Source organism: Rhipicephalus microplus, unplaced genomic scaffold (genome assembly GCF_043290135.1).
Source record: "Rhipicephalus microplus isolate Deutch F79 unplaced genomic scaffold, USDA_Rmic scaffold_43, whole genome shotgun sequence".
Classification (NCBI taxonomy): Eukaryota; Metazoa; Arthropoda; class Arachnida; order Ixodida; family Ixodidae; genus Rhipicephalus; species Rhipicephalus microplus.
Window position 1 is genome coordinate 2,187,117 of NW_027464616.1, and position 137,450 is coordinate 2,324,566.

At 45.9% G+C, this 137,450-nt stretch overlaps 1 protein-coding gene across 2 annotated transcripts; it reads right to left on the reverse strand.

The window, feature by feature from the left end:
* Nucleotides 1–14,242: 14,242 nt before the first annotated feature.
* Nucleotides 14,243–117,436, reverse strand: LOC142787060 (solute carrier family 35 member F1-like). 2 transcript variants are annotated; one of them, XM_075884693.1, is made up of 7 exons: nt 117,150–117,436; nt 43,519–43,628; nt 41,219–41,412; nt 38,270–38,598; nt 23,936–23,991; nt 19,796–19,950; nt 14,243–18,166 (listed from the first exon to the last, which is right to left on the reverse strand). In XM_075884693.1, exons 1-7 carry the CDS (start codon nt 117,395–117,397, stop codon nt 17,873–17,875), a joined length of 1,386 nt encoding a protein of 461 aa, XP_075740808.1. In that variant the 5' UTR covers nt 117,398–117,436; the 3' UTR covers nt 14,243–17,872. The 2 variants fall into 2 exon arrangements, with proteins under 2 accessions (XP_075740808.1, XP_075740809.1); XM_075884694.1 differs by lacking the exon at nt 117,150–117,436 and adding an exon at nt 62,915–63,152.
* Between the last annotated feature and the right edge of the window lie 20,014 nt (nt 117,437–137,450).

Consider the following 137,450-nt stretch of genomic DNA (forward strand, 5'->3'; position numbering starts at 1 on the left):
CCAAACCGAATAGACATACAAACGCAACGTAAACCACTTCGAAAAAGCGCAACACCGAACCGTAATACAAGTCTTGGTTCTTAGCGAACAAACTGAAGGAAACAAATTGAAATATCGGTGTCCATGCAGGCATGTCGTTCGCAAAACGCTGAAAAGAAAAAGGCATGGCGAAAAGTCTTACATGCAGCGACCACCACTATATGGACATTCTAAACGGGGCCTTTGTTGTCCCCGTTGCCGTCGCTGTTGCGTCATGTTGCGTTTATTGTTCAAACCATTTAATGTTGACTGCACATTGTATGTTCTACCCGCAAGTAAAACCGCGCGAGCGCAGTTGACGAACAAGGCTGAAGCATTTACTGAACGAGCCGCCTACCTACGTCACATGGAGGGCGCACGCGATAAAATGGCAGGTGCGAAACCTACCACCAATTTCTCCTCAGGCAGGAAGGAAGCGGCCCCCTCCCCCGTTTCGACTGTGCCTGAAGGGACACCTGAATAGGGAGTGTACATGCGTGTGTGCGGGGAACAAAGGGGTGGTGGTTATAGCAACAACATTTAACTTTGGTCATAAGGACACGATTGCCATGGCTGGTGCGCGCGCTGTCTCGGCAGACAACAGCAAGCAGCTCGTATATCTTTTCAGGTGCAGTGATCTCACCGATTCACGTTGAGGTGACTGACCACACGCAAGCCGCTTTTCGGTCTGGATCGGCAGTGTTTTCTTAAAATCTGCGTTTCGTAGAGCTACGCGTGATCGAATTAAGATAAGTTAGCCGCTAGCCTTATTTCGTATAACATTCCATTTTCTTGCTATTGCAAGCACTGTTTTGCTCTTTGAGCCAAACTGTGATTTTCCACTTACTCTTAGATATGAGTGTGTAACAAAACTACCTTCTTAGAGAAAGGGTGTTGCTGACCATCCATTATCTTTAGGTATATATTGTTACGGCTCTTCATCGCTCGACCTGGTTTTTCGTCGCACCTTTTGACCACAACAGCTTTTACATTTCATACATGCACTCAGCTTTCAGCAATGAAATTGTAGCAGTTGTGAAGTTGTTCCTTCCTATCACTTGCCACTGTAGCGGCTGTAACATATTGTACCTCATTATATTAAGCGCAGAGCAGACTTCTTACGGCATGCAAATTTGGTAAGCTAGTCATTAATCAATGTCAACTAGGTAAAGACAAATGGTCAGAGTAGTCTCGCGCGAAAAAAAAAATATACTCTGTGCTTATTCTGCTCTTGCCTAGCTTCATTCACGCTCTACCCTGCGCTGTGTCACTTTCTATGAGTTTTGCCATTAACTTATTTCCCAGCACTCTTCTCCTGTCTTCATACCTTATTACTTTCTGCTTCGTAGGGAAGTGCAAAGGTATACATGGCTTTTTTTCACTAAATATCTGTGTGAAGCGTTATAACTCTCTCTCTTTCTCTCTGCCAATGCCTCACAAGCGAAGAGTCAATTACGTTAATTCGTGATTGAGGAAAACACGCACGTATACTATTCTTAGGGCGCTTGCAGTGTCTATTTTATGTGCTGCTGTGGTCCGGAATAAATATGTGCAATCATTTTTCTCATATGCTATTACTGCCTCTCTCACTATAAGTATTCTCGGGTTAGCATGCACATAAATACTCCACAAAATGAAAGACACGGCGACCGCCACCAAAGCTAAATTCATAGAGCATACATGACTATTTTGATACACTTAAAAAGTCTCCCATGGCCCTAATATGGCGTGAAAAATGTGCAAAACTTGAACATGGCGAAAGCCGTAAGACCGTGTGACGTCATTTTTCGTATGTCTTTTTATTACTTTGTTATGCGTACGAAACACAAGAACTGAATGGGCACTCTGGTTCGGTATGTCACCACGAAGTGAACTGTTTCGAAATTTGTTGCAAACCAAAAAAAGTAGGGTGTGCTAGAAATTTTTGCCAGTTTTGAGGAGAGACACCGCACAAAGAAAGCTCTTATGTAAATTAATATGTACACATGCACTTTAGATATGAATAAAATATGTGTGACCTTTCTTGCTACAAGCGTACACGTCACCTTCTTTTGGTGTTCCGCAACATAACTTTTCCCACTCATTTTTCCCATGCAAGTGGCATCCGTGTGGCCGTTGGGTGCACTTCAAAAGGCGCCAGAACTCGAGCCAAAAGTCGCGATAATAGCCTTGCCATTTCATATAATCACCAAATTTGGAGCCAAATAGAACCATAGTCACATCATAAACAGAGTCTTACTATTGATCAATGAATGAAACAATCTCCAATAAGTAAAACCAGAAGTTTAAAAGTAGTAAGAAAATAGCCATGGCGCCAACTAGAATTTTTCATTGCCAAACGAGTTGAAAGGTAGCCGATTTGGCGCAAAGTAGCTCCCAACGGAAACTCTTGCGGTTAACGAAAGAAGCACAGCTGACCTCGATACTACAATAAAATGCGTCTTCTATTTCAGGCATTCTTTTGCACGCAATTTGCTAGCGTAGTGCTGTCAGATTGTGAGGTCGTAGAGAGGGAGCAAAGCGTTTTGCACAGGTTGTCATGGTTACCGCCTCATCGACACAACCTTCCAGTGATCTACCCCTCTCGCGCAGGCTGATCAGCGAGTGAGCAAACAGGACTCGTCTTCCGTGAATTTGCTCTTCGCAGATGAGAATACCGTGCGTTATTTACGCAGACTCGTTTCCACAGTGGCGATCGATCACATCGTAAAGGAGAGTGTATTGAGCAAGTCCCGTGCAGCGTAAAATACGATTAAGACAGAGACTGAAATAGGTAGAAATAGAAAACGAAATGCTTTGAATTCTCTCTCTCTCTCTCTCTTTGTTTGTTTTGTATTTTGTTTTTGTATTCTCATTGTTTTGTATTCTGTCTCATTCTTTTGCACTGAACGTCACTTGTTCTTTATGTTGCAGCTTGCGTGCAAGAAAGATTTACCGAGGCGGCATCATTCACTTGCATTTTTCACTAACCTCCGTAATAAATGCGAAGCATTTTTTCTAAACATGCTTGTTTCACCACTTTTATACATATCTGTCTATGTAGCTGTATGTCTAGCCGTCTATTCCTAAGTGCTCTTGTAGCCACTTCCAAAATTTGGCCCATACTTAAATTTGCGCGGCTGAGGGCGAGTCTGTGGTGAACATGACTGACGGGTCTAAACATGAATAACGCGTAAAGCCTTTCAGGTTCGTTATGAAACCCTTTTTACTAGTCTCACAGTCATGTGGCACATACTCGCAAACCATGGGTCTTTGTATGCGGGTGTGCCCATCGAATGCTTAACGGTCTCTGTCGAGCTATACTTTGGGAATCATAATTCGACAGGTTAAAGGAGCCCGCGTCTCAGAAAGTGTGGCGCCCGTGTCGGTGGAGTTGTCCATGGACTTTGCTTATCGCAATGAAGAAAAAAAATTATCCTGACTTGAGCTGGAATCAAACCCATGCTTTGTGCATTCCTCTGAAGTATTCTACAATGGAGTCTTCCAAAATTTTGAATCAGGTTTTTAAAAGGAGCTGCCTGTCGAGTAAACGTCGATTGTGGCTGTAGTGTTGCCTATACACTTGAACATACAATAGACAGTAATGTACACTGCTATGACTCGACAAGTTGTGTTGAAGTGTTGTTCGACCCTAGATGGACAAGCACATGAACATTATTCACGTCATGCACACTATAGCACCATAGCGCACACTTCATTGCTATAAAAGTTACGTCTGCGCTTCAACACGCGGGTTGACGTCACGTCGTGCACCAACCTACTTTTTATACGTCAGAGTAGTCGACATGCCTGTCATGCTCATGATGGGAAAACAGCTCCTTACTTCACACGAGTACGACATGTCGCACAACCTCGTAATTAACACTTAGCCCAAAGCCAATGATGTAGAGTAGCCTCGCTGAATGCTTCGCGTGAAACCGGTTGCCACAATGTGTGTTATCTGCCCGCATTATTCTATTATTCGTTTTTATTGCCCTCTCCTAATCCTGTATTCTAAGACGAAGATTCTCGAGGCAACCTGATCCCCGGCTTCGGTCTCTGGTCATGGCTTTCGCACGTCAGCATTCGTGTGCTTCGGCGTATTCTTCTGGTTAACTTTGAGTTCTATCGCGCTACCGGAGTGGATCTCAGAGGCCACATAGAAAGAATCCCATGGTTTAGATTGCTTACGGCAGATGCCGCAACGCTCTCAGCTGCTCGCAATATTTCAAGCAACTCCTTCAATCCCCCAATAATCCTGCCAGCGAAAGCTAGGTGCCGCTAAGCATATCACAACATTTACGCATCTATTATCGATTATGTATCAGATATAACTTAACTTTTTGCCTATAACTATAAAATTGTTACGGGGAGTATCTATTAAGGGGCCGTCTGTCAGTATCAGAGCAAGATGACACAGCACAAAGCACACAAAATGCTTGCTTGCTTGCTTTATCCTTTCTTATGTGGCTCTCACCCACTAAGGGGGATTGACCAAGAAGCCGGTGGTTAATGCAAGTCAATACCAAGTCAGCAGGCACACTCAGACTAAGCCCCTCTACAACAACGTTGTCGTCTTCCATTCAGCGCCATTTCAACGGCTCAGCCAAAGCGGTGTTTCTATAGACCCGTCACAATATAACTCTTCAGTTTAGATGCATTTTTATGAATAATCATAAGCCCGGAAGTAAGCACTCGACCGGAAATACTTGGAAGAGACACAAGAGTGCCACCCGATTGTCCCGCTACTGGCAAAACCACTGAGCATTGTTCTCGCTTTATGAAGGCGTCTTCTTTTGTATGAGTATACTGAAATAAAATTACACGAAATTCACGACAGTACGAACAAGGAGAACAAACATACAGAGAACAGACCGGAATGCTGCGTCTTTTCTTTGGCATAATGAACCAACTCACCGAGCAACACACTTTATTATTATGCAAAATAGCTTTTCCAATTTTACAAAGGAAGAAATGAGCTCCTGTATAACTGGTCCTGCTTGAAAAGGCAGGAAAAAAGTCGAAATTGGGATAAGCACGCTGGGAATTACGACAGCCAGCATTGTTTCGCACTTCCGCTGCATCATATTCGTGAATAAAATTTGTGCCTATATGAAGCATTCAATAGCCACACATTCCCCATGTCGCTCACTTATTTGCATACATAGGCAAAAAGGGGGCACGAACGACGATCCTAAATTACAAAGCTGTAACTTAGTTTAACAAAATTGTCGCTTGATTTCTTGCACCTCTTATGCTATTAATTTCTACCACAGAGACAGGATGTTTCTTGAGCTATTCATCTGCATAATTAAACACTGATGAAGAGTTCTTATAATTGTTGTCCTGGTAATAATGACGCTTCCGTCAAGTTATCCCGCATTCTAAAGGGTAAATGGCAAGCGTGAGGACGCGAAGTAACTTTAGTATAGCGCTGTGCTTCCGCTGAGTAGTGATGCAGCTCCAATAACAGAAGTACCATGGTCATTTTTCCACTCTGTACCCCGCATCATGAAGCTATGCTTGCTGACGTCCATAGCACGCCCGCTACGTCGCCACGATAAGCCAATGAGCACCAGCATGATGGTATGAACCACGAAAATTTGTTTTTATAATTCACCACGCGTCGTGTCGGTGTGCGTTACATGGGCGAACCGACAGAAATGTATATTCGCGCTGTAAACAAAAATGACAACGTACTCTAACAGATCTCCAAGCAGAAATAACTTCAGAATCTAATTGACCATTTATAAAGTATCATTAACGTCATACTAGGGTGCAGTTTCAGCGCCAGTGTAATTACTTCATTACACTGGTGTAATGCGAGAAGGAACTGTATATACAAAGTTTTTGCATGAAATCATAGAAAGCTCAGGGGAAAATGAAAAATTAGGTTAACAAGACTTTTTCGTGAGCTGCTCCTCTAAGCTAAAGGCAGCGCCGAATAAAACCACCCAAATTTAGCACAGTTCATGCACACCAAAATGTCCAGCGCCACATTTTCGCACTATTCCGCAAGGCTACAGCGGTTAACTTGTAGTTCATCTATGCTAAAAGACAAGCAGTTGGTTTCTATGAACGGTGGCCGCATTTGATGAAGGTTTCTCGGTTGGTAAAATTTTACTGCTGGTCCTCAGAGACGCGACTAGCGTGCGCTCGTCCCCTCCCATGCTGACAAGGTTATTGGTGTGACCGTAACATTGTACTACATCTCTAAACATTGTAGATAAAAACATCATCCGTGCACTTCAGTTGGGCGCACGTTAATATATCCATGGGGTCATGGATCCTGTAACGTGTGCCTAGCTTGACAGGCTACCGGTAGCGGCAGCACCGTGAAAACATCGCTCATACCTTGACGCATCTGTTACAGTTGACGTTGTCGACGCTGTGGATACTTCATTCCTGTGCTCTATCCTCCAGCCCGACCAACATGCACGTCTTGAGACGCTGCGACTATGATCCACCAAAATCATGACACACTGCAAGTGACGCCCCTCGTCGCGTGAACATGTCGGCTGCGCTGGTTCCAACCCATCCGAGCGGAAGTTGCACAGGCGTGGTTCCTTGGCACGAACTTGATACAAGTGGCACATCTTCACGGTGGGCCAAAGCGCTAGCGGTAGCACCGTGTCAACATCGCTCACACCTTGTCACACTGTTACGGGTAAATTATTCAACTACGCTTCTGCTGACGTATGTACAGGCGCTACAAACGTTAACCGAAGCATGCGAGCTGTGGCCCTTCGGGCAGAAAATGCGTGCCAGCGCGCTCTATCGCAATGTGCGCTGCATATAACGAGAGTGTGACAGCATATCAGGCTCACACATTTCGATATCCTGTTGCTCACTTTATCGCCGGCTCCAGCAAAACCGCGCTGCTACCATCACCGCTCGCCAGGGAATGCCTTTTTTTGTCCACATTATGAGGAAACATTTGAAAGCATGCTTTTTTTTTGCGCATTAGTTGAATGCCACCACCTTAGCCCCTGACGAGGAGTGATCCATGATAGTAGCGCGGCATCGCTCCTGTCGGCGATAAGGCGCGCACCGCGATATCGAGATGTATAAGCTAGATATGCAGACGAACTCTCGCTTTTTGCAACGAACCTTCTGATAGAGTGCACTGGCATTAAGTTTAGCACCGTAGTTTCCTGGACTACCACGTTTAATCGCGTACTACAAGCACGGATTGCCACAGGCTAAGGTTCGCTAGTGTTTGTTACAATATCGCTAATGTATGCTATATGATGGGCGACGTTGAGTCATGCCCACTGAGTGATACCCTGAGTTGATTGATGTTGCTTATTAGTAGCCAACGTCTACTAGTTTCGCGACACTCTGGGTAAATTCCCGTAAAAAATTTGCCTATGCTAGCTAACCGTTGCTTGGGGGCGCCTGACTGGACTGGTTGTTAGATGATTACAACGTAAACGGCACCAGTGTCGGGACACCTCTTCCTCATTTTGTTCATCGATTCCGCAAAAAAAAAAAAAACAAGCTTCGAAGTGGACGCAAAAAAAATGAAAATGAAGCGACGACGTGTTTTATAATAAACAACGGCCTGCCTCAGGTTCCCCGATTGAGGAGGGTTCAGATCGGTTGCGTACAGTCCATAGCAGAGCTACAAGGCTTCACCACAAATGCAACATCCGCGTTCTTTCCTCGGTTGCCTTTTTCCTCCAAAACCTGCGTGGGCATAAATTAAGTATTGCCATAAGCCTGTATATCCAGCAATGATGGGGGCGTCCTACAAATCGAAGGTACGGGAAAGGCACGGCGTTCATCCCTCAGGGGGCGGCGGCCACACCTCTGTCCATGTGATGCGCGCGCTCATGACGCCAGGATAAACAAAGCGCCGAGTGATAAGCGACAGCGCCTTCTCTATTTTTCAGGCACCATATTGTTTCAACAGCTGAATGTAAACATTCGTCATAAGTCTGTCTGGTTGGGTATGAAACTGGGAGATGATTTAGACTCCAACCAAACACTTTGAAGAAACCCGACGTTTCGAAATCGACTTGGTTCCTTCGTCACGGGTGACTGCAGGACTACGTAGCAGCGACGTCTTCAAAGCACTCGCGGGGTGGATAATGACCCTCTCTCTCTCTCTCTTGTTTTGCCGTGGAGCGCAGTCCATGTGTACACACTGAGGGAAGTGTTCCGAGGGGAGGAGGAAGCAACAAAAAGGGAGAAGGCAGGGAGGTTAACCAGAAAGACATCCGGTTGGCTACCCTACACTGGGGGATTAAGGAAGGGGACAAGAAAGACGAGAAAGAGGGAGGAGAGGGAAAAAAGTGGGTGGGGGAGAGACTGACAGTAATTTCACTGCAGCGTGTTGAACTCTACCGCATGTCAGAGGCGTTCACACAAGCCTGTCTTTCTCAGGAAACGCAGCAGGGCTTTCACTGCCTTGTGGGCTGTCGAGGCATGTGTACGTTGCTGTAATATTACCTGCACAGAAAGAGGCCGATCATCTAGTCGCCGCATTGCGTTGGCAAGTACTTGTCTCTCTGAGGCAAATCGAGGACAATGACACAGCAGGTGTTCGATATTTTCGTCGGTGCCGCAAACATCGCACGCCGCGCTGTCAGTAATTCTGATTAACGTGGTATAAGCTTTCGTGAAAGCAACTCCCAGCCAAAGGCGATAGAGAAGCGAAGCTTCACGTCGATGTAGGCCGGGTGGAGGCCGGAGTTGTAGTGAAGGGTCGAGCTCGTGCAGTCGTGTACGTCGTATGCTTGGTGTGTTCCACTCAGTCAGTGTGAGACTGCGGGCCAGTTGACGAATCTGCCTCGCCGCATCCGCTCTTGAAAGCGGTATCGGAACGCTGTTCGCTTCTTTATGTGACGTGCGAGCAGCATTATCTGCAGAATCATTGCCGCCTATACCACTATGCCCAGGTAACCACTGAAAGACGATGTCATGGCCTTTTTGTATTAACAAGTGGTGAAGTTTCACCGTTTGGTAGGTCAACTGGTCGTAGCATCCGCGTCGGAGAACTGATATCAGGCACTGTAACGCTGGTTTTGAGTCAGAAAACACAGCCCATTTACCTGGTCTTTCTTCTGAATTGATGTGTTCCAGTGCATTGCGCAGAGCCTCGAGTTCTGCCGTCGTAGAACTTGTCACATGTGAAGTCTTAAAACACCGAGTTACCCCTTGTGATGGTATAACCACTGCTCCACGTGCACCTGAACTAGACGGCGTAGTAGAGCCATCCGTGTAAATGTGCACGTGGTTGCTGTAGTTTTCTTCCAGTAGGAATAGACTCAGTTGTTTCAGGGCATGTGTCGGTAAGTCCGATTTTCTCCTCATTCCTGGAATCATTAAGTGAACTCGCGGCCGGCTCAAGCTCCAAGGAGGAAGCAGTGGCTTTGATGCAGGTGCGTATGTCTCAGCAAACGATGAACGATGCTTGGAGACAATAGTGCCGTATGTCGTGCGGGGCCTTTCAGGAGCTAGGCTCGCCAGGTGGTGAGAAGGGGTTCTGGCATAATGCCTGAGGTGCATGCGCATTGTCTCGGTAATAATATGCGTATTTATCGAGTGATCTTGAGTGATGGCAATGGTTTCAGCCGTTGAAGCACTGCGGGGTACTGCAAGGCATATCTTAAGTGCTTGGGCTTGAATGCTCTGAATTGCGCGCAAGTTGGTCTTGCCGGTGTTAGACATTGCAGGTGAGCGGTACCGTAAGAATCCGATAAACAGCACTCTGTACAGTTGTAGCATGGATGGTATGGGCACTCCCCAATTCTTTCCTGCAAGAAATTTGAACATGTGGCATGTTGCGATCAGCCGCTTCTTCACATAGTTCACGTGTGGAGTTCACGACAGGTTTCTATCTATTATGACTCCCGAGAACCTGTGGCTTCTGCTGAACGATATGTATTCTTCATTAATCGATATACTGTAAGCAGACATTGGTTTCCGCGTGAACGCTACCACTGCACATTTTCCGCAGGACACCTCGAGGCCTTGTTTACGAAGATAGCATGACGTCGTTGTAGCAGCCTTCTGAAGGCGGGCGCGAAGCTGAGGCCTTGTCACACCTGATGTCCAAATGCAGATGTCATCAGCATAGACAGAAAGTTCTACAGTGCTAGGTAGCAGCTCGACTAGACAAATGAGAGTTAGGTTGAAAAGGGTAGGGCTTAGCACTCCTCCCTGAGGAACTCCTCGGCTGCTGTAATAATCAGGTGTTGGGCCATTCGCTGTCATCACGTAAAAGGATCTCAGCTGTAAGTAGCTGTACACCCACATATATATCTTGCCACCAAGACCTACTGTTTCCAAAGCAATATGGATGGCTTCATGGGTGACATTGTCGTAAGCCCCCTTAACGTCTAGAAACAGGGCGGCGCACAGTCTCTTACAGGCTTTCTGGTGTTGAACATATGTCACCAGATCAACAACGTTGTCGATTGACGAATGGCCGCGCCTGAATCCGGTCATGGATACTGGATAAATTTCGTAGTGCTCTAAATACCACTCCATTCATGTTAAAATCATTCGTTCCATCGTTTTTCCCACACAACTGGCAAGTGCGATAGGACGGTATGAGGCAATATCCAAAGGAGATTTACCAGCCTTTAGAAGTGGAATGAGGCGAATTGACTTCCATGCCTGGGGAACAGTACCAGTCTGCCAGGAGTCGTTGTATAGGCGTAAGAGTGCCTTCCGAGCTTCGTCTCCAAGATTACAAAGGGCACGATAGGTAATGCCGTCAGGACCGGGTGCTGAAGAACGTCTGCACAGAGCCAGTGCCGCCTCTAGCTCATCCATAGAAAACTGGCATTCCATACGGGGATCACGTGAGGGCGGTGGGTTGTCAAATGTTCCCGTTCTTGATACTGTGAAATTGGGATCACCGGCAATTCTTCTACAGAAAGATTCTGCGACGTCAATCGCTCTGCATCGAAGGTGAAGTGCCAGAGATGTAAACGGGTGTCGCTGACCCAAGGTTGTGCTAAGACCCCGGATAGTTCGCCATATCAGTGATAGGGGCTTTCGTGGATCCAACGACTCGCAAAAGCATGTCCAACGTCGCCTAGCCAGTTTATCCATGTGCCGCTGCATTTTCTTTTGAATGCGTCTAGCCAGCCTCAAATCATCCATGCACTTTGTCCGTCGGTACCTTCGTTCTGCACGACGGCGTATTGCGCGAAGTTTCTCAAGCTCGATGTCGAAATCGGTGCGCTTGTGACTAGTCAAATGTGTATGCGTGGTATTCTGCAGGACATCCTTTATCGAGTCCTCTAGGTTATATGATGAGCCGTCGGTACAGCAGTCTTCCATTAACATTTTGAATTTTGGCCAATCGGTGTACTTGAGGCCTCTTGAGGACTTGGAGCTGGTGAAACCTTCTATACACAGGTAAGTTGGTATATGGTCGCTGCCCCGCGTTTCCAGATCCGAAAACCAGTGCACTTTCCTGGTAAATGAGCGAGAAACCAATGTAAGGTGCAGGCAGCTGCTATAGGCTGATCCGCGTAAATATGTAGGGCTTCCATCGTTACAAACGCAGAGTTCGTACTCCGAGGCTAAGGACACCAATTTTCTTCCTCTAGAGTTGTCCCTGGAGCTTCCCCATAGGAAATGGTGGGCATTGAAGTCGCCAGTGATCACCCATGGCCTTGGAGTCGATGTCAGAATACCGCGTAAGCGCTCGCAGTCAAGGCGGCTTGATGGAGATAAGTAAGCTCCGATAATCGTGAAAGCAACCTTATCCTTCTTCACTGTAAGGCACACATACTGATTCCCTTCATCAGGCGAGACTCTGTGGTGAACGTAAGTGAGGTCATGGCGCATGAATACAATAACTTTGCTGCAGGCTCTGTGAGTGGAGGACATAAAGCACTCATATCCTGACAGCTTGATTGAAGCACACAGGTTGGGTTCACAAATCACGATAATGGGAAAGCGGTTCACAAATACAAATTGTCTAAAGTCAGACATGCGCGACTTCAGTCCTCTGGCGTTCCACTGAAAGACAGATGCATTCTTGACTTCCGCTCGAAATGACGGTGCCTCGCTGGCCATGGTTTTACCTTAGAGCTGCAAGCACCGGACTCAGGGTGTCCAGCACATGCAGTGTGGTCTGCGCAGCAGAAGTCTTCATATTACTTAGTAGGACACGCATGGTACTCATCAGCGATTGCAGCAAGCTTATCACTTGATCTTCATTCATCGCATCACTGGTTTAAGGGGTCGTCGAGGGCGGTGGGATTTGATGCAGCTCCGAAGTAGGTTGACGTCGTGGAAGAGAGGGCCACTGTTCGGAAGGCGCGACTGCTGTCCCTTTCTTCTGTTTGGTAGTATCCGTCTTCAGTGAGCTCGGTGTTTGTGGGTCAGCCTCTTTGATAGAGGATGACATCTCTCTATCGGTAGAGACGTTTTTCCGTGATGGTCTTCGCCCACGACGCCGTCGTCGGCGTAGAGTAGCGGCAGCTTCCCTGTGCGTTGAATTGTCCCGCACCATACGCCTGAGTACCGCGTGCTCGTTTCGCACCCGCGGGCACTCTTTGGATGAGGCCTCATGAGCGCCGTGGCAGTTTGGGCATCGTAGTATGGTGGCACTGCAGGCGTCTTTTGAGTGAGACTCAGCGCAACGCGGACACACAACTTTGTTCTCACAGACACCTTTTACGTGTCCCATCTTGAAGCCCTTGTAGCATTGCAGTGGCTTCGGTATGTAAGGACGCACTGAGTGGCGAACATGGCCAACTTTGACATACGAGGAAAGGCTGTCTCCCTCGAACACAAGCCTCAAGCAGCGTGAGTTGCCGAGTCTGGTAATGTGCGTAATGAGGGTGCCTTCAGTCGCTGGCTTTATTAGTATTGGCAGGTCATTAGCTGAGATGGAAAGATCCACATCATAAATGACGCCTACAGTGCCATTACAACCTGTAGCGACCATTGGCCGAACTTTCACGTTGCCGATTTCTGTTATGTGCCGAAGGCTTTGCAGTGCGCTACGGTGCATAACGTCTACAGCAAGGACATTCTTTCGTGCATTGATCCTCACGTCTGAGATCAACATTCGGCGCGGTTTCCCCGAGAAGCACAGAAAGAACTTGCCTGTTGAGGAGTCGCAAGTTAGATGCAGGGTCTTCGGGCATAAACAGCATGGTGTGCGGCCACCGCTGTGGTGCAGTCACAGCGGTGGCCGCACATAACATAAACCGCTCTCTCGGAAGTGTTCCGAGAGAGCGGTTTATGTTATGGGCTGTCCTCTGTATGTGCCATCGGGTTTCTTCAAAACCTTTGGTTGTAGTCTAAATCATCTCCTAGCATAGCCTTGAATAGTACAGCACAGCAAGTGCGTAGGACAGGGAATTAAGGGTGGGGAGTGAAAGAACGCGGGGGGGGGGACAGCGTAGTACACATCGTAACCTTCTATAGTATTTCAAGGTAGTTTGAAATTACGAAAAGTAAGGATGAGGAGTAGGGTGAACGTGAGTATGTGAATGATACAGTGCACCAAGAAGGTGAGAAAGAGGAACGAGAGGGAGGAGGAGTGATGTAAGGTTAGGGAGGAGGGAAACGACCGGGGCGCAGAATGAAGCCTAGCATTCTGTTCTGACTTCTGTTTGCGATACTGGTTCATTCTCTGCGCTATATTTTGCTGGTTTCATTTTCTGCCACTTTGGTCGAAGCTTCTCTCCAACAGCTGTTCTTTCAGAATTAAGACTGAAACTTCTTTCAAGACGACGACACATGGAAACTCTGACGCTTTTGTGCACCCACGAAAACCCGCTTTCTTGCCTTTCTGATCTTTTTCTTTCGAAGCCTGCTTGCTTGACATGAACTAGAGCAACTTATCGTACCTCAAACATAAGATCATTCTATCCAAGCACTAACACATTCAAATTGTTGTTTTTTCCGCACGTCTGAACGTTCGAGTTTGTTAGCTGCTGAAGTTCATTTTTTGCCAATTTCTCAATTTTTAAATGTCATTGCTAGTGTAGTTTCTTTATATGACCATATTTCATTTCTTCTTATTTGGTTCTAAATGTTTTAATGTATGCTGTCTGCATACATTCACATGTACACCCACTCCTGCGACAACCCTATACGACTGTTATGCGTATAAGCAAAAAAAAAGATAAATAGCCTTGCATTGTGTAGTATAGCAAAGGGGTGTCCAACTGCTGTCATACAAACCGACACACGTACTTTGATTACGGTACATGTCTTGAGCCAATACTACATTGTCATGAATAAACACAATAACTGCCGTACGTTTTGGTTTTTGACAAAAACCGTCATTTATTCTACAAATATTTGAAGAAACAAGAAATATCGTTCTCAACCAACCTATGCCCTAAATTTTCTATGGCAATATGTACAAGTAACAGTACCACACCGCCGGTGGTAGCATTCACACTTATCGTGGAAACAATCGTTTACAAATCCGGCAGCGTTCCTGATCGCGGTTCTCCCACTTGTTCTGAGCTTTATTGCACAAGTCTTGATTTTCAATTTTTATCGTCAACGAAGCTATGTCACAGCAGCGAGAAAAAGCAACAAGAAAAAAAAACAGCCGCATGGCAACAAAATCCTAACTCCCTACACCTTATCATTACTCAGCCATTGAAAGCAGATTTTTCGACGCAAAAACTAACAGAGTATTATACGCATTATCTAAAGTGTGGCATGCACCAATTCTACAAAATTATGCGTGAAGGCATCGCAACACTGTAATTGCTGATAGTTTCCGTAACCACCGTGCTCAAAAGCATACACACAAGCCAGTACACCACAAACGCCCTGCTGACGTTATCGGTATCTGTGACCCACATGCGGGTGATTCAAAGGAAACAAGATGTGGCCCGCGACGTGCCGTCAACTCGCATCCGAACGAATTTCCTCAGAAATTTAATGATATTCGCTTTGCGAAGACACAGTCTCTTCGAATAAAAATGCAGTGCCGCATGTCCACGAATGCTTGATGAATGACACGACACAATGGAGTGCGATGTCACAATTTGAGAAGATGCTTTCGTGGAAGTAAAACACAGAGAACTCAGAGAGGTGGCTCGTTGATGGTCCTGTGCTATCGGACGGCAGGGCAGTGTGACTCGGAGTCACAATGAGGAAACACCAGCATTTCGAAATATCGCAGACCGGACCCCAAAATGTCGAGCGAGACATCATAAGTGAAGCCCTTGCTGCTATCGTGTCTCAAGAGATTCCATCCGATGGCTAGAGGTGGCGGGCGACTCCTGGCGTATTTCACAGATTTTTTTACATAAAGTTTTCCTTGTCTCGCTTATTGTTATAATGAGAGAACGCAGTAAAATGAAGTGCATTCTACTTCGCTCTGTCGCAGTGATGTTTTTTTAATCAATATGCATGCACGCTCAGCCGTTAAACGTTCAAGTGTGTCTACCCACACTTTAGGTCATTAGGTGGAGTGCCCTATCTCGTACTTTGTCGAACATAAAAAATGAGCTTATTTCCCAGGTCGCGCGTAAGTTCATTTGACCGATGTACGTAGGGCAAATGCACCGAATATCTTGACACCTTAGTTAAAGTTACACACAAGTGACTCTCGTCTCGTGAAACCAAAAAAAAAAATACGGTATTACAACAGCTAACTCATGCATATGAAACAAAAGGCTCGATTTGCAGAAGTGCATAAATACACTGTAGAAAAAGAAGGGGGAATAAAGGCGTGCAAACGAGCACTGCAACACAAGAGGAGAAAGTTTAAACCATGAACGATTTTCAGTCTTGTTTCTTCGCCAATCAATGGTTTTCCTTTACATCCACAGTTGCGAGTAAGTACAAGTTAGCCACGCGACTTCTTCGCAAATAGTAATGAAGTATCACAAAACTCTCTTCGGCGAACAAGAATCAGTATATATGAAGCAATTCTTTTCTTTTTGCATCAAACACGTGCAACATCTTTACAATATGTTCATTAAGACCACAGTTTTAGTCTACCATGTTGCTTGTGAAGCCGAGCCAAATAGTTTCGTTAGCATAGACCGCTCTCGCTTTATCAGGTTAGCGGAGTTTCCTGGCAGATTAAGGTAACTAAACTGATATTGTAACCAATGAATCAGCTATAAATGCTCCCAGAGATAAGCTTCCTGCCATTCAGTTCTTGGCCCAATCCCCTTTGTGGGTGAGCGCCATTCATATGAGGCCATCATCAACATCATTATAGAAAAGAAGCTGTTTAGCAAGACTGCTAGAGTAGGCTGAGTTTTAAAGACAAAAAAAAGAAAAGAACACTGCTTTCTTGTTTGAAATAGTGCACACTACAAAACATGTACTTCTGGTGAGAACACGAGTTGCACAAGTTTATGGCTACTAGCAATAAAAGCCTGAATATTCTGGAATCTCTAAAACTTTCGTTAGTAGCACCTTCAGAAAAAAAAACTTGACTGCATCTATATACTTTCTTGCAAGTTAACGAAACAAAAAACTGGCATAAACATTTAAAATTCTGCTGGTATTCTTTTTCCAACTACTACGTTTTACTTATGAATAAGACCAATACATTTTGTACTTTATAAGACTTTACTTCGCTCAACACACTATCTGCTTACCATTTATCCACTTCTGCAGAGAAATCATAGATTAAGTTACGCATTTGTTTGACTGAAAGGCTGGAAATAACACTGACTTTCGGGCTGTTCCAACGTCTCCACAAACATTTAAAATTATCCAGCACCTGTTTAATTTATATAAGTGGTGCAACGAATATTGGTCGACGGCTCTGAGCATAAAAAGCCCTATTGTCAAGATGACACTGGTCAAGCATAAAAACACCCTGCGAGCCCTAGTTTAGATTGCAATGCACTAGTTTAGATCAAAATAAATTTCTGTGTGATTCAGCAACAGGTGCTCTTTGAAACGTAACATTGGCGTTGAGCAAGACTACGCTGAGATTATGAGATAAGCTTGAAAAATAAAAACGACAAACAGTGTTCAAACGGCATCGGAATTGAAACATATCGTCAAGGTCATAGACAAGCTCTAAAATGTGTCATACATATGCCTCTATAATGAAGAGACGCGTCCACGCAGCGTTCTCTTTTTTTTAAAGAGATCACATCGAGTGATCGAAGAATTTACACAATAATCTTTCATCATCCCTCGTAGCAACAAACAAGAAATCATCATTTGTGTTTCTGTAGCACATAAAACTCTGATTTTTTTAGAAGTCATATCATGACTATTTTAACAATAACATATTCCCACAAGAGAAGCACTATTAGAACTTGCTGCGAAACTTATAAAACATTCATCGACTCGACAAAAAAAAAACAACAAAGGCACTCTGCTGATCGCCTAGGACCAAGCACACCAATGCTGAACTTGCACTTAAAAGTCAACTTAAGGAAGATGCACAGGTGAAAATTGCTTCTCGCAAATAATGAACGAAAAATAAAATATATGCCCCTTACTGTACCTAGTCCATTAGAACCAGTTTCCCTCATTTTTATATCAATCAGGTTCTTCCGGAGACAGTCAACGCAAACATAAATGTCACTGTGGTGTCTGTTATAAACAGCACATTGAAGAAAACCAAGTACCGTGAGAAGCCATTACTGGCCAGGTCAGTCTATTTCTTATCGTTCACGCAGTAACCAGCATCTGGCCTATGCTTACAAAAGCACGTCTATGCAGGTTTGAAGACGTTGTCAGCGGGGCCACTTGGTTCCACAAGATCCGCACTGACACAGCAGATGTTCCAGTTTTCGAACTTTTAAAAAAGGGGGTCACGTTCTCCTGGCGCAGGAAACGACACCAGTGCGTCGTAATGGAAAAAAAAATGGAAGGCGCACGGCATCGGTGTGGTTCATTGAGCAACGTTGGTCGTCGGCGTAGCAGGCGGAGGCGCTGGGCAGCCGCATGATCAGGAGACGGCACCGTTGGTCTTGGGGCTGGGCTCGTGCGCCGTGCCGAACGCGTGGTGTACGCTCACGGCGTGAGACACCGAGATGAGAGGCCCCGCGCCGTGCTCGGTGCCCGAAGAGCCGTACTGGGTGACGGGACACGCGCCTCCGGCCACTCCTGCCGACGGCGCGTAGGCCAGCGCTTCTTCGGAGTCCCCTTCTCGGTGGCCCAGACCGAGCGGAGTGGGCTTGCATGAGTACAGCGCTACGCCCGCGATGACGAGGCAAAAGGACACCATGTACAGCCAGTGGAACTGCGACGTTAGATAAGAAGGCGTTGAAGAAGCAAAGGAAAACTCATGGCCCACACACTACGTACAGAAGATTAACCGGGCAGCGAAGCAAAAGCACCCGACACTGGCATTAGGTATTGGGTCAATTCGGAGGGTTCGTTAAAGTTCTATTAAACTTTTCATTATACACCAGTCCAGAAACATCAGTTGGTCTTCACCGCCGCTGTGTTACCTTCCTCATCTTTAGTGGCCTCACGGTGCGTGATGGTATTCGCCCTATTAAAGAGGCACACGTGTTATTTCGTGTTATTTACCGCTCACGACTTCACTTTTAGTCGACCAGTAGCGAGTGACGGGGATTGTTCGACGTTTATGGCACGTATGCGCTGGGAGTTCTCGCGTCTATATGACGGTAGAATCTTGGTTTCGCCTAGACACTTAGAGCGCCGCTGTAGAAGAGGAAATATTTAAATGCCCTATTGTTCAAGTCACACGGCATCTTGACAGCTGTTTCAGACAAGAAAATTACTCTAAAACGAGATGCACCAAAGGTTACAACACTAAGAGCGATTGAATGCAACGTATGACGCTATAGCCAACCTTTCCTTTTAAACTCGACCTGTGCCCTAAGACAAAACTCAACCTCGCAACTCCAAAAGTTGTTCAACTGCTTCTCCTTCACAGCTGGGAAGCAGCCTTCCAGAAAACGTTTTCCCATGCAAGTGTAGATTAGAACACGTTATGTTGTAGCAAACAACGCACACTGAGAGGTGAAAATAACTTGTTACATCGCCTTTTCTTATTCATGCAGAACGTTTATCATTTTCTTCACTTCGCGTGCGTGGGAGGATTTAATCAAAGCTAACAGCGTTCGGCACCCCTTCTTTATATTGAACCTTCTCTGTTTGAAACGAATGTTGCTCGAATAAATCTGAATTTGGAAGGTGCGTTAATAATCTACTATGGCAATGACAGTCTATCAATATTCCCTCAAGCGGCAACGTATGTCAAACTTAGAGGCAGGTCCCACACCGTGTGTTTATTCAAATTGCTTGAAACGCGGACTGCACATTCGTGCAAACTTCTTGAGTGGACAAATGCCAATTATTCAGCTTCTACATGCTGCGTAATGCTGCAGAAGATCCCTTTGCTGGCAATACTACAATGTTTGACGACCTGTTGACGTGCAGCGTTCCAGGGACCACGCCAAGGGTGATTTGTTTCTTTGCTTAAAATGAATTCAACAAAAAAAAACTGTGCTTGCACTTGGGACTATTATTTTATTCTTTTTTATGCAAGAATGTACACTTACTACCTAAATAATAATTAGATACCTAATTACGTGCTAATAACATTATTTACTGAAACTCGCGCAAAACAATACATTTCTTCATTTTCTTTCTCGGAACGTAATATTGAGTGGCTTCGAATTGCGCCATGCAACTTTGACACATTTGAAGACAGTGCATCATAATTAGCGCCCGAAGATGATATATTGCCCACTAAGGGTGCGCGCCCAAACGCTCTTCGCCGACTTGGTTCTCAATAGTAACTAGAAGTTTGCATAATTATGCAAATGCAAGAAAATAAATCAACTGCGTTACAGATAGAGAATTAGAAAGCACATCGTATACGTAAACTTTACCATACCTTGTAGTGGAAGACGAAGACACCAATGGCGAGCGCATAAAAATCTGCTGAGAGGATGGAGAGGTTCGCCGCTGTGGCGCTCGACAGCCTGATGACCACCGGCATCAGAATGTACAGCAGGAACAGGCAGCCGGAGAAGCCTAGCAACATGGAAACTGCGAGGAAAAGGTGCATGGAAATCACACGCGCTGTGTTGCAGTGACGCCACTATAAGCAAGATTTGCAGTGATTCTTATGAAAACATACCAATATAGGAGCACACTATAGACCTAACGGACGAAGCCAATGGCCGATAGATAACAATAGATAATTTGCCACAGGCTACATATAATCACAATATTATTAAAAAGAGGAAATCTCAGCGCTAACTTGCGGGCTACTTTTATGTTGAATAGAAGTGCGCTGGCTGCACCGACTACCGATGATGCTGCACACGATGTCGCATGATCTATTGCTTTATAGTTGTCTGTTACTGACACGACATGTTTTGACACTTTTTGAAAGCTCGCATTGGATAACACCTCTCATGCGCTCGCTATGCCACCCAGCGATGCCCATTCCGAATGATTTTTGAACCATTTGGCCTTGAAGTCATATGCTGTAAACGAGATTCCGGGACCATGCATACGATCCCCGACAGCGTAGTAGGCAACAAAAGGTCTATTGAAGTACTTACTCAACAGACCCGTGCAGCCGCCTGGATGTGCTCCCTTGAGTGTGCTTGTGACTCCTTTCATCTTTCGTGTTTTTCCTGTCTCTCATTCCGCCCCTTCATCCCTTCCCCCAATGCAGGGTACTGAACCGGATGTCAAGTTGAACTCCTTGCCTTTCCTTGCTTCTCTCTCTCTCTCTCTTTACATTGCGTGATACGCTTTGCTTCGCGGTTCACGCGACTATCCTGTAAACTTGTAATACCTCTGCCTCTACCGCCCTTTCTCTGATTCCGTCTGTGGGTGTGAGCGCACTTATATGTGAAAACGCTTGCTTGCAGACGTTATCGCAGAGACCTGCTGTAAACACAACTACGTTATATGTGCATAGAGCGAGGAAAGGGCCATAAGTCGCATATGACAGTGACAAGCAGGCGTTTCCCGCCATGGGCACCAGCTGGCAGGCTATGGGCGAGCCAGTATCACCGGAAACATATACGCATGTCTAAGAGATACCACCATTTCTTAGTCATATAAAGGGCTGTCCCAGAGCTCCTTCGATAGAGGGAACTTATTTGGCAAGCGTAACCACATCATGTCTAGTTTCTAAGCCACCAGCGCCGAGGTACGACCCCACGGCAGAGAAAAGCATCATCTCTGGCATGGCTGTACACTGTTGCAGACGCTTTTCTTGCGGTCGTAGCTAAGTATCAGGCTTGGTTACTTGTTTTCTCTATAATTGGTATGGTAAGAAATGAGAGATTGACGGTCGTACGTGGCCCCGCCACACAAACCCGCCAACTCATTCCGGCTATTTGTCGCTTAGCATAAAAAGTCACACTTTCGCCGCAAGAGCGAAGCAATGAATGCGATAGCAAAAACTTAGGATGTAACGCGGCTAGCAGATCGAAAAATGCAGTGCGCTGCTTACGCACAAACGACGCACAAAAACAACACACACAAGACGAGAGATAACTAACAACGTTTACAACTCGACGCATGACGCGCTGTTTAATCAAAAACGACGCACGAAACTTAATCACAGCTGCAGATATGAGTGCGAACTAACGAGTGTCCCAATTGTTCTTCGCTGTGTTTGAAAAGCGCGCTCTTTCGCAAACGGGGCCTGCCCAGCGAGCGAAGTGATCTTTGTGGCCCAGGCAACTAATACAATCATTCCTGTGAAAGGCCAAGGCACATGATTCTCCACACCAAAAGATAAGCGCACGCACACAAGCACCTAACATTCCCCCCCTCCCCCCCCCCCCCCCCCGGGACTAAGTACGCGCGAATGAAAGCGCTCGTGGGCGCATCGCGACGAGCCGAGTGCCGAGTGCCGAGTGCGGGCGGCTTTTTTTTTTAGGCCTGCGACGCCTGAAACGCCTCCAAGTGGTACATTTCAAATTTATATGCAGGCCGGTCGACCCGTGTGGGGCTGCACATGTAGCGATGTTTGGGCCTGACTGACGTACTCATAGAGATTACACGGACATTTGATGAAAAATAAACAGGCATTTAATTAAATCAAGGACAATGCAAGAGCCTACAAAAGTTAACTAAAGGGAAAAAATAACTACAAAAAACTAAGCTCTAAAAGTACACTACAAGTGGTACAAGTAAACAGAGCTCGTTAATTTCGCGCTTCTGAGTTACTACATGCGATGCAACGCACACAATACAATTATTGAAAGCGCGGTATAATAAAATACCGGTTAAAAAAAAAAGTACACTACATAGTTCCGTGAGGACCAGTCGAGCTCGTGGTTCACGTAAGGGAGTTTACGGGGCGCCGCTGATGGTCTCGCCAGTTTATGCAGACGACGAGGGTGGCCGGTGTTGCAGCCATCTCAACACGTTGCTCGGCACACTTCGTGCTTGCCGCCTACGCGTGACTCGCGACACCGACGACCGCGCTTTTCGCTGGTTCAACGTCAACTGCTCAAGCTGTCAAAATCTCTTCGGGGCGTACGCATCCCCCATCGAGCTCATTTGCCCCGAACAGCTCCGCGCCTCTCCCCTTCGGTACAGTCAGCGAAGACACGCCGGCGCCTTGACGAGTAGTTTGTCGCCCGAAGCTTCTCCCCAAACACCAAGGCGCAAAGGGCGCAAGGGCGAGAATGCCAGACGTTTGTGACGTCTTCAATACTCTTGTATGACGTACATCCGGCCGAAATTATTGCGATGGGGTTGAGCCTATGCTGATATAGGACAATTTTTTATAACGGTCGTGCAACACCGTAACACTTTTAATGGTGACGTACGCCGCACAAGGAAGGCGCTCTGCGCTGTGACGTCATACGTGGGAGCGTGTGTGCTCCGCCTCGCTTTTTTTCTTTCTTTACTAATCTTTCATCACCCTCCCCCCCCCCATCCCTTTTCCATGTGGAGGCCACACACCGTTTAAGCAAAATTGATACGCGTCCTTGCCTTTCCTGTCTTTCTGGTGTCCCTTCTTCCTAACGGTCCTTTTCTACGCCAACGAAACAGCCGATTCCCGATCAGTCTGCCCGATTTGAGGCTTATGGCACACCACGAAATGAAGTCCGGCTCAATTTCCTTCTACGGAAGAAAAATGTTGCAGCACATCATAACGCCCTGCGAGATGCTACGCAATTTCTCTCGCGAGTGTAAGTTTTTCGTTGCGTGGTGCACAGGAATGAACCACAAGGAACCGCAGTTATTAAAAGCGCGGTAAAACAAAAAAAGGCAGCATATCCACGGGGTGAATGATGGAGAATGGGGCGAAGCATCCATCTGTCCATTCGTTCTTGCTTCCGTCCGTCCATGCGTCCGTCTGTGTAACCGTCCATGCGTCCATCCACCCATCCGTGCCTGCGTCCATCACTGCGTTCGTCCATGCATCCGCCCCTGCGTCAGTCCTTGCGTCCATCCGTCCGTGCAGCCATCCGTGCGTCCATCTATGCATATGTGTGTGTCCGTTCGCCCATCTAGTCAACTCTCCAAGTACCACCATCTCGCATCTTTTCATCATATATTCCGCATATAGAAGCACCACCATCCAGCGGACATTCCCAGGACTAAACGAGAGGTGGCACACGTACACTTCCGTACGGCTTGCGCTTCGGGTCTACTTCCCACCTTCAACCACCTTGAGTTCACTGTATTCATGGCACGGCGGCCCAACGCTCGCTAAACCTTTTAAAATCAAGGAGGTTACGCCCAGCGAGTATAACGTAGCAACTTTTTCTTGTCGGATAGTGCTCAATGTACATGTCAATGGCTGCTAATGAGGAATGAGTTAACGCGCACGCTGCAAATTTCAGTTAACGCGCACGCTGCAAATTTTTTATTGTTCAACAACGCACAGTAGAACTCTCCCACCGGCACCACCTTGCAGGTCAAAGCGTGAAACATGTTACACACAACTGCGAGGGACGAACCGGTGCCACTTTAAGGAGCTTCGCCCCTAAAACATGTGCAACCAGACCAGGCCTTAAGCGTGATGTATTGTTATCTACAAGGTACTTACCTTCTTGCCAATCATCCCAGTGAATTTCGCCCACTTTTTCCTTCTCCAGCAAGGCCCTACAAAAACAATGAAATAAGCGAATAAGCATGACGTTTACTAAACTATTACTTAAGTCATAAAAAAAGTTCACGTTTTCTTCTATTATATAAATTTTTAATTCGCTTTTTTTCATTTTTGCTGATATTTTTACTACCGTTTCAACCAACGTACCACCACATGCATGGTCTAGATATCCTTCCAGGTGGGTCGGGTCAGAAGAGTGACCAACAACTAACCAAGAAATCACAACTGCAAAACTGTGTCCGTATACGTTTAAATCGGGACTTGACGGAATGTCATAAGGTGCGCCTTAATAGCAGTCTTTGATCCTATAGACACAGACGCTAACTTTTAGAGAAGACCACGCACATCATGACAATGAAAACCGCGAAGGACGTGATCAGACACCTAAACGAACAGTATGAGTCAATAACCATGCACACACAGTGCAGTCTTAATCTTCTAGGAGGCCTAAGAGCGTTTGAGACAACATAAATATTGACAACCACACTTGTCGAGCGCCACCAAATAATACGGTCTCCCGCTTGCATTGCTGTAGACGTATGTCATTTATGTTTTCACGTGGTGTTTTCAAACCAAAGGTACCTTTTTTTTATTTGGTTTTCGTTCCACTGAGTGCAAACGTGCGCCCATGCAATGAATGTGTCAGAAGCTTTTCCTGATGTTTTTGAAAGACACTAGCTGCTTAAGTTCATTTTGAAGCTTTTAATGCATGCACTAAGTCTGCTTTAGAATAATCAGCACGGTAGCCCCTGAGATTCGTTCCTGCCGAGCGCCTCCCGTCAGCGTGACCACAGCTAAACCTGAGGCCCCGCACTAATTATCAACCTGTACATCCTAGCACGCTTCTCGGCAGGTGCGCACCTTATTTGTCCTCTTCATCATCTACTAGCACCCGAGCACGTGGGCGGGCTAACTAGCTATATGGCCGGTCACTTTACTTGGCTAGTTAGGCCAGGACATGCTATGACCAAGGTAACAGACCAAGCCGTAGTAAGAACGAGGTAATAACGCCACATCCTATTTAGATCATGGTAGCTAAACGATGTATATCTAGAACTGTTATATCAAAACATGCAACTTGGGCGCTAACTAAACTATGCTAATTAACGCGACGTTATTCATGAGCACGCAAAGTAAGACTGCTAATTAGACCTTACCAATTTTATGGTAATTAGTATGGTAGCAATAAGAATTACGTTTTAGAGCTCTATACTAATGATGGCTTTGCCAAATATACTTGAGGTAATTATTGCCGTTTTTATTGACACCTTATCAATTAACACAAGACTGTTCAGCTTTTTGCTCATTGAGGCCTAGGTAATTGGTATAAACAAAATTAAGACAGAGGGGATGCGGCCTTTATTTCAAACCAGACCACGGAGGTGAGTAGACAACCGAAATGAAGAGCTTTAAGCAGCTGTGTTATCAAAAGCTGCTCTATGGCAGCGCGAAATGACCAAACTATGCTATATGCAAAGAAGCTGCTGCTTAGCGTCCACCGCATCTAACACTTGACAGTTTCACAGGCACCATGACAGACGAGTTGAACGGGGCTATCAACGAGTTTGTATCCGAGCTCATCCGTCAATCTATTTGATTGGCAGACGCCCGCTACGAAGGTCGGGTCCGCCCATGAGTTTTATACTTTTGCCAAGGAGCAGTGCTCACGCAGCAACGTCAGTGAGCGGCAAGATTCATCTATCAGCTATATCGCGTGGACCATGCACACATGCACGCAGACATAAAATTTATACCACCCCATGGCTACTACGTATCGCATTCGATTTCACCGCACTCACGACGTATCAACTTACATCTGCATTGCTGCCATGATGCGAGCGCCCATGGTGGCAACTTGTCTTTATGTTTAACTGCAATATTTGATACAAGGAAAAAGAGCAGCACGAGAGTGCTGCGTGTGCACCCTTGCTGCCTTCGAGAGTGGAAATGTGCATGCTGAAGGTAAAGCGAAAGAAGCTGCCCGAAAGAGCGCAAACGCCCACGAACACGACTGTGGGAGGCGCGTGCTGATTCGGCGATGAAGATAGCGCGGCAATCAAGCTGGCGGTCCTGCACTGCTGAAATGTTGACTGAGTTGTGGCGCTGACGTGTACGCACGTACGCTGTGTTGCTTTGATAACTACCGATAATGTCCCGCATGCGTTTCTGTCGCCACGCGTGTTCCTGTAGTCATTTTTACCAGCGCTGCTATATATCACGCTCTCCGCACTGTCTTAGTGCCATGGCCACTGTGGAGCGAGCTCGGAGCAGCGTCACTCGAGCAATCTTTAATAGCACCCCTGCGCAATGAAAAGAATAAAACTTTGTGGCATGAAGGTTCCGTTCAGCACATGACGTAAACATTCCACCAAATATTCAAAAATGACTGTAGTGATGTCGCACAACTGAATGTGCCACAACTCTGAATGGACTGTAACTCAGCGTACAAAGCTAGCCAGCTATCGGTGACGATTCCATAATTCACGTTTACCTATAAGCACGAAGTCTCGGCTCGAACCCGTATGCAGTGGCAGCGTTAAGATTGCAGAAGAACGCGAAAAAGTCACAGCTTTGCCGCAAAGTTGGCTAAGTGGTTGGAGCAAAAGGTGGCTCCTCGGTGGCTCACTGTCTAGTGGCTAAGGTACTCGGCTGCTGACCCGCAGGTCGCGGGTTCAAATCCCCGCTGCGGCGGCTGCATTTCCGATGGAGGCGGAAATGTCGTAGGCCCGTGTGCTCAGATTTGGGTGCACGTTAAAGAACCCCAGGTAGTCAAAATTTCCGGAGCCCTCCACTACGGCGTCTGTCATAATCATATGGTGGTTTTGGGACGTTAAACCCCACAAATCAATCAATCAATCAAAATCAATCGGTGGCTCAGTGGCTATAGCCTCGCACTCATGATTCGGAGGACCCAAGTTCAATTCCGCACGCCGGAATCTTTTTCTAGTTTATTTTTCTTTGTTGCGCTTTCATATATATAGATACGTATACATATACGGTGAGTGACGACGACGCCGGCGGCAAAATCCAGCCGAAAGTGTCCATGTAATTGCTATCGCAAGAAAACTACCGAGATTTCTGTGCCTCCTGAATGACTTCTGCTGTTCGAAAATTGTCGATAGCACTCCAGCTAGCTCACCAATCGTGGCAGCAGCAACAGATTCAGACGTCTGACGATATTGATCAGTAAATAAACAGTGAAGAACCTTCAATGCATCTCCGCAAAACCACGTCAGGGTGTTTTGTTCGTGCATGCGAACGCAATGAGTTTGTCTGCTTCCTCGTCCTTTTACAACAAAGCGCTCACCCGCCCGTCTCTGTATAGCGTGCCGCCATTCAGTCACTGTCACGCTTCTTGACTCGCCTCCACCGGTAACCAGCCGCGCCCTTCATGACGGACCCAATCGGCGTCGCACCGCTCGCTAACGACCGCGTGGATTCGCATTGACGGTTCGGAAGCGGCGGGCTCACGTTCGGCAGGCCGGGCACGCCTCGGCTGGCCGACGCGCTAACGACAGTCCCACCACCATGGTAGCAGCGAGAGGTGCGACACACAACCGTTGTAATGACCACAGGGCTTCCCTAATTAGCATCCACCGGTGCAGCGCAGAGGTTCAGATCTCTACCTCCCCACCTTCCTACGATTCCTCCAAAGAGGAAGCGAAAATCGCAAATGACTTCTCCGGTGGCGAACAACTCGCTTGTTCGAAACGCGGTGCACGCCACCGGACGTTGTACCTTTCTTTGCTGCCTTTCAGTCCATAATGACAGCCCCGTTCCCATAACAACCACGTTTCTCATTATCTTTCGCGCAAACAGTGCGCCGGATAGTAAACTTTGTCCCCCGACATTTGCCACACGTTACGTTTTCTTTTTTCTTTTTTTAAATGGTCTAGGATACATTGCTCAAATGAGATATACGACGGACTGAAAGTAATGATAGAACAATCACTAACATCATCCTCATAAGCATGAACACAAAAGAAGTGCGAACAATCCAAAAAAACCCACGAAATACAAAAGGGCTAAGCATGATTCGACTGCTGTGCCATTGTTCCCATTGGTGATCTCGTTCATAGGCGTAGGCAGCAAATCTCGCAAGCTCAAGCATTGAGAACATGTCTTGGACTGCCACGCTGTACTTCAACGATGGGAGTCATTGCGGGAGCATGCATAACACCAATAGAGCGATATCTTTCATGCGAATCTTCAAGAGTATATCTCCGACTGTTGACCCGTCACAATCGTTATCCTTTATCGACAGTGCATACTGTTATGAATTTGCTCTGTCGCGATGGTAGCGGTGGCGCAGAGCGGCGAGCCGTCGAGCGGACTTCGATGAAGCCTTAGCCCGAAGGTGAAACAGGGAGGCAATCCGTTTGGAAAACAGCAACAAAAGTAGCGTTTACTGTAGCAGGTTGTCGTTTTTACAGAGCCGGCCAGCACGACAACGTCGGCTGGGGCAAAATCTTCTAACATGGGGCCGGCTCGGCCTTCAATAGCGTCTTTGGTCCATTTTTTCAGACCAGTTCTCGGGCTCGGAGGGGGAGACGTAGCCATACCCGGAACTGCAAAGTGGTTTGGCGGAGGAAACGACGTTATCCCCGGACTGCACGGTTCTCCTGCACAGAAGGCGGCGCTGGGAGGGGGGGGGGGAGACAGTTCGTCGAAACAGGGCTCGATCTTGTGAGACGTGCTCCCGAACGAGGAACATGTCTGTGGCACAACAGCACCCCCGCCGCCAGACAATGCAGCCGGAGTTTTGAGCCGTCAGCGCGGCTCGGAAGGAGGGATGCTGGTTGACCATCGGTAGCCGTTCCACTCTCTCCGCCCGTTGAGACTTCCATAGGCCTGCAGAGGTTCACTGGAACGACGGAGTCGAACACAAAGGCGAACCACTCCGGCCAAAGCAAGCACCCTCCAAATGCTGATCAAATCGCCAGACCAGCAGGAACCAAATGTTTCCTCGAGATTACGCTGGGCTAACAAATAGCATCACGAGCAACGAATCTCGGGAGGAATACACAATGCCGACACTCCTTTACAGTGCAGGACACTGCTAAACCAAACAGAATTTTTTTGTTTTCAAGCGATTCTCAATTGTGATTTAGGCAGATACTGGACGATCGAAGCTTCTAAGGATTGCTCAATTTAGCACCGAAACTACAATTTAGTATACCAAGCAATTCTGAATCACGCACATTGGCGTCGCTTGCAAGTGTCCGACTGTTAAACATAACAAAGTTCGTCATCCTACAAGCAATCATTATATGCGCGCCGCCAACGATCATCACGACAAGAGTAAGCACGCTTGAAAAACTAATAAAATAAGACTGAAAATCAAACTTGCGTGCGTTGTACAAAACAAAGTGAAAAGTTGATCTACATTTACGTGCATACTTAAACGTAATGCAAAACCCAGAAGGTACTTTAAACAGAAGTTTTTACTCAGCCTTCTCTGTTAAAACAAAACACACTGACTGTTACCTTTTGAAATATTATGAAAACAAAATAATGAAACAAACATAGCAATGTCAGTTTTTTCTTTTACGAGAAGGAAAGTAAAACTTATAAAAATTCAAACGCATTGCTTCCTCATCGGCGAGCAACACAACTAGAAAAAGTTATTCTTAGAAAAAGTTATTAGGGTAAGGCAGCACTATCTCAGACGAACTCTGGGGAGTCGCGCACTCCACAGCTTTCGAGGGTTGCGGTCTGGACAATGGGACGACGAACCAACTTGTTCGCCGAACTTAGTAGCACCGACCCACTTAGGTCGAAGAAAAGCAGCACCTGCACTGCGTCGTTTACCCCTCCGGTTCGACCAGCGACCTTTTCGCCATGGTGGAGAACAACCGCTCGTGTTACCGCTCAAGCGCTCACAACGTTTCCCCACTTGCCTGCATCTACGCGGCAGTGAAAAGGATAAGACCAGGCGGGGATCTCGGCGTTCGAATTTCCCTGAAATTCGGTGTTTCTTCATGTGCTTCCCGCCTAATCTCGGTCTCAGTGATGGTATGAGCCTCAAACATTTCCTATAGAACCCTTTCGCGATCCTACGCGTAGCCCTGAACGTGGCGTCTCGAATGAAGACGTCACGGCACTTAACAACTGCTTTAGCATGTTTGACGCTTCTCGTCTTTTCCGTGCTACGCTTTCGCCGATGCCTCCTTTTGACGGAAAGGCTAGGAATGCGGGCTGCTTCGACACACCTAATTTCAAGTGCGCTGCCTTCTTTGTGTTGAGTCGAAGCTCCCGATTTGCTAGCTAGCGTTCCCTCGGGCCCGTTGCTAGCTGTCTCTGCCTGTGACGGAACGGGAGTCCCGATGACTTTGAAGCTAACCAACACGCTTACAGAGCTATCTATCGGTGTGGGTCTATCGCTGTCGTGGATAGCCCTTTTTCTCTCGCCTTCGAAGTCGGCCTTTTCCGCTCTTTCACGAGCTTTATTCTGTAGCGCTTTATGCCGCGCATCCTGAGGTTTCCGATTGGCCTCCGCCCCTAACTCCTCGTGAGGGTCCTCAGTGTCCGGCTCTCTCTGACGCCCTTCAGCGGCTTGCACTTCGCGACGGGCCTCAGTTTCTATAGCTTTTCGGCATGCCTTTTCTTTACGCGCTTTTTGACGCGCTTCTACTTCTAGCGCTCTTCGGCGAGCCTCATTTTCACGCGATTCCGCCTCGATCACCTTACGCCGAGCCTCATCTCGCTCTCTCTGACGCACATCGGCGTCCTGCGCTTTGCGATGGGCCTCAATTTCTAGCGCTTTGCTGCGCGCTTCAGTGCTGTACTTGTATGCTCGACTTTCGCAGTCGGCATCACTCAGAGCAGCAAAGTGGCAGAACAAAGCGTATTTAACTCTATCAAAGTCAGGCGCTTCCTCGGCGGATAAGCGCTCCAAAACGCTTGCGACTTTGCACGGAAGCAACGTAGCAAGCTTCTCCGACCATAAGTCTCGGCCAACACCAACATCGTCACAGACCTCTTCAAAACTAAGGAGAAAAGACACGATGTTCTCGTCCATTCTGAAGAGTCCGAGTCGGTATTGTGCTCGCTGCCACTTAATCGCTTCAATTTTATGATCAAGCTCTTTCATTCTGAGAGCATGCTCTCTCCTTTTTCTGCTCTCCTCGGCCTTCCATTGTTCATGCCTTTGAGCTTCTTCGGCCTTCTGCTGTTCCTCACAGATGAGCTCCCAAAACTCGTCAGCTTCCTCGGCCGTCACATTCTCTGCCCGCATCACCTCGAGAATCGCTTCCCTTGTTTTAGCGGACCCGGTGGAAATCCCCATGGCTCGACAAATTTCGAGGAGGTCCCCCACAAGGTACTGCTCCATCGCGACCTCGTTTCTCGTGATGCTCTGCTGCTGATATTCACCTTACTCTAAAACTAATCTCGTGGTTTAAAGTAGGTGAATATCAAATTGTAACCACCAAAACAAAACAAAACAAAACACTCTCTTAACATCTGCCTGTGCTAGAGAGGTCTGGCGAAATGAACAGTAAACGTTGGGCACTCACCCAACCAAAGTAGCCGACGATGGTCCAACTCGTGGCTGCCGTCGAACAGTGTCAGGCCTTCAGGGATCCGGTCCAACTTGCCAATGTTGAGATCCGGGGTTGCTTGTCCCAGCTTGACGAACGATGAGAACAGGGTAGCGTGTCGCAACGTAGCCAAACGCTATCACGGCGGTCGTCCTCGTGCTCAGAGATCCGATCCAACTTTTCAGCCGTTGAGATCGGGGTAGCGGGTCCCAGAGCAGCAAAACGTTGAGGACAGGGGTCTGATCCGGCGTGCCAAACGTAGGATATCGTATCCCACCGCTGCCACCACTGTTATGAATTTGCTCTGTCGCGATGGTAGCGGTGGCGCAGAGCGGCGAGCCGTCGAGCGGACTTCGATGAAGCCTTAGCCCGAAGGTGAAACAGGGAGGCAATCCGTTTGGAAAACAGCAACAAAAGTAGCGTTTACTGTAGCAGGTTGTCGTTTTTACAGAGCCGGCCAGCACGACAACGTCGGCTGGGGCAAAATCTTCTAACATGGGGCCGGCTCGGCCTTAAATAGCGTCTTTGGTCCATTTTCTCAGACCAGTTCTCGGGCTCGGAGGGGGAGACGTAGCCATACCCGGAACTGCAAAGTGGTTTGGCGGAGGAAACGACGTTATCCCCGGACTGCACGGTTCTCCTGCACAGAAGGCGGCACAGGGAGGGGGGGGGGGGGAGACAGTTCGTCGAAACAGGGCTCGATCTTGTGAGACGTGCTCCCGAACGAGGAACATGTCTGTGGCACAACAATACCCATCGACCAGACAGCACTTTCGCAAAAGCAATCTCACGCCATGAGAGCGTCATTCCCTCAGGCTTTGCTCCGGTGAAATCTGCAGAGGTACCAGCACGGACTTTATTAAGACCTGAAAAGGCGGGCGAGCGAATACAACGCCGCCTAGAGACGAACACCTATCTCAGTCCGGCGGTCGCCAGGCATTTTTTACCGGACATCAGTGGCACCCGCTCTACTTGCCAGGTCCTGACCGACACCTACCACGTCGTCGCTGCGTGCCCCACCAATCCCCTTCTTTTGTAACGTTAGCTACACTGGCCTCGCTGAGCCAATTTCGCATGGCACTGGTCTGCGCATGCGCAATGATACTCCGCCGCCGCCGCGCGCGGCTCGTCGCCGGTGTGCGCGCAATTCGATGCGCTGCGCAGACGATCAGTGGTGTCACGCACCGGAGCCGGCACCTCTCTCGCACTCGGCCGCGGCCGCGCGCGACTCACCGCCGCCGGTGTGCAATTTCCAGAGGAGTGCCGTCATAGCCTTGGTAGACATATGGACGCCGACGCACACGCCTTCCCTGTGCAGTCGCCATCTGACACTGCGCTGGAGCCGCTTGATAGCGCCTCTGACTGGCGTTTGCCACTGTGGTATAGCCATGGAGAAGGGGAGTGCAAATGCTGCTCAACGGTCCAGTATAGCAGAGAAGCTTAACTCATCGGATCCCGAAGTAGTTGCCCGGCAAAATAAATATACATGTGCCACATAATACGTATACCGTGTGTGTGTCATCGGAACAGCTGTAAGCATGATTTCTTGAAAGCTAAGCATAATCAGCTGAACCTTTGCTAACGCTACGTATATCCTGGCATAGCTGAGCTAAGCCACTGCCATTTTTTTCACCTCCTTTCCCCATCCCAACTAGAGAGGCTAGGGAGGAGTACCTGCTCGGCTGCTCGACCTTGGATGCTCAACCTTCCTTGGTTAGGCGCGCTCGAGCAGCGGCCAACTCCATTGGCATCACGGAATAGGGTCTTGCCACACAAGCGTGCAATATTTCGCAACTCTTTGGCGCATTTTCTTTAATTAAATGTTTTCTATTACCACCACCTATCCATTCCCAGAGAGGGGAAAAAATCACGTATACCCTTACGTGGCCTAAACATACTCACGTTATCGTTTATATCTACAGAATATTCCTCTCCCACACATGTCTTCACTGACGGGTCTGCGTCTCCCACTGCTTCAACAGCGGCGTCCGTCATTCCAAAATTAAAGACCAGCGAACGCTTTCGTCTAGAGCATCAAAAAACATCAACAGTGGCAGAGATCGTGGCCATCCACGAGGTAATTCGTTATTTATCGACGAAGCCTCCTTGCAGCTGGACTATATATTGCGAATCTAAACCAGCACTTGCTGTCATAGATTCGGCGCTTAAACGGGGGCCATATTATCGTCTTGCTCAAAAAGTGGCTGAATCACACAATGTAGCCCCGAAAAGGGACCATAGTATAACATGTCAGTGGATTCCTGGGCACTGCGGCTTACACGGAAACGAGCAAGCCGACGCGGAGGCAAAGATGGCTCACAATAACGCCACAATATTGGCTCTTACGTTTTCACGACTGGGTACTAACACTGTTGTGCACACACTCCGCCGTAAAACTACGGCAGCCTATTTGTCCCTACCAAGTCACCATCACCGCCGTCTTCACGAACTCGACCTAGATATACACATTAGGTTACGGCCAACCATGAAAAGGTGCAATACAAGCGTATTGCGCCGGTTACGAATAAATGTGGCATTCACTCGTCGTTACGTACACGTTATCGGCCATGCCCCCAATGGTGAGGCCTGAGACAACTGTACATATCTTGTGCCCACGATATATCGCGCCAGGTAAATTCAATGACCACCATCTTGACGAAATGTACCTAGCAGGAAGTTTCTAAAAAAGTTCTGCTAGGAACACCACCTCGTCATCAGCGCGATATTCTGAAAGTGCTAACCAAGTTTTTACGACAGGCAGAACTCGACAAGAGAACTATAAATTGATCTAAGGTCTTGCTTCATCGCAATCTTCCTCCTCATCATCAGTAACACTTTCTCTTTTCCCTTTCTTTCGCACCCCCTCCCCTCGTCTAACGCAGCGCAGTAGGCCAGAAAATGGATTCAGGCCGACCTCCTAGCTTTTCTGCCACAAGAAAAATTCCTCTCCCTCTCTAGGCAGAAATGTTTTACAGCGAAAGCTGTTATGAGATCCTCACAACGTGGGTCACGTGCGGTACCGTAGTTTTCCGCCGCCGCCATCGGTGTCCGTAACCACTATCGCACGCAATAAGAACAAAAAAAAACTTAAAGAAAAAAAGTTCGGCAGATCCCACGTACCTGGGAATCGACATTCCTCTAAGCATGCGGAGGGAAAGTGACAATGTTGCAATTTTTTTTATTGAGCGACACGTCATGAAATGACGCCGAATATATGCACAAACCTTTCATGCACAGACATACGTTGAAAAGTTGCAGATGTTTATATAACCAGTTGTTTGAACATGCGAAACGATGTCAACTGGAACATGCGTATTAGCGGCCCCGAAGCTGATATGAAGCGCTGATGCTTGCGAAGATGCTGGCCCTGGACACTGCCACATAAATCAACTTCAGCGCATGGCACTGAACCACAATTGACGTTAACCTGACGTGACCGCTGTATCAAAAGAGTACATATGTAATGCTTTTTTTTTAAATGCGAAGCATTTCTTAGCGAACTTCGGCGGCTTTTAGCGTATCTATCTATCTAGCCGCTTACGTTGGGGTGCTCTCGTTATCACCCCCTTGGCGTGAACCAAAATTAGCATGGGAGGGTTAGATGGTTTAAAGAATATGACGCGCTGGTCAAGACATCAATATTGTCACAGTCCCGTCACGTACATCGTCAAACGCTTCCCGCCAGAAAGTGTACCTACGGGCCGCTATGTGCCGCTGGTATTGTGGGTATGTGCCACAGGTGATTGACACTTAGTATCTACACAGGAACGACGAGAACACACATGAGCAATTTTAACGCGCCAACGTTCATAAATACCCGACATCGGTAGCGTCGACCCTACGATGGCAAAGAATAAATATCAGGGTTTAGGCTGGAATCAAACCCAAGCATTCTGCGTGGCAATGAAGCATTTTACCACAGAGCTGCGCCAGGTCTCGGAACTACTTTTATAATAGACGCTAATCTTTGTGAAACGCCTATTGTGGTTGCAGTGCTGCCTACCAATTTTATAAACATTACATACGTACTCCTTTGATACAGCCGTCACGTCGGGATAACGTCAATTGCGGTTAGTTGCCATGCGCTGAAGTTGATTTATGTAGCAATGTTCAGGGCCAGCATCCTCGCGAGCATCAGCGCTTCATATCAGCTTCTGGTGTTACACGCATGTTCCAGTTGGCATCGTTGCGCAAGTGCAAACAACTAGTTATGTAAACATCTGCAAAACTCTTCAACATATGCCTGTGCGTGCAAAATTTGTACATATATTTAGCGTAATTTCATTTCATGTCGCTCAATAAAAAAATTTCAACACAGTCACCTTCCCTCCGCATGCTTCGCATAACGTCGATTCCCAGGTACGTGGGATCTGCCGAATTATTTTCTTTCGGGGTGGGGGGAGGGCACTTTTTATTTCGGGGGTGGGCGCCTCTTTTAAATAGTCGTTTTTCGCTCTGCATGCCATGGGAAAAAAGCTTTGGTGGAGAGAGGGGACACGCGCCCGGTGAGAACGAGTTCTTGCAGCTGTAACACGAGAAACACTAGAACTATGTGCTAAAGACAGACGATCTGAGCATGCATGTAGTAATGAGTAAGGTGGACACAGTGCGGGCTGCTACTGAGACACACGCACAACATCGTGGGGCAAGGTTCCTTTTGGCGTTGCATAAATCAGTTGCCAGACTTTGGAGGGGTTGTTGCCAGACTGCCGCTAAATTTGGCTGAAAAACTTTTCTGTAGCTGTGGCTTCTCCGTAAGAGTTTGATGCCATCCGCGGTGCATTTCGCGAGTGCATGAGCGATGCTGGCCGTTTTAATTAACGGAATGAACCGAGCCAAGCAGAAGTCGAGCGTGGTGCTGCCGTGCAATTAAGAGGACAATTTATTTAACGAAATGAAGTAAGGGGGAGGGTGCAGCGCATCACCTCCTGTGACTCTATTCAGTTTTCCCCGTCACCCCTAATACCGAGACGTGATATCTTAATCGCACAGCTGCGCACACAGCAAGAGAACGCACCTCGACTTCTGCTAGGCGCGGTTCATTCCGTTAAATAAATTGGCCTCCTTATTGCGCAGGTGCGCCGTGCTTGACTTCTGCTAGGCGTGGTTCATTCCGTTAATTAAATTGGCCTCTTAATTGCACAGCAGCGCCGCGCTCGACTTGTGCTAGGCGCGGTTCATTCCGTAAATAAAACGAATTCTGTAATGCGGGGTTCATTCAGGTAATTTAAACAGTCTCTTAATTGCACAGCAGCGCCACGCTCGACTACTGCTAGGCGCGGTTCATTCCGTTAATTAAAACAGCCAGCGTCGCTCGTTCGCGAAATGTACCGTGAATGGCACCAAATTCTCACGGAGAAGCCACAACTACAGAAAAAAATTTGCAGTCAAATTTAGCGGCAGTCTGGCAACACTGACCCTCCCAGTCTGGCAATCATTTATGCAACGCCAGAAGGAACCTTGCCCATCGTGGCAACTTGTAAACTCATTACTCCAGTCACTAAGTATCAGACACGAACAGAATATATTCACAAAAGTAACGAACAACCCGTACCATAGAAGTAACAAGCGTAATCTCACGGAACGTTCGAGAACGGCGTGTCTCGTTGCAAAGGTTACTTGAGATTTTAGTCACCACCTGTGAACCAATCATGAATTATTATTTGTCTCCGGTCAATAATTATGAATCATCGCGCTCATTAATTATGAATCATCGCTTACATAAGTGAGGAGCAACACCAAACCAATTAAGAAACTCTGTATGTTGCCATGCCGCTTTAGCTTCCCATGCGGGGTGCCCCTCAAGCGACTAAAGAGAGATAAATAACGTTTATTAGTATTGTCTGTTAGTAACTAAAGTAGGTGGCGCCGTTAATCTAGAGCTGCGCTGGTTATAGCGGCTCACCGGGCCTGGTCCAGGGTTACCAGGTGGCTTCCCAATGCCTGATTTGAAAGTCGCGCCTCCCACGACCAATGTGGAAGCTGTATGAGCGTCAAGCTTGCCGGAACAGGACGCGAGGGAATTTGTATGTAATGTGTGTAAGTGTTAGTATCCCTCCGCACCAGGGGTGCACATCGTGATATTCGGAAGGGTGTATTGTAGAACGTGGGAGTATATTGGGGTACGTGTTCGTTTTAACCAAGAGACTAAATCTTCCTATTGTGGTAGCACCACTTCGAAGTTCGCATGTATACCTGTTGTACTGGTAGGCAGCCAGTGACATAGGCGCGTGGATATAGCCGAGTTTCAGGTCGGTGGCTCCTCCACCCCTTGATAAACCGTTGGATGTCCGACTGGCACAGGGTATTGAACCTGGTACCTCCCATATAGCAATTACCGATCATTCAGTAATACAATTTTAGGAAACTAAAACTAAAACAATTTTTTATCATCTTTATTAACCACTGAAATGCTTTGCAATCTGCATGACCAGTATTCGCAGTGGTTGCTGCCATCAACACCGACACCTTGAAGCTATATAGCTCTCATTCAACAAATGAAGTACTTTCGTTCTCGTCGTTTCATCAAAATGACAGAAAACCTCCAGACCTGAGTGCAACGCACAGCATAGTCAAAGCAAAAGGCACGCCAGCACAATAACAGCTCGTAATATATAAATGAAGTCGACACACGCGACAGCAGCGCAACCATGCAAAAACACGCTTGGCCTTTTTTTTTTTCGAGCAACCAAAAGCTTTGCAGCCGATGGCAGAACGGCAGCACACTCACAGCTGGATGCCGTTGATGACGCTCCCGAAGAGTCCCACCGCACCGAGAAACTCGACGGTGCCGCAGAGCTTGACGGAGGCCTCTTGCGCCACGTTGGATATGCCGTAGAGTGCGGCGCCTCCGAGGCAGAGCATGTCGCCCAGCAGACGGTTGGCCGAGGGCGACGCCTGTCCCGCCGAGTGAGACGCCTCGTGCGCGTCGGCCCACACCAGGCAGCCGACGCCCAGCAGCGCCACGCTGACGCCCATCACGTGCACCGGGTGGTAGCGCACCTTGAGCGCCAGCCACGACAACGCCAGCACCACCGGAATCGTGAAGCAGTCCAGCAGCTGCGGTGTTAAGGCGAAACATCTATGGGCTGAACTCCATACCGACTGTCCACTGACGATGACCGCCAGCGGCATGAATAGGAATGTTAGCTAAAGGCATGTGAATGATGAAAGGGTGCCAGTGATTCTGTGCTGTCATGCCCTGATGATATAATCAATGACGTTTTTCTAAGACATCATCTGGCGACGTTATTCGATGGCATCAGCCTGAACCGATATAGGAAATGGTGCAACACCGGGTCAAGTGCACAAGGTTGTGCAACCACTCAGAAGGCCTCATTTAAAAATTAAGGGATCCTGAAGGTTTGCCTTTAAGAGTTGAACGCGATAGCGATATCGTGTCCCTAGTGCGTGCTTCAACCACTTTGTGTACGAAATCTTTTCAAACTTACTATGCACCTGCTACGTGGCCTTTGGGGAATATGCGCAGTAATGTGTGTGCCTTATGTAGTGGGGACCGGCTTAAAACTATGAAGTCATTATGATAACCAAATTTTCTGACGCCAGATGGCAATGTACGCTTTTATCACGCATATTACTGCGGTATTCATGTTGTATTGTGAAATCATGTATACAAGAAGCGTGTGTCTGTAAAGTATGAAACTTACTTTCAGTGCATTTGCAAGCAGAGGAAGTCATTTTCGCTGTCTCTACGATCAGACGCGTGGCTCTGTGGCCAGCATGCCACCCCAGCGACAGGGTTCGATCCACACCCCGACTCAGAACCTTTATCATTCATTTCATTTGCATCTTTCTCAATTTTTCGGTCACGCACAAGATGATTTTTCGCTCACAACAAACGACGCCGACGCTGAAATTTCTGCGAAACGAGCTCTCTAACGCTATCGTGTATTGAACTGTTTCCCGGGAGCATGCTTAGGTATCTAATTGAATTAAGAAAATGTCTAATCATTTTGCAATTAGTCAGTCTTCACTTCTACGTAAAAAAGAATCAAATACAAGGCTCGAAATGCAACCTAGTTTGTTCCTTGTTTGTATTCTTTTCGAGCAAAGAAACGTAAAGCTCTCGACATTGGTCCTGGAACACGGTACGTCGAACTATTGTTTAACATGGTGGTGTCTCCAGCAAGGTAATCGAAGCGAAGTAAAATATAAATGACCTCTAGCTTTTCGCTCAAGAAGCCCGTGCAAATGCGTTTGAAGCCATATGATGAAATACGCAGTGCGTGACGTGCCTGTGCAGCTGATGCGTACAATTGCACACCCCGCTGCTGAAGTAGACATATTCGATATCGCAGTGAAAAACAACTATAGGAAACGACCGTAATTCTTGACTTACCTGTCATGTAGTGGCTGTCTGGCATTTATTTGAACTTCGGATAAACTCATTTTTTGTCGCACTGACGAGGTGAATCTGATCCATTACTTCATTCTTATTATTCATCCGGACAGTCTTTTGGTCATTGTGTCTAATTATGTGTCGATCTCATATGTATAAACTTAACTGAAATCAATGAATCATAACCATCAATTTTGTACCTACTTGGAAGTGCTTGGAAGTTGGAAGTGCACGACTAGACGTATCTCGGAAAGAATCAAGAGTGCCGCTAGGTATGTGTCGCATTGAAAAGGCCTCTATTATATAGGCCAGATTGTTTTGACACTCACAACCATGTTTAAAACAAGCATATGTAATCTTAACCACAGTTGTCATCTGCATATGAGGCTGGCGTAGAAGGCGCGGGATAATTACATCACAGACGATGTCGAGTCGACACTGGCGGCCATCATGTGTGGAGAACAGCGTAGTCGTCCGTTCCACGCAATCAGCTATCACTCCCAAAGATGGCTGCGCCTTGCAAGTAATTAAAAAACTGGTCTATACAAAACCCCTCAATAAATATAGCTAAATGGAAATGCGACCTGGAGCGTGACTGCCGACGTGGCATTTGGGGCCCTTTATGGATAGTGAGCAAAGATACCGCTGCTTAGCGACATGTGCATATACTTAAAAAATCGCCACCCAAGCACTCCGTACAGATGGTTAAGTAGCGAAGCTGAAACGTACAGCCGCAGGTGGCTTCAGACGTCACAGCCTAAGTCGAAGAAGCGGGCACTGTCCCCAGCGACAGCGTTCCCGCCATCGCCTCACTGACGCTGCTCTGTCCGCAACGCCGGTTCATCGGCTCGCCGTAGTCGCTTGCGTTTAACTCGGTAAGCTGCCGGATGCTCGGTGCGCAGTTTCTGCTTGATTTTCGCCACCCATGCGTGTTCTTGTGCCCACACTGCTGCATCGGCCCGGCGAAAATGAATTCTCTCAAGCATCAGCTGTCAGCGATGTTCTTGAAAACGTGTCTTCTGGTCGGGCGTCTGTACGATCCTGCACGCGAGCTCGGCAGCACGGCTGCGAAACGATGAACGACGTCACTAACTACGCAGCCAATGGCACGCGTGCATGCTTGGGCACGACGCAGACAATGGCTTCCCTAACGGCGCTGCAGCCAATGGCGCGCATGCTTTGGTGCGACGCAGATAACGACGTAATTCACGGCGCTCACAGTGGAGACTCTTATGACTGTTTGTGGCGAACGTACGGCTTTGGTTTCGCCTAGCCATACACAGCCTTCACTGTAAAGTGGTGGAAGCGCACGGGACGTACCTGTACGCTGGTGAGCGTGGTGTACTGGTAGGCCTTGACCAGGAGATAGTTTGCCTCGACGTCCACCAACGCAAGGAGGAAGTAGCGTCCACCGCGGGCTCTGAGCACAGGTATGAGGCCTGCATCACCGCCACGGCACGCCAGCCACGTGGTGAACACCGCACACAGCAGCACGTAGTTGACGAAGCTCTGCGCTGAATTCGAGAAGAAGCGTCGTCGGCGTTGTAACAACACGGCTGAATGCCGTGTCTATATACTGCGCTTCAATACTCGCAAGCAAATCTGTCAAGTTCCATCTGATTATGGTTGAGAGCAGCGCGACAGCCAACGACGACGATGAACCAGCAATTAAAAGGTTTTTTTTTTCAATAAGAAAAAAACAACATGAAAATTCATCATTGTAGAAGCGCTACTACAACAAAGACTTCGCGAAACACAGAACGAAACACTACTAAAACAAAAAAAATATTTAGGAACAAAAAACACCAACTTTAAGTGAAGTGTACGACCGTCATCACAAAGCCAGAGTCGTTATATGAAAAAAAGCCGTTGAACGAGTAGCGTTCAGGACAGACTGAATGCATGCAGGCACAATGCACGAGTACGACCAATTAGAAGTGTGAATACACCTTGTTCATGTCCCACCTACCCGAGCATCGGCGAAGCTTGCACTGAGCACTAAGCCATGCAAGACTTGATACAGCAAAACTGGACAATTCTGCAAGCTAACCTCGTCGCTTCTAGGTCATTTGTAGACCTTAGTAAACTACAGTTTGCGAAGGTTGTTTCTGGATAGATTTCTTTCATGTTCTTGCTAGGCTGTAGCGAAGTGTTAGGGCATTATAGCTAAGTTCAACCGATGGCTACGACGTTTTAGCCAACTACTAGTACGTAAGTATGAGTGAGACGACAGCAATTATTAAGGAGAGGTCATCTGTCATGAGGAAGCTTAATCATCGCAGCCATCGTGCTCATCATAGTCATCATCATAAAAATATCCTTCAATATAAACTCTGGAGAACTACTCACGCTCGTACCTGCCACGAAATACTTCGACCATGGTTTCATCTTCTGACACCAGCATTTCTTGTTGCTCCTCTTTCGAACTATCGGTCTGCGTTGCATTACCAGGCGACTGTAGCTTTTGCAAATCTATTATTGTTTAGAAGCTTCATAGCCAAAACGACAGTTACTCATCACGGAGTACAAGTGTTATCGTAACTAGGACTGGGGGGGAGCTTTATAGTGGACCATTAGTGAGTCATTAAATCGTGATACGGCATACTAATTAAGGGAGCTCAAGCAGCTGACCTATTGAAATAAGGAATTCTTGCCACGGTGGTCAAGTGATTATTGTTTTCGACCATGGACCCGCAGATCGTGGGATCGAACCTCGGCCACGGCGGCAGCATTTCCGGAGCCCTACACCGCAGCATCTCTCATAGGTCGCTCCTTGTTCACCCCGTAACAAAATACTATCATCATTATAAAACGGAAGGGGAGCAGGAGGAAAAATGAAGGAGGAAGGACAAGGAGGTTAGCCAGTAAATAACGGGTGTGTGCCACAAAAATTGGGTGACTACCACTACGCACCGCTGGTTGACTACAAATGAGCAAGACAACAGTTTTATTTTATTTATTTATTTAACAATACTGTCAATCCCGTCAGGGATTTTTACAGGAGTGGGCTGGAAAGTGTCAACAAACATTCTATATTCACATTCTATATTCTATATACATTCTATATTCTATAGTTAGGCCAACAAATGGCTGAGAAGCGAAAACAAGAGCCAAACACTCCGACTACGTACAGCGAGGAGATGCTAGGAAACGGGAGAGGCAACGGTGGCTGCGGAGATATCCCTAAGTGTTGGAAAGCCAACGCCAACGACGATGTGCCTATCTCGTGCGTATGACATTCATCGACTGATCTCGAATTTCTCTGCGCTGAGAATCAACACAGAAACAACCTAGCATCACCTAGCAACGGCATAAAAGCAAACCAGATTAGTCTTTAGAACCAGCTTCACTGTATCACGCATTGCGCGGCTTACTACAGGCCTCACAGATTTTTTGGTAATATAAATTAAAAATTCAGCAGATCCAACGTGCCCTGGAAATCGATGTTATGCGAAACATGCGGGTGGAAGGTGACTGTGTTTTTTTTCTCTCTCTTTTTTTAGGGAAAAGTAACGAAATGGTTCCTTGCAGCTTACGCTAAAGATGGGAAACCGCTTACTTGCCCCTTAGCGTCTGCTGTAACGGACTGGGAGCCAAGCAGCCTTGATTGTATCACTCACCCGTGGGGATTTGCAGGTTGTGCTGCGACTGTAGGATTTGGCTGGTGACTCCAGTGCCGCACAGGAGGCCCGAGAGAACTTGGCCGAGCAGTAGCGCCTTCCACACCTCCCTGAAGAGGGAATCGAAATCAAAATGAAGACGCAAGTAAGTATTTGTCAAGGAACACATGAGAGAAAAAAAAGATAAGAGAAAATGATGCGGAGCCAAAGTGTGCGGTGCGTACACCCAACAGCAAACAGGAAGCAGGCTTCGGGAAATTTTTGCTCTCCTTTTGAATGACGTTTTCAATCTAGCGGGTGAATGTATAGATTGCAATAACTGCGACAGGCTAGAATGTTTGTTCGGATGCTATGTTCCCAGGCAAAGCAGTAATATACGTTTTTCTGAAATGTCACGTCTTGCAAGTTCTTGCTGTTCGCTGTACAGTATCCAGAGAAATATGTTCTCAGCGAAGAAAGAGGAGGAAAAGAACGGGTGGGCAGGTGGGTTTGCCGATTTTCACACCATCTTGAAACCTTCTGTGCGGCAGGGCGTAAGGAGAATAAGATATGATAGAAAATAGATGTTATAAAGGAAGGAATAAAAAACAATAATACGGTAAACGACAATGCTTTAAGTCTGTCTCTACGAGCAGTTGTCCTCCAGAAACGCATCCACATTCAAAAGCCTTCCGTGCCGAAGACTGTCCCGGCCGCTGTTCTAAGGCCCTTTTCTCCGACAACGGGCGATTGTCAAGTCTAACATTTTTGAAAGTCCGCTCACTTCATTATTCTTGGAGAGGTACAATTCAATTGCAAAAATGCCGCGTTTATGTTAAAATCAATTTACTGTGCTTAAACAGACTTTACATACGGCTGAACACAAAAACAAATGCAGCAGAAACTTCACGCGTACCTCTCGTTTCACTAGAAGTTTAAAGTAGCCTTTTAACTGCAACGGAGCGTTGCAAGGCTTACAAGGCCGTTTTTAGTTAGTATGTGCGTTGCTTCTAGTTTTACAATATTACTCGCCAACGTTTTTTAGCAAAAAAAAAGAAAATGAGAATCCATTTCCACACTGGTTTACACAACACTCGAGTACCTGAAACAGCACGTCTTCTTTCTTGATTAGTTAATACAGTTAGGAATTGTTTTAAACCAATACCACCTCTAAGCACATGTTATATTGTTTATATGCTGTCAATTGAACGAGATAAAAAACAACCAGTCTCGTTCTCCATCATCACAGCTCACACTATGCGTGGTTTCAGGCTAAGTACGTTATCACGAAGAAAGACGCAGCTTCTGCAAGTGCCTACATTCATATTTATTTCAATTCTCAACTAGTAAGTGTCAAGACAAATCTTGTTTTTTTTTCGTTTTAGATCAAAAGCTAATCGAGATCGCAACAAGGGTGCCGCAGCTGTCCGTCGCGGCCACCGCTGGTGTTCGTAACCACTATCGCGCGACATAAGATAAAGAAACTAAATAGGCGATGTAACCAGGTTGGAACCTGGGTCCTCTATGTGATACCCCTGTGTTCTACCATTGAGGTAGGCTGGTGCTTTTTGTTTATTTATTGCATTGAATCACTAGTTGTAAATGTTGCGAGATGTGCACAACAAAGTTCGTCACACTAGAGTTATTTCAAGTTAAAGGACGCCCACATTGTTTCAATCAGTAAGAGGTATTTCGAAAATCGGGCTAACACACACAAGCGTTCAGAAGAGTAAGCCACTGCGGCACGGGGTCAATAGTTTAAACATCACAGCGCACTTTAGCAGCTTCGTCTATCGGTGCTTGACACTTCATTCCAAAATGACCCTATACAGGCTCTATGTATAAGGAATCAAGTGAACATGTGTAATAAAGCGTTTTAGAACAGCAAAAAAACAACCAGGCATCATACAATGTGAACTGCGTAGTGTAGGCAGTTGACTGCTCCAACTAATTACAGAACCCTCACACGTAATTCTTCATTGTTATCACCCACAACAAGAACAAAATGCCCGTAATGCCTTACAAGTCCATGGCAGGTATACCACGCTTCTCCGACAAATGGAGAATAATAGCATAGTAGACGCTGGATATAATTTATAGCACCGATTTGATTGATATGTGGGGTTTAACGTCCCGAAACCACCATATGATTATGATATGATATGATATGATATGATATGATATGAGAGACGCCGTAGTGGAGGGCTCCGGAAATTTCGACCACCTGGGGTTCTTTAACGTGCCCCGAAATCTGAGCACACGGGCCTTCAATATTTCCGCCTCCATCGAAAATGCAGCCGCCGCAGCCGGGATTTGATTCCGCGACCGGCGGGTCAGCAGCCGAGTACCTTAGCCACTAGACCACCACAGCGGGGCTAATTTACAGGACAACGTTAAAGAACCCCCGGTGGTCAAAATTTCCGGAGCCCTCCACTACGGCGTCTCTCATAATCATATCGTGGTTTTGGGACGTTAAACACCACAAATCAATCAATTAATTTACAGGGCAGTGGGTACCGTGCAAGTGTGCTATGTATACTAGTTGCCCTAAACGTGTTTGAAAAGGCTCCAGAAAGGCTTTTAGCTTTCACTATGACGGTGATGCGCGTTCTGTGCAAGCCTGGTACTTTTTTATAGTCAATTTTTGTAAGCACGTTTCTCGCAAGGCGCACACTGGTTCTGTCGCGTACATGCGCGGTTGCTGTCCATCGAATGGATTCATGCCCATCTAACTCAGCTGCAAGTTCAGCGTTTTTCCCGTCTCTACACTTCCTCGATGTAGCTTGATCGTCAAGTTTTCGCTCATCAAAGCCACACGAACGTTGTCATCGTCGCTACACAAAGAAGCCTGTGTTTGCACAGCTGCCCGTCCGTCATGTTTTCTTGAAGGCAGCAAAGGCACTGTTAAAGAATAAAACAGAAATACACCAAGATGACGCAGAAAGACTATGCCATTACACGTACAAAAAAGGAGCACTGCAAACCATTGCCTCACTAGGTTTCCGCTGCTCGCTCTTGTTGTGTTCCATCTTTTCATCACGCTTTATTTTCTCTCGCTTTCGCTCGCGCCTACTTCCTTTCAGCTTAAGTGCCGAGGGACCAAGTCGGGCCCGCGTCATGCATGCAAGAACTCGCACAGCCTGGCTCATAGAGATTAGCGGGACGGCCGACTATTTCGGAACACGAAGGATAACGCAACCGCGTGTTGGGGCAGTGCGAACGATCATAGCTGTGCGCAGCAAGACAATTAGATGGGCGGCAAACATGGGATTACAGCGGCAAAACGCTTGTGAAGGAAAGGTGCGTTGACCTGTTCTTTGGAGGGGAGGAGGGGAACTAGGTGGTGTGCTTAAAGGGAGGGAGGGCTGGCCACCTGGGAGCGTTATTTGCAACAGGGTGCAGTGATGCCAACACCATGTTGAAATATAGCCAGAGATAACCTGAGAATCCGCTAATTGGGTGTTGCAAAACGACAAGGCCTAAGGAAACGCCGTGTGAGAGGGGTGCAAAGCAGTTGGGGTCACATAAGGTCTATAAGGTCTACCGCATGGTATACATGGCTCATATAGACTACACGTCTAAAATTGTATACGACAACTACGAAAGGCTGTCCCACATCACGTGTTGCTTCGATCGGCTTTAAATGTGATGTGTCCATTTGTACTACACGCTTCGCGAGGGTCCAGTTCATGCTCGTTGAACTTCTCGGTGCCTTGGAATAAGTTTGTGCAGTTTTGACACATTTGTAACATAAAAAGTCCGGAGAGACCCCACCCAGAAAACGGAAGCGTGACGGCATACCGCCTTCACAACAAAATAAATAGTGATGCCCCTACAATTAGCAATGCGCTTCCAAGGCGTGGACACTGGCAGGACGTGTCATGACAGCCGTCTGGAGTACGCGCCAATGTTGACGTCCGTTCAGTAATGTTTAACCGTTAACTTTTTTTTAACCCTGGTAGTTGCGCTGATGATGTATGCTGCTAAACATTAGGTCACGGGATCAGTTCCCGGCCACAGCGGTGACATTTCAATAAAGCAGACATACCGAATAAAAATAGAAACGAAAAATATGGAAAAACAATAGGGGTTATAGGCGACGAGTTAAGCATCACTTGCGGGACACAGGAGAGAAACAATACACTGCGGAATTGTTCCTCTCGTTGTTTGTTGCCAAAGCCCTTCTCTCTGATTGGATAAAGCTTTACAAGTGCACGGCCTTTTTTCCTTGAAGGAGCATGCGCACAAGCCAATGCGAATCAGCGCACATTAGGGTTGTCAGCCATAGGATAATTGCCACACTTGTATGGTATATTTTCTGGGGTAGTAGGGCGGTAATACGATTTTCTTATCGAGCGTAAGATAATTTTCACTTTTCGAATGCCATCGATCACCGGAAGAGCTCAACGGTTGATACGACATCCGTGAAAGTAACATTCCTGAATACATCTGAAAACTAAATCTTTCTTTGAATAAAGCCAAACACGCCGACATTGACGGCGAAATCCAGCCGAAAATGTCCATATAATTGCAATAAATTGTCTCCAGCATAGCGCAGACTCGAAGGGTAATACGCTAATCTTTGGAGGGCGCTGCAATGAATACAGTCACCGCAGAAGAAGAAAAACATGGTTGATCCCTCGTCCTAAGAATCGGTATAACACTAAACTGAAACATGTTCAAACAGAAGTATTTGATTTATTTCTGTCACCGACCTGCTTACCTCTCCAATGCTGTCCCTAAAACCCAAGCGCTCATGTGGGCTAGTGACCTAGCACGCACCCAGTTGGATGACCGACTTAAACTAATCATTGAACTAAACTAAAGCCAAACCTTAAACTTAAACTAAACAGCACATCACACTAAACTCGGAACTTGCAGCGCACACCTCAAGCAGAGATCACGCATGAAATGAGCGTACACAAGACGAGCGTGCAGAAGCAACACTCAGATCACACTGCTCAAACAGAAAGACGCACGAAATTAACGCACAGGTATACAAAGAACGAGCGCCAAACACTGTCACCATTCTTACTTCGTTTGTGAGCAGCACGCTGCTTTCGTAGACGCCACCGTGGCAGCGAGCGCATTGATGGTCGTGCTCTCTTTCACTACTGTAACTTCAAAGCTAACTTGCGGAGGAAGCACAAAAAGTACAAAGCGCTCCAATCCTGAGATAAGCGCGCGCGCGAGTGTGCCACCCCGCTGAAGAGCATCTATACGCACTTAAACCCGTCATGTGACTGTGGCCTAGCACGCAGCACCACTTCTCGGTGGTGGTGCTTGCGAGAAAGTGGTGGGTCCCACAGCCGCGCGAGAAGTGGTGGAGCACGACGACCTTCAGCGCGCGCGCCCGACGCGCGTCAGTCGCGCCATCTCACTACTGATGACGAAAACGCGCTGAAGAGGACCCCCAGTGGTACATGGTGCATATGAATGACTGCTCGCCGTTAACTAAGTGTAGATGGCTCGCTTTGTGGCTTTGTGGATAGCGTCGCGTGCTAAGGAACGCGAGGTCGCGGGTTTGATGCACCGCTGCGAAACTTTTCCTTGTCGTTTTTTTTTCTTCGCCATCTTTTAGTATATATTTTACAACGTCATATCCGTAACGGAAATACGTCATCGGAGCTGTAGTGGACCCCGGCATAAAACACTTTCGTGTTAAGAATTATGCATGATAAAGTAGGGTAACTCTGACCATGACGTGGGTACTTTTCAAAAATTGTTTGACAACACTAGCGTGTGTGTGTGTGTTTGACGGGGGATAATTTGAGGCTTCATAGCGTACCGATCGGTAAGTGTTCATTCTTTTTAAATACGCTGGATGTAACTAGACAAGTGAAACATAGACGGCACAAGAGAAAGAAGAACGAAAGAGAACACCAAGATCGCTGAAGCACGCGAGTACCAGAAATATAGAGTACGTGCGTCAGCAGCACCGCACCGCTTTAGAGCACTCCACTACGTAGTGTCATACAACCTGCAGGCACGAAGCCCTACACAAATTGTACGAGTGTACTGAAACCAACTCATTAATAAGCAACAGGTTCAGACAACTGCGTAACTCAACTCCACAAAATAAAGGGGGGGGGTCGTTACTTTCACCTAAACGACGCGCATAGTACACCAAAATCGCGGTATAATGAAATCTCGAGCGAAAGCTAGCGCGAGACAGCAGCCGAGATTCAAGGGAGGTTACAAAACGTAAAAAAAAAAAAGAATCCCTACAAATGCTGTGAGGGCGACCAACCAAAGCCCTCGGAAGGTAAGTGCAAAAGCTACATGCTTGCCCTGCTCACTGGCGGCTCGCAGCCGGCTCACTCCAAACCGACACAAATACTAAAAAAAAAATAAAAGAGAATCTGAGCGGATTGTGCACCGAGCTTGGCAGTGTAGAAAAGGCGGAATAATTCGGGCAAGATAAAAGAACGAATGAGGTGCGTGTACCCATGACTTCGGCCGCGCATTCGTCGGGATTCGCGATTTCCCCGCGACAAGCTGGAGTCTATAGCTTCGCCACCACTGTTCTTTCAATTGTTTTTTTTTTTCGGTCTTCAGCGCTCGCACCCGTTTTTTTTTTTCGCGTAAATCTACAACGAAATGCCAGAATCAAAATAAGGACTAAAATACGAAGAAGAGAAAGAAACGCGCTCGGCTTCGCGAGGGCTTTAATCTACCCCGCTCGCTTCTCCTCTCAGTGGCGCAAGCGACGGAGCGAGCAGCCAGCCCGCGTTGAGATGGGATCTCCATTTCAAATGAACACAGAACCGACCATTCATTGCGTTCCTTTTCTTTTGCGTGGGAACGCGCCTGTCTGATTACCGTGTTCCGCTTACTCAGCGAGCAATGCGTGGAGTGGTGCTTGTTCAGAGAAATGGGACTGAAGAACAAACAAGAAACAACGAATGAAGACCGAAGTATAAACGCGTAATAGGAAGCCAGCGAGAAGCAAGTCAAGAGAAATCGGGATATACAAGACGTACAAGAGACGCATTTGGGTAAGCAAAACTAGAAACGATGTGGGCCAAGGGAAAGGAGCCGTAAGTTAGAACTGAGGTAATACTGGTTTATGCAAGGCAACGAAGAAGTGAAACTAATAACGAGAAAAAAGCTAGTTTTCAAGATAACAATCTTACCCTTGTCCTTAAAAGATGGGGCAGAATGCATCCAGAGAAGGGTAGGGGAGTATCAGTAAATTGAGGCTAAAAAAAAAAAAAAGACGATGACTTTTGCTATGGAGTCGTCTTTGGCGAATACGTAAGAGACCCTGTGAGGGTTTCCTATTCATTTTTTTTTAGCGTTAAGCGCACCATGAACACCTAAATTCTCTGTTACCGTTGCCTGTTGGACTACCTGCGCAACAAAACATCAAGGCGAGGATTTCCCGCTTTATTCCTTTAGTACGCTGTTATTCATGAGATCTTCTCAACCTAAGCATTCTAAGCATGTCTAGAGCTTCTACCACGCGCTTTACAGGACGCTCAGACTGGAGGAAGCAAGCGCTTTTAATCCGGAGTGCGTGCGACAGATACAGGTGAATGGAACGTAGGTGAAGCTGTGTACTAATTGCCGGAACAGCATTGATGATTCGCTCGGCGCTCCTCTTTGTCACCACAAACCCTGCCTATCTTCTGTGAACGCATGCCGGGGATTCGCAGGACACTAACCAATCAATACTCGTACCGAGTCTGCAATCGCGCTCGGCAATCAGAAGTTTGCGGTTGCAGTGCGGCGGCGGAGTTATTAACGCGGCAACCGCGCGAACCAACCACATCGTGCAAGCTTGCCGCCTGCGCAGCTTAATTCAATATATATACTTGCACAGTTTTTGTGTAGCGCACACGGTTTGTAACAAATTGCATTACCGGCGTTGGCTGCAAACTCGCGCGCATTCATCATTCAGGCTTGCAAATTGGCCAGGCTGGGGACTAAACTGCCAACTCATCGAGGAAATGATTTATCGTAAAGTCCATTACAACTACCAATTAGTGTGCGGCCAGCATCTCTACAAATGACAAACAGCCTAATTATAAAACTAGGCGTGTGCGAAAAGTGGAGTTTGAAACAGAATCGAATAGTGATGCCACAGAATCGAATGAAAATACTAATCGAATGCTGTTCGAATAGTTTTCAAACAGTAAGTCAACAATTTTCAGAACAGCCCTAAAACACAACAGTAGATTTATTTGAAACAAATATTGACAAAGTTTCACCGAAACACATTACGGTTAGTTTTAATTGACGCAAAATACCACAATCACGCAAACAAAGGTAAGCTCTTATACAGCATTTTGTAACTGTAGATCTAAATACCTGATTCCCTAGCGAAATAATCGATGTAAAACTTTCCAGCCTGATTTTAAATAAAATTGGGACACAACAACACAACGATTTTGCGCAAATATAAAGCTGTGTCTACCGAATGGAAGACCTTGTGTTCATGATTTACCACCAGTCGCTATTTATGTGACCTGGTCCCTTCCAACTAGGGCTTGTTTCCTAACTTCAAAACACTTGAAAGACATTGTGGCTACATTTTGAGGTCACACATTTGGTTGAAAACTGTTTTGAACACCTATAACATGTTTCTTTTTTTTTAACGAACTAGAAGAGATGAAACAGCAACGTAGATAGAGCATCTGTTTCAGAATGGATTGCACTGAATAACTGCGCACTTTCAACGCTGTGACTCTGCGCCCTCTGTGCGAACCCGAAAACTTTTCAGCACCCCTGCATGTGTTTACCTTTTCGCATTCATATACAATGATAATTCAACTGCGAAATATGCCAGTGCAGATTTTGAGCATGAAGTTTACATGAACGCCATCACTCGCCACGGTCTTCTAGTGAGTGGTACACTACTGACCTGATGCTGGCAAGATTGAATCGAGGTGGCGGCGGCCGTATTTACACAGGAGGTGAAAGCGTTCGAGGCCCGTGTACCTAGATCTAGGTTCACGTGATATAATCCCAGGAGGTCAAAATTTCAAGAATCCTTCACTTCCGTGTCTCTCATAACCAACCATATGGTGGTTTCGGGACCTTAAACCCCATCTATTCAAAGAAAAATTATTTAAGGAATTGAATCACATCAAATTCAACGAAAGGATAGTCCCCAGAACCGTAAAACGTAAAGTAAACGGCTTACATGAACCTGTCTTTTATTACAGGCTTTTTGTTAGCAAGTGAGCTCTGCGGATTCCAACAAGGTTGTGGAAGGGTCAAGAAGGTAAAATTGAAAACCACCCGTTTGTGTCACGAGGCCACACGGAAAGCCATACCGATTATAGGGAAAGATGTGTCTTGGTGGCTGAAAAACTCGTCCTAGTCTCGGGAGCAAATGGAGGACCATTGCTTTTACAGGGTGGTTGATCTATCAGTTCAGCAAACCAGCAAGCTAAAAATTTACAGCTCAAGATCGAATCCATCGCCAACGAATAAATCAAGAAAAGTTTTCAGCAACTGAAAAAAAGCTTTATTTTTGAGAAATTCGTACAAATATGTATTGACTTGGAGCTAAAAACAGATAATTGTAAATTTCTATTTCTCGGCTATTTATTTTTTCATTCATTTTTGTAACCAATTATTCGTTTATTATTTTCAGACACCTCTGAAACAGCGAAGCTGGCGGCGCGCTTCGTCAGGTTGACGCATTTATATGTTTATCAAGTCTTTCGGATACGTTTTTTTTTTTCACTGCTATTTTACTAAACACTATTCTTCAAGCTTCGAGATGGTAGTACAGCTTCCGCACTCTATAACCACAAAGTATCACGCTGCACTAGTGTGACTGCGGTAATACGCACACAATTTGATATGCTATCTGTTGCCATGTTCCTATGTAGCGGCATTCGCGTCTCGGGGCTTTACCCCATTCCTGTGATACGTTCGCGTTTATGATAATGATAACTTTCTGAGAAGTCGCACAGAGCTCTGTGGTACACACGATCGTTTGTTGAGACAACAGTTGCCTTCATTTTTTAGCGGACTACCAGTGAGGAGGTGGACTTACCGAATGTCTGTGGCGTAAACCCGCTTATGATGCCCACAAGCGTTGCCACGGACAGCAGGCATGAGAGGTTCAAACAAAACCAGCTTTGCTGTTCGTGTTCCAAGCCTTCCCGCGAGAATTATGGCACTAACTATTCAGAGTGGCGTATACTTTCGCAATGCGACCACCTTCATTACCGATGCACCGAATCGTACTAACGACCACTGTGCGCCATCACTTGGGGAACGCCCGAAAGCAGCTTAAACGTGTAAGATGCGCACGCTCACTTCGAAAGTTACAAACAGTGGCTTTTAATTTTACGATCGAACGGTAAGACGCAATAGGAAAAAAAAAATGACGAAAGAGCGTGGATATCGTACGCTAAAAAAAACAAAAAGCTGCAGGTGATGGCTGTCCAACTGCTGTAAAGGGAGGCGATACTATACCGAACCTTCGAGCAAGCATGGAGAACCTTCACCTCCGGCAACGTCCTTCCGATTCGCTTCGTTGTAAAGTATAATGAACGGCCGCTAAGGCAGTTAGCGCCGAAAGTGCTCCGGATAAACGAGAGCAGCTCCGGTTCGGTGCACAATGACTTCCAAAGAGCACAGAAAAAAAGTCTAACCTGCGATCATCATCGATATATATATATATATATATATATATATATATATATATATATATATATATATATATATATATATATATATATATATATATATATTCGATAAGGTCCGGCAGCGGTTATCTCCTCAGACTATATGGCTTGAAACGACTTCTTGTCGGTTAGCCTGTCTTTTTTGTTATGGTAGTACCTGCACTATTATTGACAACGGTAACTTAAATGCGCGCGCAACATGGCCGAACGTAACACAGACTGGAATGGCGTTCAATGAAGGCAAACACTAACCAGACATGTTTTAGCGGCACTAGCGACAAGTAACGCATTCACATCCCGCAGGAGAGTGCGGCAGTTTATGTCAATAGTTTTCTCGCAGCGTTTCTCACCGTTTCAAGAAGGGTGTCATGTATTATAGCACTTTTATTCGCCAAAAGCGCGAAACAGGCCGTAGGGGTGGTTTCGTAAATTTCCCCCTCTCGTGGTTCTCTAACGTGCACCTAAACTTAAGAACATGGGCTTCTAGCGCTATCTTATCCATATAAAATGTGGCTGCCACAGCTGAGATCAAACCCGCGACATTTCGAATCAGCAGTCGAGCTTCGTAACCGTTTCACCGCAGTGGCATTCGGGCTGTGGGAAGCAAAAAATTAAGCAGACCCAAGCGACAATAAATATACGTGTATTGAGGACTAAGAAAACACCTAAGAATTTTTCCTGTAGCGTTGATGAATCACTTAATGAAAACAACATCACGTCACCGAGCGAAATAGCCTTGCTTCGAAAGTGTGGTAACAAACGTCGTCCCCGCAACCAGCTTCCCGGATGTAAAGTCAATGCATTCCAGGCTAAAAAAAAACAACTAAACATTTAAGCTGCTTCTTAATAGTGGTGCCAGGCCCCGCCGCGGTGGTCTAGTGGCTAAGGTACTCGACTGCTGACCCGGAGGTCGCAGGTTAGCATCCCGGCTGCGGCGGCTGCATTTCCGATGGAGGCGGAAATGTTGTAGGCCCGTGTGCTCAGATTTGAGTGCATGTTCAAGAAACCCAGGTGGTCGAAATTTCCGGAGCCCTCCACTACGGCGTCTCTCATAATCAAATGGTGGTTTTGGGACGTTAAACCCCACATATCAATCAATAGTGGTGCCAGGTATGAAGAAACTGCGAACCTGGGTGGCTTCCTTTCTTTGTTTTTATTTTTCTGTTTTTTCTGTTCAGTCATGCCTGCGTCTTTTTATTTATATTTCTCTCTTCCTATATCCATTTCGTTCTTTTGCTCTGTTTATTTCTTGCCTTCCTCTCTCTCCTTCTTTTGCTCTGTTTTCAGCTTCCCTCCTCATTTTTTCGATTTCTTTACGTATTGTTACATTTCTTTTCTATCTCTGATTCTCTCCCGTTATCTCTTTCGTTCTCTATATTTCTGTTTTTCTATGCTATGCTGTAGTCTCTCCCCTCCCCTTTTCCCTCCTCCACAACTTCACTTTCCTTTCCCACCCACTTGCTATACTCTACCGTACTATGCCGGGCCAGACTACATTCAGCGAGCGCGCCTGGATAACCCCATGCATGGTAACCACGCTCGCCTTCTGATCGTGGATACGTGAGCTCAAGACCTGTCTCGCCAGGAATTTTTCCCCTTTTTCTCTCTACCTTTGCTTCATTTTGTCTTGTCTTTCGTTATCTTCCGGTGCCTGTTCTCTCGCCCATCAGAGTTATCGCCTCCCACGTTTATCGAATCGACGCGCGCGTACGGCGAGCGAAGGAAAAGAAGATGACGAAACAGAGAGCGCATGTGTTCACAATGATAATCGTTTCTGTTCACGCGTCACGCTGCTATGCTATTTCTAAACAGTTGATTGATTGATATGTGGGGTTTAACGTCCCAAAACCACCATATGATTATGAGAGACGCCGTAGTGGAGGGCTCCGGAAATTTCGACCACCTGGGGTTCTTTAACGTGCGCCCAAATCTGAGCACACGGGCCTACAACATTTCCGCCTCCATTATTTCTAAACAGTTCCACCGTTAGAAAAGAAACCGCACTTTTCGTTATGAATAGCGGTTAAAGAGGCTTTTCCACTCGCTAGATTTCGAACGTTGGAAAGCAATAACGTATTTCTGTTTAAAAATATTTACCAGCGCTACCCCACAGTCATTCTAACCATTCTAAGTCATTCTAACCATGCTGGAACGCTATTTGTTTCAGCATGGTTAGAATCCATAGAATAAAAAAAAGCGCCATGTTTGGTGTTTATACAATTTGAAGAATTGATTGATTGATGGATTAATTTCAAAATTGAGGCTAAGTGAATGAAACGTGATATCGTTCAAGGAAAGTAATCCCGTTAGCGCCGAGCTCTTTCTGCGCCAACATTTGCAGAGACACTGAATTGAAGTGTCTACAATTTCAGGTCGCATCAATGTGAAAGGCGCGCAGCGTAAAGTTCGCGGTGTAGCCTGTATACTAATTGTGTTCTCATCCCACCGATCATGTTTCTGTAAAAGCGCTCATTAGAAAAGCGTCTGATCCATATGCGCGTCCGCGCACATTGATCGTATACGACCTTAACTAAACAGTTAGGCGACCATTCAGCCACCTTAACTCGCACCAAAATTTCTTGTTTCACGCAGCTCTTTCTTCGAAGAACAATTCACTAGAAGTAGTTAATGACCATACTTCAAAGTCGTTCATTCATATTGCTGATAATCTTTATTTTTACTTTAACGTATAACGTTATACCGCACAATTAACACGAATTAAATAAGACTCACTTCCTCTGCATTTTGGGTCAATCTACATTACGCTTTCGTTCTATATAAGGTACGTTTGTAATTTGATTGATTGACATGTGGGGTTTAACGTCCCAAAACCACCATATGATTTAGAGAGACGCCGTAGTGGAGGGCTCCAAAAATTTCGACCAACTGGGGTCCTTTAACGTGCACCCAAATCTGAGCACACGGGCTTACAACATTTCCGCCTCCATAGGAAATGCAGCTGCCACAGCCGGGATTAGATCCCGCGACTTGCGGGTCAGCAGCCGAGTGCCTTAGCCACTAGACCACCACGGCGGGGCAAGGTACTCTTGTCCGCGCATGTATCTTTTGCTTACAAGTTTCGAGCTACATTCATTTACAAATGAATCCTATTACACAGTTTACCGCATTTGGCGACCTCACTGTGTATTCTCTACTTATTATTTTGCTATTCCTGTTTACGTACCCCCTCCTGCTTGTGGCTGAATGCGGACTCTACTATTTCCAAACAAATAAATAAATGAATGAACAGTAAACAAATATGCAAATAGCGTTGCAGCAGTAAAACTACACCAGCGCATCCCTCTTGCCTCTCGCACGACAATCAACAAGGAATGACCGAAACTAAAGTACACAGTTGGCGTAAGAAGAAAGGAGGAACACGACAGAGAGTAAACGCCGGCGCGGTTGTCGCATACTCCCATGCATGGCGGGTGATCCATCTCACGTAGGGACGTCGATCGCCATATTTTCATTTATTTGTTTTTCGCAGCGACATATCTACAGCACACTTTCTCGAAGAGCACTCAGCCTTCGCAATCCACATATATCCAACTCCCTCTTTCCTTCTAGTTGGATGCTTTTATTTATTTCTCTTGCTTTCGCCCCGAAGAACGCCCGTCTATCAACCGCCACTCAGTCTTATATACGACTTCTTCTGTTACTACTAAAAAGATGCGTGTCGCGCATTTCCGCGTTATTTTTTTCCCTCTCTGTTTCTCACCATGCCCTAACAGAAGCATCGCTTTCGAAATCGCAACTTGAGAGTGTGTCGCTTTTTCTGTTCTCCCGGCATTCTAAGCGACAACCTTCTTTGTGTTTTTTTTTTCTCTTTACAGCGGAGTAAAAGTCACGTACACATTGCGTAAAGCGCTCGCTCCCGTTATACAATCACTTTCTCTTTACATTCCTGCTTCTCCTTTGTTGAGCTTGCAGAGCCGCAGTTTCTCTTTTAGGGGGTATAAAAAAAAAAGACAAGCGTCAACAGTCTCTCTAGATTTTTGAACACTCGCAAGCAGTTTCTTTTTTTTTTCTTCTTCAAAGTAAACAGCGAAAGACATACAAAGTAACACGACGTGAAAAAGTCAAACAGGAAAGCTACGTCTATACGACATCTATGAACACAGGCGCTTCTACGGATGTACAGAGATGAACCTGAAGGTGGCGCAAACCCCGACGACACCGGCACCGGTCGTAAATAACTCCGGAGCTGAACAGAAGACAGCTCAGTCCTATAAGGACACAAACTGCCTGACTCCTAGTCTATCTTCGCCCCTTCTAGTCACTGGAGCTTCGCCGAGTGCCGAAGAGATAGCGGTACGGCCCGCAGTTAAAAAAAGAACAGTGCCGCGAGAACCAAAAGACGTCATCCTAGTCGTTAGGGGGCAGTGCCGTCAGCAGCTATCACCACCGTTCCCGTAGGCATGCGGCACCCTAGATGCATAGCGCGCAGAAGAGGAAATGCTGAGGCACACTATGAACAAACAGACAAAAAGAAAATAGACACCACGCTATATTAACGCGATGCTTGATGTGAGGAAAAGAGGAGCGAAGTGAGAGTGATATCTCTTTTTTTTTATTGTCTGTATGCGCATTCTCGGTTCCCGTGCGAGAGATTATTGCAGTCAGATTATTGCCCAAGATGAGCGGTTGCACAACGCTCGCATGATATTCCTTCGGCATATGAGGACTCCCAAAGAACCGGGACTGAATGAAAAGATGGCAGCTATATGGCTTAGCCGCAGTAAATAAGAACCTAAGATGGTTAGCAGCCTGGGCGGCATTGTTGGGCGCCTTATGATCGTAGCTGTCGGGAGAATGCAGTCGCGCAGCATTACACCAGCATTTGCTTTCGGAGTCGGTATGCGACACGTCTCAATTAGCTGATGAGGTATAATATTCGATATCCACACACGCAAGCTGCTTGTGCATTCGAAAACATGGTGTGCGCTTGGTTTTTGTTGAAAACAGACATGTTTCGGTAAGTTCATGCTAATCCCGAATATTTTAAAGGGTCTTGCAACATTTTCTTCAAAGGTGCTCAGAAAAGGCTGCCAATCAGCGATGCTCAAATTCTATTCGATTAACAATTCACCATTCAATAAAGCATAATTCAATAAACGACGTTTGCCACCACATGAAGCAGTATTGGTAAGGTTTTTTTTTTCTGTTGTTGTTGAACAATATCGATTGTCATTTTTGGCAGGCACATTCGACAAGGCTGCAACAGTTCACATTCACATGAAGTTCATACAGCCCAAACTTCCAAACAATTAGAGACTGTTCTATCAACATTCAAGGTACATGGCGAACATGAAGAAAGAAACCACTGCGTAACGGTCTGATCAATTATATTTAGTTTGGTAAATTGAAAATAGCGTTAGGCATAAGTATGCAGACAAGAAATAAACAATATGTCGTGTAAAGCGAAATCAGACAGCAATTCAGGGCACAATGGAATATTCTTGCGGAGCACTTCTTGAAGGTTCCTGGAGACTTCTTGGAGACTTCTCTGCGAGGCTCGCACCCGTATCGATGTGGATGTCCACAGTATGTCCACAGGAATAGAGACAGGGTCGGGAGAGGAGGGGGGAGAGTGGATGTAAAAGAGTGTAGTGGTGGGCGCTTGCTATGTGGGGGTGCTGCTGCAGTATGACTAACGCGAGACGGCGGGTAGCACTCACGCCGAGCAAGAAGCGGAGAGGCGTCGAGAACAGCAATGCGAATGCAGACAACAAAAGCGGGACCATTCAAAGGCGGAGAATGATGCGGCCAAAGACCCCCGAACCCGAGGAAGCGTATCGCCATCCGCTGTCGCTCCCGACGTATGATCTGGCATAGAAGTGTCGACGACTCCTATCTACTCATCTCCAGCATTATTATTACCTTTACCTGGATTCAAATTTATACTTCCGTCTACTTACAAGTATTCTGAAGCAGTGCCGTTCACACGCCCTTTAAATATTTTGTTGAACACAGGCGCGAATAAATAAGAAAACACCTTGATTTCGCCGCCTCCCCACCAGCTCTTTCGGGGAATTTCTTGCCAAATCACTGTTATTTTTGTATCTAGCGCACTATGCAGCATCGCCCCTGCAGAGTTTTGCCAAACGCGGAATTTTTCCGAGCTCTTGCGGCACCCCCTTTTGAATGAGCCGACAGGGCGAAAAAGTCGGATCCTGCCCTCAGCGCGCTGCATTTCATTGGTTACGATGAAACCCGGCATCGCGTCGACAAATATGGGCGGTGTTTTCAAACCAGAGGTATCTTCTTTTATTTGTTTGTCATTCCAATGAGTGCGGAAGTGCACCCATGCGGTAAATGTGTCAGAAGCCTTTCTTGATTATATTTGTTAAGGTACGAGCCGTTTAAATTCATTTTGAAGCTTTTATAGCCTGCACGAAGTCTGCTTCAGAATAATCAGCATGACGGCCTCTGAGATTCATTCCGGCCGAGCGCCTCACAACATCACGACAGCAGCGAAACCTGAGGCCACGTTTTAATCATCATGGTCAGCCTGTGCATTCTAGCGCGCTGCTCGGTAGGTGCGTGCCTACTTGTTGTTTTCATCGTCCCCTAGAGCGTGCGGCTAGCTAATTAGCTATTTGGCTGGGCGGCATACCTGGCTAGTTCGACTAGAACATGATATGACCAAAAAAAAAAAAAACTAGGCCAAGTCATAGTAAGATCGAGGTAACAACGCCACGTAATAATAAGACCAAGATAATGAAGCCATGTAAAGCTAGAACCATGCTAACTAAAGTATATTCTAGTTGACGCACTAACTAAACCATAATGATTAATGCGGCGTTATACATGAGTACCATGTAAATCCATGCTGATTATACCTTAGTAATATGATGACAATTAGTATCCGGATGAAATAATTACGTTAGATATATCTATACTAATGAGGGCCTTGCTAATTGCACCTGAGATAATTTGTCGTTTTAATTAAAACCTTTTCAATTAAGAAAAAACTGCTCCTTCTTATGTTCATTAAACGCTAGGTAATTAGCATAATCAAAATTAGGACAGAGCTCATGAGGTCGTCACTTCGGAACAGACAAAGTAGGCGAGTAGACGACCAATTCGAAAAGCTGGAAGAAGCTATAGGTTATCACAACCTCAATTCAATGGCGGCGCAAGATGCCCAAATTATTTTATACGTAAGCTACTGCTTAGCATGCACCACCTCAAACACTTCACGGTCACACAGCCACCACGACAGTCCCGAGTTGAACTGGGGCCTCCTCAGAATCGACGAGTTTGTATCCGAGTTCACGCGTCAACCAGTTTTTTGGCAGACGCCCGCGGCAATGATCGGTCCGCCCACCACGTTTGCTCCTGCCGAGGAGCAGCGCTCACACAGCAACGCCAGGGAGCAGCACGATTCATCTATCAGCTTTATCATGCATACTTTGCACACACGCACGCAGAAGTAAAAGTTATACCATAACGTTGCTACTATGTATCGTATTCAATTTTACCGCACTCAAGACGTATCCACTCACAGTAGCGTTGCCGCCATGATGCGAATGCCCCTGTTGAAATCCTGTCCTGTATTCAGCCCAGTATTCTGTCCTGAAAAAATTGTGTCCTGAAATCCAGCCCAGTATTCTACCATTGAGCTACACCACTTTTCTTTTCTGGGCGGGGATATTCGCCAGTATCCCTTAATAACTCACCAGTCTTTCTTTTAAAATGAAGTTGATTCTCTGTGTGTGTGTCATGGTATTTTCGAAACTCCATTGCAAACTGACCCTAAGCAGGCTTCACGTAGGGAAAGAAATCACGTTAACATCAGTAATTAATCATTTTAGAACAGCAAAGAAACAACCAGGCGTCACATCATGAAAATTTCGTAACGAGTGGGTCATCGAATGCTCCAACCTTCATTACAAAAGGCAGGTAAGTACTAAACTCTAATTAAACGATCCAACGAAGAATCACTGGCTTCAGGCATAATTCTTCATCGTCGTCAGCCGCAGCATGAAAATGTTGCACGAAATCCCTTGCAAGTGTGTAGCGGGTACCATGCTTCTCTGAAGAATGACCAATAACGGCATAGTGAACGTCTTGCTAACTACCCAAAAGTTATGATGATTTATGGAGTAGTCCACGGGTACCCGGCCGGTGTGCTTACAGAATTTACCCAAGAAGTGTTTGAAAAGGATCTACATCTCTTCCAGCTTTCGCTCAGACCGCCGCACATAACCTGTCGCCCATAAACGCCTTCTCGCAAGATAGTGCGACTTCGAAGCCCTTTCTTGCTAGTTTCTGTTTTTTTTAAATTATAAAGCTTACACTAAATGTCTTAAACGTTGTCATCAGCCTTGTCGCGCTGCCTTGTCTTGGTACTTTCGTTTCCACCAACACCTAAGTGTAATAATAATTTGTGGATTGGTGCGTGATGGAGGGTGCTCCACTACGCACCAATCCACAAAAAATAACGATACGATTATGCGGCGTGCCGTAGTGGAAGGTGCTGACAATTCCCGCCACCAGGAATTCTTTAACGTGCACTTAAAGTAAGTACACAGGCTTATTCTATTTTCCTTCCATCGAAGTCGGACCAGCACAGCTCGGTTCGTACCTGCGTCTTTCGGGAGAGAAGCCGAGCATCTCTACCACACCCCAGCGCGGCGGCTTTTTCCGACAACACTTCGTGCAGGAAGCCTTCCGGGCCGCTGTCTGCTTTTTGTGAAACACACACAAGCGCACACACAAACACACACACGCACACACAAACACAAAATGTTCTTACTCACTTCATGGACGCAAGTCACGCGAACACGTCTGTTCCATCATCCTACAGCTCGTGTCTTCCAAGCGTTCCTTTCTCGCTCGCTTACCTCTCAGTCTGGCGTGGATCCAGAAAATATTGTTACAGTATACCTCGCTTCGGGCACAGTACCAAACACAAGGCGACGCTCGGCTACCACATGACGTGGCTCAGATTCGCCGCAGCATACGGATAGACGGACAAAGTTTTGAACTTTAGAACCTCTGTCATGCCTTTCGGGTGTCGCCTTTCCTGGCGTCGCGATATGGCGAGCGACTTGTCATCGTTCCAACGCGCAGCGCCTGCTTTCCCACCGAGGCACTCACGGGTTGCTGCGCGAAGCGCCTTTTCAGCCTGGTTGCCACACACTTCCAGCAAGCCGGCCTTCCGTGCGCGAAAAATAAAATGAAGTTTTAATCAGCGCACGCACCGACAACGTCGCGTGATTAACAGAGCGTGTTCTAACAGCGTGCGCGGAGAGGTGCATCGTACTTTATTGTTAATGTTGAAGGCGGTTTCGTTGGTGGTTGCTTATTAATTGCTTGTATAGTATGTTAGTTCACAAGGCCTTCTAAAAAAAAAGAGAGCTGCGTACACGCAAGAGTGAACAGTTGACACTAACGCATGTGTCATTTGCTCACAGAGTCGTCTGCTCGCATGTTCGTGTCCTTGTTGTAGCAATTGTTTCTCGTTTTTTTTATCCTTTCTGGTTCTGGACCTTTTGCTCTTCATGGTAAATCATCTACGTGCTCTTTCACCTGGCTGTTGCGAGTTTTTTTTTAATAGTTATTGCAGTTTGTGACCTTTAATGACGACAGTGATTATATATAAGGCGCATACGTGCTACAGAACATGCGAGCGTGAATCTCTGTAGACAACCGTACATTCTCGAGTCAGCTTTTTTAGATGAAGGCCCACTCGCATTACTGCGGCAGTTTAAGGACAACAGCGTTGCGTTGGTGTGCTCAAGGTCGATAGTTCTATATCAGCCGCATCTCAAGTAGGGAGGAATGTTCAGATGCATACTGTCAACCGCGAATGTTTGTGGCATCTAAAGCGTGTGGCAAATCGGCGCTAAAGTGCCTTGTTGTGCCGCATGCTTTCACACAGCGTGGTGTCGAGCCTACCGGCTGTGGCCTTTTCAGTGAGCTCCACCAACACTCTAAACTTGTTCACAAATAGATGCGATTTCGGGTGCCTATATAGTAAGGGTGTTTAGGTTGAGAGTACCTGCGTTCTAGACTTCATAACCCTTACTATAGCTGCGCGAAATAGCATACATCTGTTACAAGGTTTACAGTGTTTGTAGAGCTAATTGTAGATTCCACAACCGGTAGACTCGACACCGTGCTGTGCGAAGGCAGGCGGCGCAGCAACGCAGTTTTCTACCGCTCCGCCGCGTGCTTCAGGTGCCGCAAACATTAGCAGCCGACGGTATGTATACACAGCGGACCACTGACAAGCGGAACATCGGAGCTCAGGGCGGCCGCGTTCAGAGCTCCGAGAATGGTGCGCTCACCGTTGTCCGGCGGTGAACGCACCGCCAGACGGCGGTGAAAACGAGCTCCGTACAGCTTCTTCGCACACTACAAATGGGCCTCTTTTGTCATCCACCACCGTTTGTGGCCCTGATGAAAAATTCCACGAAGCGAACAGAACGCACAAACAAACGCCGGCCGTGGTTTTCATTGCGCCTGCGTGAAACTCGTTGCAGCAGCCGACCAATAGTGGCGCAGAGTGACCGTCACACACTCGTATGTTCCCTTTACCAGCGGATCAATGTGTACGACCACAATGGATGGAGATGAGCACAAACGGCTTGTAGCCGGACGACAGTATGGAGGCGCTGTTGTCATCGGGCGTGGTGCCAGCTGATCAAGCGTATTGCATTGTGCAAAAAAACGACACGCCTATTATCATGTTTACTCGAAACATCATTCAACCCCCCTCTCTCTCTTTCTCTCTCTCAATGTTTGTGTGTGTGTGTGTGTGTGTGTGTGTGTGTGTGTGTGTGTGTGTGTGTGTGTGTGTGTGTGTGTGTGTGTGTGTGTGTGTGTGTGTGTGTGCGCGCGACTTTGTAGAGAGAGCTACTTGTGATCCTTTATAACCCTTGCAACGGCTGTGTAAACCAACACCACTCACGGTAATCGCTTTACGCGGGAACATTTCGACACAGGCGCTACGCATTCTGGCATAATGCGAGTTTTCACATTCGCAGAATGATGGTTGTATCTTAATTCAATGATAAACGACAACCAAGAAGAACAGCACAATTTCAACGGCAACAATTTTTTTTCGTTGCGATTGCACCGAAATGCGTATAGTTATATAATAAAAAGAGTTTGTGAAATATCAATCGAGTTATACTCCCTTCATTGATACGTTAGAATTAATTAAACATGAAAGCGGGAAAAAATATGACCTAACCCTAGGAAATTGCCCGACCCGCATATTTTGCGTTCCGCGTATCGGTAATCCCTAACGTTCTCTTTAATTAAGTCTGTGTACCCTGTATATGCGGGCGGCCATCATCATTCACCAAGAAAGGAATAGATGGATAATGTGTCCAGTGAAGTAGGGCGCGCACTGCACTTAAGGTGATACCGCCTATAGCGATAAAATTGCAAGACGTTCTACCTGAGCAAGCGATGCACGAAAGAAACGAGGCTATCAATCCGAGGAAGCACCGCATCGTCGAATAAGTGTGCGCTTCTAATCGATCACGCTTCCCTTTGGCGTGTAGTTTTCACGTAACAAAACACCGGGTATTCTCTTGCTGCTTTGCGTATATCCTTCCTAGCCTCTCCTGTACAGGTCTGCGAACACAGCTCGGCAGAGAAGCGACTGGGAAAATGAATGGAGACGCCGCCATGAAGGCCGCGCGATTCGCGCGAAGTTATATGCAGTGCTTGGTTGGGTGTTGCATTCACAAAGGTGTACTCCTTTCGCATTTGTATGGCAGATACCTCTACATGCGACTACTGCGGAGCTGAAGAGACCATTGAACACGTCCTGTGCAGCTGCGCTTGCTACGACACACAGCGATGCCAGCTCCGTATGGTATTTCAGCTTGACTCCAGAACATTTTGTGTGCCGAAAATTCGAGGACCTTGGGCATCTGTCTCAATTGCGCAGAAAGCGACTAAAGCACTCCTACTTTACTTAAAGTCAACAAACCTGAGCGGCCGCCTGTAGACTGTGTGTGCTCCCCCGAGTGTGCTCGTGATTGTGTGCACCTTCTTATCTCTCTACAACCTCTTTTCTCCCCTTCATCCCTTCCCCAGTGCAGTGTAGCAAACAGGATGTGCGCCTGGTTAACCTCCCTGCCTTTCCTTGCTTCTGTATCTCTCTCTCTCTCTCTCTCTCTCTCTATATATATATATATATATATATATATATATATATATATATATATATATATATATATATATATATATATATATATATATATATACATATATATATATATATATATATATATGCAGTGCTACTGACATGTTACTCCTCACTTAAAACGGACTCGTTCTTCGCTCACTGTAGCAAGAGCACCCGCGCTTAATTGTCATCATTATCATCAGTCTAACTACGCCCACTCCAGGACAAAGGTCTCTCCCATGATTAAAATACTGCGCTAGAGTTGCTAGAACATGCGCTTGTCGTTTTTACTTCATAACGTGTTCTCTCTAACCTTTTTTTAATTTTTTTTTCGATAAGTGCAGCACAGTAGTTTAACCATGAAAGACCGACAATCGCAATACCGTCACCTTGCTGGCCTCTTCCTTGTTGCGTCAATCAACCTGGTCCTGTACTTTTTTGCAATGACGTTGTACCTGCAAACTTCTTAATTTCATGTGTCCACCTGATTTTCCATCTCCCCACCATGAAAGTAACCATGCACTGGTCATTAAAGGCAATTGCGTGGATTTCAAGAGAAGACAAATGCTTCGTGATGTTCTGTCCTAAAGTTAGATGGTGTGGTTGGATTACTGAACTTTGTTGACGTTCGAGAGCACAGGGGAAATGCGAAAAGAAAAAAAAATCATGGTTGGTACCTCCACCATACGAATTAGTATATTACGAAAGCAAAACGCGCCCTTGCCGAACTAATTCAATGTTTACTGTACATTTATGTAAGGGAGTTTGCACAATTATATTGGCGTTTGACTGTTACAGCACAGCTGAAAGTTAACGGACTGACTTTGATGCTTGGTGGTACATCTCGATCCCGATGAGTAACGTCGATGATAAATGATATATATAATTAAACAAAACATTGCGGTAACTGCAGTACGTGACAGCGAGAGAGTTATCACAGAACGTGACGTGACAGCCTGAAGAGCATCGCGTATTGTGCGCAGAACTTGGGCAGAGTTCACCACGCCATGGCGTGGTAAGGTGTTGTTGAACATCACGGCCCGACTAGAGGAAAACGCTAAGCGCGTCGTGTCGCCCCAGTAGCCCAGCCGTGATTTTTCTCGGGGCGAGCGTAAGTTGGGAAGGCGATGTTACACAGCCAGGTGAGGCAAGCGCACTTCGCTGAGCTATTTTAGCCTTGGATGAATCCTATGAGTGAGGCCGACGCTAATTCTAAGGTTGTCACCTCAGGCTGTGTTCAGGCATTTACAGTATATCAATTCAACTGCAAATGCGCCCGATGAGACGGGCGCGCAGCAACACGCGTTAAAGAAGTTATTTGCGGAGGTCACTGTAATGATAAAAAAATTTACCACTCCCAGAGAGTGACACAACCCCGCCACACACTGGATCACTGTGAGGGGAGAACGTGAAATATAAAAAGCGCGTTTGTAATGAGTCTGTAGGCGTGGTGCAGTGCATCAACGTGTCACTTACGTATTTTTGTGTATCTTGCTCTTAGTGATCTTTTGAACCAAACAATAAAGACAAAAAGGAGACCATTGAACAGTGAACAGCGCACCTGGCATATGTTCCGGACGGAGCGGTCTTGGTTTCAATGCCTTTTTTTTTTTTGTTTTTGCTATGTGATCGTGCCCACTTTTCGACGTCATTTTCCTGACGCAAATGCGTCAATGAAGTCTTGGTGGACCATGTCATAAACACTTCCACGTTCAAAGAAGCGTGCAGAGGCAGTAAAAAGGGAGAGTAGGAACGCAATCAGAGCTCTTTTTGTCTTTTTTTTTCGCGTCTGCACTTTTTTATACATTTTGCTTATTCGTCGCAAATGCTTCAGAATACTTTGCCTTACTCGAACACTTCTTGAGCACTCAACAAGGTATTCAGCAATACAAATTCATTATATTTAGCAGAAAATAAGCAATCGTGAAGAAAAAGAACCACAATCACCAACAGTGGACTGAGGAACGTACACCAAGAAGTTTTTTTTCGAAGGGGGAAGGAGGCAGGATAACCAAACCTGACGTATGTTCGTGCGTGAGTTTGTATATGTAGTACACACAGGCAAAACTTAAAATTTTCTACGAACGCTTTCAAACCTCCCACATACGCCCCTTTGTAGAATCATTAGCGGCGACAATTGCGTATATATAGGCGCAGGGACAGAAGCACTGAAGATATTATTTAGACCTTACTATAGGAACGTGTAGCAAAAAAAAAGAACTTAGAGTAGGGTTACCATTGCAAATTATATCATCCTCGTTTACCACATTTTTTTTATTTACAACTTGGCCTGTGTTAAAAATTTTCATAGGAAACTATGGTACTGTGATCGCTAAACATACAAACAGTGCTTACCACGTATATGATAATCAGATATTCACACTTTAAGCGTAAGTCATTCTGATGGTGTTATACAATGTACTATTTTCTACATCTGTTGGCCATTATGATCACACGATTGCAACAAAACTCGTGGTAAATGCGTTACTATTGCCAATGTCAGTGCTCGTAACAAAATAGTTTGTTTATTATTGTCAGCTTACAGAGTGCAAAAACTGTTGGTCAGTTTCAAAAGTAGGAGTGTTGATTTGCAACAATAAAGAACTGACTATTCTTCATTTTATCACATCAGCGAAATGATTTTTCGTACAATGGAGGGCGAGTGAACAGTATTCCAGATGTCTAGAATTTTAACGCCAATTTCATGCTCTAAAATTCTAAATGAAGTCTAAGCAACGTTTGTAGGAGTTTGCTAGGTTATACTAGTTAGATTCTAGACTATCATTCCTTTACAGCTCTCTATAGTCCTTACGATGTGCCCTTTCATAAACCGCCCGTAAACATCAGTCACACTATTTTCCTTTTTATATACTGATTATAGGAAACTATGCCGTAGACCCAGCTTTCTCCGTTCTTTTTCTACCCTTTTTATAATATATTATCGTAATCGATAACAACTCACCAAACTTCTTTTAGAAGCAATAGGTGAAAAAAATGGAATCGCGAACAGCACGCGGGGGCATGGTAAATGTAAAGAAGAGAAACTAACGTGTTCAAATGTTAAAGCGATAGAAACTTTCAGAGGTACCTGGGAATATAAAAAAGTATTATAACAGAACGATGCCTCCTATTTTGACTAGCAAGGCAGGAATAGTTCTGAGACAAGTGGGTTGCCCACACTGATCGGTGAAGCGAATTACCACGAACGAAAAAAAAATAAACACGAAAGTACCCAAGGGGAAAAAATTGACAGATCCCACGTATATACTATGGTAATCGACGATATGCAAAGCACGATAGAGGAAGGTAGATGTGTCACTTCAAAATGAGCACAGCGTTACAAGGTGGACGTATATTATACCATACATGACTTTCATGCCATGAAATACCAAATTTTGTATATGCGGAAGCAAGGGAAACGGCCGTGAGCACGCTAAGAGCGTAGCATGTGGTCATGTTTTACATGACATGCATATTATGATTCTCATGTTTGCACGCGTCATTTACCTTCGTCGTCCATTCACGTCACGTGATATCAAATTTTGTATATGTCGAGCTAGCGAAACAGCTGCGAGTGTGCTATGAGCGTAGCATGTAATCATGTTTCACGTGACACATATATCAAGATTATTGTGCTTGGACAGTATCATTTACCTTGGTTGCCCATTCACGTCACCTGATTCCAAGTTTGGTATATGTGGAGCAAACGAAACAGCCGAGAGAGCATCATGAGTGTGTTATGTTGTCATGTTCTTACATGACGCTTATGTCATGATTATCATGTTTGCACCAGTCATATACATTCGTAACCCATTTACGTCACGTAACAACAAATTTGAATATGTGAAGCTAGCGGAACTGCCACGAGCGTATCTTGAGCGTGACATGTAGTGATGTTATTACGTGACATGCATCTCCTGACTATCATGTTTGCACCAGTCATGTACTTTTGTTCATCATCCATGTATCGTCATACCAAATTTTGTATATGTGAAGCTAGCGAAACGACCGCGAGCGCCCCATGAACGTGGCATGTAGTCATTATTAGTCATATAAATAATGACAGCATTTCAGGATTTACACGTTAGGGAGTGTCACTTATGTTCGCTATGCAGTCATGTCATACCATACCAGTGTTGCAAAATGTCATGTGAACGAAATCACCGCAAGATCTACAGAACCATGAAATGTAAATCATGACATCCATGACCCAAATGTCACGATTTTCATGCTATGAGTAGTCAGTTATGCTCGTGGTACAGCCACGTTATGCCATACCAATTTTGGTATCGATACCATTACCGAGACGACCAGGAGAGCTAGAAGTCGTAGGCGGCTAGACAGACAGACAGACAGACAGACAGACAGACAGACAGACAGACAGACAGACAGACAGACAGACAGACAGATAGATAGATAGATAGATAGATAGATAGATAGATAGATAGATAGATAGATAGATAGATAGACAGATAGATAGATAGATAGATAGATAGATAGATAGATAGATAGATAGATAGATAGATAGATAGATAGATAGATAGATAGATAGATAGATAGATAGATAGATAGACAGATAGACAGACAGACAGACAGACAGACAGACAGACAGATAGATAGATAGATAGATAGATAGATAGATAGATAGATAGATAGATAGATAGATAGATAGATAGATAGATAGATAGATAGATAGATAGATAGATAGATAGATAGATAGACAGACAGACAGACAGACAGACAGACAGACAGACAGACAGACAGACAGACAGACAGACAGACAGACAGACAGATAGATAGATAGATAGATAGATAGATAGATAGATAGATAGATAGATAGATAGATAGACAGATAGATAGATAGATAGATAGATAGATAGATAGATAGATAGATAGATAGATAGATAGATAGATAGATAGATAGATAGATAGATAGATAGATAGATAGATAGATAGATAGATAGATAGATAGATAGATAGATAGATACGCTCAAAGTCACCGAAGTTCCCTAAGAAATGCTTCGCATTTAAAAGACAGAAAACGGAACATAGGGCGAAATGCTAGACACATGCGCAAGCGAGTCGGCGAAACGCGGCGTTAGGGCTGAGCACGCCACGGACTATAGGCTGTGGCGTAGCGAGCAGTAGCTCCGCTGTCGGGTAACGACAGGCGAAACTGCAAGGTCAGACAGGCGAATGACATCAAGGACACGAGCCAGCCAAATCGCAGTGGCAGCCTGTTCTCACGAACCGAGAGAACGGGGGCATTCGTAAAGTAATAAATAAGCCACGCGTCGACCGTTAGGCAATAACGGAGGCAACGAGGTACCGTCACGCAAGAACTTGCAGAGGAAGATCCGAACTTGATTTTTCTTTTTTGGCTTACTGCCCCTACCACTTCCCCTCGTTTCAGGAATTTCCTTTTTTTTATTCGTTTCTGTAAGGAACAAACTGCCTTGCTCAGCGTTATCCTCCTTCTCCCCCTAACGCGCATAGAACACGTGATTCTTTTGAAGAAAAAAATGCCACATGAGCCCGAAGAAGACCGATGGGCGTGGTTATCTCCTTTGCAGTCTTTGTTTCGATCTTCGTTAGTTTTTTACATGCTTCACCTTTGGCGGGACGCAGGAGGGCACACTGCGCAAGCTTAAAGATTTATGAAGAGAGTGGAAAGGGCAACGTGATAGAGAGAAACCACGAAATAGAGTCAAGACAGCTCGCTCGAGTTCGACGTATATCCCTCCCATTTCTTTTATTTATTGCCCATAGGCACGTATATACGCAATCAATGAAAGACGTACAGGCCATTGGCGAGAGGAACAAACACCAATAAAGAACTCAACCGTGAAAGGGAAGATGAAAAAAGGCGCAATTCGCTCTGGATTGCTTCGTGGTGGACGCGGGACCGGAAGCTTAATAAGAATAAGGAGCCAATAGTGACCATCGGAGTGGAAAAAGAGGTGGAAGAAAAGTAGGTAACGAGATGTACGAAGAAAAAATAAAGAAGAGAGACTGAGGGAAAAGAAATAACGTTGCAAGCGTGCATCGAGGCGCTTGCTGGCGGACGTTCCGATGTGGTCACGTGACGGGACAGCCCGCCGGGGCCGCGTCGGAACCCTGTAGCTTTTGGCTTTCTACGTCGGCCACCACATACCGGCGAGTCATTCAATCGACTCCCTTCGTTCCCGCTATATTTGTTTATTTCCCGCTCAGAAACTACCTCCTTTAGAAGACACGTTTCCCTTTCTTGCCATGTTTCTTCTATCGGCCTTCTTTGTGCTTTCATTTCGTTTCCGTCGCGACGCAACAAAGAATCAACGGGGGATATTCAAAGGAGAAAAAAAAGGAGACGCAAGTCGGGAAAAGGAGATGCAAAGAGGGAAGAAAAAGGAGGTACGCGAAAGGCGCCCATTAGTTGTTACAGCAATAGGGCGAGAGGACGGCAGCAATGATGGGGCCGAGAGCCAAAGCCAAGCCATCACTCGCGCACAACAAAACGCCTCCTCGCTCCCGCTTCGCCGAGGTCGGTGGGCGTGATTAATATCCTGACGTCTGGCTCGGTACGAAATATGGAGTCCCTCGGCGGAGGCCGCTCCTCGAGAAGGACCCACATCGTGGTCGCCCTTAGAGACAGACAGCGAGGAGCCCGAGTAAGCCGGCTGAGGTATGGCGGCCACTTGCGTTCCCTCGTCGTACTCCTTACCTTCTTTGCCTTTTTATAGTAGGAAAAAGTCTATATACGAACGAGCGTCCCGTGACAACTTTTGAAAAAAAAATATAAGGGGCAAATATTATAGTTTCTTGCAATTAACTAGAGGTGACTTTGGGGCTCCTATCGTTCAGCCACGATGAGAATGATGGGTAGAACCCAAGCTTGCCTAGTCTTCATGCATGCGGGCTTCAAACGCACTCGCGTATTTGTTGACTGATGTGCTTCAGTTTCACTTCAAATCCAAAAACAGACCATTGTGAGCATCGTCACCTGATTTGAATTTGTGAGCCTAAAATGTTTAGGTGGGGAAGTGCACCTGCCTAACAATTTCTCGCGACAAAAGGGCTTCAAGCCACTTCAAGCCAAACGGAGCCGAAAAAACGGAGATAAGATGAAGTTGTGTACTACACATCATTCCCGCGATCTCTGAAGTACCGTGCGTTGCAGCTCTCGTAGACACTAGCGCCAGAGTTCCGTCTAGTGTATTCATCGGAAAACTCTATGCTCCGACGTCCTAGTGCGCAGATTCTAACATGTAAGACGGTGCGCAGACAGGTACAAACGGTACCAGAAGCACCTACCTTGCTGGCTGCATGATGTCTCCCATCCTACTGCTTCCTTCCGCCTCGCCTGTGCCACTGGTAGTTCCATCAGCAGCATTTGCTTAAAGGTACATGCGCTGGTAAATATGCGTCACTATTCTTATCTAGTTCTTTTTAGGAGCTTGCTCATTCTGCTCGAGGCGTATCCTAAGTCGGCGGCGAGTACACTATAGTGTTATCTGTACACTTATGCGGTCACCATCAAGGTCACCTCTCCGGTGATTCGAACAATGTTCAGTAGATGGCGCATCACCTTTACTCCTAATACAATTTTTTTGGCGTATGGATAAGTAACGGGGCTGAGTACCTAAGGGAGCATGAAAGATAGGTAATGTGTAAGGGTAACAGGAATGCAGCTGTAATAAAAAATAGGGCACTCTGGAAGTACAATAGGTGAACGTGAGAGGGATTTGGAAGGGTGTCTTGGTCCCGAGTTCGCCATTCGCGTTCGGCAATGCGCTTTTGTGCATGAGATTATAGGTTCAAGCAAGCCTGGACATTAAACCACGTAGCATAGGTACACTTGCTTTGGGAGCACACAGGAACACCCCATATCAGGGGGTGCAGGGTGACATGGGATGGACACCGTTCGCGTGCAGAGAATCTAGCAGGAAGATATAATTTCAGGAGCAAATGAAAAAAATGGAAAATGAGAGTTGGGGTAGAAAAGTTTTCACCTACTTGTACGTTACGAATGTTGATACTCAATGAAGGAACCGAACTCGGAAATTGTCAAGCAAGCATTTAGACAACACCAGAATGCCAAGCCAAAAGAAACCATCGGTTAAGAAGAAGGTGACGAAAATAGAGAGCGACATGTGGAAAATTTGAATGCTTACGAAATTATCACTCGTGACCTGCCGAACTTTCAAGCAGGATATTGCAAAAGAAAAGATCTACGATAATTCTCGGTGTAGTTATCTTCTGTTCGAGGCCAGTACGGGAGTACTGCGGACCAAGCAGTACCGAGCCAAATACGAAGGCACATACACGTTATGTAGTACGTGTGGAGAGGTGGAGGAAACAGCTGAACAATTGATAAAGTTCTGTAAAGGGCTCCACCCTATAGTTCAAGAGAATGGCGCGGAATTTTTTAAAGCATTGTGTTCAAGAACTGTGAAGGCAAAACAGACTTTAAACCGGTAGAAATAACCAGGAGGAGGCTAACTGATTGGTTGCTACAATCAAGGCGCGAGTGAAATTCAATCCTTCAACACATAGTGATAGTATTTAAATTTATGGCTAGGCGGCGTGAGCCGCCGCCTGATCTAAAGGGTGCAGCCGGCTACATCCGTCCACTTATCCATCGCGCGCTCGCCTTCTCGAAGAGGACTTGAAAGAAATGGAAGTAAAGAGAAAGGTGTGTCGTTGTAGCTGCCACTCTCTGAGGATGTCCCCTCAACACGCCACACGGGGGATGAGTAGTGGATAGAGAAAAGAATGTGAAAGAGAGAGAAAGAGAGGAGGTTGTAAGTATGGTGTCAGTGGTGTTGGGTCTGGCCGCGCGCGCCACCTTCCATAACGCCGGTTTGAAGGTTATTGTACGATTTCTCACTAGGTGGCGCACCATGCCTAACAGCAGCACACCACCCTCTGCACGTCTGCTTCCTTTCTCTCCACCGGTAGCTCACGCAGTGAGCATACTGGGTCGCCGCTCGGCCACATGTACAACCCACAAGACAAGGCAGCAGCGCCGCGAGCCGAACTGCAGCTGCGTTCCGAGCTCGCAACGCAGCTGCAGTTCGGGCTCACCGCCAAAAAGCTGCAGTGACAGCCCGGAAGGCCGAAGCCAAGAGGGCTAGCTCACAAGTCAGCCCGGAGCTGCGGGACAACGAGGCAGCAGTGAAAAGTGCCCGCCGTCAAGCAAACCCAGAGATTCGGGCTATCAAAGCAAAAGCAATACGGAAGCGGTGCCAAGAGAACCTCTTAAGTGCGGGCGCGGGATGCCGCGGCCAAGCGCAAAAGGCGCTTGCTACCTCGCCGACGCACGCTTCCAGGGCGACTTTCTCGACCACACATTCGGCCACAGCTGCAAGGTATGCGACCGCTTGTGGTGGTTCGACAACAAGATGACCAAAATCGCTCGCAATCGCAACGAGCAATTCCACGCCAATGTTGTCGAAGTCTTTCAACGAGAGCTCCCGGTCTCTTCCACGTCATCGTCCCCGACACCAGACTGCAGAATATACAGTGTTTGGTCCGCGTTTAAAGAAAATCTGGTGAAGGGAAAAGTATATATATATATATATATATATATATATATATATATATATATATATATATATATATATATATATATATATATTTCATTAAACATTGTGTACGTAATGTACACATAACAACGCAACAACGCTGTCTGTCTATATATGACAATGGGAGATGTGTACGGAAGCTCCGCGGGTTACCCGACCATATCCCAGCAAGCTCCTCTAACATCATTCATTTTGTAGATATGACGGCGATTTTTTTTCCCGGAAACTTGTTCCAAGTGTACACGCTTTCATAAAGCTGACCACAACCTTGCTTCTTCGCGATATATTAGTGACGAGGGCAAAAAAAAACACGCATACTAAAAGTCATGTCGACATTCGTGTAACGCGAAGTTTCATAAAATGCGTGAACGCTACTTCAAACTGCGTATCTTCACTTGTTTCAAGCAAACAACGTCGCAAACTCGGCCAGTGAAAAGTGCCATTGTATAAGGCTCCTGGAAATGGACTACCTAGGACTCTAGCGTTTCGCATCAGTCAAAATGCGACCACCGTGACCGGAATTAAACCCACGCCTTCAGCCAGAACAGTCGAGCACCGTGGCTCCAACGCCACTGTGCAAGCTCAGAATTGACGCAGTCGGAGACGCTCGGGAGAACCACATTCACCTTGCTGTAGTCCTTGTGTGCTAATATTGGTATTTACATCTATACTAACAATTTAATATTGCATCACTCAGAAGTCACCCGCAGTCATAAATTAAAAAGAAGACTGTTAGTTCAAAGAAAGAGAGAAAAATAAATTAAAGGAAGAGACATGGAGGTTAACCTAGAAGAACTGGTTTGCTACCTTGTACAGGGGTGGGGAAAAGGGAAAGAGGATAGAGATAGAGAGATATAAAATAAATTAGAAAAAAAATCACTATAGCCTCAACCTTCGAAGCATTGGCGCCTTCTCTTTGGTTGCCCCGAAGACCGCGCCCCGTACTTCATTCACGACACTTTTTTTTCCGGGAATCTTATTTATTTTCTCCCTGCTTACACTTTTTTTGAATTGTCTTCCAGACAGTAAGAGCTAACACTTCTTTTTTTTTTTAATCTTTCAAGCAAACAATTCCGCAACACCTGTCGAAAACACAAAACTCGCTTCTCCGCCAAGCGTCCCTTGATGTGGAAAAGCCAGCTTTGTAGGCAGTAACAAAAGTTTAATACGCGTCGCACGGGCCGTGTGCTCGAATAAGTGTCGTAAAAAATCGAGTTCCAAGTTTTATTGCTCTGGCGCATCAAAAAAAAAACACGTAGGATTGTTATACAGTTGTGTCCTTGTGCTACGGCAATAACAAAATACGAACTACATTCCCGCTCACGTACGCCGGAGCTCACAAAACGCTGCTAATGCTGCTGTGCCCTCTCCTCACTGCCCCCTGTCGTTTCCCAATGTCTCTCAGGAGGCATAGCCGAAAGCTGCTGCTTCCATAATTAGCCCTCGAAGCAGACATTACGGTGGTTACAGTTCAGTTTTGTTTAGTTGGGTTCTTCAAGAGTATGACCCACACCCACTTTGAGGGATTCTTTTTTTGTTTGTTTTTCCTTAAACAAAACAATGGCACGTACCACTCTGGGATATTCATCAAAAATGAGCAGTCGAAAATTCTGAGATTTTAAAGAACAAAAACACAGAAATAAAGTGGTAATAATACGTATTACAATACATTAGAACGAGTAATATTGTCACGGGATCTTGACGTGGCCGATGCGTGTTCAGGGGAGCTATTCTGGACACTGTCTAATTCCTTCATATTGTCGAATTTCGTAACGGCTGCATTTTAAGCCAATCAGAGAGGTCATGGCAGCTCACTTGGCCAATTAGCATCGATCAATGGCGGAATCTGACAACTTGGCGAAATTCGACAGACGTCCAGAATAGGAACCCAGATCAAACTGTTTATTTGGCTGAACCTGCGGCCGGAAAACTAAAAGACAGATTCCAGTAGCCCGCTGGCACTGAGAGCAGCGAACGTAGCGTGGGCCGTTGATCAGCTGACAAGCTGCGAAGCACGTCGGAAACAATACGTATGCCATCGAATATTCAAGCCTTACCCGTGGTACTGACGCAAGCCCTGGAATAATCTCGAGTGTTCACGTCTTGCGCGTAATGTCAACAGGACGATCTATATTAGTCTCCAACATTCTCTAACAATGAGGCGCGATCCACGCTGATCACTCCTCAAAGGCTGTGTGGGCGAAAACCAAACGAAACGAAAGTGCGTTGCAATAGGCTTTTAAGCACGTATAATGTGCCGTAATGACCTGATCGGCATAATATTGAAGAGATTAGTGATAGTCTACCGCATTTTAACAATGAAATATAAACAATGCTAAAATGGTACTCGTTTAGTAAGTTATGGTATAGAAAAATTTTATTCAGGTCCGTCGGGGCGTGAACTAGCACGTAGCGGGCCGCTCCCACGTCGGTACAGGTGAGCCCAACCTCACCGCCACATAATGGGCTCGTTGGACTGCTTATAGCTGCGTCCTTAAATCCGTACTGCGTAGCGCAGCATCCCGCTTCGACGATGTAACGTTTTTCAACCCGTCACGCTGGGCATCACCAGAGCACGTGATATAAGCTGGCAAAGTCTCAGCAAAGCACGCATGTGTATGACATCTGAATTTTTTGAATAAATTTTGTGGAAGAGTGCGGGACTGGCACGTGCTACGACCTGCAGGAGTCTGAGCGTTAAAGCCTGAGGCCCGTTCAGTTTACTGTGCGGTGGCAGATACGTTCGCCTCCACAGATAAAAGCTCTTAGTAAGTAGTTTGAGTAAAAATACACACGATTTCAAAGGTATTCCTATGGCAGTATCCCATACCTGAAGTGCCGAAGCCTAATAATATTTCTTCAGTTAAGGATAAGTTCATTTTTAAAGCGGACCAATGAGAAGTCGTATAATATTTGAGGAGTTGGTCAAGACTACATCATTTTTGCATCTTAAAAACAATTAGAAGAATTTGTACAGACTGAAAAATGTAAGAAAAGAGAATGTATCAAAAGCACAGCACAGCCATTGTGCGATTGCGCAAGCACGTCAAACAGCTAAATTAACCTTACAGAGGTACTTTCAAATAGGTACGTTAGATTATAACACATTCACGGGTGCTCCTACGCATTATTCTATTATTATTACTATTATTATTATTATTATTATTATTATTATTATTATTATTATTATTATTATTATTATTATTATTATTATTATTATTATTATTATTATTATTATTATTATTAATAATACTAGAGAGCTCGCGTTTTGTTAACGTACCGCCGCTGTTCCCAGCATGCGCGCGCGTAAACGTTACGTTCGAGTATATCGGGCCCTTCATGATGCACTGAGGCTAATTAAGACTTGCGTCGCTTTGCAGCGATAAAATAAGCAGGTCTAGAATACAAAGAGGATCGACATTTGTGCAGTAAGATAGGTCAATAAACTTCGGGGCCATCATACTGGCGCTGTTCACAAACTTCCTTTCAGCTGCGGTCAGAAGGACAGCCAGTCCATGCATTCTATTAATCAGAGGTTAATTTTGCACAAAAGGTCTTCAACTAGAGAAGCATCGTCTAGTTTTTCTTAGCAGTATCGAAATTGTCAATATGTGCCAAAATTTGATACCTGCGTCGTTTTGCACAAACACATAAGCGAAGATTGACGATTGACATGGGGAGCTAAACGTCCCAAAACTACTATATGACTATGAGGGACGTCGAAGTGGAAGGCTCCGAAAATTCCGACCACCTGGGGTTCTTTTAACATGCACCCAAATCAGAGCACGTGGGCCTACAGCGTTTTCACCTCAATCGAAAATGCAGCCGCGGCAGCCGAGATTCGATCCCCCTACCTGCGAGTCACCAGCCGAGTACCTTAGCCACAAGACCACCGCTGCGGGGCACATAAACGAAGAAACGTGTCTGGTGGTTTAGGCATGACTTATCGATAGTAAAAGAAGCGCATGCCTCGATGCAATTGCATAGAGAACTAATGAAATGTCTCCACAGTTGTCTGTCGCAATGTGGCCCCCTAAGGGGTAGTGAGGGTCGTCTCCGGATCAAATAAAGTTCTTTGCCTGCCTGCCTGCTACCGCAAGTTTGACCGATTGACTGGCGGCGCTTCTTGAAGGGCCCTCTAACGCTTGGAAACATCGGTGCCGACTGCGTAACTCGTAGTGGCACTCCCCAAAACTACTGCGAGCGAAAATGACGCCGGGAGGTTGCGGCCATATTTAATTTCATTTATTTCATTTATTGCATTCTTAATATCCGAGGGCATTACATAAAGGGGGGGGGGAGACAACAAATAGACTGTGAGGTTGTACAATTCAATGTGAACAAATTATTGTAAACAATACAGTTCTAAATACCCATACAGTAGTTTGGTCAAGGATGACAACAAAAACTAATTGGATAAATGTAATGTTAATTGGGATCACAGCGTTATATCAAAATAGGGATTACTGTTGGATTTATTTTTTTTAATATCGTATTTTTTTTTAACTCCATGCGACAGAAAATAAAGCTTTCCGACTTTTCGAGCTTTAGAAATGCAAAGCTCGCAAAAGAATGCGCCGAACGCCATGTGCTGGAGAAAACGCAACGGCGACGCTCCGGGTGCCGTTGTTTGAAGAAACTAAAAGAAAACAAATGCAAGAGCGTTGATATATATACGTCATTGCAAGAAAAAATATCAGTAAAGCCACGAAACATTATAGAAGCGTTCGCGAGACGGCTCTTTTCGCACGTTTCGTTCCCTCTTCAAGTGCCACATTGTTACCATCGCAACGGCGTCCTTAACACGCTGGACGTAACAGGAAATATGTCATGCGAGCTTCCTGTATACGGTAGCGCTCTAAGTTAATTTCATTGGGCAGCCATCCAACGTCAGAAGGCGAGAGAAACACGAGAAGTTGAGCACGCGAAAATCGAGTCGAGGGTAACTATATATCCATTTCATTGTTCTTTGATAGCTCTGCGCGGAATAACTTTCCGCAGCGTGCCTTTATCGCTGCCGTTCTTGCAGCACTTATCTCTTAATTAAGGCGTCAGTATACGCCACCAGCTAGAAAAACATGTAAAACTGTGAAGTCGTGAAAAGTGTCGGCGGGCCTCTTTAATAAGTCTGCGGATATAATCTTGTGTCCACCTCGTTTTCCACCACTTCGACTACTGCGCACCCGTTCTTTTGATTTTCGCACTTCATGTTGTCTCGTTCAGCACCGCTGTATCCTTGTTTGAACGCGCATCGTGTTTCGTGAAGAATACTTACCAGCTAGTTTAATTTTCGGCTCTTCAAAACTTCAGGACACTATTCAGCTTATATACTGCTTAAAGGATGTGAAGTAAGCAAAAAGCAGACCTCCACTCTTTCTTAAGCTCCATTCAAATACCTTAACGTTAGTCAAATACGTGACCCAAACTTGCAAAATTCACTGGAACGAGAACTGTGGCTTTAAAACAGGACTTGCAAGGCAGCGCCGTGCTTATTTCCGGCTCCATGAGCAGTTACAAAACTGTGCCGAACAGCGTGAAACTGTGCCGACGATGCCGAAGGTGTTACAGAGTCTAGTTCAAGCACCGTCCGCTGTGCGGGCGGTGCTTAGAGACGCGAAGCTCGTTTGGTGACGAGTTAAGCAGCAAGTTTCAGGGCGTCCTTAGGCTTCCGAGATATTACCCTTCCAACCTCTTTCCACAAAGACCGTATAACACTAGTTCCTAAGAAAGCCCCAATGTCCACGCCACCAGAAGATTGGCGCCCTATTACCCTGCTCAATGTAGATTACAAGCTCTTTTCCAACATCTTGGTGCGCCGAATCAGTACATCTCTTGCAACATTAATCGCTCCCTACCATATCTGTTCTGTTCCGTGCCGAGAAATACACACACATACGTAGTTAACGCGTGACATCATTCAATACAGCACTAGCCGATGTGCGCAAGGAATGTTGGTTCCCTTAGATCAGGAGAAAGCTTTTGATTTCATAGAACATGGCTACATACTAAATGTAATACATGCATTCGGATTCCCGGATAAGTTCATTGAGCTCATCCACGTGATTTCCACTAATTCAGAAAGAACCCTTTACATAGATTCCCGTGAGAGTCACCCATTTAGAGTCATGCGTGGGGTCCGTCAAGAGTGTCCCCTCTCCCCAGTGTTATTTATCCTCGCATTAGAACCCTTCTTAAGGGCCGTTGAACGTCACCCACAGATTCGAGGCTTACCCTTACCCGCTAATACTCAAGTAAAGGTCACTGCATATGCAGATGACAATACTCTATATGTACATAATGAACAGTCCCTGCAGCATGCTCTTGATACTTTCCATGATTTCGGCATAATCTCCAGTGCAAGTTTAAACTTTTCTAAAAGCCAGAATTTGTCATTGGCAACCCCAGCAGCGGTCGTATCAACATCACGTCGCCTTTAGAATAGTCCCCTAGCATTGCAATACTCGGAGTTACTTCCACTGCATTTGGTGTACAGGATAGCATCTGGTCATCCGTTGTACAAACTCTTCAAAGTGATATCAAAGCAGCCAGGTACGTCGAATTCCCCTTCTTGGAACACCGACACTTAATTCAAACGGTGAACCTAGAAAAATGTTGGTACATTTGCCATTCTGTTAAACCACCGCTACACGTCTGTAGAAAAGTGCGAAACTGCATCAGTTAATTTTTTTTGTCTGTTTGCACAGAATTGTTATCTCGTCCAGCGTTAGCTCAACCGCGAGGTCAAGGCGGTTTTGTATTCCCCGACGTTTCCGTCACGGCTTCTACATTGTGCCTTCGCATTCTATTGCGAATACTAAGCAATGATGGCATTACCGCTCAGACACAGAACTATTACTACGTGTCTTCCTGCTGGATAGTCAAATTAATCAAGGTCCACAATCCACTGAATTACCATCTTTGATCGAGCCCTTCTGGCATTTCACTGACGTTTGGAAGCTACGTGCCCAGAGATAGAGGTGGATGATTCTAAAGTGGTGGACACAATGGCCACCCTTCTACGGCCCTTGGTGCCCCAGCATCGTCAATCTATATAATGAACCGCGCTTGTAAACCAATAACTGCAGCAGTGTTGCCAGGGCATCTCAGAGACTTAGTCTGGCGGTTGGGCTGGGGCTTACTCCCCACGCGAGATCGATTTCAGCGGTGGCAGGTGGTTCGCACTTCCACTTGCCCCAACTGCGTCATGGTAGAGACCAATAGACATGCGACGATTGAATGTGTGGTTTCCCACCTTTTTTGGTGTGTGGTTCATGCTGGTTTTCGGGGACAGGGTGTGCGAACTTTCGTGTCCAACGGCCGATTTCCGCATGGCCGCCTCTCCGCCCTTTTAATATTTGCGGGGCTGTTCAGCCTTTGGAGAAACCGGTGTGAGGCCGTAGCTGCCGATCGGCGCCGGCGTGCTTTGTGGCCGATACTGCGGAGAATGAGGAGCTTTTCTTCCTCGGGGAGCATGAGTTTCTACGGCATTGGTCATGTCTTTTTGTCAAGGTCGAACACGAAAAAATACAACTCATTTTTTGATCGACTTGGTGCTAAGCAGCGCCCGTTGAGTTGTTATATATCATTTCATTTGTTACAAATCGTGTTTCATTGCATCTATTGTATTGTTATACCATTGTATAATGATATCGCATTCAGTTCTTGTGTACATGTATGCCAACATTGTCATGTATATTAGAGCAAATGTCTTCACTGTACCGTAGCGATGTTGGTCGAGATACATAGATGTGCCGAAGTGTATGTGTCCTGTTACTGGAATGTTATGAAGCCTTTGTGTTCTGTACATACTGTAAATATTTTTTTCTAAACGGAAATATAACACATATGCGCCATCTTTTTACGCACGTTTCGAAACGGCTTTATGCTCTCCTATAGTGTACCACGCACACTAAATCGTTAAAAACTTTTTTTTCAGATACACTCGTGCTTGGAGAGCTTAAAGTTATTTTATAGTAGAGTTCTTCTACACACACCCCGTATTCAGAAACGCTCCTGGACTTCTATTTTACTAGTCACCGCCTTCAATGCCCCACAAACGCGTTTCGAACTCGCTGTCTTCAGGCCACGCTGTAAAGTAGAAAGTGTTTGTATCTTACTCCGTGCCTCAGGCGGTGTCAAGGCAGCAGAAATGCGTTTCAAACGCTGCCTTGAGGCGGTGGGAAGTCAAGCTCAAAGAGAGTGTTTCTGAATGCGGGGGTTAATATCTGTATAAAACATCACATCACTTGTGCATCATGCACGCAGTCATCAAACGTTACCTCAAAACAAATGAGGAAAGCTGAACGAGTGAAAATGAGTGGTCAGAAGCCTGGGGCCCATGGGCTGCATGCGCAGCGCACCAACCTGTGCGTCACTTGGGGTTCGGCTTGGGCATAAGTGTTGTCAACCAATATTTTCATGATGGCTTTGGGAACTAAGCTCCAGGCCATTTCTAAATGGTACTCGCATTATTCTCTCACCTACTGCGATTAGTAACGCTTTCTTCGTGTAAGCAATGTAGGCGTGAAGGTCTAAAGCAAGGGTCACCCCTTTTTCATTTCTAGGGGCGAAGCTGCTATTGCCGTGGGTCGTGCGTCCGCTATGTATGTAATACTAGTAGCAGTTGTTGTTGTAGTCGTCGTCATAGAAGTAGGTAGCCACCTCTCATTTGGTCCTTGGAATGTCCGCTGGATGACGGTACTTCTATATGATGACTATATGATGAAAAGATGCAAGATGGCGGTACATGGAGCGTTCACTAGACGGAAGGACGGATGAATGAACGCACGGATGGGCGGACGGATGCATGGACGAGCGCAGGGACAAACGCACGGATGGAGAGACAGATATACGCGCGGACGGACAAATGAACGCACAGATGGACGGATGAATGCACAGACGGACGAATGCACGGACGGACAGGTAGACGCACGAATGGGCGCACGAATGGGTGCACGGACGGATGCATGGACGGTCGCATGAACGGTCACACGAACGGATGTACGAACAGACGCATAGACAAACGGAAGCAAGAACGATTGGACGGGGGGAAGCGCGAACGGACTGGCGGGCGCTTCGCCCCACTCATCAACATTGAGTACATGAATATGCTGTGTTTTTTTTTTTTTAGGAGCGAAGCTCCTTAAGGCGTGTGCTGTGCGTCCCCTGTATGTAGCCACCTCTCGTTCAGTTCTAAGTATTACGCTAGCCACCGCCCGATCTAAAGGGTACAGCCATATCGATCCGTCCATCCGTCCGTCCGTCCGTCCATCCATCCATCCATCCATCCATCCATCCATCCATCCGTCCGTCCGTCCGTCCGTCCGTCCGTCCGTCCGTCCATCCGTCCATCCGTCCATCCATCCGTCCATCCATCCATCCGTCCATCCATCCGTCCGTCGGTCCGTCCGTCCATCCATCCGTCCATCCGTCCGTCCATCCGTCCGTCCGTCCGTCCGTCCAAAAGATGCAAGATGTTATAAACTAGACGGCGGTACGTGTAGTTGATTATGAAAGATGCGAGGTGTTATAAAATAGGAATGATGCCACATATGGCGCGTGTCATCGTTCGATATAGTGCGGCGACGTACGCTAGGGGGAGCGTTGCAATAAAATCGAGTGGGCAAAATGTACGGAGGATTCATGGTTTACCAGGTTTACCTCCGGAGCTTCGCCCACTCATCATCATTCACTTCGTGGATATGGCGGCATTTTTTTTTTTTGCCATGTGGTTTCCATGGTTCTCGACTTGATACAGTTTGGACCTTCGGCGCAAAAGAATGCCTGCCTCTGCTCTAGCACAACCAACATTCTGTTATTGACCTGCTTTTGAAGCAATGACTAAACCAGAACTGCTTGGTCATTACATTGTAACAGAAGTAATCACAGGTGTATAATACAAGTTTATTCTATAATGTAATCTTCTGACACAGAGATGGCGTACAGCATTTAAGGATGCGCATCAGTAGGCCTTAAATAAGCGCAATACCGCTGCGTCAAATGTACAACGCGAACGTTCAATATTAAATCAAATGCAGCCAAGGACACCGCTGTGTAGGCCGTGTCGAAAGTGGTTCAGCCTGACATATTGCTCTGCCTACATGTGAAAGCTACTTAAAGGTGCACCCAGTTCAGCACGAGGTGCAACATATCCATCACTACAGTCTGCGTGGGAAGAACGTACCTGTAATACTTTAGGCTCAGCAACTCAGTATGTCAGCGCCGAAAAGTGGCGGAATAAGCACGCATTTTCATGTTTAAAATTGCCGTTTAAAGTTTCTACAAGTTGACAGCCATTCTTCAGCGTTCATTAATTTTGTTTCTGAGTGCGCCTTTCAGAAATGGCAAATATATTGTCACCAGAAAAATACAGTGGAAATTTGGGTTTGTCCCAGCATTATCGTCGAAAAAAATTTGCGCCGTTTTAACAAGGACACAAAGAAAAGAAATACGACACAACGTTACGTGTCTTATTCAAGTGCCTTTGTCCAACCAGCGCTATGTCCTTCGACTAAAAAACAAGTTCGCGTAGTAACTACGTGCTACTTCTAGACTGTCGGACCCAGCGCTTGCCTTTTCAAGTACCAACAGATGCGGGGCCGCCCCGAGCAATTTGTGACCCGCGCCACGGGTACAGATTCCTAGTGGGAGTGGGTGTGCTGTGAGTGGCTGTCCTAAGGGACAGTCACTCCCAGCAGCTCATCAAAGGCTACTCTTCCCACCGTCCATTGTGCCTGCGCGTCCGGCAACGAGCTACTTGGGATGGAAGAAGAAGCGCTTTCGCTACGAGTTTCCGGCGACTTTTAAAGCTCCCCCTCTTCAGATGAGCTTGTCGCCAATCCACGACCTTTGGGAAACGGGAAGCGAAGCAAACATACGAAATGAAGCCAGGAAGTGACCCACGTGGGGGCATGAAGGTACGAACTGTTGAATACAGAGAAAGATGGGAGAAGGATGTCACGCAGTTGCGATGCCATCAGACGCCATCGAGACAACGTGCCTGAAAAACGAAGAATAAACGAGCGAGAAAAGAAGGAATAGAGGAAGAGATGGGAGGCCGAGAAGAATTTCTTTTGTCTCAACGGAAGAGGCGTTGCGGTGCCACCGATTTCGTCTTCACCACCGCCTCAGGACTAACACACTGCTCCAGCCACCTTTCGTCCTTCTCCCCTTAGCACCACTTTTTTTTTTCAGAGGGTCCGACCGAGCCACAAGGGCGAGATCGATTTGGCTGCTCAACTCCAGAGAAACGGAAGCTCCCCTCCGAATGCGGTACTCCATTCTCCACGCCCAACGTTCAGGCCTCAACCTTTCTTCGCCCATTTTCTGCAGGCTTTTTACGCAAATGCGCTATGCGTGAAGTACGTGCGGAGTTTGGGAGGGGCACGAGCGGATATGGGACGCCAACCGGTCGACCAGACCCACTCGGTCTGGCATTTTGTTTTTGTTTCCTTTTCTTGTTTTGGTTGGCCTGGCAAGCCGCGATGCTCCTTTCCATCCACTCAGCTCGTATTCTTTTTTTTTTCCTTTGTTGACGCTGTTTTGCCGCTGAATCTCGTTTTCCCCGCATCCATAAGCACGACAATAAAAATTCAAGACACTCTGAATAGGCCCTGCTGTCCTTTTTTTATTGACCTAGTAAATAAAAGTATCTCCCGGAAACGCAAGTCAGTGGAAAGTGTTATTTGTTTTATGGGATGATGCGAAAGAAATTCCCCGCAGTCGTCGCAGAACTTGCTATTTTAATGTAAGTCGGGAAGAAGAAAAAACGTCACTGCAAAAACAATATAGCGTGCCATATCGTCAGAGAAACGAGAAGCTACATCAAAATTGTCATCGTGATCTTTCATCACTGACGGGCTACTCAAGTTAATAAAGTTCGTTGACTTGTACGCCTAATAAAGAAAACAAATAACATCAGTAAAAACCAGAAACGAAGAAAAAAGACACAGGATAGGTACATTGGCAATCATGTGCTGGAGACTTCACTCTAAATAATCCCCTAGTTAGGAACGCCAGAAGCTTGGCAAAAGCTATGGTACATACTGCGATTATATGGACAAATGAACAGCGCGCGTACATAGTGTCTTGAAGCACCACATGCAAAACAAGGTTAGCTGCAAGGGTTTTGCTGAGGCACACCGAATTCAGAAAACTAACAGTCGCTTTTGTCGTGCATGACACTCAGGTATACCACCTCACCTGGAGTAGCGAATAGGCCGCAACTCTAAGCTGAAGGTAACGCCCATTGCACATCTACTTCCACTAACAAAGCGTCGCTTTGACAAGGAGATGTAGCAGCAACACTCAACGACGTGTATGTGTTACCGAGAACGTGTGTTCAAGAAAAAGTGGCTAACGATTTAGAATACTTAGTACTCCCCTATGAGAGAGCATGAAGTTGTCGTGTGGGCCTCACTTTTGCAGGAGATTGCAATCGCTACACATTGGCAAGTGCGAGCAATGTGAATTATCGCACGAGTTCTGAAAAATCAGTTCTGCGATCGTAATGTACAGGTTTCCTCATAGACTTGAGTAAGCTGCGCCACCTAGCGGCACAGCAACATAGTTCACGCATCGCACATGTGCTGAAGTGTATTCAGACATTGTCTCCATATATACAACGACGGCTTTGGTCAGCTAAATCCCGAATAAATTTTCAACCGCCTCATCTTTTACGGAGAAGTCTGCATATAGCTAGGTGAAACATATATCCACGCAGTGAATGATGGAGAGTGGGGCGAAGCATCCGTCCGTCCACTCGTTCTTGTTTCCGTCCGTTCATGCGTCCGTCTGTGTGACCATCCATGCGTCCATCCGCCCGTCCGGGCGTGCGTCCCCACGTCCATCCGTGCGTCCGTCCCTGCGTTCGTCCACGCATCCACCCCTGTGTCCGCCCATGCGTCCATCCGTCCGTGCAACCATCCACACGTCCGTCCATGTCTCTTCTGTGTGTCAGTTCGTCCATCTAGTCAACACTCCAAGTGCCACCATCTCGCATCCTTTCCTCATATATTCCACATATAGAAGCACCGCCATCCAGCAGACATTCCAAGGACTAAACGAGAGGTGGCACACGCACACTTTCTTACGGCTTGCGCTTCGTGTCTACTTCGCAACTTTAACCACCTCGAGTTCATGGTATATACTAGTTCACTGAATTCATGGCACTGCGGCCCAACGCTCGCTAAACGTTTCTAAATGCAAGGAGGTTACGCCGAGCGAGTATAACATAGCAACCATTTCTTATCCGATAGTGCTCAATGTACAAGCCAATGGCTGCTAATTGGGAATGAGAGACAGGAGAATTCGGCGTTTAATTAACGCGCGTGCTGCGAATGTTTTGTTGTTCAACAATGCACAGGAGAAATCTCGAACCGGCACCACCTTGCAGGTCAAGGCGTAAGGCATGTTACGCACTACTACGAGGGACGAACGGGTGCCGCTTTAAGAAGCTTCGCCCCTGAAAGCCGTTTGCCAAGAGAAAAGATACGTCTTCATTGGCTGATTCGTCAGTTACGTCATTCTCTACGTTCTGCCAAAGCATGTGCGCATTGAGAGCACCGTCAGCGTTTTATTAATGGGCAGCCCAATGACCCAATTGTGCGCGAATGCAAGACAGTTAAATACCTCCCTATATGTACAGTCAACCACAAAAGTTTACAGACCATGCAAGTGCGTGGTCAAGAGCCTCTTCGCGACATTTCGGCTACGCCAGCGGCGATGGATAAGAGTGCGGTGCCCGAGGCACGTCCCTCCTTTAATCGATGGCCTGTCTATTTTCTGACTGGACGCAAATAATTTTCACCTTTCACATTTTTACGAGACGTGCTCTTTGGCCGCCACGGCTACTTGGTTCCGTCTCGAGAGCAGTCGTAGCAATATTTCTTGCAGAGTGACATCTACCCCCGCCGTTCGAAGCACGTAGTGATATCTTTGATTCTGCTATAGAAACACGAGTGTGGCAGTCATATTGCAGAAAAACGCTTTGCACGAGAACTGAGAACTAGCAATATGCCGCGCAAATAGGAAGGCCAGTAAATATAACAAGATGTATTTCAGGCCCTCGACGATGGTCGACGGTAGATGGCGTTACCGCTAGGTGGCGCAGATAAGCAGTTCGGCAAGCGCTCGCGTGGTCCGTATACATTTGTGGATGACTTCACGCACCAAAGTGAGTCATACGTCCCAATAAGGCCAATCGCCTTAAAAAAGAACTGCGTCTTTGTATCTGCGTCCTGTCCTTTCACATCATCATACAGAGAACACTCAGGAGCATTGGAGACAAGCTTTTTTAGTAAAAGATGCAAAGAATACGAGGAGAAGAAAGCTACGCGAAAGATTCTAAACATACTCGCTCATTAGCTTTCCGGGGCCAGTGTTTTTGATAGCCGCAGTTCCACCTGCAGTTCGAAGCTTTCATTGCTTTGTTCATGTTGGAAGGCCATTCGACGCCCAGCTCAGTTTTGTTTCGACACGATAACACGGTGGGACGCGAGAGCGCATTAAAGTAAAAGACAAAGCAGAAGAGAAGCCATAATGAGAGAAACGTCTGAAAAGACGGGCACAAGCGTTGCAAATTGACCGCTTAGCATGCCCCAATGAACATCGGCGCTTACGTTTAGGTGTCACCACAAGTGCGCGGAAGTTTTAAAAACAAGAGCGAAGAAGTCTCGATATAGACACACCGCTTCGCAGCTGGTGCTTGTCCTCTTGAAAGCCTAACTATGGATGGTTCCACCGTGCCGCACTCAATGGCGCTTCTTTTGCCGCTGGCTTCGCTAACTCTCTCGCTTACCAATGCGCGTCGCTGCTTCGGGGCGGCCGTATATCACGCGGTTATCGTTTCACACACAGCCGTCGTTGCTGCTTCTTGCTCTTTCAATACGCGGGTAAACGTTCTCGGAAACCGGTGCGTCTTCTTTCAGTTTTTTTCTCTCTCTATCTCTTTTTCGCACCACGGGAGGTGGCTCAGGGGGCTCAACCGCAACGAGATGAAAAGCAGAGCGAAACAATGCTGATGACGCCTGCCGGGCCGACCACCGCAAGCGCACCACGCTCCCCGCTGAGAGCTACCGTCGGGATAGCGATGCTGAAACATTCAGGCGATGATCACCACGTCCTCGCTTCACCAGAAAGCTCGACTAGCAAAGTTTTCTCTCTCTCTTGCCTTGCGAAGAAGATGGTGGAAGAGAGAAAACAAGGACGACTCAGTCAAAGGAAGGTAGCGAGCAGGAGAGAATGCTCTTTTGCCCATGTGACTCTCTTTATGTCTCTCATTTGCCTCATCCCGTTTTCACAAAGGACCGCCAGTACCCTTTCTGTTTATAGTGCACTAGCACACGTTTCTACGCCAGAACAAAAACAGTGGAAACTGCGAGCTCAGGCGAAAAAAGTGCCCCGCGGGGCGCCCCGTCGCCGGATGACATTTCCCTTTTGTCCGACGCGGGCTGGGTGACGCTACTGGGCTCAGTAACGACGCCGGGACAATAGCGTCAACCGTATTTTAACGGTGCAACTGTCTCAAGCGGCCCAACCTGCGGCAAAAAATGCATTAGGCGGATATAAAAGCAAGGAACGCGAAAAGAAAAGAAAAGGGTGTAGCGGACAAAGCGCGCAAAGACAAATGTGCAATCTCCTGCCATTCGCTCTGCCACTCCCTTCAGTATAAGTCTCGGAGATAACTTTCCGCCGTAATCTAGCGTGTTTTCAAGGGAAAAAACTTTAGACGCAACACTAAACACGAGAAGTGACCATCGGTGGCTGTGATGTCAACACAAAACAGACGAAAAAAATTGAGCGATGGCAGTGTGTTTTATGTATGACATCATCATGACAGGACAGGTCACCCATATGCATGACTTCATGATGACGCCATCGCATCACATTGTCGCTTGGTCAAGAGTGGCCCAGCCGGAGGCAGTGCAACACTTGAATGCATACTGACTGCGGAGCTCGTCAAGCCAGTCGCAATCTGCCCAACGCGAACAATAAATCGCTGACGCGCATGCAACACAGGCATTAGGCAGGCCACGCTACGGAGTACAAAGAGTGTCAGCGGCCCCGCCGCGGTGGTCAAGTGCCTAAGGTACCCGGATGCTGACCCGCAGGATGCGGGATCAAATCTCGGCTGCGGCGGCTGCATTTCCGATGGAGGCGGAAATGTTGCAGGCCCGTGTGCTCAGATTTAGGTGCACGTTTAAGAGCCCTAGGTGGTCGAAATTTCCGGAGCCTCCACTACGGCTTCTCTCATATGGTGGTTTCGGGAAGTCAAACCCCACATATCAAAAGAGTGTCAGCGTTAAAAAAATAAAAACGCAAAAGAGAGAGAGAGAGAAAAGAAGCGATAAAAACAAACAGACAATTAGACAAAGTGAACAAACACAAAGACATAACACCGACGCCGATTTGGACGCTGGAATTTCTGCTAAACGAGCTATTCAATGCTTAGTCCAGCTTTCAGCTTGAACAGCGCAACATGAGGGGAAGAAATTTGTCGAGATTGGCAGAGGGGAGAGGAGGTTTGTGGGGTGGTGGGCTGACTTTTTTGGAACGTAACCTCAGCAGACAGATGCAGCAAGCTAACTGAATCCTTCATATTCACTTAGATATCAAATTTAGCGGACACACTAACAATGCAGCTTCTCTACTGGGCAGTGAGTACATTACGAATCATCTGCAGCTGTTTACTCTGCAACAGTATTCTGAGTGGTGTAATTTTTATAGTAGTAGTAGCAGTATTAGTAGTAATATATTATTATTATTATTATTATTATTATTATTATTATTATTATTATTATTATTATTATTATTATTATTATTATTATTATTATTATTATTATTATTATTATTATTATTATTATTATTATTATTATTATTATTATTATTATTATTATTATTAACGATTTGGCACACTAAAAACACGATACGTTTATGAGAGACGCCGTTGATTTGATATGTGGGGTTTAACGTCCCAAAACCACTATATGATTATGAGAGACGCCGTAGTGGAGGACTCCGGAAATTTAGACCACCTGGGGTTCTTTAACGTGCACCCAAATCTGAGCACACGGGCCTACAACATTTCCGCCTCCATCGGAAATGCAGCCGCCGCAGCCGGGATTCGAACCCGCGCCCTGCGGGATGAGAGACGCCGTAGTGTAGTCTCCAGAAATTTCGACGAGCTAGTGTTCTTTAACAAGCACTGACGTCACCAGAGTACACGGGCCTCTACCATTTCCCCTCCATTAATATGCAATTGCGGCTGCAACCTTCGGATCAGCAGCCGAGCAACATCTCTGTTACAGAACTATAGACGACTTATCTGCGTAATAGGGGCTTGTATTGAAGATTGCGTTCCTTCTAAAAACGAATAAAAAAGTTTCCCACTACTACAACTATTACTCTCTGAGAAAGTCAGTCTAGCAAAAATAAGAGAGCTCTGTGAAGTGCTTCATTTTTAGATGCGGAGCATCTTATACTCGCGCCTTGTAGTGCGCCGTCCGCGCCGCTTCTCGAACATTCGACAGCTGACGCGCGCGCATGCGCCGTCGCGCCGTCGCCCACTCTTCCACCATCCGTGCACCCTTCCTCCTCTACACACCGCGTTCGACATCTACAATTCTCCTGATTCTCCAGTGGACGCGCATGTGGCGTCGCGCTTCGAGAACATTCAACAGCTGACAGTGCATGCGCCGTCGTGCTGTATATATACTCAAGGTCGGCGCTCGCTCGCTCAGTTGCCGCTCGTCGGTTGGTTTGTACGGCGCGTCGACGTCCAAGGTCGCGGTGAAATGAATTCCAACGAATCCACAAACACAATGATCGACGTCCCTTCGACCAGCGCCGCCCTTTCGCATACGTGTGTACGTGTTCACTCATTTAACAACCCCTCCTATAACCACGTTAACCAATTTAGCCATCGGCCCAAGTAAGTCGCAATTTAACACCCCATTTCACAACCACGTTAACCAATTTAGCCATCGACCCAAGTAAGTCGCACTTTAACACCCCGTTAACCAATTATATGGTCCGCATCCTCCTCAGTGTTCCCCCGAGGGAAGCTGCGGGCAATTTTTTTGTTCTTAAGGAAGATTATGTTGTATTTTTCTTTTTCTTGTTGTCTTTTACCAGTTTAACAACAGCGACATGAACACGTGACTATTCAAAATAACCCCGGACAAACCACTTCGCCTCAAATTAACCCTTTGAGCGGCAGAGCACGCTTTACAAGTAATTTTCTAAATGTGGCACGCGTTGGATTTCGACCGTCGAATGGGTCTCAAATGGCAAAGAACTTATTGCGTAGCGATCGTGGATTTGACTAGACACCACCCGAAACAGAAATTATCTGCTGTTCTAACGTGCTCGTTGTCTTAAAATGCCATAAAATGCTTTTTCACGAACAACTTTACGCAAGTTGCGAAGCGAAATCTTCAGTGACGTTTCGAAAGCGCAACTCATACCAGTAGCAGTGGGGGCAACTTGAAAAGGGCGCTGGTAATTGAGCTCTTTTCGCTAATTAATTAGTCAGTCAGTCAGCGACAGACGGTGCACAGAATGCATGAAAATGTTGTAGGATTACACTGTTGTACGCGCGTGTAACTAGCGTAGCGTTATAATTCATACCAACCAACGTAGTAGAGTACATTCCGAGGGACCATTACGAAGGTTTTCCAACCATTCTTTCATCTCTCGAATATCAAGAAACATTTTAGAGCCCCCCCCCCCTTCCCCATTTCGGTAGTGAGAACGGGTTTTTGTTGAAATATTTTTTAAAGTACGTTTTGAAACAAGCTGCATCATCCTCCTGACTCCATGAAAATCCAAGCTTGTTTTTTTGTTTGTTTTTCGTTCGTTTCATTGCTGTTTCTTTTAATATAAGCAACCAGTAGAAAGAAGGCACCACACCAAAGAGAAATCGCATGGACGGCCTCTAGCTTTACAAGAACTAGTAAGTTCACTGGCCGTCCGTGTGATTTTTCTTCTATGTCCAACGCCTTTTTCACTCCTTGTTTACACTTCTTTTTTTTTTGAAAGGTTATGAACCGACTGGCTTAACAGTCTACATTAGTCACCCAACTTTTCTCTTATTTACGTGTTCAGAATAAATTGTAAACGCCTTAGAGCAGTACTGTACGCACTGTACTATGGGAGAGCTGCAAGCTGTCCCGGTGATGCGCGGTTAGTACGTGATTGTGAGACGAAGAACTGAATCACTCGAAGGCTACAAAGTATCAGTTGTTGGTGCATCGCATTTCGACCGATTCTTTCTTTATCTCCAGTAGTCGATTTTACACTGGTGAACTTCAAGATTTCCTTGCAACAAACCTCAGCCAATTCACCCAACCCGCCATCTTGGTAGCTCTACAAAGATCATTTCTTCAGCGACACACATCTATTACCGCGACTCAAGCTTCTACGTAAACTCTGGAATGGAACCGATCGTGAACGTTCGAATCAGTTCTCTGAATAAGGATAAAGCGAAAAAACGAGAGCATAACTACCATAAAGTATGAATGATCAGACTGCAACGCAACGTTCTTCCGTCTTTGTTATTGATGTTCTGCCACTGCTACTCCTTTTTAATTAGTAAGCGCTAAGAGCACAAGTCCACTATATAAAATTATTTATTGAATAGCAAATATTTAAAACTGTGCAATCGATATTCATCGGAACTCTTCTCCACAGAGCGACGTTTATGGAGCAAAGAACAAAGTGCTCTGCACCAGAGTTTAAATTCTGAGCACCAGGAGTGTCGCAAGTGCATTTACTCCCTGGCAAAGCCACGTTTTCCGCTGTCATCAAAACACGCGGGCATTAGTGATCATTACATTTGTATACAAGAAGAAAACGTTGTACTGTCTCGGGCACGCTTCGATTCAAAGAAACGTTCACTATGAAACTCGACTTTATATGTACTCGCATGCTCTTATTGGAAGCAACTGCTAGAACAACGGCTGCTCGGCACCCAGCTCGCCATTTGAACTTGGCGCAACGCTGGCATGTTCTGGTTATTCGTTCTGGCTCTTCGTGACGATTATTCATAAACTGCTTATTAAATTATGACCATACTCCTTGCATGCAACGAAAGAGAATAAGCATGCGCGCACTCAGCGCAAAGACACTTCATTGGGGGTCAGGCCAACTCTGTGATATAATTAGATAAGGGACGAAAAATTGTTCCAGTAAATTGGTTTGTCGAAGCTCTTGTAATTCCTACAGTGAACAAACCACGCTGATTCTTAGTTTTGATGTCTTCCTCGTACGCAGTGGCACTAGTGAAAAGGCGAGTTCGTAGTTCTGTACACGGATCCAGCGTACAAACTTAACCAAGTTTTTTTTTTTCTTTTTTCCTTCGGGGTCTTTGGAGGACCTTGACCAACAACAACGTCTCTTCACCAGAACCAAGGAGGCCGCGAGGGCCAGAGGGTTCCTGGAATAAGGAGACCTCCCACCTAAGGTGGACGCGGAACCTGCACCGCTACACCATTTCGATAAATAAACGTTTATTCCTCCTCCTCCTCCTTCGGCGTCTCTCTTATTTGACTAGGCAAGAAAAACAACAGCCTAATTACACTTTAACTCTATTTCAGCGTCCAAGCGATTGCGTTACCTTTCATTGAAAAATGCGGAACGTGTTGCGAATTTGTTGCTTCGTCATGGGGCATATCTTTCGAGATATTTTTTTAAACGTTTCCTATTTGTCTGTCAAAGTACGCTGTTATCATTTGAAAGTCTCCACGATAGAGGACTGGCACAGAACATATCAATGGGGACATGTAGAATACACACGTTAGTGCCTCAATACCACAGTTTCTTGGAAAGCACTGTCACTGTTATTTTTATTAGCGGATGGCGAATAATATTATCAATAATAATAATATTAATAATAAAAATTATTACTATTATTATATTATAATAATTGAAATTATAATCTACAACCTTCCGGTCACCAGTCAAGCACCATAACCAGAACACCACCACGGTGGGTTTTATAGCAGACGAACAATGCGCGCCCGTAGCGAACTGAGCTTTTTGAAACAGCTTACGAAAAGAGTCGCGTCAGCGTTTCCCGCTACTGCGCATGCTTCGTACGCTAACCTCTTGCGGGCTCCCGTTAAGTTACTGAAATAATGGGCGACCACGACGAACACCACCTTAGGGTACGCTAATCTAAAGCTTCCTATAGCCTCGTGTAATACGCTATGACCTCGAAACTGATAACACCACACCCATGGCAATGGAGAAGCGCGAGACCTATATTATTGATGGGGGGGGGGGGGGTGTAGGCGTCCCGCTGATTAGACGTGGCCTATATAGAGCTACGCGAAAACTCACTTTACTTTCCCACAGAGCTATGCCCCACCTAGCGTTCACTCTTCGCTCGCTACAACCTCAACGGGACCGCAGTACGTTCCTTCATTGCACGGAAACGTAGCCGGAACAAATTCGTAGATGGCGCGAGCCACTCACGCGGGGCTAGCGAGAGTGGAATGGCAGTTACGCTGACGACGCAATACAGCGCCTATAACAGCGTACGAGGTAGTTGCGACGTTGCGGCGGCGCTGACGCGCCCGTAAATGCGCCTACAAGGCACGGCTAATTAGAGACGCGCCACGGGCGCGAACGAAAGTTTTTAGAGGAAAGCGCGCGACCGTGGAAACGGCGGAGCGGGTCCCAGGAGAGACGAGGGATGGATTTGCGGACGACGAGTGCAATTCGAACCGCGGCGAATGTTTCTCTCCCCCACCTCCCCACTTTCTTGTTTTCTTCTTGTAGCGGCAACATGCGACTGTCATTTACAGAGTTCGTGCCGCAAATAACGCGTGCCGCCCCCTCCCGGCGGCCGACGGCACCTGATGAGTCAATTAGAGAGGATCTGGCATCGTTATGTGTCAGCGTGCAAATGTGACAGCGTGCGGCCGAGCTCGCGCGTTCGTTCAAGCATTGTTCCGAGGAAGTCTCTGCGGTACACCCGATGCTGGGAATGAGAACGCTCCGATGGATGTCATATACAAAACGACGGGGCGGTCCTCATTCGTTAGAGGTAAAGTCAGTGAGACGGCGGCCGTTCCTCTCACTGTATGTTCACCGTCCCACGCGGGGTGCGTGTTTCCCACTGCTTCCTCGGCGTGCTTCTCTGGTAAACGAGTCACATTGTTTCAAGTTTTACTATCGAATCTGGACGACGAACTGATCGAGCTTTATATTGCGTCACTGCATTCGGGAACCTCGACACGGCGTATAGTAAACCATTGTTTTCAAATAGTTAGGAGAGTAGATTGGCCAAGCTATTTGAGCTTTATGATGGCAGTGCAGACTAACGAAGATGCCGTAGTAATTAAGTACAGAAGGTGAAGAAAGCCATACACAGGCTACACGCAAACACAGGCTACACGCACTATTTCTTTCCATGCTTCAACTTCTCCCCTAGAGTCTACAAAAGTATACTATAGCGTGGGCACTACGCTGTAAGCTGAAATGTACACGGGCACCTTTGTACGCAACTCAGTATAAACGTGTGGGCCGTATCTTTTTTTAACATGCATTTCCTTATGCCTGGTAATTATTTGAATGAGTTTTAACTTTGTCAAACTTAGTTATCCCAAGCGCAAAGTATGTCTGTCTTGAGTCAGCAAAGAATACAAATACTGGGCTGAAATTCAAGCTGCTGCTTATACTCATTATTACATTTGTTGAACGACAGTGGCCCCTGCAGAAGCGTCGATCTGACGCGCTGCCGTGCCTACTAAGCTCATCTGTGGGGCGATAATATGGCCTCCTTTTGCTCTGGTGTTTGAGAGTGTGATCTCGCATTTGCTTTCCTGCCGTGTAGTTGTGTTGGCTAGATGGTTCTATTCAAGCCGTCACTTACGCTGAAGCGCACGCACAGACGGCACAGCCGGCGCGCCATTCACACAGAGATTCTGCGGCCTAGGGCCCGTGAAGCGATCGGCACGCTATCGCGTTGTCACGGAGTGCTACAGCGACGAGGCGCACAGCGAGCGCCTCTTCGACGCATTTTCACGAGCCATTCACGTGACCTGGTGTCACTCGTGCCACGCTGGCACTCGAGCATCTCAAGGTAACTACGTCGCTGTGCATAACCTTCAGAGGCAGGGCGAAGCAGAGCTATCGCTCTGAAACACGCGAAAATTTTCGAATGCTTCTTAAGTCTTCATCATGACCAGCCTGACTACGCCTACTGTAGGGCAAAGCACGTAGTTGGGCTGATCAAACCTTGCGAAATATTTTAAAGTTTTCATTCGTTTTGAAGCAAAAGCTCTGCCACGCCCTGCATCCCAGACAGCGATACGATGTATAACTCTAGCGTTTGCATCTACGCGTTCGTACGGCGACAAAGAGCCAGTGTTTGGGTCGAAACGTTCATAAAATCGATGCTGCTTAGCCACCTACAAGCAAAAGCTACAGATATGAGGCAAACGACCGCAAACTGCAGGAAAGAGCAGATCAGATAAAGGCGCAGCTCGATTAGAGCCCTTGTGTGGTCGGGTTGACTGTGTGTTTCCCTTAACTATCGTTAAACAAAATTCAAGTAATGACAATGTTCTTAAGGCGAGAGCTACAAACAAGATAGCATAAATCAGAAGCCAGGATAAATACTTGCGGTGTCCCAGCTTATATTAGCTAATGTTTTTAAAGGTATTTTGAAGTGCCTCAGAAAGCAACTAGCAACTACACAACAGACTTGCTTGCCAAATGGTGAAACCGGTCATTGATTGATTGACATGTGAGGTTTAACGTCACAAAGCCACCATATGATTATGATAGACGCCATAGTGAAGGGCTCGGCAAATTGCAACCACCTGGGGCTCTTTAACGTGCACCCAAATCTGAGCACATGGGCCTACAGCGTTTTCGCCTCCATCTAAAATGCAGCCCCCACAGCCGGGATTCGATCCCGCGACCTACGGGTCAGCAGCCGAGTACTTTAGCCACTAGACCACCGCTGCGGGCACTTCTTGAAACATTTACTTTAACACTAACATGGTAAAAAATTTGTTGTGAAAAGGGTTTGCAGACAGCCCACCTACGCGTTGCTATCGCAGTGCACCTGTGCGCCACAAACATTATTATTATTAGATGCAAAGCAGCTCTTTGACTAGCCTGTGTAACTCTGTTCTTCCGTATGAACGCGCCACGCGCCGAAGGTATTGGCGCTACGCCAAGTAGGTCACACCGGTGCTGCGCGTTGACGGCACGCTCCCCTCTCAGTGTGTGCTTACGTTACTTTTTACCTTGCCTGCCGCGTGCTCACCGCGGCGCCCGCAGATTTCGCCTCGTCCATTTGTTCGCCCGCAACACTTGCCGTGACCGCCGCTCGCTGCACCACCGACTGTATAGGTTCACGAGTAATAAACTTGACGTGCGCCTGCATTAAGCATTCAAACATGTCTGTACGTGTCACCTACAGACATCATCGCTTCAAAAGTATCTTCCAGCGATCACCGCAGTACCCGCGTTAGCGCTGTTCAAACCATGACATTATTATTATTATTATTATTATTATTATTAGTAGTAGTAGTAGTAGTAGTAGTAGTAGTAGTAGTAGTAGTAGTAGTAGTAGTAGTAGTAGTAGTAGTAGTATTGAGAAATGAAATACAAGGAAGGAGTAGGCTCCCAACTGCCGCCCAGATTGGCAACGCCTGTACACAGAAATTGTCTCCTTCAACTATTTTTCACCAGTAAAACCGTTGCGATGTTTTACAATTGCGAGCTTGAATGCACTCACCACCGTAAACCTCGAAATTGTACTTTTTTATGAAGACGTCAGCCAATAGTACGTTCGCTCATTCGGGTAACATCGAAGGCGAAGCCATACGATCACTCACAGCCTAGTTTTGTGAGAGCAGCTCTCACTCTGCCGGTGGAGAACTGATAAAACAGTGACCAAGGATAGTCTTCAATCTTCATGGCAGTAATTGGTCTCGCTCGCGCTGGCGATATGAAAACCGGCGCAACGGCTCGCGATAATAGGGACGACTAAATCAGTTATTGTTGTCTTAAAACCGTCTCAATCTACTTCCAGGCTATCTTAAGGAGCGCTAAAACTTTAATTGGATCCACGCAGGAACGCGTAAGTCTAGCTAAAATGCTTGCGTGCACACACTTTTCGAAGCTACATTTCCGCGCAACCCTCACAGTTTCACTCATGTGACAATAGCGCCGGCAAGGATTATAACTGTGCATGTATTATAGCACGACGCCCACCATCGTATCGCTTTAAAACGACGCTGCTGGGAAACGGATCGCACTTCCCAGCACGCGGAAGAAATAGGGCACGCTGCGAAGGTGGCTTACGTGAAATCCCCTGGCGGTACTATTTGCACAACAGTTAGCACGATTACGAAATGTTCATTCCAGGAGTCCTTAGCGTGTTCAACCCAACGTTTCTAGGTGCATAATTAGTCCGACATGTCTGTTCTGCCTAGCGGGTTATTCGAGAACGCTCCTGCTGCTCGAATGGGTTCATCAGGCGCGGATTAGGTAACTTACGCTGGCGCAAGTACTAACACCCACGAAGAGACAAGCGCACATTCGCGAAAGCAATGTAGATACGTTTCATTGGCGAGTCATTAAGCAGTGTAAAGCTTAACATCAGGTTTTCAATAGAGGCAAGAGCTGCTGCCATACAGCACTACTTCACGCCCCTTATGAGTTAGATAATGAGTGATATCTAGCGAGAAAACCAAACACCACCAGTCTGAGCCATTCCTTCTTCTTGGCGAACAGTACTCGACGATCTTGCACGGTGACTTTACTCGAAAATCACTATTATATCAAAGCAGCTAGTTGCCGCTCACATGTCCATAATTTAGGCAATTGAGGCGGCTGAAACTTAATACACGCCCAAATCAGGGTATCCTATGAGCACAACAGTTGTGGAAGGCTCCAAAAATTATGACCATATTGTTTTCTTTAACGCGAAACTAACGTGCAGCTAATTGAGGAATAAGTACAGATATGCCTCCAGAACGTTGCATGCGCGAAAATTGGGCCACCGCGGCTGGTATACCGGAGCCGAGACATTCGGGGGTCGAGAACCATAGCCCTACCCCCACCGCAAGCAGTCAGGTTGGGGCCTTTCTCTGGACACTTCGTTCAAGGGTGCACTGTGGCACATCCACCGTCACGCAGACTAGGCAGCGTGTAATTCCTAAAGGCATCCTCGAATAACCTAGGCCGCCCACCCCATGTTGCTTGTTCAGTGGCTGTTAGGCGTGCAGTTGCATGCGATGCTTTTTGTTCTGTTGTTGTTGTTGTTGTTTTGAAAAACCAGCGCAGGACAGTTGCTAATGAATCAGCCTCACAAACATTACCAGCAATAAGAATCATTCGTAATAATAACTGAGATGATGATGACAATAGTGGCGTTGTTTAATGAACATCAGAACGTAAGCTCTCGCCTTCTCTACGATTAATATTATATTGACGACTATTATGATATGTGTGCTGTTTAATGGCAAGAGAGCCATGGTAAGATCAAAATAACGGCGAGATTGTTAATGCGACGGTCACTTCCCGAGCGATAAAAAGAAATGTTTCCGGCAGTCTGAAGAAATAAATTATAAGAAAAGAGAGAGAGAGGCGCTACGACAAACCTTTCAACGCTTTAAGCTGCCTACGTGTGACAAAGCACCGAAGAAGCCTTTTGGACTCGGTTGATCCTTCTCAAAAGAAAAGCGCCGCAAACACTGCAAATCACCGACCGAACTTAAGCCGCAGGAAATTCGGAGGCGACAAGGCGGAAGTGACACTAGGGACGACTTGGTGCGTATGAAAAAAAAAAAAAACATTGGCGCACGCAACAGAAAAGAATGATAATAATAAGGTTAATATAAGTGCGGCGCCTTCACCGAGCAGGTTCTGTGTCTTGTGTGTATAACAATCTTGGCAAGTAGATCGAAACAACAAAATCGCGCCAAAATGAAAAAAGGAAGAGAAAAGGGGAAGGCTAAGCAGTGGCTATTGATTAGGTGTCATAACCCGACAGGCATTATTAACGGCAAGCCGACCGGCGGCGGAGTCTCACGAACTTGCCGCGCTCTCTCTCTTTAGGGCTTCTTGCAACGGGTGAGGTCTCGAAGCCAGGCGAGCGAAAAGAGCTTCTCTGGCACGCGAGCCAGCTTAGGGAAATGAGCGTTCGAAGGCCCTGTTGCTCGGGCAACACTCGTCGCAACGCGCAGTGGCGCGCTTCAGAGAGCGACGAAGTGAGGGCGCCATGCCCGCGCGCCAAGCCCGCTGAAAGCTCACCCAAAAGCTTCTTGAACGGCTCAAGCTGAGCACGCTGTTTACTTTGCAATCCAGTGTTCACTAAAGCCTGAAGCAGCATGACCGTGCCGCATTTTCACCAGCGCCTAGGTTCTGTGCTGATCTTTTTATTGCGTTCTTTTTTCTTCCCCCGTTTAGGCTCACCCATACGGTCCCACGCTGAGGCCGTGACATTGATCCGGCGTTCGGTGCGACTGGTGATAAGTGAACGACATAAGGGTAAGAATTGACTGCCTGCAAAGTACGTTTTTTTTTTCTGATATGTAAATGCAAAACCTCCTCCGTCATTTTTTTTTTCATGTGATATCACCGTTTTTCGAAGTAACCATCATTGAAATAAATTTAAAATGGCAGTTTCTACACTTATATAGGTGCAAATAGGCGATAAGCCAAGCTTTATTTAGTGTGTATCGGTGCGGCTTCAGTTTACTTTTCCCTGTTTACGTAGCTGAACACTTCCCGATTAATGCTCGCTCAGGTTTATATTACCAACGCGTTCCATTCCAATGCCTGCTTCTTGGGTAAGTATTTTTCTTTCTTTTAGTTTTCTCATCTTGCGCAAACATTTATTTAGCACGAAATTCAGGTGTTGAAAAAAAAATTACCAACGAATGTTGTTAGTCAAACAACTACCTCCTCATGCACAGGCGTGCGCAGAGTTCCTTTTTAGGGGTGGGGGCGGGAGGGGGGGGAGCGACAGATTTTCGCGAAACCCCTTCCCTGTTATGTCAATGTATGTGGCTGACTTCTGCCTATTCTGTTTCCTTTCTGATCAGCCCGTTGTGGCTGCTGTAGCCTTGCTGTGACGTCACGCACTCATTCGGACACCAGCAATTAACCATTTATTCAGTTATCCGATTAAGCTGTGCACTGGTGATTCTTTCGCATTTTAAGCAAATACAGCGGGTTACTTCTGTAGTGAGATATATGAACAAAAAACTACCCGGATATGTCGCTTCAGTTCAGAGCGTGCCGATATATTTAATAAAGCAATAACTTTAAGCTATAATAAATACAACAGAACTTTTAGAATTCTTAAAACATTTAAAAACATATAAGTGAAATTCCTTTCTGTTGTTTGGCATGTGATTCTTAGTGAACTTCTCGGCATAGTGATTGCGCTGTGCGCGATTTTTTTTTTTTTGCCCGGACCCCACGACCCAGCTCATCATAGAAATGTATACATAAGATATATAACCTCTAGGAATGGGTAAGGACATACGCGGCTGGCAAACTCATCGAGTTTCCTAATATACACTATAGAGGGAACTCTGGCGCTAGTGTCTAAGGGAGCCGCAACGCACAGCGCTTCAGCGAGCATGGAAATGATGGCTTGTACCCACATTTGTCTAATCTTTGTACTTCTGGCCTGCTTTTGGCTCTGTGTGTGTTCGTGTGACTGGGATCTGTTTTCTCACAAAACAAATGTCAGCAAATGTTCAGCAGTTGCGCTTCACCATCTTATCCTTTTAGACTTACCTTTCCAAATCGGGTCACGAAGTTGAAAAGGGTTGAATCTTTCTTTCAAAACAAAACCGAAACACAGCAATAAACGAAGCCGCAAGTACAATTCGCCATCCGCAAGTACGAAGACTAGGCAAATGTGTGTACTACCCATCATTACCATGGTTGCTGAACGATCGCAGCGCCCAAGTCTCCTATAGTTATTTTAGGAAACTCTATGGGCATACTCACCACAGCACAGTGTTTACTAGACCTATAGCTGAACTCTGTGAAGACGTGCTCAATGAACTTCTAATAAGCTTCGGCCCGACCAGCGCTAGATTCCCTGAAGGTTTTTTCACTTCTTATCGTTTGCTCAATACGCTTTTTTGGGCTTCGGCTGTTGTCTGCGGTTCTCGTCGCCAGACGTAGGGGAAAGGTTTGTTGGAGGATTCGAAATTTATGAGCTGACACGAAGTTTGGAATGGGAAGCACGACACGAGGAAAGATAAGAAAAAGAAAACACAAAGGTTTCCAAGCTGTGGAACAAAGTATGCAGGGTGCATCGAAAGTAATATTTTGAAATTAAAAAAAAAAGGAAAATCTTTTGATCTGAAATGTGAAGACGGCGTCAGCGCTCTTCGATGTATGTCGTTGGAAATGTGCGAATGTGGAAACTATAACAAGGGCGAGGGTGAATTAAAATAAGGTGGAATTATTATAAAACATAAAGAGCTGAGTTCTTTGAATACCCTGTATGCTTATAGGTAAAGGAAGCTTCATAAAATGGTACATAAAGCGTACTGCCTTGGACAAGTATGTATAGACACTCCTATCACGCTCATGATTGATATGTGGGATTTAACGTCCCAAAACCACCACATGATTATGAGAGACGCCGTAGTGGAGGGCTCTGGAAATTTAGACCACCTGGGGTTCTTTAACGTGCACTCAAATCTGAGCACACAGGCCTACAACATTTCCGCCTCCATCGGAAATGCAGCCGCCGCAGCCAGGATTCGATCCCACGACCTGCGTGCGGGTCAGCCGCCAAGTATCTTAGCCACTAGACCACCGCAGCGGGGACTCCTATCACGCTCGAAACGTACATAGTATGCGAACGAACTGCCTCGCCGCGTGACATAAACATGCCCAGGCGAGTAACTTCTGTCACGTTCACCCAAGGAGCCCAAGCTTGCGGAAATACGATGGAAGTGATGCCTTCCGTCGTCTTCTAACGTTCCCCGACGTCGGCGCAGGCCGAGATACGGAAAGCAGGCAGGTTTAATAGAGAACGGGAGAAGCATTGGCAGCGGCAACGCAGGATGACCGCTAGTGCGTCGATTGCTGCCCCTGGGGCGATCGGCGTCTTCGTACTGACCGTAGTGGAGGAGTAGGAAGATGGAAGGAGCGAGGGAGCCTTACCATGTGGGCAGCTGCGCGAGACGGCGCCCGTCCCACCGTAATCGATGGTCGGCGTGGAACGCAGGTATATATGGCCGCATGGGAGCGCCCCTGTGGCATGCATGAGCGCTAGCGTCTGAAGCCAGTGGGATTAAGCGGTGGACGAAATGCGAACGGGCAAACTGGAAGGTGGTATCGGAGAGGTTGGGGAGGAACTAATTCCTTCGTGTACCATATGTGGGATCACCTGTTGTTGTCGTGCAGGTTCGTTCACGTGCGCTTGCTCTTTGCGCTGTTGATTTTTGTGATTTCCTTTTTACTTAGAACCGTACGCGAGCAGAGACGAGAGTATTGTCAATAATCCTGGTGTTCTTCGCAGAAGATTAGCTAGATCACGCCGATAGCCGTGTCAGATGGCCGTTGTGCCACGATTAAACTCACCGGCCCTGGCTTGATGCCTTGAGAGACAACGTTGTGCATACGGTGTTCTTTATCCTTGCCGAACAAGCTTGGAAAATTGCTAGCACCAGGCACTGCACTTTTTTTTAATGACAGTATATAATTGTGTACCTCACCAGGTTGTAAAACGACCTTGTAAACGAGGTCAAGTGAGCGACACCAGCAGCCTGAGCGTGTATGTTTAATTGAAGTGAATTAATTTATTTGTAGTCAGTCATGGCTGTTTTTTGTTCGAGCGTTGCTGCTACAACCAGCTAATCCATGAGTTAGGCTAGAAGAGGAGTGCGGCGCTGAATAGGAGAATTCTAGTGGAGTGAGGAGGCGGGGGGGGGGGGGGGGAGGGCGCTCTATAGTTTACACTTGCGTTGCAGGTAAATTACCACAATATTACCACCACAAGCGAGACCTGCAGGTGAAAGAGGAGATAGGTGGAGGTGGTGAAGCAGCGCTTATTGCCTTTTCGAAGTTAAACAACTTCTATAGTGTGCGTTTGGTTTTTACGAATAATTGTGTGTTCAGCGGTAAGAAAAATGATCGTAGTACGGGAAAGTAGCGCACTGGATTCGAAATACTAAGCTATCCGTCTTGCCCCTGTCAGGCACTTACGAACAGTGCAAATAAAATCATGGTGCAAGTGGTTTCCTTTTTAACCGTACATGAACGAACGTGTACAAACACTTGACTGACAATATATGAAAATGCAAACAGGCTTGATAAAAACTTCGGCAAATGTTATCAGCATATCGCAGCTGTGCGTCTCAAACGCGGCGAACATTGAGGCACATTACACAGGTGTCCGAAAAAAAAGACAAGTCTAATGTATGCACGATTTGGGCACGAACCGTCCGCCCCCACCCCCCCCCCCCCCTTGTGTTCTTCCTGAAGAAAATATGGTCAAAAGACAACGCATAAAATCTCCCCTCCCTTCACCCCGCCCCCATCACACGCACCAAGAGAACTCTGTTGCTGTGTGTGCCCTCGAATTAAAAGAAAATTCAGGCGCGGAATCAACACATCACAGACAACTTTGCCTAATCTCGACCTGAACTAAAGGAGAGGTGGCTCCTATGACTACGACACGGACATACTACCCACGACGTAAAAAAAGCTTCCCTTAAAAAAATAAAGAAAACCGGTGTTGGTTGCCGTCACGCGACTACAGCCTTGTATTGTTACTCGTGAGTAAAGCGCATTGAGCACGTATACAGTACTCACGGATTTAAACAGGACACTCGTATCGCGTGGCCGCCGGTGCATGTGCTGCCGCTCGTGGGTGCTCGCGGAACCAGGGTGTTGCATTGTGGTATAGAGTGAAGGCGAGAACAGCTACGGAGCAGGCTTACTTCATCCGGTCGTTAAATAGTCGGTCAATAGTTCACCGTGTGCACACTGCCAGCGTGGCGCTGCAAGGCTCGCGCGCTTTTGTATGCATGCAACCGGAATTCAGTGGACGGTGCGAACCATTTATATTGTGGTGCAAGTGCACGATGCTCTCGACTGGCGCCCTTCAACGATTGGGCACGTAGGCTGCGCAAGTAAGAAATTGGATACCGCTAAGATGTCGCGCCTGAAATGCATTTGTATAGACATAAATGGCTGCACAAAAGCATATAAAGTTTGTCAAGCTTTTTGTCACGACACAAAAGAAAAGCAACAGACATGGGACTCTATCCGTGCAGCATCAAAACAGTGACTTAGCATTGACTTAGTCAATAGTACGTGCAGCTATTCTGCGTGGTAAGCATTTTTAGAGCTGTCGGCCACGGGAATAACAAGTGAGCTTCTGCTTTTTTCTTTATTTCAACAATAGGCTACAGTTAGCACTAACCACACTAATATATGATATTATTTCCATACTGCATGAAGGCAAGCCTGGCACTCATTTTCTTTCTTGTCGAGGCAGAAACCAAAAGTAAACTTTCCATTATTTTATACACATGCTTATCATATCTACGAAAGCAATCAAGGTGCAATGTCTAACTATATCCTGTGTTTTACTTGCACAGCATACATATCACTTCGCCTAAGCACACAGAACGAGAGGGTCGTCTGATGGCGTGGCAAACAAAGTGATGCGCAGCAGCGAGCCAGTTCGGTTGCCATGCGAATGTGCGTGAGCCTTGCAGCGCCACCCTGGCAGTGTACACATGGTGAACTACAGGCGGACAATTTGGCGACCGGAAGGAGTAATCCTGCTCCGTAGGTGTTCTCCCCTTAGCTCTATACCACGATGCAGCACATTGGTTTCTACGCGCACCCACGAGCAGCGGAACATGTACCGTCGGCCACACGCTCCGAGTGTCCTGTTTCAATCCGTGAGTACTGTACATTCAGCATAAACTGCACTCGCCAACACACGCATCGCGCCCGTAGCAAGACTCATCAAAGCAGCGCGTGACGCCGTTCCACAGAACGTGGCCTTCGTGTCAGTCTTTCGCAAAATGTGCCTTCGCTCGAACCGATCAATAAACCATTGCAAAATCTCTCTTTTTTTTTTCACTGCTCCTGACGCGGTTCACTTAAAAAGAAAAAAAATCTCCCCCCCCCCCCCCCCTTCCTCTGTTTCAGATTCCGGCAACTGCTTCCGGTAACTGCCATAAACCTTGGCTCAGCATCTTTCTCGGCGCCTGTTTAAACAAATAAAAAATACACTGAAAGAACAATTTCTTCCGGGGATCCATTTCTCCCACGACTCGGGTGGCTTTGACATCACACCATAGGCAACACGCACCACAACGCTTCTTTTTTTTCTTTTACCGAAACAACAAGGCAACCATGAAAAAATGCTTTTATTTTTCTTTCTCACTTTGTTCCCTTAGAGGTGGGTTCAAAAGAATAAGTAATATTAAAAACGGGTCGTCAGCTATCGTATTTTTCAACAAGGCGGAAGGGAAAGTGTTCATAAATTCCGTTTCAGACTATTATATTTCTCTCTCAATATATATATTTTTTTAGTAATGCAGCAGTTTAAACAGCGAAAGAGAGAAAAGGGTGCCGCTCCTCAAAAACTTTGCTCCAAGGAAATTTCTTTAAGGCAAAGAGAAAGGTAAATAAAAAAATATCAAGTGTATTCTCTCACAATAAGAAATGCGTCATAACCGGTAAAAAAAAACGTGCGTTTAGTCGCTCAGAAGCGTGCGCCGCTGCGGCAGCTAAACTATCTCCCACGAAAACGCTGCAGTGCTTTGCCCTCCTATATGAGACTCTTACAAAGATCCCTATCGAGAACTGCAGCGCCGTTGTGTGTGAGTGGTAATTTATTACGGTGGTTTACCGGCGACGCAAACATTAAAGTGCTCGTTGATTTGTCCAAACTTTGACTCGACGCCATCAAAGACGTTCTGCGGCGTTAGCCCATTACGTCGTCCTGTCGTGTAATCAAAGAGGCGATGATGACAACGATGACAATGGCGTCTGTGCATTCAGCTTTGTTGGTTTTCCTGCGCGGTAATGTAGATAGTTAGAGATCGAAATCGCAGTAAGCACTGCCTTAAAATGGGTCTAGTTATTGTAACCTCATCTTAGCTCTCTGATTGGAGGAAGGAAGACTAATAATTTTTTTATTTGTATGTGTGTGTGTTTCAGTTTTAAGTAGAGTCAACTGAACTGCTTTCAACTTGCACAACATTTTTCAATTTTTTTTTACTAGCTCGGGTTGAGACCGCTGCTTTTCACAGATTAACGCAAAGGTATAAATTGCAAAATAAAGAGCTTTAGAAACGTTCCAAACAATAAGCACAAGAATTACACAATCGTATCATCACGGCTTGATAAAGTAGCTTACGCAGGAAGTAACGACATTACTAGTGTCATTAGAGATTCGGTAGCTTAACTTCCTCACCAGTGACACGTCCCGAAAGGTGGACGTTTTCTGGGACGAAATAAGGCTGCTTCCTGAGCGTGATGATGATCTTAACTCAAGATGCACTGCACGCTTTTTTTCAGCCGAGGCATACAATCACTTCCCCGCCAGGGAGTTGGGGCAACCTTTGCTCTACAGGAACAGGCTGATAAGAGTGAGCCCCGGCGCCATAAACTTAACAATTTTGAAGCTGTTCTCCAGCTCGGAAAACCGCATAGATAGGCTCGTACTTGCGGTGCGTTCGTATAAGATTGACGGCTGCTGGAAAAGAGAAGACGCGCCTGCCAGCATGCACCAACCTTCCGGTCAAGTAGTTAGGTCACCCACTTTCTACGCCGGAAGTACTGCATTTTATTCCCAGGGTCACCGGCACCTGCCGGCTTTTATTGCGATAGCAATTTCACGAACATTCCGGAAGCATTTACGCACTGGCCATCGCCGCGCGGCTGCATATAAGCCCTTTAGGGCAACAACATCTTCCTGTGGGTCTTATATTCTACATTTACAAAAAAAAAGTAGAAAAGGCCCATGATAGTGATTCTGAAGACATGGACTGCGTTTCTCAAGTATAAACTGCGCACTTAGCTGCAGTTTTGGGGGAGTTTGGGCCGCGTACTTTGAGTTACAACCACCGCCAACCCCCACATTGACAAGGGTTAGCAGACAGCTCATATCTGCAGTTACCCTAATTCAATATTGTTCACCGCTGGATCTGTTTAATTTCTTTCAAAACCTTTTTTACAACGAAAGCTGGAATGAAATCACCAGAAGCGAAGCTTGCACCGTAGTTGTCCGCTGCCATTGTGTAAAATAAGAAAAATAAAACAGGCACAACGGGATTTGAACCCGGGTCTCCTGCAGGCCAGCCCACTATACTACCACTGCACCACATTGGTTTTTTTTCTTTATTACCTTCTTGACTACAGGTCAAGCTAATCTGACAATCACTATCACACGTGTTTCATGCGTGATAACGCTTCGAACAAAGATATTACATCTTCAACACAGTCGGTAGTTTTATACACATCTCGCACTTTTATAACAGCTTCCACGAAACACTTATAACGGATAGAACTTTCGCATCACAGTGTCTGTACGATAGCATACTACACCAAACCGAATGAAGACCGACTAAAAATATAACATCCAAATTTTGCACAGAATTATCACAAGGCAATAAACGAATTCCATATGGAGTAAGAGGTAAATCTTTTTTTAAAGTCCTCTGTAATATGTCCCAAAAGAAAATAGCGTTCTTACAATCAATAAACACATGTTCAATGGTTTCAGGTTTGTTACTCAGCAGACAGCTGCTTCCCCATGGTACATACATCCCTCTCTCTTCAAGCCACGTTTTTACTGGGAAGGTTCCCGTATGAAGTTCAAAAAAGAAGGTTTTCACATTGGGTGGTATACACATGTTTTTCACTCGCTTTAGTACGTCATGACCATATGATTTTTCATACTTTGAACGGTACAGGGGCACAGGAAAAACATTCTGTAATAAGTCTTTCATAAGGCGATTTCTTTTCACATTAGTTAGGTAATCTATCGAAAACCTTGCCCTTAGGAAACGATATGAGAGCACAACTTCGGTGTTTGAAACTCTGCAGCAAAGAGAATGCAGGAAGGCTTAATGCCGGGAAAGGAATGGCATAACTATGAGTAATAATCCTAAAAACGGTAGGAAGGGGAAGATACAAGCTTGCGATGAAAAATCCGTAAACAGGCGTTGTGTCGAGCCAATGTTTCTACATGCGGACATGTCTTCCTCGATGCTAGAACAGAACTGATTTCTTCAGCGCTAGCGTGTCTACACATCGCGCCATCTCCTCCATCCTAACAAAGAAAGGGCAACATTGGATATGGTGGTGTGTGAGAGCGAGGGAGGGGGGGATTGCTATGAAGAATTGTATGAGTGAAAAATGAACACGTATTCCGTGAACTAAAAAAAATGGGGGGGGGGGGGAGCGGTGGGGAGGTAAGGATGAACACGTGTAGCTGCGTCTCACGTGTAGCTGAGGTTTGGAATTGAAAACTCATAAGGGTTTTCTTTGTGTATGTACCATACCGAATGAATTATTGAGCCCCTTTAAAGACGTTTATACCTACTGGCTGGAGTGCATTAAACCTGTGAATAAGGTACGACTCTATATTTTCTGTCTCTTGCGAACCGAAAGCTTCAAGCATGTAGAGTTTGAGATCGTGTAAGTCGTATCCTACAACATTAAAATATTGTGCCGCTGCTTTCGGAGATTTCCTTGCCCTGCCCGAACGATGAGCGTTTAATATAACAATAGCAGGTGTCCCTGTTTCAACAATGTACTGTTTATGACAATATGAAGATTCAATAAGGTAATAACACTCTCACTAGTACCGGTAAAACTACATATTGTCGCTACTGGCAGATCAAAGTTGATGAACGAGATCGTGAAAAAACCGCCTTCGTTACACCGGATGGCCTATAGGATTTCAAAGTGCTTCCCTTCGGCCTCTGTTCTACACCTGCGACATTCCAGAGAATGATGGGCACTGTTCTTAACGGTCTAAAGTGGCACAAGTGCTTAGTTTACTCGATGATGTTGTCGTGTTTTCTGCCACCTTTGAGGAGCACCTGAAGCGTCTGCAGAATATGCTGGAAGCGCTCCGCTGTGCTAACCTGACACTTAAGCCAAAAAATGCCATTTAGGTTACAAGGAACTTAAGTTTCTTGGCCATGTTGTCAGTGTGGATGGTATTCGACCAGACCCTGACAAAAGTACCGCCGTGGCCTAGTTTCCTGTTCCACGTGATAAGAAGGCAGTGCGTCAGTTTCTAGGGCTCTGCGCGTACTATCGCCGCTTTATAGCCAATTTTTCTAGGATTGCTGAACCGCTCAGTCGACTCACTCGTGAAGATGTTCCATTCGTCTGGGAGGAAGAACAGGACGCAGCTTTCTGAACAACGGGAGCGTTTGCAGACACCACCAGTCCTCGCTCACTTTGACCAAGACGCTGATACTGAAATTCATACTGACGCAAGCAACGTGGGTCTTGGTGCTGTCTTCGTACAACAACAAGAGGGCACAGAGCGCGTGATAGCGTACGCAGGCCGCACTCTTTCCCGCGCCGAGGTCAACTACTGCACGTCAGAGAAAGAGTGCCTCGCTGTTGTATGGGCCACGATAAAATTTAGGCCTTACCTTTACAGACGCCACTTCAAGGTAGTGACCGACCATCATTCGTTGTGCTGGTTAGCCAACCTATGGGACCCGTGTGGGCGATTGGCACGATGGAGTCTTCCTCTGCAGGAATACGATTTCACAATCGCTTACAAATCGGGCCACAAGCACTAAGATGCTGATTCATTATCCCGTGCTCCTGTCGAAGTTTGTGGCCACGACACCGAGGATGACGATGGTTTCCTTGGGGCCCTTACTGCATCAGATCTGATTACACGACAGCGTGCGGACGATGAAACTCGAGCAGTTATCGAAAACGTTGAAGGACGCAACTCGTCCATACCTCGATGTATTTCTCGAAGTCTGTCATCGTTCTGTCTGCGAGATAGGGTCCTGTATAAGAAAAACTCCAACGGCAATGAGAGAACCTATCTTCTAGTCGTACCAACTAGCATGCGTGACGACATTCTTCTTGCCTGCCACGATGAGCCCACATCTGGTCACTTAGGTTCCTCTGGAACTCTCGCTCGAGTTCGACAAGCATACTACTGGCCTAAGCTTTCTGCATCAGTTAAGCGATACGTGAAAAGCTGCCGGGAATGTCAACGCCGCAAATCCCCGCCACTAAAGCCCGCGGGGCTTCTTCAACCAATAGAACCACCCAGAGCGCCATTTGATCTAATAGGAATTGATTTACTGGGGCCCTTTCCGCTATCATCTGCCGGCAACAAGTGGATCGTAGTAGCCACCGACTATTTGACGAAGTACGCCGAAACAAAGGCACTACAACGCGCTACTGCTTCCGACGTCGCCCAATTCTTTATGGACCAGATTGTTCTTCGACATGGCACCCCGTCATGCATAATCACAGACAGAGGAACAGCATTCACGGCCCAGCTCATTAATGACGTATTCAAGCTCAGCTACACGAGCCATCGCAAGACCACGGCATATCATCCGCAGAGCAACGGCTTGACAGAGCGACTGAACAAGACCATCGCTGACATGTTATCTATGTACGTAGATGTTCAGCATAAGACCTGGGACCAGGTGCTACCGTACGTCACATTCGTGTACAATACTACCGTCCAGGAAACTACGCGATTCACGCCTTTCCGTCTTGTCTATGGACGTGAGGTCCATACCATGCTGGATGCGATGCTTTGATCACTCCTGATGCTGTGCAGCTTACCCAGTACGCCTAAAAAGCACGCCAGTTAGCACGCCTACACATTACACGCCAGCAGAGTACAGACGCATGCAGCTACAACGCTCGCCATCGACAAGTTGAATACCATCCAGGCGGTCAAGTTTGGGTGTGGACTCCAGTCCGATGCCAGGGATTGTCAGAAAAACTGCTCAGTCGCTACTTCAGACCATACAAAGTCTTGCGACGCGTGAGCGATGTGAACTACGACGTAGTCCCTGACGGCGCCTTCTCGCCACGACGGCGAAGGCACTCCTCAGAGATTGTCCACGTGGTGCGCCTGAAGTCCTACTTCACGCGGTATTGCGACTGCGCATGAACCATATCGCTGTTTTTATGTATGCGCGTATTTTCTGTTGGTTCGCCCCGACTTTGCCTTTGTACTTTCCGAGCATCAGAGTGATGCTTTTTTTTTCTCAGAGAGTGAATAATGCCACTTGGCCGCTAGTTACGGCGAGCACAAGCCATGACTGCCCGCGAGAATGAAAGACGATGTTCTGGGGCAGCGCGTGCTCTGGCTAGTTGTTTGTTAGTGAAGCAGCTATCTTGCCAGTTTTCGGTGCGTCTCCCCGCCGGCTCAGTTCTTCCTAGTTGAAGACCTTTTGTAGCACGTGACAATATATAAGGTGAACAGAATCACTTCTGGAACTTTTAACTACGATGTCGTCTTGTAGGTGTTTACAAGTCTTGCATCTTGGAAGGGAGCGAGCAAAGTGTTATTTGGGCATTAGAACTACACTACTTTTTTATGCATTATCATGTTCTTCAAATTCAGAAATGCTGGAATTCACTCGATATAGTACATACACAAATAAAACCACTGCGAGATAAGCTCTTCATCTAGAAAATTCAATCCTGCCATTGCTGATTTCTGGAAACCGGGTCGACAACTTAGACTCTGCGATACATGTATATGCTTACCTACCCAACACTTCGTTTTTTTTTTGTTCACGGAATACCTGCTCCTTTTTTTATACATGAAAATCGTCACCGCGATCCCCCCTTCCACACTTTCTCACACCACCATATCTAATGTTGCTCCTCCTTTGATAAGATGGAGGAAAGGGCACGAAGCGTAAACACGCTAGCACTAAAGAAATCATTTCTGTTCTAGCCTTGATGAAGAGAATTCCGCTTGTCTAAACATTGGCTCGATTAGACCCCTGTTTAGGGATTTTTCGTATGTGTAATAAAGCGTTTTAGAACAGCCAAAGGACAACCAGGCATCATACAATGCGAATTGCGTAACGAGTGGGTCATCAAATGTTCTAACTCATTACAAACGCTTCTGGCACAATTCTTCACCGTTGACAGCGACAGCATAAAAAATGCACACAGTTCTTCTCTCGTGTGTAGCGGGTACCACGCTTCTCGGAAGAATGACAAAGGATGGCATACTGAATGCCTCCCTGCTACGCGAATACTGTGATGATCAATGGCGTAGTGGGTACCTTGAAAGTGTGCTTGTAGCAGTTATTCAATAAATGCTTAAAAGGGCTCTGAAAGGCCACTCTTCCAGCTTCTGCTATGACATGTGCTAGCGTTTCGCCATGACCTGGCGGTTTTTTAAACGCAAATGCATTACTTAGTCAGGCTATGTCCAGCATCCGGCGTTGTCAGCGTTGGTGTCCGCGCGACGGAGGGTGTTATCTCTCTGCTCTCACTCCCTCTCCTATATCAGCACCTGCGGGCGCACGCGGTTATCCTCGCCCCAATCAACCGAAGCATGTGGAGTGAAAGAGTGTAGGCGAAGGTAGGTACAGTGTTTTGCCGCTCCTCTCAACGTTCGCTCTCTCTCCTCCCTGCGCCCCACTCTTCCGTCCACTCGCGCCTCCCTCTCGGCCATTTGCTGACTGGCCGCCTCACAAGAACATCCTGAAATTTGTGCTCGAGACGCCGTGTGAAACGCCCACGCCGAGCCAAGAACGCTGGCGCCCCACTCTCTCGTCCGCTCGCTCCTAACTTTCGACCGTTCGCTGGCTGGGCGCTTCTCAAGCCGATGGCAGAAGTCGGGGAAGGCAAATGTCTGACGGCAACAGTACTCTCTCTCTCTCTCTCGGCGCAAGAAATGCATTCGCAGTTCGTCAGGATTCCTTTTGGGGAGGTGGGGGCATTTCTTTAAAGGGCCAGTCAACAGGCTCCGTAACGTGCAGGAAAATCTCGCGCATTTTTCCTGCGCGTGACCAACCTTCTTCCACACGCAGTGACGTCAACTCGGCGATCGGCGACGTTGACTAAATTACTCTTATTGATACCTGGTTTAGACCAATCGACGAGCTGCGTGCTACGTCACGTCGCCGATCGCCGAGTTGGCGTCACTGCGCGTTGAAGGAGGTTGGTCACGCACAGCAAAAATGCGCGACCTTATCCTGCGTGTTCCGGAGCCTGCTGACTGGCACTTTAGGTAACACTGCTTCACCGGAAAGCATAGAGGTTTGGCGTAATACTCACCACCGCCCGAGCCTGGAGAAGGAGGAGCACGCCCTGGCACACACAGATCTTGTCCTCGTGGAGCTGGAAGCCAGGTCGGCGTCGCCTCCTCCCGTCGAGCCCGTGCAGGTGGTGGTGACAACGCCACCAGGAGTCGTGGTGGCGGTCGCGGCGTTCGTGCCAGCCGTGCCACCTCCCCTGGTATCCAGGGAGGAAGGCAGGCCGTTCATGTCGTAGGCCGAGAGGACGCAGAAGCGGCCCTCGTCCATGCAGCAGTGCGGACAGCCCGACAGCGTTACCGCCGCCACGGCTGCGCTACTAAGGACGGACTGGCGGCAGAGGCCCAATGGGCGACGCGGTCGAGGCCGCGCCGGCGATGCTCACCCGTCGGTCAAAAACGACGACGGGAATGGGACGGAACTCGAAGGCGTGCCTGCCGTCCTTCGAAGACTTTTATCAGACACCGCAATGATTGATCTCCTGTAAGCGGTAAAAAGAAAAAGGAAGGACACATCAGCGAGTATTATATATATAATGTACAGTACAATCTCGCTGTAACAAAGTAAATTAGTTTCTTATTTAGATTAAATAGTTAAAACGACGGCTCAGAAGGAAAATATTGCTACTAAAGAACGAAATTGACGTAATTATGTTCAGTGTATCGTTATAAGAGGTAGAGATACAAGTTAACGCAAACCAAAAAAAAACTTGCGAAGATATTTGCGTTTTTTTTTTTTTGACAATCGCTTTATTCTTCGTTAGCAGGTCTTGTTACACCAAGTTTCTCCTGTAAGCAAAAAGCGGACTTTTTTTTTCATTTCACTTTTCCCACTGCAGGGTGGCCACCCACTCTAAAAACTGGCTAAGCTCTCTGTCTTGAAATCATAATGATTCAAAAGCGATGTTGCCTATATAAACGATTAGCTCTTTCTGAAATAAACATTGTTGCAAGTAAAGCCTGTCCCATGTTCATCTGTCCATGTGCTTTTTCGTGCGTTAGAAACTTCAGTACTCTCTTAGCGCCCGTTTCCTTCTTTTTCACTATACTCTCACTCCAAGTTAGCTTGTTCAGTGAAATAGCAGATGAATTCCTCACATTTTGAGCTGTCTCCGATCAAGTAACTGTTAATAATGTTGCGGCTCAAGTCGCACCATCGGGGGTGCTTCTACTCAAGTGCATTGTTCAAAAGGAACTGCGATTCTTAACCTATCATGTAAAATTAAGATTTGTTAATTGCTAAAGTGACTTGGAATACGTAATAATAATTCTGAATTATAATAGCACGCCGTCTACCAGCCCCGTTATTAACCGTCGAGGCATTGCGGAACAATACACAGACGTGACTTCTAGGTGGTGGAGCACGTGCGTCCCAGGCGAAATGAGAACGAGCTATAGCGTGCATGCGAGACATCCTTAAGGCCGTTTCATTATGACCCACTTGATGAAGAAATGCGGCACCTGTTACAAATACAGGGGGAATAAGAGGCGCGGGCGACAGCCACGAGCGCTGGCTCACTCAGTTGATATATGTTACCTTCAATGTAGCCAGACGAACGGGTCTGGGTCTCCTCTTCGTTGTCTACAGCCCATACGCACCAGTGGTGCAATGGCTGACGAAGTAGCTGTGCTGCATGGTGGCGTTTCCCACCCCTTTCTCTTACTCTAACCGTCACTTCTCTTCCCATCCCCGCAGTGGTGTACTAAAGGAGACTGTACCATACAAGACTACGCTATGCTTTATCATCCTCTTTGTCCTTTTGCTCCTCCTGACCCTGTGTTTCCTTTGCCACACCTATACTATACATGTATATACTATGCTACATTCAATCATTCTCACCCTCACATCCCCCTTCGTTCCACCCATTGCCATACTTTACAACAGATGGCTAATATATGCTTTACCCTGCCCCCTTGTCCTTTCTATCCTCCTCACTCACACATCTCTCCTCCTGATCCTTGCATCGCCCCCTCTCCTTTCTGCACTGTATAAACCATCCATGGCTATGCTATGCTTTACGCTACCCCTCATCTTTTCTTTGCTCCTGCTGTCACATTCTTATTCTCTTCCTATGCTATGCTATGCTTTACTATGCATGCACTCTCCTCCACCTCTCCTGCGTACCGTTGCGTTGTAGAAGTATACTCGGCTTTTCTTCTCTCTTGGATTCCCCGTCTCTCCCTCCTCGCAAGTTTCGCGTGGTCTACAAACGACGGTACTGTAAGTCTGAACAGTTCTAAAAGGTGGCTGTTCCGACCACCGACACCTTTTTTTATGGCGCACCTGCTTTCTATATCTTCGCAGCACACGTTATGTACACTGAGAACAGAAAAATAGCCCACCCTTGTCGCACGAACAATCTTTCAGTTATCTGAAAATGTTGTATATTAGCCGTGAAATGCATCCGTTATACGCTCTACTTGTTTAGTTGCCCTACCATTGGCGGATAAGAGCAGGTTTAGGGCGTCCTACAGTTACTGTATATGCTATGAAATCCCCCCCCCCTCCCGACATTTTCATGTTTTCCACGTGTACATATACACGCACACATAAAGACACACTCACGAGCGTACATACTCAAAAGACGATAGAACCAAGTCAACGTCATGATCATGCATGAAGCGAAGTCAGTGTACGTCAAACTCCCATGAAACAAACTAAGTCTACGTTAAGGCCGCGTCATCTACAATACTGAAAAGACTCCTACGAGAACGGCTACGATGGAGCAACGGCCAGCGCGCACCGCAATCTTCAAATGCGCGCACCGCCATTCGGCGCTTCCGACTCTCCCAGCGTAATCAATGCCGCCCTAACGAGCCACGTTTTCCCATTCACGGCACTTATTCGGCGAACGGCTTTCAGCATCACCAACGACCCTCGAGTAAACACCTATCACCCGACAAAAACAAAGCGAGGGTCATTCTCTTTTTTTTTTATTTCTTGCTTACGGGAGACTGGAAACAGAAAGACCGGGTCACTGCGGAGGGCGCTCCTGAAATCGTAAAAAAAAAAAAAAAACGCAAACCAACGCGCAAATTGCGAAGAGCAATTAGCGACCAGAGCGCCAGCTCCCGAATCGGCTGGTCGTTTGGCGCCCCCGACTAGGGTGCAATCTGCCTCGAGCAGACGACGTGACGCACTTAACGTCACAGCTCTCGACAGAGAGAGGGTTTAGACTCGCAATTCGCGGAGTAAGACGGCGCCCAATCGTGCTAGTTTTAGGCGCGGGAGATGGGCGACGCCTTAGTCACGGCGAGATTGGATGCTCCTTGGTCCAAACCTTTTTTTCATGCAAGCTGACTGAGGCGCTGCTCAAATACGGGCTTCTCTGAGACGTGGCGTCTTTAGAAGGGCCGAGACGGGACGTTATCATCGAATAGCATTTGGATAGAATGGCAGCATAAGAACGACGGGTCAGTCGGAATCGATTCGTACGGGACCCCCTGTTTGCCAAGGCCATCGGTAATGTCCGCAGAAGGGATTTGCACGTTACGCAAGCGGACGGGGGCGCAGCACCGGAGAAAATACCTCATTTCCATCGCCGAGACGAGAGCGCACAAATCAACTCGATCCGGTCATCAGGATCCTCCTGAAAAGAACCGAGGGATGTTTCCTAGGAGACGGAGCTTAAATTAGGGGCGAAGGTCTTTTTTTGGGAAGACTCGCAGAAGTACGAGAGAAACTTCAACGCTAATGGAAGCATGGCCGTGATGATTATGACCTGAAACAGCGTTGTCGCAATGAGCAGAATCGATCGAGCCCGTTTAATGTGATTCAAGACGTAAAGTTTCTGCGAAGAGTTGATCAAAGCAAGCGCTAAAATGAAGGAAGAACATGACGATGATATGTGTGGTTTAACGTCCCAACGCCGTCTTATGATTATGAGAGACGCCGTAGAGGAGAGCTCCGGAAATTTTGGCCACCTGGGGTTCTTTTAACGTGCACCCATCTGAGCACACGGGCCTACAGCGATTTCGCCTCCATCGAAAATGCAGCCGCAGCAGCCGGTATTCGATCCCGCGACCTGCGGTCAGCAGCCGAGTACCTTAGCCGCTAGACCACCCCGGCGGGGCTGAAGGAACATCGCAGCCAGAGCAGTCGTACATGTGCATTCTCTGACCAGGGCTGGGCGGTGTAACATTCAGAGAGAAGGTGACGTAAGGTTTGGCTTATTTTGTTTAACGTTCCCAAGCGACTAAGGCTACGGAAATGTCTTGTTTGAGTCCCCGTGTAATTCCGGTCACCTGGAGTTTCTTGACGTGCGCTGACGTCACTAGTGCACAGATATTTTGCGTTTTTCCGCCATCGAAATGCGACCGTGGCGGTCACCATCGAGCCCACGTTTTTAAGGTCAGAAGCAAAGCAGATGGCAATAAGGGCAATGCTTGGAGAGTATATGCATAACTCTGTTGCCTACACTACAATAAAAAAAAGGGGGAGCAGAAAGGCCGGTAGTTGACAAGGAAAAGAAAATTTCTGCCTAAAACAAGCACACAAAGAACAGTTCAGCATCAAGTTCACTTAAAATTGGTTTGTTTTGTAGGGGATGTCTCAAAAGGCTGAGAAACACTTCCAGAGGGTGCACTGAAGTCCAAGAAAGCCGAACTTGAATGTAGTTCCCAATTCTTATAATTAGGAACTAACTTAAAATGATGCCAACTAAATTATAAGCGATGTTGCTAGAAGTAATTGCGATGTAAATGCGAAGAAGGAATGGTGGATGAAAAGACAACTTGCCGCCAGCAGAGACCGTACCTGCGACCTTCGCATAACGCGGCCGATGCTCTAACATCGGACTCTTCATCTAACATTCGTTTGGAGCTGCGATGAAGTTCTGCGTTGCACTAAATTATATTTACAAGTAGACCTTATATGGCATTTCCGTACAACTCAGCTGCGTACATTGTATAAATAGAAAACAAAGTATAATTTCTCAATTGTGAAATGGGCACACATAACATGTAGGACGACTGACCAAATCAAGACCTTTTTAAAGCAAGACTATATTGAAACGACTATAATGACTCACTGTGCTCTCTTCTTGTCTCTAAGGGACAGAAAGAGGTCTGAGTGGGTCAGGGAATAAACGGGTTGTATGGACATCATAGTCGAAAAGAAGAAGGAGAAATGGTCATGGGCAGGACACGTAGCGCGGAGGGAAGATAACCGCTCGTCATAAAGGATCACACACTGGATTCCAAGAAAAAGTAAATGAGTGAGGGGAAAACAGGCACTCAGGTGGGCAGATAAGATTAGAAGGTTTGCTGGTATAACGTGGCTCCAGCAAGCACAAGACCGAGTTGACTGACGGAACATGCGTGGGAGAGGCCTTGGTCCTGCAGTGGCTGTAGTCAGTATGATGATGATGATATTGAAATGGGTATCACGCAGATTGAATGAGCCCTGGGGCGACACGTCAGAAAGTATGCGAAGTCCCATAATCTTCGATGAGGCACATACGAGAACAGTACCCGTTTCCGCTTTTGCACTTGATGCTATGGCGCAAATTAGCACAATAGTAACTACATTTACAGTACCTACATTCGTCCATCGCTTGAATACGCATCATCCATGTGGGATCCTGGTGGCACTACACTAACACATGAATGGGAAGCAGTCCAGAATCGTTCAGTTCGCTTTATCTCGTCCAGTTATACCCGCACGGCTATTGTTACACTAATAAAATCTCAGCTCAACCTTCCTGAACTCACCCTTCGGCGTAAAATAGGCCGGCTTAGCCTCTTTCATAAGCTTTATTATCATAACAATAGCCTTCGTGAACGTTTTGATAAACCCCCCTCATCCACACTATCCAGAATCGATCATCCACAAAAAGTTTATGTTCCTCAATGCGGCACCACAACCCATTTGCACGCTTTTATTCCAAGACCTTCATCTCAATGAAGTATGCTCGCACGATCAGCTGCCGCAATCACCGACACATCACGTTTTAAGGTGTTTTTTTTTTACAAAACATGTTTGGCGCTACTTCATTTCTGCTTCGTGTTATATATATATATATATATATATATATATATATATATATATATATATATATATATATATATATATATATATATATATATATATATATATATATATATATATATATCAATGAGCTAGCACTGAGAGGGAAAGTGCAGAAATTCAGAGTCTCGCTTCAGAACAGGTACTCGGCTCTTAGTGAGGAAACCAACCTTAGCATAGATACAATGAATGATAATCTGACGAGTATCATTATGGAGTGTGCAGTGGAAGTAAGAGGAAGGGTAGTCAGACAGGACACTGGCAAGCTTTCCCAGGAAACGAAGAATCTCATTAAGAAGCGTCAAATCATGAAAGTCTCAAGTACAACAGACAAAATAGAACTGGCAGAGCTTTCGAAGTTTATTAATAGGCGTGAGGTATCCGACGTAAGAAGGTATAACATGGAGAGAATTGAACACGCTCTAAAAAAACGGAAAAAACGTCAAAGGAGTGAAGAGGAAACTTGGGGCAGGCAAAAATCGGATGTATGCACTAAGGGACAAAGAAGGCAAAATAACTTCAAATATGGATAGGATAGTTAAAATAGCGGAGGAGTTTTACAGAGATCTGTACAGTAGCCGGGACAACCACGACCTTATTACTATAAGAACTAGCAGTAACCCAGATGACACCCCACCAGTAATGATAGAAGAACTCAGAAAAACTTTGGAGAGCATGCAAAGAGAAAAAGCTGCTGGTGAGAATCAGGTAACATCAGATCTGCTGAAAGATGGAGGACAGATTGTGTTAGAAAAACTAGCCACCCTGTTTACGAGGTGCCTCCTGACGGGAAGAGTACCAGAGTCTTGGAAGAACGCTAACATCATCTTAATACATAAGAAAAGAGATGACAAGGACTTGAATAATTCCTGGCCGATGAGCTTGCTCTCTGTAGTATACAAGCTATTTACAAAAGTAATTGCTAACAGAGTAAAGAAAACATTAGAATTCAATCAACCAAAGGAACAAGCAGTATTTCGAACAGGCTACTCAACAATCGACCACATTCATACTATCAATCAGGTAATAGAAAAATTCTCAGAATATAACCAACCACTATACATAGTCTTCACAGATTACGAGAAGGCGTTTGACTCAGTAGAAATATCAGCCCTCATGCAGACACTGCGGAATCAGGGCGTCGATGAAGTATATATAAACATCCTGGAAGAAATCTACAGGGGATCAACTGCTACCATAGTGCTTCATAAAGAAAGCAACAGAATACCAATCAAGAAGGGTGTAAGGCAGGGGCACACAATGTCCCCAATGCAATTGAACGCGTGCTTACAGGAGGTTTTCAGGAGCCTAGAATGGGAACAGTTAGGGATAAGAGTTAATGGAGAGTACCTTAGTAACCTGCGCTTCGCCGATGACATTGCATTGCTGAGTAACTCAGGGGACGAATCGCAACTCATGAATACAGAGTTAGACAGGGAGAGCAGAAAGGTAGGTCTTAAAATGAATCTGCAGAAAACGAAAGTAATGTGCAACAACCTCGGAAAAGAGCAGCGCTTCGAGATAGGTAATAGTGCACTTCAAGTTGTAAAAGACTATGTCTACTTAGGGCAGGTAATAACCGCGGAGCCGAACCACGAGATTGAAGTAACTAGAAGAATAAGAATGGGGTGGAGCACATTTGGCAAGCACTCTCAAATTATGACAGGTAGATTGCCACTATCCCTCAAGAGAAAGGTATATAACAGCTGTATCTTGCCGGTACTTACCTACGGAGCAGAAACCTGGAGACTTACAAAGAGGGTTCAGCTTAAATTGAGGACGACGCAGCGAGCAATGGAAAGAAAAATGGTAAGTGTAACCTTAAGAGACAAGAAGAGAGCAGAGTGGATTAGGGAACAAACGGGGGTTAAGGATATCATAGCTGAAATTAAGAAGAAGAAATGGACATGGGCTGGGCATGTAGCGCGTAGACAGGATAACCGCTGGTCGTTAAGGGTAACTAACTGGATTCTCAGAGAAGAAAAGCGGGTAAGGGGGAGACAGAAGGTTAGGTGGGCAGATGAGATTAAGAAGTTTGCGGGTAAAATTTGGCAGCAGCAAGCACAGGACCGGGTTAACTGGCGGAACATTGGAGAGGCCTTTGTCCTGCAGTGGACGTAGTCAGGCTGATGATATATATATATATATATATATATACATATATATATATATATATATATATATATATATATATATATATATATATATATATATATATATATATATATATATATATATATATATATATATATATATATATATATAGTCAAGTAGATCCTCCGTGAGCGGTCACAACGTGGTTTATTTCGACGTTTCGGCCTAGAGTCTGGCCTTGATCCGGATGAAGAAGACGTGGCTCTACGCCTGGTGAAGGTCAGACTCTAGGCCGAAACGTCGAAATAAACCACGTTGTGACCGCTCACGGAGATCTACTTGACTATATGCAACGCTACGAATATATATATATATATATATATATATATATATATATATATATATATATATATACGTGTTTGTGTGTGTGCGTGTGTGTGTGTCCTCTTTTGTTGTTTTGCTGTTTCTTGGGGAGATTGTTTGCTGTTCTTTGCCTAGTTCTTGAACATGTACTACCTGCATTATCACTACTGCTACGTTGTCTTTGTTGACGTAGCTTATATATAACGTATTTCTGTATCATCCTGCCAATTATTGAAATTTCGTTCTTGTATATATTTATCAAGTGTTGTTTCCCATTTTTGACATGTAACATGCCCCTCCCCTTTGTATTGCGAAAACGCTGAGGGTATAATAAATAAATAAATAAATAAATAAATAAATATTTAAATAAATAAATAAATAAATAAATAAATATCGTCGAAGAAAGTCACGCACGGTGAACAGGGACATCTGAAAAGCCCCAAGGACGCAAATCGTTCACTGCAGTGCCCTGTGTTTGTCCGTCACTAGTATCTTTACTCCCAGTGCTATTTTATTCAAGCATGCGAATAAAGTTCGTTTTTCTTTCTACCACAACAAGCCCGGGCTTTACCTGCGCCGTTTAAATATCGTCAACGACATCATGGCGGTACGATTGCCTTACCTCCTGCTGTCTTGTTGCGTGTACGAGTTCATCACCGCCATAATAATAAAGGCTCTTTTTTTGATAAAGAAGGATTCAGCAACAAACAGCAGCGGCAACCGCACGTGTCCCTGTCGAAGCACTCAATTACAACAAAGGCAGTAAGTAATGCTCCGCATACTTATTATGTGAGATATATATATATATATATATATATATATATATATATATATATTTATATATATATATATATATATATATATATATATATATATATATATATATATATATATATAAAGCGTGTGCGACACTTTTTTGGGTGCCACGAGTCTTTGAGGAGATTATATTGATCTCCAAAGAAAATGCGTGTATTTTTTAATTACAGCGCCTTCCCTGGCAACTCGATCAGGACAGATAAAAAAAAAGGACGTCAAAGGGTTGTCTCTTTTTGTTGTTGTTTTTTTTAGCTTGCATCGTGGAGGAAAGCAGAAAAAGCACTTGCTTTTTCTGTCATATATATACCGCTGTCGCGAACAGGGAGGGACATCAAAGGAGTAATGCACAGGTGAGAAAGTCGGGTGATTTATCAACGCCGTGCTCTGATTAAGCCGCCGCCCCGTCTTAGCACTGTTTTTACGCCGCGATGATAGACAGGTTCGTTGATGGATGAACACAAAAATAGAGACCGCCAATTTCAACGTGCATCCTCGTCTCTTCTCCCAGCCGAAATCTGTCCGTCCCAAAGAAACCGTCTACCGTAAACGGGCATCGATTCCTCGGAACTTGTTTACAATCGCAATTTTTTTCTTCAGGAACTACTCTTATTTTATATGTTTGTTCACTGTTATTTCTTTTCTTCTCGTGCTAGTTTAAGCACAGAGAAGCCTGGTTCCTGCCTTTATGCTTTTGGTAGAAACCTGCTCTCTCCAGCATTCTTCTCCTAGCAAGCACAACGTCTTCTGACAAACAACTATTCCCTGCACCCCAAAACGCCTCGGGCACACAACGACACGCGTCGGCACACAGCGCGAACACTGTCGCCGAGCATACATCTGAGCTAAACGGTTCGCCTTTTTCGTGTCACCGAATATTTCGTCGTTTTCTTGTTTTGTTATGCTTTCTGCAGTCTGTCTGACGTTTTTAGAACCTCTAGAAACGCTGCTTCGTCCTTAATCGACCTTTTATTTTAAACGTGTAACGCTTGTTCACGCTGAAGGCGACAAGGCGGCGTCAAGGAGGCACCACCACTTGCATAAACGTTTGCTGTTATCCTTTTGTTTTCACGCGTTACATTCTCCTGGTGCTGCTGCTACCGACATCATCTTCTGTGTTGTTTTTGTTGGTTCGTTGCTCGTGTATTTGTCACAATCACGGTGGAAGAAAAATACACCGCGGTTACAGCGTTCCACGTGAGTGACCTCTCCTCGGAGCCAATCACAGGTCGCCGAGCCACCCTCGTCAGTGGCCAATGCCGATCGATAACCCAAGTCACGAATTGTGCCTCGTTCGCAACATTAGCGTGCATCTAACTACTATAGATAATCCTCAAAAAGAATGTACAGAGTAAAACAAGGCATTTGAAAGTAACCCTACTTTACGGATCGCCTGAACTGTGTGAGTTACTTAGCAATGGCAAAGCCGACATGAGCATCGAGCTGATTAAACGTCTTGTTCGGGAATACTTCTCACTGCTTTTTCTGTTAGCACTCATCCTAATCGTTTCACTAAAAAAATATAAATTACCGCTATTCAAGCTGACCCTGCACTCCACTAATATAATTTCTTTTTGTTGTTAAAAACGTGAAGACACGTCAGTTGTTATATCACGCCAAACAGTAGCGCAGGTTTGTTCACTGACGGCTGTTTTCTTCATTACTTTCGCTTCTTCCCGCCGCAAGTGCACATTCCCGGGTTTAGGATCACTTCCTCGCACTTGTAGCGCTATGCATAAATTATTTATCATCATCATCATCATTATCGTCATCATCACCATGCGCAAGGCTGCGGTCATATAAGAAAAATATTAGGTAAACGACTGTCTCTATTCTTCCCCACTGTCATATTTAACACCCTTTCCCACTTTCCTGTATGCCCAATGCAAAAGCGGACCAGAGTGTACCAGCGCTTCTAACACACTGTTTCTCTCGTCCTCGCCGCAACAGCATCTATTTCTTTAGTGATCGCGAAATGATATAAATTATTCATACAAATATACTATTTTTCTCTATCCTCTAAATTTACCATGCTTGCTAACACGGCTTCCTGTGCATTGCGAAGATTTAGAACGATTTCATTGTGTTACATTCTATGTCAAGACGGTGTGTACACTGTTCTAACACGCGCATTAATGCACTGTGCAAAATATATCGCAGGGAACTCTCTTGAGACAGGTAAATTTGGAAAATAAAAAAAAGTGTTCACTTTACCACGTCTTCTTCTTGTACTGCGTAGTATAGTGGCCGAGAGTTCAGCGAAATGTTGTGCCGAGCTTCGCGTATGCTCTACGATCTGCGGCTTGAGAATTGCCTGCTCGGGGCTATATACGGGATGCCGTACCAACACCGCAACCACAAAGCACCTCAAACAATTAACAAACCACCATTCAACTATCCGAAGTTGATGATATGTGGGGTTTAACGTCCCAAAACCGCATATGATTATGGAGACGCCGTAGTGGAGGGCTCCGGAAGTTTCGACCACCCGGGGTTCTTTAACGTGCACGCAAATCTGAACACACGGGCCTAAAACATTTGTGCCTCCACCGAAAATGCAGACGCCGTAGACGGGATTTGATCCCGCGACCTGCGGGTCAGCGGCCGAGTACCTTAGCCACTAGACCACCGCGGCGGGGAACCATTCGAGGTTGAGCGGCGGTGGTTTGCGTCACTTAGCGTGCAGCGATGACCGCAAGCAGCGTTTGTCTATATAGCGAGTACAAGGTTTGCAAATTATGCCACATTTAAAGAGCATGCTTGTCCTTGAGTGTGGGCATAAAATCTGTAACAATGGCGTAGCCAAAGGGTAGCGAACCTGGCCCAGCCCCGACCCCCTCGATTTTTTTTTTGCCATGGCATACAGAGCAAAAAAAAAATGGGAGGGGGGCGCCCTTAAGATTCATTTTAAACAGCTCAAACAGTCGAACGCGATAGCAATTTCCTGTACCTAGTACGTACTTTTAAGACTTCGTGCATGAAATCTTTTCGAACTTCCTATGCACCCACTACGTGGCCTAAACGTTATAGGCGCAGTAACATGTGTGCCTTTTGAAGTGAGAGACCGGCTTTGAACCACGAAGTTGTTATGATACCCCATGGCAATATACGCTTGTACAACGCATTGTTACGGCAACGTTTCACGTTGCATTGTGAACCATTTATACAGGACACATGTGTCAGTAAAGCATGAAAGTTACTTTCACTGCATTTTCAAGCAGATGAAGTTATCTTCGCTGTATCCAAAGCACATACAAAAGAGCGGAACGCAGAACCCACCATTTCTTCTTGCACACATTTTATAAGAATGGCTGTTCCCCTGAAAGATATTTATAATGAAGTGGACTTGAAGCCGGACTAATACCCCACCTTGATGAGGCTTTTGGCCTCGTCACTTTTCCTGCTTAACGCGATTTTAAGAACTCCCGCTGCTGTACTAAACTTTGTCAATCATCGATTGTTTCTTCAGTAACGCTAGAGGGCTTGTTCAGTGGCGTACCAACTCTTTCACGAGTTGGGGGGTAAGGGTCAAACATAACTTCAGCCGGAATATATATATATATATATATATATATATATATATATATATATATATATATATATATATATATATATATATATATATATATATATATAAGACGGCGATAATTTCATCAACGCGCTCGCACATTAATGAGCTTTTTCATACGCATTTTCGTGTCATGCAAGTAATAGTATTACACGCGACGCTTTTTGTGCATTACTTCACAACTTTTTTAATGAATACGATTATGTTGATGGCAGCCTCTCCAACAGTCCATATTTGTATCATTCTATGAAATTTTATTGGCTAAAAGCAGCTCACAAAGAATCGACTTTTTAAGTGCGAAGTAATCCTCACAGAAACAAAGGTACTTCAAGCGATTTCTGTCTACTTATCTACCTATCTGGCTAGTTACCTCTTGGTGCTCGCTTAGTTGTCTCATCACTCTAGTATAGACCAAAATCAGCATATGGGGGCACGAGGGCATGAGAACATGTGCCTGGTCCCGACATAAGTGACGTGAAAATCACGGCGTGTACGTCACGGAACTTCCAGTTATGTGTGTCATCCGGCCGTATACTACGCGCTTTGGTATGCGGGAGTGCACATTAACGTTCGAATCTACCTATGAGCGGTGGCAACAGAAATTGGTGATTTAAACTCTACAACGTTTTAAATATGTGGCGTCGGCAGTCTTGATCCAACGACTGCCGAGAATAGCAATCAAGATTTCAGCTAAAATCGAATTCAAGCAATTCGTGTGGCAGTCATGTATTATACCACATAAGGCATGAAAGCTCTGCATAGGCAGTCCGCACCGCAAAGAGCCTATATATACAAAGATAATCGTCACAGAAAAAAAAATGTTGGAGAAATTTCACTATATTGTAACATTACCTCGTAACAACATAATGGAGTGAATACTGTGGTGAAGGAACACTTCGTCCTAATTGTTGGTTTCCCCAGCATGCAGCCAACAGTGACGTCGAAAGTTGGAGGGGGGAGGGTCAGCCCCCGTAACTTTTTCAGGGGGGGGGGGGGGGAGGGGCTCGCGTTCCTCTTGCTCCTTCCGGCTGGTACGCCAATGTCCTTGTTGCCCCTGCGTGATTTTACTCATGTTCCATAATTTCAGCGTCATTTTCTGTTCATTCTAGCACTCATTTTATTAAATATCATAAAATAAAAAAGACACGTGGCTCTATCATAAAATTCCCGCTTGCCACCCAAATGACCCGGTTTCAATCCCCTGCTCGGACCTAGAATATTTATTATTTATTTTTTGCATTTCCTGAATTTTTCCGTGAAGCCTAGGATGATGATTCGCTCACAACGATGCCGATAACGACGCCGGAATTTCTGCAAAACTAACTCTTTATCGCTATCGCGTTAAAATTATCATTTCGAGAAGCCCTCCCCCCCCCCCCCCTTTCGAAAAATATTGCTGCCTACGCCCCTGATATGTAAGTAACTGCGCGTCGATATTTTACGTGTCACACACACGCGCGCGCGCACATGAAACGTTCACACATAAACATGCGGCGTGCAAAACATGACCTCTTTTACGCACGTGCACTCTTAGTTCATCCACACTGTCGGATATTTTCTATTCTACTCGCTGTTAGGCCAGCGGTGCTTATCTGAATTCAATATGTCATGCGTTTTCTTCGTTTGCAGTGTGGTCGTGATTTTAACGCGAAATTAATTACTTATTTCACACATCCTCGAATGTTTGCACTCTGTTGAGAGAATATTAGCACGACCGGTGCACACAACGCACAAGGTGTTGTGGCCGTGGTCTTAGCGTTGTTATTATTCGAGCGGAATTACTGTTTCACAGCCCACTTCAATTTATAAAGAACGCCGCTTCCGACGAGAAGAGTGCATCGATTCCGTGAGATGCACGTCGATTATTGCCTCGATTGCGCGGGAAGTGAAATTCCTGCCTCCGATCAATCGATTCCCAGCCTAGGTCGCCACGCTTTCGCGGCGTGTTCGGCTTCCCTTCTATGCACTCCGGAGCGGTCACGTTAGAATGCTCCCACTTGGAATTGCATTTTCCGACGAGGAATGAGGGGCATGCCCCCCGCGGGAAGTTCGTGAGTTGGGAGTGCAGCCGCTCTCGAATCGATGGAGCACCTTGAAGAGACGTCGCGCTGTCCCGCATAGAAAGGGATCGATGGCGCACCTCGTTCAATGTGCGCCCGGTTGCGGTTTGATATGCTACGAAGAGTAGTGACTTATCGTCAGGATATTCTAACCATAGCCTGACCTAACATAAACTTATCTTCTAAAGTAACTTATCCTTGCTAACAAAGCTTAGCGTAGCCTTCTCACCTACTTGTTCATTCTACCGAGACCGTATAGGTAAGGACTTGAATAAATAAGTGAATTTGACCTAGTGTCGTTGCAGCCAGCAACAAAGCGAAAACGAAGAAGAGAACACCTAAATATCCAAACTTATTACCGTATAAAAGAAACATGACACAGAGAATATTATTTAGAAGTTACATTTTGCATAGGTTCGAGCCGGGCCCGTAGCAAGGGGGGAGGAAAAAAGGGCCCAAGGGCCCACCCCTCCCCTAAATTTGGGTAGAGGTGGTGTTTTACCGAAAACAAATAATGGAAATATGGGTTTTTCAAGGACGTCCACATGAGATATGGCTTGAAGATACCATGGGACCGAAAGACCGAGATTGACCTAAGCGTCTGGCTGCCCACCTTACACGGGGGGAATGATCTGCAGGATAGAACAGGTCCGGCAGCAAATACACCAATCCAATAATTAGAGACTTCTTGTGCCTGATCCGGATTTCCCGTTTGATCGCCCGTTACAAAGGGCAGGGCAACAAATATCATCGTCTTCATCATCACCATCATCATTATCATCATCATCATCATCATCTGTGTGAAAAATGGATATTCAGTTAATTCTAGCGGGAACAAAGTTTACAAAATTACCGAAAAAAAATTTTTAAGGGTTTAGTCTTATATATCTCTTCTTCGTGATGATGCGACCAATTAGCACTATTATATAAACAAAAACTTTCAAAACTTGGTTTAACAATACTGTGACATATTAGGCTACATTCAAAAATAGCTCAGGTCCTTCCTCAGATGGTCGCATAAAGCTACATTTAAATGCAGATAAGAAAATCGCTTTCCTTACAGTGCAATAAAGAGCGCTAACCCTGACTGACATACTCCCTCGTAATTTCTTTTTCTAAACACTAATTTTCTTCTGCTGTCTGTCAATGACTACGTGGTCACAGCGCTCACAATTCATCCTTAATTCCAAAAAATAATTCAAATCTAATTAACTTCGCGTTGATAATCATCAAGCTACTGCTGGATGATAACAGCATTCAGCAGTTTATATATATATGTATATATATATATATATATATATATATATATATATATATATATATATATATATATATATATATATATATATCAGGCATCGTGCAGGATGTGGAAGTGGTTGGCAAGGTACGATGCAGTGTCCATAGAATGGTACGGTCTCGAATTCGCCTAGATTTGAGGAAGGAACGACAGAGACTGATACGCAAGAAGCCAATCAATGAGCTAGCACTGAGAGGGAAAGTAGAGGAATTCAGAGTCTCGCTTCAGAACAGGTACTCGGCTCTTAGTGAGGAAACCAACCTTACCATAGATACAATGAATGATAATCTGACGAGTATCATTACGGAGTGTGCAATGAAAGTTGGAAGCAGGGTAATTAGACAGGACACTGGCAAGCTTTCCCAGGAAACGAAGAATCTCATTAAGAAGCGTCAAATCAAGAAAGTCTCAACTACAACAGACAAAATAGAACTGGCAGAGCTTTCGAAGTTGATTAACAGGCGTAAGGTATCCGATGTAAGAAGGTATAACATGGAGAGAATTGAACACGCTCTGAAAAACGGAGGAAGTGTCAAAGCAGTGAAGAAGAAACTTGGGATAGGCAAAAATCGGATGTATGCACTAAGGGACAAAGAAGGCAAAATAACTACCAATATGGATAGGATAGTTAAAGTAACGGAGGAGTTTTACAGAGATCTGTACAGTAGCCGAAACAACCACGACCTTAATACTATAAGAACTAGCAGTAACCCAAACGACACCCCACCAGTAAGGATAGAAGAAGTCAGAAAAGCTTTGGAGAGCATGCAAAGAGGCAAAGCTGCTGGTGAGGATCAGGTAACATCAGATCTGCTGAAAGATGGAGGACAGATTGTGTTAGAAAAACTAGCCACTCTGTTTACGAAGTGTCTCCTGACGGGAAGAGTACCAGAGTCTTGGAAGAACGCTAACATCATCTTAATACATAAAAGGAGATGACAAGGACTTGAAGAATTACAGGCCGATTAGCTTGCTCTCTGTAGTATACAAGCTATTTACAAAGGTAATTGCTAACAGAGGAAAGAAAACATTAGAATTCAATCAACCAAAGGAACAAGCAGGATTTCGAACAGGCTACTCAACAATCGACCACATTCATACTATCAATCAGGTAATAGAGAAATGCTCAGAGTATAACCAACCACTATACCTTCATAGATTACGAGAAGGCGTTTGATTCAGTAGAAATATCAGCCGTCATGCAGACACTGCGGAATCAGGGCGCCGATAAAGCATATATAAACATCCTGGAAGAAATCTACAGGGGATCAACTGCTACCATAGTGCTTCATAAAGAAAGCAACAGAATACCAATCAAGAAGGGTGTAAGGCAGGGGGACACAATCTCCCCAATGCTATTTACCGCGTGCTTACAGGAGGTTTTCAGAAGCCTAGAATGGGAACAGTTAGGGATAAGAGTTAACGGAGAGTACCTTAGTAACCTGCGCTTCGCCGATGACATTGCATTGCTGAGTAACTCAGGGGACGAATTGCAACTCATGATTACGAAGTTAGACAAGGAGAGCAGAAAGGTGGGTCTTAAAATGAATCTGCAGAAAACGAAAGTAATGTACAACAACCTCGGAAAAGAGCAGCGCTTCGAGATAGGTAATAGTGCACTTCAAGTTGTAAAAGACTATGTCTACTTAGGGCAGGTAATAACTGCGGAGCCGAACCACGAGATTGAAGTGACTAGAAGAATAAGAATGGGGTGGAGCACATTTGGCAAACACACTCAAATAATGACAGGTAGATTGCCATACACTATCCCTCAAGAGGAAGGTATATAACAGCTGTATCTTGCCAGTACTTAGCTACGGAGCAGAAACCTGGAGACTTACAAAGAAGGTTCCGCTTAAATTGAGGACGACGCAGCGAGCAATGGAAAGAAAAATGGTAGGTGTAACCTTAAGAGACAAGAAGAGAGCAGAGTGGATTAGGGAACAAACGGGGGTTAAGGATATCATAGCTGAAATCAAGAAGAAGAAATGGACATGGGCCGGGCATGCAGCACGTAGACAAAACAACCGCTGGTCGTTAAGGGTAACTGACTGGATTCCCAGAGAAAGCAAGCGGGTTAGGGGGAGACAGAAGGTTAGGTGGGCAGATGAGATTAAGAAGTTTGCGGGTATAAATTGGCAGCAGCAGGCACAGGACCGGGTTAACTGGCGGAACATGGGAGAGGCCTTTGTCCTGCAGTGGACGTAGTCAGGCTGATGATGATAATGATGATGATATTATATATATATATATATATATATATATATATATATATATATATGTATATATATATATATATATATATATATATATATATATATATATATATATATATATATATATATATATTCTGATGAAATATTATTCAACATTGCCCATAAACGATGGGGGACCAATCAGCTTTTTTTTTCAAGAGTTGAACCTGATAGCGGTATTCTGTTCCGAATGCGTACATCGAACACTTAGTGTATGAAATCTTTTCAAACTTGCTATGCACGCACTACATTGCCTGAAGGGTGCAGTAGCGTGTGTGCTTATTGTAGTGGGTGACTGGCTTTAAACGATGAAGTCGTTATGATGCTCCCATGTTCCGACGCCCAATGACAATGTACGCTTGTACCACGTATTTTTCACGGCAATATTTCACGTTGCATTGTGAAGCACGTATACAGGACACGCGTTTTCTTTTTTTTTTAACATGAAAGTTGTTCTCACTGTCCATCCAAGTAGAGGAGGTTATTTTTATTGTTTTTTACGAACAGAGGCATGTTAGACAGGCATGGGGAACCAACAGTGTCATCACTATCCCAGCTCGCACAAACGATACCTATCACTGCGCAGGCATAAGACTTATGAACAGCTGAAGTTTCAGCCGGACTGGTCTACATATTTCACGAAGTGCGCTGCTTAAATACCCTTGTATTTGTTTGGGATTTGTTTTATAATGTATATAGGTAAACCGCATTTATAATAAATACAATGTAAAATAAGCAAACTCGTGGCTGTGTGATAGAACGCCCGCTTTCCACGCAAATTACTTGGATTAAACCCCCACTTGGTGGGATCGGTGAGATTAAACCCCCACCAAGATTTTTTATTATTTGCTTTATTTGCATTTTTCTTGATTCAGTCAGTCGCGCATAGATGATTTTTCGCTCACAACCAACGACATCGACGCCGGGATTTCTGCGAAACCACCTCGTTAACGATATAGCGCCAAAATTTATTATCATAATGTTCAGCGCATAATAGTATTGCTTCTCGCTGAAGGCCTTGTTAGGAAATAAAAACAAATATTTGTGTCGCGGTTAAAGCAATAGACTAGAAGCACGGAATAACTACAACAAAGTGTGTTTCTCGCAGATGAAGTTACATGGTGAAAAAATATTTGTTGCTGAATAGAGGCTCGTTCAGCGCAAAGCAAAAGATCAGATGCCCTGATAGACGTATTCAGACGTTTCGTTCTATACAATTGCTAAAAGTAATATAAAATTTCTCTAAAGCAAATTAAAAATAAAGAACAAGTGATCAACAAAAGCGACGAGAACAGATGTTTCTCAGTTTTCACTAAGTTGACTTTCGAGAATAAGCCACTTCGCCATTACTTCTGACTACACGTATGCTAGTCTCCATCAAGCAGGAAGCAGACGCCAAGATAAGCGATGGTAGTTGGGCGTCAGAGCTTTACGAGCTGCCACCTAACAAGTTTTTTTTTTTTTTTGCACGATACAATTATTGCAGGGTTGAAAAGATTTTTTTACGCCAGCGAGATCATGATGCACTTGTCTTTTTCAAAAAAAAATAACGAAAAGGAAGAAAACAAACCAAACGGAATGACAGAGAGAAACTTATTTTTCGAAGCACGACGCAGCACAAGCATCAAAAGCAAACGCGAGCCCTTTTGTCCTATAACAATACGACGTCGCCACGCCACTGTACGGAGACGCACTATAATAAAAAAGTATATTTAACTACAGTCGCACAAGAACACTGGTTAACACGGTGTTCTTCGGCGCACAAGGCGGTTCCACTCGAGTAAATAACAGATGCCGCGGAGCGACGAAATCTCGAGGCCGTGGCGCGAAGCCGATCCTCTGTCGC

Excerpts from the sequence above, each read along its gene's own strand:
- LOC142787060 (XM_075884693.1), bottom strand. The coding sequence starts at position 117,397 with ATGGACGAGGGCCGCTTCTGCGTCCTCTCGGCCTACGACATGAACGGC. Across the intron at positions 38,599-41,218 it reads CCACGCTCACCAGCGTACAG|CTGCTGGACTGCTTCACGAT; the intron begins GTACGTCCCGTG and ends TTAACACCGCAG. Across the intron at positions 18,167-19,795 it reads TCTTCGTCTTCCACTACAAG|TTCCACTGGCTGTACATGGT; the intron begins GTATGGTAAAGT and ends CTAACGTCGCAG.